Source organism: Rhopilema esculentum, chromosome 16 (assembly GCF_057945365.1).
Source record: "Rhopilema esculentum isolate cy_ngs chromosome 16, ASM5794536v1, whole genome shotgun sequence".
In the NCBI taxonomy this organism is placed as follows: Eukaryota; Metazoa; Cnidaria; class Scyphozoa; order Rhizostomeae; family Rhizostomatidae; genus Rhopilema; species Rhopilema esculentum.
In genome coordinates this window covers 11,143,040-11,256,597 of record NC_142830.1, presented here as the reverse complement: position 1 = coordinate 11,256,597, position 113,558 = coordinate 11,143,040, and the positions used below count along the sequence as shown (strand labels likewise).

At 36.3% G+C, this 113,558-nt stretch overlaps 6 protein-coding genes across 9 annotated transcripts; 3 read left to right on the top strand and 3 right to left on the bottom strand.

The window, feature by feature from the left end:
• The first annotated feature begins 978 nt into the window (after nucleotides 1–978).
• Nucleotides 979–3,467, top strand: LOC135682262 (uncharacterized). Its single transcript, XM_065197076.2, has one exon. The coding sequence runs from the start codon at nucleotides 1,279–1,281 to the stop codon at nucleotides 2,299–2,301; it is 1,023 nt and encodes a 340-aa protein (XP_065053148.2). The 5' UTR covers nucleotides 979–1,278; the 3' UTR covers nucleotides 2,302–3,467.
• Nucleotides 3,468–23,358: 19,891 nt separating this feature from the next.
• Nucleotides 23,359–33,544, bottom strand: LOC135682271 (5-hydroxytryptamine receptor 1F-like). The gene is made up of 2 exons (XM_065197085.2): nucleotides 33,022–33,544; nucleotides 23,359–25,204 (listed from the first exon to the last, which is right to left on the bottom strand). Exon 2 carries the CDS (start codon nucleotides 24,940–24,942, stop codon nucleotides 23,701–23,703), a length of 1,242 nt encoding a protein of 413 aa, XP_065053157.2. The 5' UTR covers nucleotides 24,943–25,204; nucleotides 33,022–33,544; the 3' UTR covers nucleotides 23,359–23,700.
• Nucleotides 33,545–38,409: 4,865 nt separating this feature from the next.
• Nucleotides 38,410–52,676, bottom strand: LOC135682269 (desert hedgehog protein-like). Its single transcript, XM_065197084.2, has 3 exons — nucleotides 51,787–52,676; nucleotides 43,625–43,889; nucleotides 38,410–39,322 (listed from the first exon to the last, which is right to left on the bottom strand). Exons 1-3 carry the CDS (start codon nucleotides 52,204–52,206, stop codon nucleotides 38,685–38,687), a joined length of 1,323 nt encoding a protein of 440 aa, XP_065053156.2. The 5' UTR covers nucleotides 52,207–52,676; the 3' UTR covers nucleotides 38,410–38,684.
• Nucleotides 52,677–52,819: 143 nt separating this feature from the next.
• LOC135682268 (ribosome biogenesis protein WDR12 homolog) lies at nucleotides 52,820–90,755 on the bottom strand. 3 transcript variants are annotated; one of them, XM_065197083.2, is made up of 16 exons: nucleotides 85,195–85,337; nucleotides 83,510–83,598; nucleotides 82,903–82,994; nucleotides 81,812–81,918; nucleotides 80,733–80,782; nucleotides 79,742–79,807; nucleotides 78,895–78,953; nucleotides 73,365–73,460; nucleotides 72,506–72,551; nucleotides 71,811–71,908; nucleotides 70,664–70,804; nucleotides 69,579–69,684; nucleotides 68,629–68,761; nucleotides 67,066–67,138; nucleotides 66,679–66,765; nucleotides 52,820–53,049 (listed from the first exon to the last, which is right to left on the bottom strand). In XM_065197083.2, the coding sequence occupies exons 1-15, from the start codon at nucleotides 85,320–85,322 to the stop codon at nucleotides 66,685–66,687; spliced, it is 1,365 nt and encodes a 454-aa protein (XP_065053155.2). In that variant the 5' UTR covers nucleotides 85,323–85,337; the 3' UTR covers nucleotides 52,820–53,049; nucleotides 66,679–66,684. The 3 variants fall into 3 exon arrangements, 2 of the variants coding, with proteins under 2 accessions (XP_065053155.2, XP_065053154.2); XM_065197082.2 differs by lacking the exon at nucleotides 52,820–53,049 and adding an exon at nucleotides 64,796–65,926; XR_016144685.1 differs by lacking the exons at nucleotides 52,820–53,049; nucleotides 66,679–66,765; nucleotides 67,066–67,138; ... (9 more) ...; nucleotides 81,812–81,918; nucleotides 82,903–82,994 and having other exon boundaries at nucleotides 85,195–90,755.
• LOC148958268 (uncharacterized) lies at nucleotides 75,419–77,004 on the top strand. Its single transcript, XM_089113138.1, has one exon. It carries the CDS (start codon nucleotides 75,808–75,810, stop codon nucleotides 76,618–76,620), a length of 813 nt encoding a protein of 270 aa, XP_088969264.1. The 5' UTR covers nucleotides 75,419–75,807; the 3' UTR covers nucleotides 76,621–77,004.
• Nucleotides 90,756–96,248: 5,493 nt separating the features above from the next.
• On the top strand, nucleotides 96,249–112,259 carry LOC135682274 (integrin beta-2). Of its 2 annotated transcripts, XM_089113136.1 has the most exons (27): nucleotides 96,249–96,387; nucleotides 97,063–97,143; nucleotides 97,966–98,048; nucleotides 98,955–99,053; nucleotides 99,195–99,267; nucleotides 99,610–99,741; nucleotides 100,185–100,275; nucleotides 100,642–100,723; nucleotides 101,355–101,444; nucleotides 101,807–101,893; nucleotides 102,336–102,413; nucleotides 103,049–103,144; nucleotides 104,362–104,457; nucleotides 104,778–104,854; nucleotides 105,195–105,305; nucleotides 105,421–105,508; nucleotides 106,108–106,178; nucleotides 106,700–106,762; nucleotides 107,477–107,552; nucleotides 107,775–107,856; nucleotides 108,235–108,350; nucleotides 108,612–108,698; nucleotides 108,949–109,066; nucleotides 109,637–109,744; nucleotides 109,956–110,077; nucleotides 110,488–110,544; nucleotides 110,935–112,259. In XM_089113136.1, exons 2-27 carry the CDS (start codon nucleotides 97,089–97,091, stop codon nucleotides 111,004–111,006), a joined length of 2,310 nt encoding a protein of 769 aa, XP_088969262.1. In that variant the 5' UTR covers nucleotides 96,249–96,387; nucleotides 97,063–97,088; the 3' UTR covers nucleotides 111,007–112,259. The 2 variants fall into 2 exon arrangements, 1 of the variants encoding a protein (XP_088969262.1); XR_016144684.1 differs by lacking the exon at nucleotides 110,935–112,259 and having other exon boundaries at nucleotides 109,637–109,743; nucleotides 109,954–110,077.
• Nucleotides 112,260–113,558: the final 1,299 nt, after the last annotated feature.

Sequence of the window (113,558 nt, the reverse complement as noted above, 5' to 3'; positions counted from 1 at the left end):
TTCGACAAAAACGTCAAATCTCTTTCACCATAAAAGTTGCTCTCGTAGCGGCTGGCCTCTCAAGACTGAATCCACTCTAAAGCTGGCACGCTAGATATGACTGTATAATCGGATTAAGCTAATGTCCAATTAGTGTCCTAAAATGACGATACACATGAACATGAAATTAACCAATGAACATTAAGACAAGGATCAAAGATCAACAGAACTGTTAAAAATTACCAAATAAGCAGCAAAGCAAGCATCAAGCGAACACATGAAAATGAAATGATTAAAACATGATCAATTCAAAGGTCACTTCCAACGTGACGGCGCCTCCATTGCGTAAAACGTGTGTAATACGACAAATTATATTTAGGTAACTTGGTTCTTTATTGAGTTTATAAACAATAAAAAAACTAGGGGTTCAGCCCTTGCACACCCCTAGCACTACACCCCTGATTACCGACAGTTAGCCATGGGCGTTCCCCATTGGGGAATTGGCGTCCCCTGTTGGTAAAAGGAGGTTTTCTGACAGTAAAAGGGCTAGTTGCTGGCGCCGTTCCTTTTGCCTGGATAGCTTCTTTCTAGTTTTCTATGTAATTACGGAAGAGCAGTTGCAAATGTCTATTAAATTTATCTTCTGACACATATTTTTAGCTCCATACCCTTTAAATACTCAAAGATGGTTTGTGCCTTTTTGAACCACATAGCCCCAGCACGGCGGCATGTGTCTGTCGGGGAAATTTAAAAAAAATGAAAGTAGACAACTTTATTTGAGACGAAATGCCCCATGATAGTGAACAAATCCAATTATGTATCATAATTCGTTTATATCTGATTCATGAATGATAATTTGTCATGGCTAAGTTCGTCTAATGAAATCGAGGTTAAAGGGGAATTAAAGAATTCTATTGTTGACTCGGGCTTCAAAAACAACAAAGGAACCGACGAGAGTTACCCTCATTTCTATGGTTACACTTCGATGTGTGACGGCGGCCTCTTGTTGCAACGGAGGCTGCAGGTGATGTGCTGGTAACAGGCAATGATGGACAGCATGCAGAAGAAAATTCTAGCAACGTCACAACAAATGTTTTCAGAAAAACATTACAAGTGACGCAGGCAAGTGGTCACTGCGCTAGAAATCTGGAATCGCACATACCAGGAATATTTTGTGGGCGAAATGTGCGGTTAACCGGTGGTCCTCAACATTTTGTTCGTTTGACGGTTGAGAGCAGCTGCTTAGTCTGTAATTCTGGCCGTCTACCTTCATTCCAGCTGATCTCTAATCTTCATTCAATGATGGAGGAAGAAACTATACCAGTCGTGGACATAAGTGCTTTCACTGAGTATGAAAAAACCCACGACGCAACTCTTATAGAAGATCTCATAAATCAATGGAAAAAAGCCTTTCAATCGATTGGCTTCGTTATAGTTACAGGACATGGAGTTCCAGAAACAGTCTGTGAAAATTTCCATGGTGACTCTATGACGTTCTTTTCAGCACCATTGGCAGAGAAATCATGTCTCGATTTGAAAACTGGTTACGGAAAAGGCGGTTACGTCGGCCTGGGAGAAGAAGTCGTAGGCAAAACCAATATTTATAACAAGAATGATAATTTGCTGCAAAAGACCACGGAGCAGAATGGAAAGCAAAATGTTGTTCCTGATTATGTGGAAACTCTGGAATTCCTGCGAGGATATGACGATGAAGATATCCCTGATACTCTGCCTGAAAGTCCAAACACTTTCGGTAGCAGCCTTTATGCGTATTGGGATTGCCTGAAGACGTTTTACCACAGACTTTTTCGCATCTCTGCTTTAGCTCTTGGTCTAGATGAAGATCACTTTGAGCAGTTTTTCACTGAGCCATATGAAAGATTGAGACTTGCATTTTACCCTGCTCAAGATACACAACAGGCAGCCCCGGGACAATTAAGGTATGGACCCCATACAGATTATGCCTGTTTTGCCATTGTAAAGTCAGATGATGCTCCAGGAGGCTTAGAGGTGTTAGGCAAGCAAGGTAACTGGATCCCAGTGCAATGGATAGCAGGCTCATTTATAGTTAATGCTGGAGATTTGCTGCAAAGATGGACCAATGATTGCTGGCGTTCAGTTGTACACAGAGTAGCCAATCCTCCTGCTACAGATTGCAGCCGCCCTCGACTCTCAATTGTCTTATTTGTTGGCCCAAACAGAAATACAACAATCAAGGCACTTGAGACTTGTTGTTCAGAAGAAAATCCGGCAAAGTACAAACCAATTCTTTGCAAGGAACATTTGAGTAGAAAGATTAAAATCAGTAGTGTGAGCACATAATGAGTTTTTAACTTCACTAAGTTAATAGGTGGTAATATATTTTGGGTGTTAAATAGAAACCTGTGGTTAAATCAAAAGTTTCAATTTCCATTTCCGCAGGGGTCTAAATTTTCATTTCTTTCATTTTCTTGTTTAGTCTCTATAGCAATATTGGTTTTAAACAGCTATATTCTTAGTCAATCTTAGTGTTCTATGATATCTAACTTCCCTTAAAAGCTATGTTTGTTTCTTCGGATGTTTTTTAGTTCATTTAATGTTATGAAAAAACTAGTTGACTAGGCAAAACAGTTTACAATGGCAAACCTAGCCTTTGTAGTTCTAGAAATAGAGAATATTTATCAAATATTTGTTTGCCCAAATCATGACAAATCTTTGTTCATATATTGTATTATGTTTCTTATTGCTCATTTTGCAATTTATTTATAGTTGTTAGAAGCACTTTTATTTATATGTTAAGGAATTCTGATTGTAAGAGAGCCTGCAGTTCCCCTAAGATTTGAAGGCTCACTGTTGCATTGCTTATTGGCTTTTCATGTACAGCAAGCGTGACACATTGCTTTCTGTTGAATAACCAATACCATTGTTTTGCTATACTTGTAAACAAGGCCTTCTGATACAATTCTTTTTTGTCTTTGTGAAGTGGGTTTTCGTGTACAGAAAAATTGTCGAAGTGTGACACATTGTTTTGTTTTGTTAGACCAATCATACGATTAAACAGAGCAATAGTGTGCCTTTTAGGTTCTATACAAGAATTTTCCTCCCAAACGCACAAGACCTAGCAAGATACACAAGACTTCTGTATAAACAGCAGCAAGACAATGTTTATTGTTTTTGCCCTATTCTTTATTCACACAAGATGTTTGAAACTCTATAAATACCTTCTTTGTGACCCATGTAATGCAATGGTCTTCCCAAATTTCTTTTCTATGCAATTGTTGAGTATTATATTATTTATCATATTTAATTTTTCAACATTTCTGCAATGCCTCAGTATACTTTATTTACCATCTTTATTCTTATTTTTCTATCTGTTTAGTCAAAGATACAGTATATACAGTAATAAAATTAAAGTATATCTTTGCAGTATGTATATGTATAATCTTTTGTTTAATTGAATGTATAGTATATTTTGAGGTATATTTTTAGGATGGTGGTTTGAATGGAAAGTGAGTTTCTCTGTCACCTTTATTTTTCTTTGGGCAAAAAATCAGAATTTAAAACCAATTTTGGCATTTGAATTTTGTCATCATAACGGCATAACAATTGACAGCAAATGCATAAAGTTTTGCTTCTAAAGCTAGCAACATGTAGCTGTACAAAAATTTGAAAATGTTGAGTGCTTACTTTAAAAATCATATTTTTAGATTAGGAAAAGTCAACAATCTATCTAAGGTTCTTTAACTGGCCCTAGAAGATGATATGAGCAAGTTGACTGTGATATGTATTTCTATGGAAAGTGGATTCAAATCTTTAGGTGTTAATCATGTTTCACTCAATTTCTCATCAAATCATGTTATTATATATATATATAGCAACTTGAAATGGCGAAAAACTACAATGCTAATGTTGTGTTGCATTTGCACAGCAAATTTGATGCATTTGAACCTTGTTGAACAGTGGATGAATGAATGTTCTAAATTGTGGAAGAAAAATGGTCTAGTAGTTTAATTAAGGGATTGAAGAGCCAACAAAGGATCTTTATGCATAAATTAATGGAAGAAATGTAATGAATAAAGAACCAAATTTTTGCTGACCAAAATCTGGAATTTCTGAAAAATGTCGTTTTCACAAACTCAGCTCGACCACAAGATGCAGCTCTAGCATTATTTAAACTTAGGGATACAAAAGGAGACTCGAAACTGCGGTATTTGACCATCTTTTCCTCATGTAAAGTCCTAATCCAATATTACAAGAAGAACAGCAGCTAAAGTGGAGACAAATCTTGCATATTCAATTGTTCTTTCAAATTCATTAGTAAATAGAAATTCAAGTTTTGCAATCTTTCATTGAAACTGAAAAGTCAATACCGCTAATCATGTTTCATTGAATCTAAACAAAATCGAAGCTCTTTTTCTTCTTTAATTCATTCTACTCGTTAGAATTCAAACGTAGATTTAGCAACCGCTGAACTTTACTAACATCCTGTTATCATTCAACATATTTTTTCTTTCCAGCGACGTGTTCATTCCAATCATATCCTGTCTTTGTACTTTGTTTTTCTTTGTGACGCATACAATGTGATCAATAGAGTTTAACTTTGTGCTTAATTGTACATCGATGATTAAATAGCAGGTGCATTTGAATATTTCGCAAGTTTAAATGGCTTGAGTGAAGCAAGCAAATAATGGGATGAAAGAAGCCATTAGCCCCATTAGGTAAAAGCAGGGATACCTTGGCTATTCTGACACTCTTTTTATAAGATTTCTACGTTTTCAATGAAATGCTACCCTTTTGTACTAGATTGTAGCAGATGCATGGTTTCTAGTTTTCTTTCCGATTGCCATTCTGTTGCAGTAAGTTTTAATTCATTAATAAATGGCGATTATCTTGAATGAAGATTCAGATAAACCCATTGCGGAGATGGGTTCATCTCGTGATTATTGCTGTGCTGCGTCGTTGCATAGTCTCAGCATTTTAAGATAAAGGAGTAGGAGATGACCGGAAAAGCTTTGATTTAATGTCTATCATCTCAAATCTTAAACAACTGTTTGCTTTGATCTATCTTTATGATGTTATGAAAACCTTCGGGAGAACTGAAACCTGGCTACGTAATTGAAACCTGAATAGCTCTTATATTGTATCAGGCAACTTCAAATTTCTTTTGAGAATTCATTTGGTGGCAAGAAAAAGGAAGAAAACACTCTTTCACAGTTATCGCAATTAGATCTACTGGTGTCGACAAGAATTTTTCCAACTTTTCTCTCAGGGTGTGTAGAAAAAGATCAACCTTGCAACGAGGTGTGACATAATTGGGCGTGGCTTTGTAGTGGTTCAGAAAAGTTACGTTTATCGTATAGTGTTTGCTCAAGTAATTGCACGTTAGGCCTAACAATTTTTGTTAATCCAGCCTAAAACACATGAAGTCCCAGCCGATTTCACTTCACGTCGGTTTTTGGCTTCTGACGCAGGCTACTGAAATCTGTGGGTTAACAGAATTAAAACCCGCTCTACGGTTTAAAATTTAAATGAAATTAGGAACAAAAAAGTCTGTAATTCATTCAAAAAGATCAAAGGTCTGACAAGATGTTGTCTTCCTCCACGATACTTCCTACTGTCGATAGAATCGATGAATTCTATTTGAACACTGAAACGCAGGTATCAAATGACAGGTTTTCTTGCGTTACATTTCCAACTTCTAATGTCATGTGTTGTTAAGTCAAAATCTTTTTTTGCTCAGTTCTGAAGAATATTTCACTGCAGCTTTTTAGATTAGCCTTATTCAGTAAGCAGTACTGAACTGGTCAACCGCTTCACCTTCCAGCTTATGCTCGAAATCTGAGAAAGCCATTCTTCACGTTCAAAAAATTTGCAAAGCAGATAGGACAGTTCCATTGGAAGTGAACAGCTTGGTTTTTCAGGCAAAGACTTGGAAACTACTAAAATGTATATTGACTGCAAAGGCAGTATAAAAGCATTTATCTATGGCAGCTTTTTAAAATAGCAGTTAAGTTTTGCATAACAACAATAACAAATTGACGAAGGCTTAATGCGTTTATAAAACATATGGTTGCAATTGAAATGTGTGAAAGAATTCTGTTCCCGAATTATATATGGGTGAAGTTTTCTTTTCAAAATATTTTCACAATGCATTAGTTGGATTATTTTTCGCTTGGAAAAATTCTTTCATCGGTTATAAGCAGCTGCATTTTTGGCTTTGAAAAAGAGGTTCATCACAGCTGCTTTTAAGTTTTTAAAAGAGATCTCTATGAGCTACAGAGTTCGGGAGCGATGACGTCACGTAAATCTTTTCATAGAATTTTTCAATATTTGATCATATTGCCCAAAGAGTATTCTTTTCATTGAAATTTTCAATATTTGATCATATTGCACCGTAAATCCTCGTATAAGCCCCCACGCTCGAATAAGCCCCCCCCCCCCCTCGAATACCCACCTAAAAAATCATTTTTGCAAATAAGCCCCCCCCCTCGAATAAGCCCCCATGGGCGCTTATTTGAGGTTAGCATAATTGCAGAATAGTATCTTATTTCAAGAAAGCTCCCACAGGAAAATAGCCAAACAGTATAACTTCCTTTAACTAGAGACCAAAAAGCAAAAAAGAGACTTTTGTGATGATAAAAAAATATAATATTTGTTAGTTCTTTGTTAGATTTGTTAGAAAAATAATGTCGTTTTTTTGTTGACCTTTGGGGAAAACACTAAACTTTGAAGTAAGCCCCCCCCTCGAATAAGCCCCCGCCTCTTCGAATAGGCCCCCACCCAAAATATCATTTTTGCAAATAAGCCCCCGGGGGCTTATTCGAGGATATACGGTACCTCTAAATGTGCAAAATCAGTCGAATATGTTGCAAACTGGCTGAGATGCTAATATCACATGAGCACAGGTTCTTTTCCCATCAAACCTCTGTAATTTGGTCTTGGTTCATAACTTTATCAACCAAGCCAGAATAACAGTAACCCGTTAATGAAATGTTTTATTGGCAAAATCTCAACCAATTTCGAACACATTTAACTTGTTTTGCACATTGAGAGGTATTTTATGCTGTTATTTCAGACTTTGTGGTCAAAATTAAGATATTCAAAAAGTAGATTTTTGTTATCAGCACAGTCCGGCTCTTTGTTGAACCATTCTTTAACTGAGTTTCACGCCCTTGAAAAGATCAGAAATTCTCGAAAGGTATTTTACCTTCATTTTTCATGTCAACAGAAAGTCGTCTGTTTACATGCAAAGATTGTCGTGTAGTCATCATAATCATGTTTAAACTCTCAAGTATTTAAAAGCAGAGATCGCGAAAATGGGCCTGTTGGATTTTGTTATCTTTTTGTTATAACTTCGGACTCCTGTGGTCAGTGGAGGAGAAGGAGTCAAGAGTCGAAGATACACGGAGCGGTCACGCAGGGAGTTGTGGCTGCATTTGAACTCAAACGAACGGTTTTTTGATAGCGATTACGAATTATACATTATACTATCGACTTGTGTAAGTCACTCAATTAGTTTATTTTACGATATATATAATCACACTAACTATAACCTCGTTTTTAATGTTGGACGTCTTTGGTCGTATTACGCCGAACCCCGTATACTACTTATACTTCTACAGTTCGTGCGTTGTAGTGGTGTCTGCAAGATAGTCAAATATTCAACAAGGCCTAATGGAACTCCTAACCAATGTACTGTCCAGGTGCTGAATGAAACATTAAGCGCAATTTGTGGCAAATGATTTGAATTTTGTATCAGTTGTTAGTGTAATTAGAAAACTTGGGCCTTCAAGAAAAGGGGGGGGGGGAGGTTGGCAAAATGGTGTCCGACAGCAGAAAAATTTTGCTGACGGCACCCTTAAGAATTTGGGAAAATGTCTGATCTTGTTAATGCGATTGAGAAAGCTATGGCTTTTTTACGTGGCAATGTTTTGCTAATCGAACACAACTGTAACTGTCATATCTAGCTTTTTCTGGCTGACCTTATTCCCCAACTGTCTATTTCCTTCACAGTTCCTTTAATGTTAATATTCTGAATTGTGTGAGGCGAGGAAGCTTTACGTGTAAGAACTGATTTTTCCAAAATTGTGAGCAAATATTTAAAAGTGATGAACAGTATTCAAAATTTTCAAACTTTTATTGCAGATTTGCCCTTTTTTCAGATACCAACTTTCTGAGCATTGGTAAAATAGGTCTAGCTGTACCTATTACATTCGAGCAACTCTAATAGTCCTCAGAGCGAAGAGAAAAACAGAAACATCGTGCAACTCATAACGAGACTATAAACTGACTAATGATTTTAATTAACTAAAGGTTATATAAAAGTGAAAGCGAGGTAAGCATAATGCTAGGTGATATACAGTCCTACTACATTGGGGGGGGGGGGGGGGGGGGGTGGCTGCCGCCCCTTTGCCTCATTCCTTAGGCCACTGTGTATTACATTTCGCCCCCCCCCCCCCAATCTATTACAAACATCTAATTATGGCATGGGTCCAGCATTGCGGGGAATTTCAATACAAATCAGTTCGTCTTGCAACCATATGTTAGGTTGTCTTGCAGTGTATGAATAACGAGTCACTAGATATGATTTTTTTGCAAAGGCTAATTTGGACATGCATTCAAAATTACATTAACCAAGCAAAACTGCTAATTATACTTGAGCTTGTTAAGGAACCCGTACTTAAAGAAAGAAATTTTTTGGTGTTGGGTAAATCCAAAAAGCTAGCATATGGCATGTAATTTGATTAACTGTGATACTACGAGTGGCACAAGGAAGAAAAACTTAGCATGATGCTCAAGGCAACTGCGGGGAACGTATTTTCTCCGTAAAGAATCTTTGCAGCTATGCACTCAAATCCTGGGGGATGTGGAGGGTCATTGGTTGCCGTTACCGCCAAAATTGTGCAAACGCTTTTTTGTAAAATTTACCTTGCATTTGTAAAATGGTACCATCTGTTTTCTGAAATTGTACCTTCTGTTTCACCATATGGTACCTGGTTTCGAATAATAGAACCCTCTGTTTTATAAAATGGTTCCTTTTGCTTCATTAAATTGTACCTCGTTTGAAAAAATGGTACCCGCTGTTTTATAAAATGGTACCCTTTCTTTTGTAAAATGGTACCCTCTGTTTTTTTAAAATTGTACTAGTTGTTTTATGAAATGGTACTACTTTGCTATAAAACGACACTTTCTTCTTTGTAAAATGGTACTCTCTGATTTATAAAATTGTATTTCCTGTTTCACAACATGGTAGATTTTGTCTTAACCTGATATCCTTTTTTACTACTTTGAGCCTGGAACTACCAAACATACACTATCAAGAAAGAGTGCTACAGACCCAATAGGCCCGAGGACCATAAATGACTTCTTTTGAAAGCACAATGGAAGCGCTCATAGAAATTGTACGCCAAAGTATTGAAAAAGTGTGTTTTAGTTTAAATGCTAAGAATTATATTGATTTTAGTGGTGTTTTAATAACTGTTGATTTTGTTGAGGATGCCAGTCCCAGGAAAATTTTGTACCGTTACGGTTCGCAAGTGTTTACACTGTCGCGGTTCCAAATTGTTCCGTTTAGCCGTTCCGTTTACACTGTACCGGTACGACCTTAATTGAATGGTAGAACAATGTTTAGAAGAAGCTGTATTTAGTCAACCGAGGCTTTTATTTTGCCACCGAAGTCAACAATCTAAATTTTATTAAAGCTAAAATGGAGCGGAAGGCCGATAAAAACTTTACTTGGACGGACGACAAGGTGGCTTCAATTTCCAGTGCTATTTTAGACTACAAAACTGCAAAGTCCAATGAAGGCTTGGACTGGGAAACAATAAAAGCTTTTTCTGTCGTCGTCTTGTCTTCAGAATGTCCTTTTCTTCAGAATTTGACAACGTAGTTACGCCACAATCAAAGCCTCGATAACCTGAAACAGCTATACAAAAGACCTCTTTGTGAATCCGTGACAATATCGCCTCGGATAGGTGTTTACACTGTCCCGTTCAAAAACGGAACCGTGACGGTACGAAATTCATTCGCTTTCAAAGCAGGGTCAAAAACTGTTCCGGATAGCAGAGGAAAATCGTCTCGGTTCTACAGTGCTAGTTTAAACGGAAGGGTGAACCGTGACAGTTTTGTCACGGTTCCAAACTTGCACGGGACAGTGTAAACGGGGTCTCAGTAACACGCTTGCCTGAAGCTATTCAGACGCTCTAGCTAGGGTGCCATTAACCTACAATGGACACTAGGGTAGACCATTTTGTGACATTTTGGAGCTGCAGATTTTTGTCTCTACTGGATTTGGGGCTCTCTGTCCCGCAAATCAGCAGCCTGTTGCATGTTTCCACGAGGACAGTTGAAAGACGAATTTCATTTTACGGCCTGACGGCAAGGGGCACAGCCAAATTCCAGATGAGGAATTGGATGTTAGAATTGCAGGAATTAGACAGTTCAATCCAAACTGTGGTTCAAAGGTCCTTGCCGGTTATCTTGCAGCGCAAGGTATAAAGATTTCGAGGGAATGGATTGACAGTCTTTACGAAGAGTCGATCCTATTGGTGTAAGTGCTCCGATTGAAAAGAAGCAGTGGCATTACTTGCAGGGGTATTTGAAACCGTTGTCGTTGGAGTTGATGCAACCCTTGACAAAAGACGAGCAGCATCTGCAAGTTCTTTCTGGGTCATTCCTGTGGCCAGGCACACACCGAGACACCACGCTACTGCTCTGTACTGCTCTGCTGTTTCCAAGACTCCAAAAAAATTACCCTGGGTACCAGACTCACTATATAAAATAATAGAGAGTCTGGTCTAGTGCGCCCCATTCTCGTTCTGATGAACTTACTTGAAAGAACTGAAGTCTATTTAACAGACTAGGCCTGTGAAACAAGACTGTCAGAAAAATAATAAAGAAACTCAGTAGTCAGAGGAGTTTTGGGAAATCTTAAAGCAAATGTGTTTTATTTAGTTCTTTAAAGTCTACATTTTTAATACAGTGGTAATAGACTTTTCTGCCTCAAAATAACAATCAGGTTTAAAACGCCATTTGGCAGCAAAAAACATGTGCGAAGCATGAAATTAAAGTTAGCACAATGCAGTTATTAAATGTTAATCATTATCAAATTGTTAATCATAGTCTTTTGTAATTTTCCTCATAAATTGTGTGTACTTTCAACGTCTACTTCCTAACTGTGAAGGCAGCGCGCTTGGACACCGCGGCGGTTAGAATCATCACGTTGGAAGGTCACCACAGCAAATATGGGCAATATGACAAGCGAAGCCCCGTATGCCAGGCGAAATATTAGCTATAACTGATTTACTGTGTTTGTTGTTGTTTGTTCTCGGCGCCTTGCGGTGTTTCTTATCTACTGCATTTCACTACAAGGCCTAATTTCTTTGCAACGAGAGGCACAGCCTGGAATATCAGAGACTTTTCAAAGCCAGTTGGCAATATGGCGAAGGTGTCTCTTCTCTCTACAAACAAGGCTTTCAATGCTGTTCTGTGTTCAGTTCCACAACATACGGAAAATATTATTTGAGTACAGTTTTAACAGCATCTTCAAACTCAATCGTTACGGTCGCTAGCATTTATTTATGTTCTGTTCTGTTCAATGTTTTATACCAGAGCTAGGTTTATTGTTTCGCTGTGACCTTTGAACGTACAGAAATCTGTACACTCGCTCCTGATTGGTTAATATCAGCACACCAGAACGAGAATGGGGCGCACTAGACCAGACTCTCTATTTTATTTCATATATAGTGAGTCTGGTACCCAGGGTACAAAAAAATATGACTTTACAAAACAGAGGGGTACCATTCAACGCAGCAGAAGGTACCATTGTGCAAAACTAATGGTAACGTTTTATAAAAGAGAGGGTACCCTTAATGAAACAGACGGTACAATTTTAGAAAACAAATAGTACAATTTTATAAATGCAAGGTACAATTTTACAAAAAAGAATTTGCACAATTTTGGCGGTAACGGCACCCCATAGAGGGTGTCACATCCCAGAATCTTTGAAGTTCTTTGAATAAGTCTAAAAATTTGGGATTATTCACATGGGAAAATAATGTTACTTAGCACAAAAAATTCTCCCAATTCAAAAAGGAAATGACAGAACCGTTAAATTTTAAGTTTCTGCTAGTAACGGCCTAGTACAATTTTTGTACAAAACTACAATTAGCTAATTGCCAGTAGAAAACTTTTTATCTCTAAAAGATTTTTCTCAGCTAACATCCCTGTTTGGAGATATGAATAGCTCATGAAATTGTATATCTAGAAAGAGTATTTAGCTGGGATAGAAAGAGATGGTGGGTAGGGGCGGACTGGCTCCAAATTTAGGGCCCGGGCAAATTTGTCGAAAAATGGCCCCAAGAAATAAATTTTTCATTTCATTTCATTTTATAATATTTATACAGGTTAAAGGTTCATACATATGTTTTTCAACCTGACCTGTTTAAAAGAATAAAATAAAAGCTAATAACTATGTTAAAATACTAGTAACAAAAGAAATTTACCAATCAAACCTAATTACAATATTTAATAATACAAAGCTATAAAAAGTGAACGTAAAGATGAAATAAAAGTTGTCCCGACTATGGTTGTTCTTTGAAGGTTTTCAGGGAGGGGGCCAATTTGGTAACCCTTTCTAGATTATTCCACAGTTTTGGACCGCGATAGGAAAAAGCCTTTTGGCCATTTATTGTTTTTAGCAGCGGTATCTTAAGATCAGTTTCTGATGAACGCAGAAACCGTTCTCTATCATCCGAACATTTTTCGAATAATTTTCTCAAATAGTCTGGTGCAAGCATATTTAGAGATTTGTAAGTTAGCGTGGCTGTCTCCTTTCTTACAAGATTTCTGATGGTTAACCAGCCAAGATTCTGAATTATCGGAGCAGCAGACGCATCGTATGGGCTGCTAGTTACAATTCTGGCAGCTCTATTTTGGATTTTTTGCAACACGTCAAGCTTTGATTCATTACAGCAGCCCCAAACGGAACAACAGTAGCTCAAATGGGGCTCAACAATTCCTCTATACATTTTGTTGAGGATGTCAGATGGAAGATATTTCTTAGAATACTTAATAAGTCCAAGGGCTCGATTAGCCTTGGTCTTGATAGTATCGATATGCTTGTCCCAGTTGAGCTTACTGTCTATCTGAACACCTAAGTATCTTGTGTTGGTGATCATTTCAATGTTCTGATCACCTATTGAAAAAGAAAAAGATGGTGGAGCATCAGGCTGGCTTTCGATCTTACGGATGTTTGGACCAGAGCCTATAACAAATGACTGCGTTTTCACTACGATCAAGGAAAGTTTATTTGCATGCAGCCAATCCTGTAGTTTCAAAAGATCTAAGTTTAGGTCATTTTGAAGGTCACCAATACTTTTTGAAGAGAGGGAAATGGCCGTGTCATCAGCATACATGCTGACATGAGATTTTTGCAAGGAAAAAGGCAAATCATTGATGTAAATCAGGAACAAGAGTGGACCAAGACAAGAGCCTTGGGGAACTCCACAATTTATTCCCCTCACATCAGAGGAGGTGCCATCCACCCTGCAGAATTGTTTACGATTTTCCAAATATGATGTGAACCAGTCATGTTCCAGGCCGGTCACTCCGTACATATTCATTTTTTCCAGTAGGATTTTATGATCGACCGTGTCGAAAGCCTTCTTCAAGTCAATAAAGACTAGACCAGTGTATTTTCCTTTATCTATATTCAGGTACCAATCATTGGTGCTAGCCAGAAGGGCTGTGGCTACCGAGTGTAAGAGTCGAAAACCCGACTGATGCTCATATAGTGATTTATTCGCATCCAGGTATCCATAAAACTGATTGAAAATTAATTTCTCAAATAGCCTAGATATGAAAGGAAGAACTGATATTGGTCTATAGTTCGATCTGTCATCCTTTGCGCCACTCTTGAAGATGGGTGCAATACGCGCTATTTTCCAGTCCTCCGGAAATTTTCCTGCAAACAATGATTTATTGAAGAGATCACACAAGGACCCACCAACAACTGGCAAAGCAATCTTCAAATAAAAGCTCGCAATGCCATCGTGACCGGAACCATGCGATGTCTTCATCTTATTCAAGGTTGATGATAATTTATCTGCCATGATGGCCGAAAAAGAAAAACTTAATGGAGGAGTTTCAAACGGGTATTCACCAGACAAGAGTGGATTGGCTTTCTTTGGAATTTTCTCACTAAGTTTATTCCCAATGCTGCAGAAGTACTCATTCATTGAAGATGCAATTGCGTTGTTACCCCTAATTGTTTGCCCGTCTACAGTAAGGTTAGGCACAACTGTAGTGTTCGACTTTTTGTTAATGACTTGGTTGATGGTTTTCCAAGTTTTCTTTGGGTCACCTTGAAACTGCGTGATTTTTTCAGAGAAATACTCGCGTTTGAGTTGTGTATTCATGTTATTTAACCTGTTACGAATTTGCCTGTAGGATTCCATCAACAATTTTGAGTTGGTTTTTACAGCTCGAGTTTTTAACTTATCTCTGGTTTTAGCCAATTTGAAATAATCAGCATTCAGCCAAGGCGTATATCTATCAGACACGCGTCTTCTTAATGTAGGCGCATGCTTTTCTAGAATAAGCGAAAATATTTGGGTCCACTTGCGTACTGCATCATCAATGTCTTGAGCATCAGCTACGAGTGCCTCCCAATTAACCTCAGAGAGATCTGAGAGGAAAGCCTCTTGATTAAAATTCTTCAACTGACGAGATGTTATATATTTGTGCTGGTGTTTGACACCGCCACGCAGCTTTCTAACACAATATACAAGATAATGGTCACTAAGACTAATCTTAAGCACTCCACTCTCTGCAATATTGTTACAGTTTGTGGTAGTTATATGATCAATCAAAGTTGAACTATCTAGCGTGACCCTAGTGGGCTCTTTAATAATCTGCTTCATATCAAAAAGGTCGTACAGCTCACGTAACTGCATAATATGGCTCGGAGTATTGTCTCTATAACAGAAATCACAGTTAGTATCTCCTAGAATAATAATTTCTTTCCCCTCTCCATCAAGAAAGCTCAGGTTTTCATGAAGGCTGTCAAAGCAAGAATTAGGCTCACTGGGTGGTCTATACCAAGCTATGACAATGAACGGATTTGAATTCGGGGGCTCTACCTCTATGCAAATCAACTCAAGCGATTTATTAGGAAGATCTACCCGGGGTTTAAACCTGACTGTATTTCTGATATAGAGAGCAACACCACCACCTCGCCTACTCCTATAATATCTACAAAGAGAAAAATCATCTAATTTATCTATATTATTTATCTATTAGTTCTCATAAGTTACCACCAGGGATGTAGACGTAGGCCTAAAAGATTAACAAAGATCATCATTTTCCCTGAAAATTCAATTTTGACGTAGGATTAGAGTAAGAGAGAATCATGCCATTATATTTTGGGAAAACAAATTTATTGTTTTCTAGCTAAAGGACTTTTAAGTTGGGGGAGAATGTAGCAGAGTAGGTTTAACGGCAGGTTGTGATCGAGAATTTATCATTGTAGTGTATGAATTTCTACGGCTAAATCTGGCTACGTTAAGTGTCCCTGTCTAGCAACGACAATCAGAGACCTCACTATTGATTGGTGAAAGGCTTAACTCCCCAATTATAAAAATCTGTCATAAAATAGTATTATCCCACAGAGCAAATCATGGGCTTAAAGAATTGTCTAAGTTGTTCAAGAATCATCTTGAAATGTAATTTTTAAGTCAAAGCATAATGGGTTGATATTTTTCCTATCATTGTTTGAGCACAGTGGCGGAAATTGCAGGGGTATGGGGGGGCAACCGCCCCCAGGTTTTGCCAAATTGTCGGTTTTGTCGGCAAATTATGTCATTTGACGGCAAATTTGCTTGCTTTTATGGGCATTGCCCCCCCCCCCCCTCCACTAGAAAAATTAATTTCCGCCATTGGTTGAGCAACCAGGTAAATTGATTGGTTGAGCAGCGGCCAAGACGAGAACATCAGTAGCATGGCCAGGGCTGGTAAAACGTTGGGATGTTTAGATTGCTCAAGGGTTTAGTAAAGACCACCACGAAGGTTAGGAATTTTGACCGAATCCAAAACAAAATTTGAAAATATCACGTTATAGAAATGGCCAGATAATACATTTAATATATTTAGAAGCTTGATCAAAGGATGATCCTAAGCAATACCAGTTAACTTTCTTTTACAATGGTTCAAATTGACTTCATTTTGAAGTGTCTAACAATGAGGAAGGAGATTAAAAAAGTGGAAAGGCAATACAAAGGTGGAGAGTCAGAATCACAGCAGCTGACTCTAGGATAATCTGGATTGGAATAAAACTGGGTAAAAATTGTAGAAGAAGGAAATACAACAACAAAAGGCGTGAAGGACAACAAAACAACCAACGTCTTAAAAAATTCTGCGAATATTTCCTTCTCAAACGAGCATCTAGAAAAGGCTACATGACGATAGGAAAGAAGTTGGATTTGGTTTTATAATAAACTTTCTCCAGAATAGGAATTGAGTCTAACAATGAGGAAAGAGATTGAAAAGGTGAAGAAAAGCAATACGAAAGTGGAGAGTTAGAATCAGCGTGCCTACACGAGGCCCCAAATTTTAGAAAATGTTTCAGTACTTAAATACCTCAAAGTGATATTTCTATTCATTCTGTATCCTCTAATCTCGAAAGAGACTCATTGAAATGGCAAGATGGTGTTAATTAGCTGTTTATTAGCTATTGTTGTGTAAACCAACATTAAATGAAGAGAATAAAAAATAAAAAAAGGGAAGAGGGCCTTACCAAACAATACGAGTTGCCATTCAATAGAAAAGTTAAGAAACATTTTAATAATTTTTGGAGGGCCTGCCGGGCGATCACCTGACAGACCAGTCCGCCTCTGATTAGTGGGCAACTGAAGCAAATTGCTTATAATGACACTGTGGTCTGTTTTTATATAGAATGTTGATCGATGTTTCGATTCTTGGGTGGTATATTCCTTTACCAAGCATTCTTCCTACTTGATCTAATGAGTTTGATGCATGCATGGAGGTTGCTTTCTGGAGGTTCCTACTTGGGTGCTGCACGGAGGTTGCTTTCTGGCGTGAGATTTTCTCCTACAGGATGACTTTGATAGATAAGATAAATTTCTTTGTATACGTCAAAGCACTGGTTACCCAAATAAAGCTTGGAATAAAGCGTTTGATGGCACTGAAGCTTACATGTGTCAGTACACAGTCAGCTGACTAAGGTTAAAAGCTTGAGATTTCCTCATACAGGAATAAAATTGAATTTGGTGTTAAATACCCTCATCAAGGGTTACGAGAAGTTCAATCACGGGAATTGATTCTCTCAACAAGAAATACGCAGGACAATAAAATGCCACGCCCGTAAGCCACGCCCTCCCGTAGGCAAATTGAGAGCCTGCACCCACTTAGCTTGAGATCTCTAGTGACGGCCCTGGAGTGAAGCATATTTTGGTACACTTTAAACATATATAAAATTGTTCAAATCGATGTTGCTTGGTTCAAAAGCTCGTCCCAACTGGTTCGAATGGGTTTGGCTTGGTTCAAACCGCTTCGTAGGGGTGTAGCTTGGTCCAAACCAACGAAAGTAAGGGTAGCTTGATTTAAACATTTTTAAATAAATAAAGGAACAACTGAAGTCAGCATAGCATGTTATAGGCAACATGTATAAAATTTGCTATCGAACGACAAGTCGACTTATCTTTCTAGACTTTTTGTGACTAAATACAAAATAATGTGGGAATGAATTTTACAGCGTTGAAATATGCACATATTTTCAATCACTTGGGTATAGTAGAAAAGTACGAAAAGCAATCAAATGCTATTATTTTTAAATCTTGTGGTCTTTCAATCTACACAACATATGTATTTCGTGTCAATTCTATATGCAGAATCCTTGTTGACACGGAAATACAACGTGGTTGCAAGCTAGCCTAAGTGCCTCTAGGTGGAATTTAATTTAGCGAAACTGCAGTTTTGGGACTTAATCTATTGAAAGTCGTTTGTGTGGGCCTTGCACTTATTAAAAGGGACGAAGCTAGTAAAAATTTGGGGAGTGGATGAAAAATTTTTGATGCAAATCGAGTACTGTATTTTGCTTTGAGATTCTATTTCACCTGTGTTTCAGAGACAAAGTGTAATTAGGCCTAAGGAAGCTCGTAAAAATGACAAGATGTTAGTGATTGCGCAAAACGATAGCGTGGAAAGCAGCAAAGCTGTTTTCTGACGTGACACAACAGATGTCACTTATAAGGGCACATAGATTTTAGGGTAGCTGTATTGGTGAATATTATTTGAGATACAATAAGACTTTCTCCGCAATTTTGTGTAAGTAAATAAACTAAACTCAAACCATTAAGCGTGGCTGAGCAGCAATAATATTTAAACAAGATGATCTCAATTCAATATCTTATAACACCGTTTGTTCCTTTCAAGATTTTCGTGTCACCGCATCATTAAAGTTTTGAGCATTATATCATGGAAGATTCTCTTCAACCCTAAAGAGATCTTCAACCTCTTGTATTTATGCTTCTTTTATTGTAACATTATATTTAAAGCAAAGCAAAGCAAAGCAAAGCAAAGCAAAGCAAAGCAAAGCAAAGCAAAGCAAAGCAAAGCAAAGCAAAGCAAAGCAAAGCAAAGCAAAGCAAAGCAAAGCAAAGCAAAGCAAAGCAAAGCAAAGCAAAGCAAAGCAAAGCAAAGCAAAGCAAAGCAAAGCAAAGCAAAGCAAAGCAAAGCAAAGCAAAGCAAAGCAAAGCAAAGCAAAGCAAAGCAAAGCAAAGCAAAGCAAAGCAAAGCAAAGCAAAGCAAAGCAAAGCAAAGCAAAGCAAAGCAAAGCAAAGCAAAGCAAAGCAAAGCAAAGCAAAGCAAAGCAAAGCAAAGCAAAGCAAAGCAAAGCAAAGCAAAGCAAAGCAAAGCAAAGCAAAGCAAAGCAAAGCAAAGCAAAGCAAAGCAAAGCAAAGCAAAGCAAAGCAAAGCAAAGCAAAGCAAAGCAAAGCAAAGCAAAGCAAAGCAAAGCAAAGCAAAGCAAAGCAAAGCAAAGCAAAGCAAAGCAAAGCAAAGCAAAGCAAAGCAAAGCAAAGCAAAGCAAAGCAAAGCAAAGCAAAGCAAAGCAAAGCAAAGCAAAGCAAAGCAAAGCAACGTTTCATTCTCATTTTTAAAATTCTACTGTATTCAAATTTATGAAAAAAGCTATACATATGGAAGTACAATGCATTTTACAAACATAGAATATGAATCAAAATAAATGGCATGAACATTTATTTTGTATTCTATCACCAAAATCAAGTAACTAATTGATAAAGGCCCCGTTTACACGATACCGTTTTCATTTGATATCGGATTCGGTTTCACAATCCGATATGCAATTTCTCCCTGTTTAAAGGTATCAAGTCAATTATCAAGCCACAGGAAACGACTGTGCTGAACAACAAAGATGCTACAGAAATCATCAAATCTAAGAAAAGGCGATAGATGTAGAGAAAGGTGAAAAAGAGTTATCAACGCTACTTGATTACAACAAAAAACAAAGGCAGGAATTTTTTCTGGAGGCTCTTCGATGTTTGCTTGAAATTTTATCTGAACGTGTTAAAATTACGCATAACATATGATCGCCCGGTACTTCACTTTGAGTCTCTGTTTCACTACAATTTGAATATTGCAATTTACAAATAAGAAAATTCTTACCAGTGTCACGTTTTCCTTTCCACGAAGCATTGTTGTGACATTCTGTTATCTACGACTTCTTTGTCTCTTACAATCGTAAATTATTGCCTGGTATTCATCTAGCGAATCTCAACTCTCATCATAGTAAAATCAATGACAGCAAAATAATCACGTTTTTGATGTGCAGCTAACAAAACTATACAAGGTAACCACACCATAGTAGCTAATTTATCATTTCACTTGCCCATGGCATTGTTTACTGGCAATCCGGTGAAGTTTAAATAGAGAAATTGCGGCAACTACAAAATACTTGCTGTCAAGTCACACATGAATAGCGTTGATCTGTTACATGTGACACACTGCATTCACATAAGGGTAAACCAAGAGAATGATTTTAATCTCCTTTGGGGGAAAATAACTGATATGAGGCATGCGGAAACTTCTCGATTCCCAGAAGATTCTTTTATCGTATCGTAAATACCATAAACCAAACGTCGACATTATTATTTTGCGTTGCTTCAAACATGACTATGTGGCCCTACCAGTGGTGTAGTGATTTCAAAATAACAAGGGGGCTCTTGCACATAATGTGTTTTGAACCTATACCGCCATTTTTAAGACAACAGACTCCATTTTTTCTTGCTTTAAAATGTGTCTCCTATTAAGAAAATTTAAGCAATGCAAGAAAAACTTTTTTATTCCAATCGATAATCATAGAATATTTGCGCTTTGTTAATGATTAGGCAGCATTTATCATTAAAATGATTTTCCGAGGATGTTTATTAAAATTTAAAAGATCAAGTTTAGAGCTAGAGTAAAAATCTTTGTCGACACTGTTTACTCCCATCTGTGATGCATTTTAGCTCAGCTGTCACTGATCGGCCTCTGTTATGTCTAAAGTATAAAAACATTGTGATTTATCCTTTATCAGCATTAAAATTTATAAACTTTGATGAAAACTATCTGGCTGCATCAGGAAAATCATTTCTGAGTATGAAAATAATTTTATAAACACCAGTACTATTAAGGTTCTTCAAAATCTCCAGCTAATTAAAATGCTCCACGACGGTATTGCAAATGCATCTTTGCCTGCATTATTTTAATGCTCAAAAACAGTATCTCATCAGTTTTTCAGATTAAATATGATCTATGGATTTTTTTCTTAGCTAGGTTCCTAGTTTTTTAGATAAATAATTTTTGCAACAAAAGGTATTCAGATAAAATCTCAACCATGGAAATTTCTTTAACGTAGCGATCTTCGATTCTAAGCAGGCAGTGTTCAAACTTTATAACCCCTTGCTTAAATGCTGTTATCTCTCCAAAAAAACTACAACTTTCCTACTTGGGAGTTTTTAGTTAATTTCGAATAGTTGATTCCACCCACCAGCTGTAGCAATTCAGTTATATTATTGATAGAGTCAGGAAAACATCACGGCCCCACGGCCAATGGCGGGAGAAAGGTTGCAGAAACAAAAGGAAGTTGAGGATAATGACCGAAAATTTGGAGACTTTAGAAAAATTAAAAATCCTATTGCCTTTGGGCTTTCAAAATGTAGTCAGGCAAAAATGAAAAAAATAATTAACATTTATAAACTTCGTGTTTGTTGATATTAAATTAGTTACAGAACTGCTTTACGCTGTAAAGTTTAGGCGCAAACTTTTTATAATTTTATATTCAAATTATGACATACATTTGTTATCAACTGGCATAGGGATGTTACTTTTATCTGTTCCAAAAGTATCTATAATTGAAAACGAAATACAATTTTTAAAAATGTTGTGGATAAACAGAGCTGCAAGAAAAGTGGCTAAAACTAGTTGAGTACCCCGTAATTCCATACTGTGCCCATTTAATCCATATTCAAAATAAGGAAGGTTTTATAGTAAGATACGCCTGGCCGGAGGAAGATTGAGAACTCTCATTATTGAAACATCAAAGTCAACTGAAGTGTCACCTTTCTAATTGCTTTATGATTGCATCATCTATAAACACAAAGTTGGTAATTAATACATTCATTATCAAGGATAAACAACAGCTCTTTTCTGATCTTTCAATAAATTAATTTCTACATATGTTTCTTTACTATCCTGTACAAAGTAGCTCTTGCGCAACCGGATGCTTTGCTTTAGGAGTTTTTTAATGTGAGAAGAAATAGACAGAAATATTTGGTATATTGGTAAACAGAAATCCTTGGTATTTTCATACACTACAATTTTAGGCCCGTTTTGGATATAAAGTCGCAAAGCATTAGGTTGCACAAGAGGCTTCAATGACTTAATTCTATTCCTCCCTTTGAAATTCATAAAATATCAACTTGTTTTGAAAACATTTATTTTTGTATACCTCGAATTTTTTAAAGAAATAAGTAACAATGCCTACTGGAATTAAATGGCAAGTTGCTCATATGCAGTATTTATTCGATTATAAAGCCATCAATGTTTTGAAGCCTCCCTCGTTTATAAGCCGCAGTAAATCAGGCTCTTAAAAAACGGGGTCCTTGTACCGCCCTTGATTTTAAGCTGCACCAACTAAACCATGCAGAGATACTTGACTTAAGATCACAGATCAAAAATTGATAAAAATCTGATTTTGCACATAAACAAAATAAATTGTTCAAATCGTCAAGATGACAGATCACAAATATCGCCCAGGAGTATTTCTTCCTCGTGTTCTACAGTATCCCCTTCATTTCCTAGGTAGCAGGAAAGCTTGGCAAGACTTGGGTAAAACAATGTAAGGCGCCCTCGTTTATAAGCCGCCCTCGTTTATAAGCTGCCCTCGTTTATAAGCTGCCCTCGTTTATAAGCCGCCCTCGTTTATAAGCCGCCCTTGATTATAAACAGCAGCAAATCGTACAGGATAATAATCATAAGCCGTGGCTTAATATTCGAATAAATGCGGCAAATGAAGGTGGGAATAAAACTAACGATAGTGGCTTGAGCTTGAGAAAATGGCTAAGAAAAGAAAGTAGGCATTACTTATATGTACAAAACGAGCGTTGTTCTGTTAAAGTAAGAAATAGGGGAGTAACGGTTAATCCCTTTTAAACAAAATGTAACAAATTTAGTAGAAAATCAATCGAGGAAAACTTGAGTAGCTAAGTTACAAAAAAGTACAGCTAGACTATCATAAAAAGGTACTAGATTGATACAAAAATGCACAAAACAAAAGAAGAATGTAAAAGGAGAATTAAGATACATTTATTAACTTTACAGAATTAAAGTAAAAAAATTTATCAAGTTAGGACGAAAATCCATCACCAGTAAATAGTTCAAATTGGCGATAATACAAAAGACTAGAGGTAAAATCTTCGTTAGGAAATGTTACCCACAGCAACTTCAAAATCCGTTATTATAAATGTGAGAAAAAGTGGTACAAGGAATCCTGGTTTATGAAAATCTATTTTATTTATTCATTATCTGCACTTAAACTAATTCTTCTTGGTTGCAGCCGACATTGATACGTAGCAAGGCCCACGCCACCGATTCTAAAGTAGGGGGGGGGGCAAAATGGGGGCTACCTATTTAATACTTAAAAAAGGGATTTAATACTTATAGTTAGCAAGAAAAATGGGGGGCCATGGCCTCCCCTGGCACCCTGAAGCGCTGGCCCTGCGTAGACAATACTAATCAGATGGTGGCCTTTGGAGCAGGGGGTGAAAATACGGACATAGTATGAATCATTTGGTATGCGTAGTTTTTTCGTATGAAAACAAAGGTGTTATTTGCATAATTTTATGCCTAACGGTTTAATAGCGAAATAAGGCTGGATCGAATTTTAACGTCTTAATTGAATGTTTTATACGTTCTTTGGTTCTTGAAAATTATGGACTGGCCTCATCAATAGTCGTCGAGACAGTCACCCAGCGATGAACTTTCAACATTTCCACGCATCAAATTAAAAACTAATGACCAGAGTAAAAAAGAAAGAAGGTAGACCAGTCAAAACAAATGAAATATAACTGCTGCAATCAAACTCTGCCTTTTTAGAATCAAATTCTGCCTTTCTAACACCTTTCTGTAACGTCACGATCTGGCTGGATTAATCATGGAATGCAACTGCTAGACAGAAGAATCTTCTAAACACCCAAATAAGCCAGTCAACTGCTCCTTGAATCTTCTAGCGTGCTTAATAACAACTCTTTGAAACTTCTTGTATCTTAGAAAGTAGAGTAACGGGTTTAGCAAACTGCTGGAGTATCCTATCCACAGAAAAACCAGGCTAAATAATGGATAAAGCTTTTTCTTGCAGGCAATCTCGATTAAAAGAAGCAAGCAGAAGGGAGACCATGTAAGGAAGTAAATGCAAATAATCAATAGCAATGTTTTGGCTGGTCGCCAGTATTTTTGCCTTCTTGAAATCTTTTGTTTTTTCTTGGTTCTTCTTACATCTAAAGATGGCGTGTCATTTGAGGTAGGACTAACTTCTGATGTAGGCATAGCAACCTGTCCTTCAACGTTAAAAAGAGGCTTCCTGCGATCCTCGGTTTGATCAAATAACACCTTTGAATGAATAGGTTCTGAATTTGAAGTCGAGGCTCGTGAATGAAGCAGAACATTACTCTTGGTATCCAGTTGATGCCCTTTTTCATTTTCATTGTCGGGACCGTCCCTCGTAGGCGTTATATTACGTATTGCTGGGACCGTCTTTTTATTTTGAAAAAGGACAATGGTAACTATCTGATGGTAACACAGTACGGTAACAACAAGGGCAAAGCCCCAACTTGCCGTGATCACTATGACAGCAAACGTAAGAGAATCATTAGTGCCAGCCCAATTTTGTTGGTAACAGGGCCCAATATTCGGTATAAAGCAATTGTACGAGCTAAGACCGAACATCGGTGGCAAAGCAGAAGCTATGCTGTGTATCCAAACGAGCAGGTTTGCAAAAATTGCAGCTTTGGGAGTGCGGAATTGCTGATAACGTAATGGCCACTTGATGAGACACATCTGGTCCACCACTAAGAGCATCAACGTCATAATAGATGCAATGCAGAAAGTAAAATTCGCAAACCCCACAAAGGTAGAATAAGATTCTGTTAGAGGATGCTCCTTGTGAAGCAATACATGGATGGTAAATGGAACGGTTGTTATGGCTACCAGTTGGTCGGACAAGGCGAGGTTGCAGATCAGCATGCAGTCGACTTCCTCCCTCAGCGATGGCTCAATTAGAACGATCAACGTGACAAGAAGGTTCAGCAAAATTGCACCGCCATCAATCGATAGTAACACGAACACTGAAATACCCGTCTGGAAATCAGTCCAGTGCTTGTTGATTGGTTCATAAACTGTTGATCCGTTCATGTTTGTGAGAGAAATCTTGCTTTCTCACATTGCAGTTTATCAGTATTGAATGGCTTTTAGGCAATCGGCAAGTCTTTAATTGCAAGTAACACTGATTTCGTTATCACCAGATGGAACTTCCCCACGATTATGCCGTTTTCCCAAATAACTCGATTTGGTCATATCAAATAAGCAAAATTCAAATTGATAACAGCGAAATCGTGACACAACAACGGGAAAGAAGCTCTCCAAGTACACTTTACTTCACTTGCTACCCTCAGTTCTAAAATAAGACAACAATGATTTAAAAAAATGGTCACGAATGTACACTTCGGTAGACAAACAATCCTTTTGTGTACGGATAGAAATTTCATGCATGTAAATAATCCAAGCACAGGTTATGTTTTTGATTAATAATAGCTTTAGGGCGGACTATTCATCTAAAAATTTTGGGTAAAATCAAAGCAAAAACGATGTGAATGAGATCACTTCTGAACAGCTTTTTCGAATGATTAATTAATAGCTTATTCTGTATGCTTTGAAAAAGCAAAAGTTTATTTGAATGAACGTATTTTTTATTAAAGAGAAAATTTCACATGCTTGAGGGTAATTCACGAGATTTTCACAATCTTAGAGTTCTTTGTTGACTTTTCGTTATCGCAGAAAAACGGTGAGAAAGTTTGCATTTTAGCTTTAAAATATTGGAGGTATTTTAACAACAATTTATTGACATTAGCTTGGTTGCCCTTCATATTTCAAATACTTTTCGCGATTTTGCATGGATCATGATTGAAAAGTTTAAAGAGCTTCTTTATCCTACAATCATGTAAACTTTCTCTTTCTCGAACTTGCAAGGGATCGGTAAATTTTTTCAATTGAAGTTGAAGAAACAAGGAAAACAGGACAACAGATTGAAGAGTACGTTTTAGATCGAAAGGAGACATCTTATTCTAGTCATTGTTATGGGTATTAAGACAGTTTACAAAAGATTAAGGCCACTACTTGCTTGGAGAACGACATTGTGCATAACTTCTCCTCTATTGCTGTAGAGTGCAGCGTTTTTCACCGTCGATCTCGATGGCCACTCAGGCGCCACGTTATAGATTTCATCAATTCTCCTTCTACCTCCATGCTTTGAATACATGAAACTGGGTTTCTCTGGCTTAATAAATGCTATCCCTTAAGGAAGCATCGATCCATCGAGCGGGTACATTTTGTCTTTTTGATAAGAAAAACCATTGATAAACAGCCTTTTCTACCCCACCCAAATCATGGCCACGATGTTCCATTGTTTTAGATGTTGTTTCTTTTAATACAGTAAGTAGTTTTTCATTGTTTTTAACACTGTCGAAAGCGCGTTCTAGGTATCCCACCAAGAAGTCTATTTACTGGACTATGGGGATGTTATATACCATATCCCGGCTAAAATGTGCCAACTCAGTCAAAATACTTTTTTACCAAGTCTTATGGATATCTAGCTATAACTGGGAAACTTCGCGACAAAAATTGTATGCAGAGCTCGGCTGGGAATAATTAAGTTCCCGTAGGTGGAGCAGAAGTCTTACTTTGTTTCGCGAGATTGTAAATATTCCCCCCCCCCCCAGTTATATGATGGATCCAATCCCCCAGCTTCATCAGTCACATTACTTTCTTCGCTGTCACGACGTCGTAAGGCAAATAATGGCGAGAACAGAAAAATTAAAATCTAGGTAGTTTTTATCCTCAATGTTTATCCGAACAATATCGAATCAGAGCTTAGACTTGTACCATCTGTCGCTATTTTCAAGGAACAAATTTTGTCAATTATCCGCCCCCCTCCAAAGTCTGTCTTCGGAATTCATGACCCAATAGGTTTATCCCCTCTTACTCAACTTAGAATTGATCTAAGCAAATTAAACTGTCACAAATGCAAATACAATTTTAGGGATTCTTTAAACTCTTCGAATGTGCCCTTCGGATGATGGCATCGAGGATGCGAAGCATTTCATGTTGCTTTGCCCTTCTTTCGCTGCTCAACGACAAAATCTTCTTGCGGGAGTCTTTGACATATTACGACCTCTTGGACCTATACTACAAACCTGTCAAATAAGGCTCTAACTCAGCTTTTACCATATGACAATGCAACTTTCCCTTATGGCGTCAATAGAAACATTCTAAACTTGACTATACAATTCATCTGCAATACTAGTCGGTTTGAATAAGGTCCTTTCAATCTAAAATGCACACCACGTAACCATTTGTTTTATCTGTTACATATTTTTATTTCCTATTCTTATATTTATGTGTATATATATATATGTTAAGGCCCTTGGAGTAGACACAGCCTTTTGCTCTCCCAGGGTTTTCGTCCCAGTAGTATTTTAAAGTAGTTCTTGTTAGTAGTGTAGACAGTAATATGTATTGTAAATTTTTATTGGATAATATTTAAAAAAAATCTCTTTGTTAGTCATGCATTTGTCTTGTTTTCAAATGATTTAGCATTTTTCCAGGAAGATTTATTTCACATAACTTATTTTTATCGGCATTTTTTGCTACTGGCTTTGTGAGAACGTTCCCTACCAACTATCTTTATTACTCTGTTTTACAACCTAAATGCAGGGAAGTTCAACATAAGGAGATAAGCTCCCACGGAGGACCGAGAATCTTGTTCAAAATAAAGAGAAGCTCGCGGTACAGAGATAAAGTTAGGTGACTTTGATCTATACAGAGACTCATGCATTATTTCTGAATGTTTGGACGCAAATGTGTCGGGATGTTTCCAGTGTTTATATCAATGAAATTGAAAATTGAAAGTAGTTGTAACTTCAAGCTGATACCAATTTTAGAAAAATTTGAATTATTTTATTTTCAGCTGCTTCTACATCACGTGAAAATGGAACATACAAATTATGTGCTCCTTTTTCAAGTGTGGTGTCCAGTTTTGTGCCCATTAGAGATGTCGTTTGGTCTTCGTCCTCTTTTGCTGCTGAGGAAACTGCTGACGTCCATCCAACAAGAAATTCAATTATTTCTAGATGTTCTTTATCGGTTATCCACTTTGAAAATACCACGCACTTGTAGCATTAACTTCAAGTAAAGAATGGCTGTATTCCATGTGTAAAAATGGGCATCAATCAGAGTAAAGATAAATTCACAAAATCTGATGTCGCTATTCTTGGAATAACTTGGCATGGAGGCCCCCTCTCCACTTCTAGGTCTCTCAAAAAACTTCGTCGTCATTCATTGTCAATGTCTCATATGTATATGAAGGTATTCGTTAGTGTCAATGTTCTCATTTGCAGATATTTCTGACGCAATCAAATTTTCAATTCGTGCCCTGAGTCTACCAGCATGCTTTGCCCGATTACAAAATGATTTCCCACAGATTAAGTGATAAATGAACACCGGAAAAATCAAATAAAGATAAAAGATGGAAAATTTATGAAAAGTTCGTTATATCGAGGGTGGTTATGATGAAGGGACCTACAATTTTGTTCGCATTAACGAGAGTTCGTTTTATCCAGGGGTTCGTTATACCGGGAAGTTCGTTATATCCGGGGTTTGTTATATCGGGATTCCGCTGTATTTTAATGACACGCCGAGAAAACAGGCAGCTCAACATTTTCCTTGGGTTGACCTCCTTTTCGATTAAGCGACTTACCTCCGCCTCTGTCTAGTACAGGTGGCTCTTTTTCATAAAAAAATACGCGCACTCTTTCATAGGTAAAAAACCAAAGCGATCATTCACTGACACCTGGTTATCTGATTTTTTTGATAGCACTGGCTTTTTATGATCTTATTTTGGTTAGAAAGTAAACATGTCTGTAGTTCGGTGATGGTTATTTGCATATGATAAGTTACATAATACATAACTGTAAAAACGGGCAACCCCATTTGCTCTCCTGTCCAAATTGAGTATGCAAATAAGATTAACAGGTATTTTATAGATAGGATTCGTCTTCAGTTGATTTTGTTTTTTCAGCTTTCATAAACAACACTGATTACACCATTCTTCAACAAATTGTAAATATTGTTGTCATTTTGCAAAACTATGAAAATTATACATCAATATAGCAGGTAAGAGTGTCAGTTGTTTTCGTTAGCAGCACATGTGGCTAGAAGCAGATGTAGTGCTGCTTCTGCTTCGAGAAAAAGCCATGTATCTAAAAACACTAATTTTCTATGAGAAAAAGTTCATATAAGCAAGAGCCTTTAAATTATCAAAATATAAGATCAAATGAAGAACAAAACAAAAAAAAAGCTGAATCTTAGCGTGGGGTACTGAAAAAAATAATTATGAACAGATTGAAGAACAACAGGACGGTGAGAACGGAAGAAGCTGCACTGCCTGCCGAAAGTATTTGGAACACCCAGCAATTTGCGTTGCTCTTTATATCATTCATTCCTTTCCCGAAAAAAAATTATTACTTCAGCCCCCTCCCCCTAGAACAATGTATATAATTTGAACAAATATCGTACAAATCGCACAAAGGTTCCTCCTGATCGTCTAAACCACCTTATATCAAAATTTAGATGAGCTCAATGCAGCCTTTTCAGATGACATAGAGGACTACATTTCTATTAAACATATCGAAAAAATGTTGAAAAATAACTGTTATTGTTTTAGATTTTCACTTTTTAGAGCGTTGTTATTGAGGTTTCAACTTTAATTGCAAGGTATATGTTTTGGTAATGTCATCAAAAAAACTGCATTATACAAATCCACTCCTGTTTGCAGCAGAATTTTTTCTCCTGTATGATCTTGATTAGCTTGCAAAACAATTCAGTTTCACCGTTTTGGAAAAATCAAGAAAAGCCAGCCTGAGCCCCAATCTATTAGCTCTTATGATTAAATCCAGTTAACAGTGAAACATAGTAAGACGAAATGCACAATTTGCGATTCAACATGGGTAGCATTTTCGGTAATACTTGGCTGCATTTAAATGAGCCAGACCCAAAAGAGTTAGTTTGGATTGGTTGTGAAATAGTCTTTCACTTCAAAGTGCACATAACCAAGGTCAAATCTGCGGGGTTTCTTCTTGAAATAAACTTCTCTGATATGTTATTATGCAGTTTCTTTGCGACTGATGGCAGTTACTATTAAAATAAGATATGGTTACCAAAGAAACATCTTCGGCTTGCCTTTTGGTCTCGATCAAAACTTTCTTACTTACTCAAGGCAGTGTTTCAGCAAACGTATTTTGCCTCATGTTTAAGAAGGTTTTGTGCTGTTTGCTCCCTTTTTTTTCACGGTATTTTGAATCGTGTTGTTTTGCATTTAGCATATTGCTTTGCACTTTACAATAATCATCTGGCAGAAGTTTTCTTGAGAACTAAAATCTTTGATATGCACGCCGAAACAGATTAAAAGAATGCTTCTCCGTATGGTTTTGAAAACTTTAAAAACTTAAGGGCTTCCAGAGACACTTCAATTGTGTAACAGATTGTTTAACAGCTATTTTCGCAAGACCAGAAAAAAAGGAAAGATAAAGTTTGCTGAAAGTGGACGCTAAGTGTCATAACCTATTTGGTGCTCATCAATTATTCGTGAGTTTCAGTGTTCACTGGATTTTGATTGCTTATTATTTATTGCCCTAATCCAGGGGTGTCCAACATACGGAATGTCCAACAGGGGTGTCTACTAACATAATCTGTGGTACGTGCGAAGTCAATAATTTTTTTCCTTGAATTTATTGAGTATATATGTCTATGGTGCTTGAGTATATTTTTATGATTCATTATTAGGTGTACTTTCTAATTCTTGGGTATACTTTTTCATCTTTAGGCATACCTTCTCATTATTGTAAGCAAGCGTTTCTATAATGAAGCTGAACAGAAGAAGCAAAGGTACAATCTAGGCATACAAAGAAACGTTTAAAATCTATCTTTGCACGTCCACCACCAGTTTAATGTGTGTTGTGATAAAATTTTTGCAAACAAGAAAATTTTAGCATTTCACATTGATAGCTTTTTGTGTAACTGTTTATGTAACTTTTTTATGTTATTTTCATGTAACTGTAATTATTAATCCATTTACTGTTCAATGTATAATTTGCCAATGATAAACATGATTATTCATCTGGTCCGCCTGTGCAGTAAGTTTTTGTCTATGACCCACCAATGGAAGAAGTTGGGCAGCCCTGCTCTAATCGCTTTTGTGCCAAAGAACCTTTTTATTAATTCTTTGTCAACCACACAACGGAAAATCCTAACCAGCGTTTCTGCGAAGGCACTGAAGAGCATAAGGGATATTTGACTTTTATCAATTTCGATTTGATCCTCTTCGCTCCTCGGCACGTTTATGTTTCAAATGTTAGTTGGCAAACTGAAACCAGTAAAAATAAACTCCACATTAGAATGCTTCAGGGTTGCCTGGAGTTATTAACGATTGTTGGTAAACGTACATGTTGTCAGATATCAGAACCACATTTTTAGAAACAATATGATTGCCCAAGAGGTGGACCAAGAGGTGGACCAGGAGGTGGGCCAAAAGGTGGACCAAGAGATGAAGCAAGAGGTGATGCAAATTCCTTTTTTCGACTACTTTATTCGACTTTTTATTCGTCTCTTTTATTCATAATTCCTGACTGTCCCGACCACTCCTTTTGAGCGATTTTGTCCCGATCCCAAGCGTGTCCATCGCGTCACGTTACTTTTTATGTCGGCTGATGAATGCAGTGAACAATCGGAACATAGCCTTTCCTAAGGGAAATAAGCTGGGGGCAAGCCTTTCTTTATATAAAGAGGAGGACAATAGCCTGTTGTTTAAAACAATAAAAGCAAAAGTTAAAACAATAAAAGCCCTTTTTAATTTCAACACCATTTATTACGTCAGAAGTAACAACTGAAGATGATTCCTTCAGATAAGATGGAACAGGTTGACATTTACTGCTGAAGATAACACATTTAGTAGATGTCTCCTCTTTTCATTATTTGCAAGGAAAAATGCCCATTTACTACTTACAATTTATAACCTCTTCTGTTTTCTTCACAATACCCTGTCAAGGTCTTGTAAACAATCCACTACATTTTTCAAATCTTTTGTACGAAATCTACATTTCACTTTCAAAGAAGATATATGAAAAAAAATCGATTGAAGGTATTTGCCAGCCCATCAATCTCAAATTGCTTTTCACCGTAACAGTTTCTCCCGCCTAGAATCTACAGGGTCTGTCATTTTTGGTCACTGAAAACTAGCTTTTCCTAAAGGCACTTTTTGCTAACCGATACACATTCTAAGTCAACGGTTTATCAAGACACAACCAAAACATGTCTTTAGTTTCAAAGTGAAGTGTAAAATAGAGCTAGGAACCTTGTTCTTGATTTTACCTTTCTGCGATGTCGGCGCTTTCACTTCAGTTGAAAGCAAGCTACACGGACATCCGCGAATTGGTCGACAAAGCTCTTTTTCCTAAGTGTACGAGCAATTAGCAAAAATGAAAGGCTTTCCGTGCTGACAAAAATGATTTCTGCGTCGCAAACAGTAGAGAATCTGGCACATGGCAGACAACATTTGCAAGCAGGAGGGAAACAAATGGCAATTTTTCAAAAAAACTAGCACAATCCTCAAGGACAGGTGATCGAAAAATAACAAAATCTTTTGAGACCTTTATTGAAACTGGCTGATAGCTGATAGGGCACTCGCAGAATGTTTCATGATCTGATATTTGTCCGAAATGTTCTCATAATACGAAAACAAGACAGGAATATTGCCAAAAAATATTTGAGCAAGTGTCTAGATTTGGTCACATAAGAAACAAATTTGTAAACAATCTTTTGATTGTACAAAACTTGTAAATGGCTTTGAAAAAAGGAAACATTTAGTAAACTAAAGCTTTTCGTCTGACACTCTTCAGAGTTTAAAACGTCAGAACATAGATACATAGATATGTTCTGACGTTTTAAACTCTGAAAAGTGTCAGAAGAAAAGCTTTAGTTTACTAAATGTTTCCTTTTTTCAAAGCCACAAACAAATTCGTATTAGAATCGCATGAACAAAACAGATAAGAAGCAAGAAATAGGCAAGACATGCTCAAGACATCGATCTTTTATGTAGAAATTAATGGTGATGACAATAAAAGTGTAAGAATCAAAATTTATGGAACAAGAAACGGCACTTACTTATCCCTGTGCTGTGACTGCTTTCCTGTAGACGAATAACTTTCTGCTACCAAAATCGAATGGTAACTCTGAAATTTCTGTGTAGCCGGATTCTTAACTGATCTACATCTGCACGTGCATTAGACACAGCATATAGTGTGAAGTATCTGTTGTTTCGCTGGATTTTTTAATCGCAGGATCGAGAACAGGTGGCTCATTCCCAACGTCACTTCACAAACACGTACAGGGGCGCCGTGGAAGTTGAATAATTTTTGGGGAAGGGGAAGTGGGTGTTGGTTAAACAAATATATCCTAAAATTCCGAATTCCTATTAATTTAGGAAATGGCAATGTTTCCTAAATTTTCCGGTTTTCTACGGTGCTGTGGCACCCCATACCCCCCAAAAGCAGCGCATGTTTACTTAACGACAAATGTGATTGACGCTAGAAAAGCTTGCTTATCGACCCACAAAAATAGATAACATTTCCTTAGATTAAATAAATAACGAGTCGCTAGATACAAAGTAAATTATTTTTTGACAGATATTACCATTAACCGGAATCAATTTAAAAACTAGACACAATGCGATGCGACAAAAAACCTGTCGCAAAGAGAGAAGGCAGGCAGAAGGAAATTAGCTATAAGGCTATTTGACTGCAACCATTCTTTGGAAGGGTACTGAAAAAGTATGAAGAAGTGTGAAGAAGTGTGAAGAAGTCTGAAGAAGTTTGAAGAAGTTTGAAGAAGTTTGAAGAAGTTTGAAGAAGTTTGAAGAAGTTTGAAGAAGTTTGAAGAAGTCTGAAGAAGTCTGAAGAAGTCTGAAGAAGTCTGAAGAAGTCTGAAGAAGTCTGAAGAAGTCTGAAGAAGTCTGAAGAAGTCTGAAGAAGTTTGAAGAAGTTTTAAGAAGTCTGAAGAAGTTTTAAGAAGTCTGAAGAAGTCTGAAGAAGTCTGAAGAAGTCTGAAGAAGTCTGAAGAAGTTTGAAGAAGTTTTAAGAAGTCTGAAGAAGTTTTCAGAAGTTTGAAGAAGTCCCTGTTTGTGTGGATAGATTCCAAAACTGCTAGGTGGAATGACTTAACTAGTTTTTTGCACAATCTGGGTTTTCCACATTCTGGGTTATTGGAAAACCCAGATTGTGCGAAAAACTATAATGGCGACATGTTTCGGATTATTGGTAAAGCCCGATCGTCGTTCCACCTAGCAGTTTCGGAATCTATCTACATAAGCACAAAAAACCGCTACTGTGTAGACAAAAGGAGTTCGTTTTCACCTTCGGACTCCATTGGTAACATTCTCAATAGGCAAGCGGCACTGATTGGTCAACCTCAACAGTCATGTGCTCGTGTTTCTGATTAGCCTATTTCGATCCACAACTGGGTATATATATTTCCTAGCGTAGAGTTTTCGGTCTATGTTCTGACGTTTTAAACTCTGAAAAGTGTCAGACGAAAAGCTTTAGTTTACTAAATGTTTGCTTTTTTCAAAGCCATAAATATTTTTTTGGAAAAATCTCTGTCCGAAGTTTTATCACGTGGAATGATTTTCCACTTGATGAATTAAAATCAATGCACAAGTGCGATTCCAAAACGAACTTGTTCGCTGTTATTTCTACACCAATTTTAACGAAACACAAGCGCAACTCGACCTTAAGAAATCCAAATTTATGGCAACATATTTGGTGCTCTACATGGTTCCGTTATTGGCCTACTTTTTTAAACCTTCATGCAAATGGCATAAAATAATGTCTTCTTCCTGTCAGTCAATACAATATGCCAATGACACTGTAATCTATGAATTATGAGGACTTTCCAAGTTACCGTACGAGACACTTTTGATGAACTGAATGATATTCTGATAGATTTGATATCTGATCGAGCAATAATTATCTGGAATCAACAGTATCCAAGTCAAGCTTCATCAGAACAACAACCATTTACTCAAAGAAATTGTATCAAACCGCTTTGGGAAACGTTCAATCTTACGAAAAGTTGAAAATTTTAAAAGGTAAAAACAACTTGAGAAGTAGTTAATACTATCAAAGATCGTTTCTACAATCGTGTCCATCGGTTCTCACAAAGTTAAATGCTAACAAACTGGAAGATATAAAACGACAGGTGCAAGTGGAAACTAATATTTAAAGCTATAGACCATGAAAAACTGCCCAACTATCAAACAGATAGAAATTAAAACTACGGGAGGCATGCTTAACAATAGGGGGCCAGTAGCAGAATGCTCCAAAAAGGATTTCACAATTCAACATAAATCCATCGAATGGTCGACACAAAGCACTCTTTTTTGCAAAAAATCATTAGTCGATTTTGGTACGAAATATTAAATCATAGTTTTTGAACCGTTTGCCATTCTTTCATACTGTGGCAGTGTCAGTTCCTGCAGAGCATGATACGCTGAGATTTAGGTCTTAGATTTATGTATTTTAAAATATGTGAATAAGCCCTACGCTCGAATAAGCTCCAAACAAAAAATGCCAACTTTTGCGTTTTAATAAGCTCCCATATTAATATCTTGGACTAAAATATCGTTTTGCATTTGATTTATACTTTGGTTCCATATTTGAGAATGACTATTTCAAGTATAATTTCAACAAATGACGTGAACTTGAAAATTGAAAAAAGCAAACGTACTATTTGAATGAGACAACGAATTTTTCTTTTTATAAGCCCCAATCCCGCATAAGCCCCTTCGAATAAGCCCCCGTTGGGGATAATTCGAGAATTTACGGCAAGTAACAATCAGTGGATATTTCATACTGCTCATCTAGTGTGTAAAAAGCGTACAATGAAGTCAAGAAAAGGAACAGTGACTGTTGCCGCAAAGAATGGAACCTTCATGCTAGAAACTACTCGGCCTAACCCCTGACTTAGCCCTGAATTAAAGACACCGGATTGGCTTTCACTCCAATTGGCTTTCATTTCGGATAGGTTTTTCGAACAGGAATTTCAGTCACACGAATTCAGATAACCCTTGAACGGTGAACCCAATCCGGCGTCGTATAACTCTGGCCTAAATTTCCATAAACACATCATCAATTACGATTTCAATTACACATCTTCTAAACATTATATTAAGGTAAGCGAGCATGTATTGATGCTCCCCGAAGTGAGCGAGCATATATTGAAATCTCCCTAGGTAGGAGACTTAAAGAGTAAGTATGAGGTGGGCTTACATTCAGGCATCATTTACCCAAAGTCGGGGATTCTGCTTGGCCTGCTACTTTGGCAAACATCCCAACAAAATGCTGGTCTGCAAATATACATGATTGAAAATTTTCAACGGTATTGTCCCGCTACTTAGGTATTACTTGATTTCGAATTTAAATGTAGTTTCTGTAATTTCACGCTGTTTCTTTGTCTTTACCAAATTTTGCCTTTTTTTAAGACCGCCATATGAAAATTAAAAATTATTCTTTCTGGCATAGAGTTCCCTGTCACTTTTAAAAGATGAGAAAATATCCACATTTGGTATTTACGATTTCATTTTAAATACACATACATGAGAACAGATAGAAATAAAACATATTACAATCAAACTAATATTTTAGGACAGTAAACTTTACAATCAGTTATATTTGGTATTTAATCATACGAATGTTACTATTTTGTGATTTGTTCTTTTAACTTAATGATAAGGTCCTTAAAAGAAAAGTTATCTTGAGCTGAATAAAGCAGTGGGATCTGAAAACAATGCTTATATCGAGTGTAAAGGAATCCTGGGTCGATTGATCTTTCGAGTATCTTTCGTGCGGAGCATGTAGACTTTATAAGATAGCTCACTCCATCCAGTTAAAGCTTGGCAACAATTAAGATGAAATTTTGTGCAAGTTTAATACAAACAAAAGCATTACTATCTTGTTGTGTTTGTCTTGTGGATAATTTCACTTGCTGTAGATGCATCGGCTTTAGTTGTTTATTTTAGTAGAAAAATCTTCAGGTCATAAAAACTGACAGTCAGTTTTGAATTCTGATGAGGGAATAGGTAAGAAAGCTCATTCTTCTCACCATTCAGGTCAATGTACTTTTCATATCTACAGTCATACCTATTGTCGCATCTACATATCTCTTGTCAAAGCATTTCACCTGCGGTATGATATGAGACACAAAAAAGGCAAAAAGATAAGCAGGTGGTTTCTAAGACTCTTAATGCAAATATTTCGCTTGATGTCATATAGTCTCTTTCAAAGGAGTTCGGTTTGAAGAATTTACCTTATGATTTAATGAGAATTCCTCCATGTTTTGGATAACAATTCCCCAATGGAAATTCTCCAATTGCTTTTTCTATTCGGAAACATTCGGATTAATCGGAATTATTCAGATTTATTTGGAATTATTTGAGTCACCTTCTCGTAATGAAAAGGCATTCATGATGCTATTTGTCTGCAATTTTCAAACCCCACTGCTTTTAGGCTGATTTTGAAGGATTCCGTCAGCAAGTTTTTCTATTCTTAGTATAATTCAAACAAACAAGTGCTCACTAAAGGGAACCTTCTAGTGGCAGTCCCCTGATTTTTTTCTTGAAAGAGTCAAAGTACAATTTCATGAAAAATACCTTGGTTGTGTTTATCAATTATGCTTGACTAGCCCGGAAAATTAAAAACGTATGCATCAGCGCTAAAGAAATAAGATCGAAAACTGAACTTTTAAAAAATTAAAATGGTATTACTGAAATGGAAAAAGGAATCAAAGGAAATCAATTTCTTTTTCTAGATAATTTTTTTAAAATGGCCTTAAAAAGCAAAAATTTGAAAACATATTTCAGACTTTTGTCTGACACTTTTTGGCAGTTCCAGAAATCATCAAAATCATAATGAAAAAACCGCTATTTTATTGACTGGAGGAATTCATTTTCACCCTTGGACTCCGTTGGTAATGTCTCCAATAGGCATCCGTTGCAATCACGTGCCCGCGTTTCTGATTGGCCTACTTAAATCCACAACTAGTTAAATATTTCTTTGCTTTGAGTTTTCGATCAATACTCGTTTTATATACTGAAGTATGGCTTAAAATGCTTGCTTTTTTCAAAGGCAAATTTAAATTTTTTACCGCTAAAAAATTGTTTGTAACATAATTTTTTATGTTCCTTATTGGAAATATATTTAATTAAAAAGGGAAAAAATAACAGTGTCGGCACAGGATAAAAAGAAATTGTTGTAAAAACATTTTTCTTCAGTAGTGCATACAATCAATGGTAGAACACTTTTGTCGTTTCTACCCTTCAAGGCTCCGTCTTATATTGCTTGGTGAAAGAAAAGAAAAATATATCTATCGATCACAACCAGGCAACAAACTCCAAAGAGAAAAGGTTACTAACAAGAAAGATTCAACGTTCAACAAAGAAAAACCTATGTTCTGAAGATTGTCCCCTCACAACTGAATTCATACAGCGACAGTCCAATGTGAAGGAGGAAATAAATTATCATGGATTATCGGTTACTGAAAATAGTACAACTATTTACAACTGCTTTACAACAGTGCTATTCATCATTGGGATTTGTAGCAACAACCTATATCTTGCAAGATCCATTATCGACGTTACATACTGACAGAGACCACGGAACAATGCTGAAGTTGTGACGATGTTTCCCTGGATCTGTAATTTTTCTTTATATTATTACTTCAATTCCAATATATTAATTTACTGTAAACTTCCCGAGCTCTACTCTACGAAGTAACTATTGGGCATAAACTTCTGGAAGAACTCCAAAAGCACGGTTTATAGCTACCAGCAGTCTTGTGTACCAGTGTTCACCTTGCTGAATCTGGTATTTATACGGGAAGTCAGTTAATTCAAACAGATATCGCCATGGTGCAAAACTCAAATGTGCTGTCCTAAAATCTTCCGTCATTGCGTAACAGGAGGCTAGCATGCTATTGACTAAAATTGTCCCTTCTTCTGTCAAAGGGGCGAATGCTCCTCTAAGTTTTTGTAATTTCACACCAGAAACTCGGGAATTTATTAATGTTGTTCCGTTCTCTGCTAATACTTTCACGATGTTGCCAACTACAACCTTTTCAGCAAATATTGTCTCAAAGTTTACACCATCTTTTGATGCAATCAGAAGATGCCTCCTTGTTAACTGAAGTTTCCTGCGTGGGTTATCTGTCTGGATTTCTATGTAATTTTTGATGACAACATTCGGTTTTGCATCCATAAACATAACAACTCTACTGTAAACTAGGTCTCCAGAAGATGATCGAGTCAGCACCTTCTCGCCAATTTCCAATTCATCGATTCGCTTTGCTTTTCCGTTAGACGCTATAACGGTCGCACGGCCAGGGAAACAGCTGCTGGTTTCCTCTACCGCATCATCTACGTAAAACCAATATAGGATTGTTAGTCGATAAGTAATAATTGAATTCGCAGTTCTAGAGGATATCTAAAGATTTCGCTATCTTTTTACTAATCAGCAACGAAATAAAATGAAATGATTGAATAAAGTGTGGTGATGTAGTTCTTAACAGTCTGCACACATTAACATGTCGATAATTAGGACATGTGTGTTAATGGGAGTTAAGTGTGAAAAGAAATTCAAGAAGAAGTAGTGTGAAATTGTAAAAACAATGGCAGTCATAGATTGCTCACAGGTCACCTTTACTTCGAAAAATTGACTTTCTATTATCTTTTGCAAGAGTTTTGTTTATCATAGAGAAAACGGACTTTTCCATGCAGTATGCGCCTTTTAAATTATCTGTTTCCACGTGGCCCTCAGAAAGGACTTTCAAAGAGCAATCATTTTGATTAACATTTGTTTTATAAATGTGTTATTACGCTAAAAATGTAAAGAGAAGTAAATGTGAAGTTTCAAATTCTCAGTTAAGACTTTGGCTAAATTAACATGCTGTTAGCCAAAGTAAAAGTGTTAAAGATAGGTTAAAGGTACATTATGAGCGCAATAATAGTCTTATGATGGCTACATCTTGTGTAATACTAACAAGTTTATCCTTTGGCAAAGTAGTCACTAGTCTTTAAATCGCTTCTCCGTGAAACATATACCGAAAATGTCTCCAACGCAACACCTATTGCTGTAGTTAACGACATTTGCAGTCAAATTGCGAATGGCAATTGAATTAGATCACAGATATAGCGTAATTAATCTTATTCGACATGTCATGATCAAGACTGAAGCTCATTGGATCAAGCTTGTCGGCCGCCATTTTGGCATTTTGGTCGAATTGGCAACAATACAGGAAGAGATTTCGAGTCACATGCACCAATCTCATAATCGTTTAGTTGTATCTGCGATTGATCCCTTTACATCAATGAGGCTGGTTTTATTAGAAACAAAGACATGATGATCCTCCTTTTTGTTCGAAGTTAGTAAATAAGAAGAAGTGACAGTTATGTCTGGCAGATTCATGCGGCAAATGACACTGAAACAACGATACTATTCATATTAAGTTTGCAACAGTCATCCTTTGATCTGTCGCGCGTTGTGACAAAATACACTTTTATAAAGCTAATTTGAAATTCTTTCAATTATATACATACTTGGCTACATAAATTTTAATCCACATTTATTCACATCAAATTCTCTTTTCGTGAACCGAACGTCTTGTTCAACTTACACTAAGACTGTCCGGACAACAAAATTGAGAAAGTGATGATGATTACTCTTGGCCCTCAGTTGAAGTTGATTGATTAAAAAAGTGATTATATTTTATGATCATGGTCACAATCATGGATATTTGCGTCTTTAATTCGATATCTTTATTGGCAATTATTGCTTACAAATCGCTGCTTCTCCTCAAGTTTCGACCCGGATCAACAGGGGGTTTCCTCATGGGATTCATTTAGGTACAAATGGTATTCATAAGATAAGCCTTGTGTACAAAGGTACGTACAAAGCTTCATGATGGGACGAAAACGTGGAAACATAAAACATCAAACTAAACATGCGATCGTGTGATCATCATCAAAGTGTGCAACAAGGAATTTACAGTGTACTATCAACCAGAATCGAACATTGAATTCTAAGTTTAAAAATTACAAAAAAATGCATGTTTTTTATTGTCTAATTAAGAAAGACATGTTAATACAAGGCATCTCTTCATGATAGAACTTCTGTAAAGCGGTTCTTTGATTATGGTGCTCTGTCACTTATTGGGGAACTTAAACAGTCATGTACTTGCGTTTCTGATTGGCCTATATCGATCCATAACTGGGTAAAAATACTTCCTAGCGTAGTGTTTTGATCTATGTTCTGAAGTTTTATACTCCGAAGAGTGTCAGATGAAAAGCTTTAGTATGTCTCAAAATACTTGCTTTTTTCAAAACCATTTTTAAATTTTGTGCCAAAAGGAGATTGTTGAATATGGTTGTATAGTTCTTTCAATTCAATTTAGAATCGTTGTCACGATAATTTTTAGTCTACTTTGCCCAATTTTGGCCCTATGACCCCGAAACCACTGACAATCATGCAGACATTCATTGCGATAATTCAAGTTCTGATTGAAACGATTATAATTTGCAATAGGTAATTGTCTATTGAAAATCAGGAAGTTTTATATATTTTAATGGCTAGCATTTGCAAACATGGTGAATTGTGAGCCCTTATACCGGAACGCAGTTTGCAGATAAGAGCAAAATTCTATTAGTTCAATGCACCAATGAGGCAGTGCAAATTGTGCCTGCTCAATGTAGATATTAGCTTCAATTCAAATAAAATTGCCTTAAAATCTAAGCTGCTTGGCGTGCCTTACGATTATCGCTTGCTAAAATTATCAATAGACAAATCTTCTTGTTACGTTTTAGAGACAAAAAATCAAAAGGAAGTTCTTTCAATGCTATATATTATCATTTTGTCGTTTCGATAAGTTGTTTTAACTTTATATTGTAAAAGATGCTAAGTGCTTAATTACACAAGACTAAGTATCTGCATACTACTAAGTGCTTAATTGCACCATAAAACGCTATAACACTCAAACTAACAACCTAATAAATGAATGAGAATAATTTAAAAACGCATTTAAAAACGGCATTTAATGGATAGAAAGTAGAAGGATGTATGCTTTTTAAGCATGGAAGAAGACTAGATCCATTCCTTCTTCTCGTTTTAAATATGTATGGAAAGAGCAATGCAAGATTAGCATAACCACAGTAGGCTTCCTTTGAAGAATTAAGGGTTTATAATTCATTTAAATGAAACCTTAAAAGAAGAAAGAAGACAAAGAAATGAAACTTTTGAAAAGTAGCAGAAGATATAGCTGTTGTTAAGATGCAAAGTTGGCAATGATGCAAAGATAAACAGTCCGGTTTTAATTTGCAGAAGGCATATTGGAAATAGAAAAATGGCGAAAATTGGTGATGCGATCATAGAAGGTCGATACAAACTGTAATAGTGGATGCCATGTGTATGAATAAAGAAGATCTGTTGGCTTAGCAATATGGCGATAGCGCACAGCACTTCTACTTGGTGCTGCCGTTTAAACGTACTATTGGAAAACAAGTCAACGAATGGGGTTTCAACCTTCGTTTGCCTTTCTTTTTCTTCGTCATTAAAAAAATTATTCTTTTCTGAACAGTGACTGAACATTTGAAAGACAAAGAACAGATATTTACATTCAAAGTATGGTGGAAATGGATTTCGTTCACTGATCTTAACAAATCATTATAAGGAATGTTGCTCACTACATTCATTGGGGTTGGGTGTCCCAAGTTTTTTGCACTTAAATGAAAATACACGCCCTAAGGCATTATTGACCAAAATGTACCTTTTCACATTCCCCAAATTTCCTTTTTCTTATCACTGTACGTCTTATTTGTTAACCTTAGATTCGAGAGTGGGCCTAATTCGTTGTTTGTTGTAATACCTACAAGTTTCGCAAACATCGATGACTGCCTGTTGCTGAGCTGCTGCAAAAAATTTCAAGCGACCTTTTATGTGGTCGAGTTGAAAAGGATAAAAATTAATTTTAACTTTGTTTGTTTTCTCAAAACGGCTTATGGCTTTGTCATGAGTTTTAGTGATTTGAAGAGTAAACTCTTAATTCATTTCACATCAAATAACAATCAAACTGGCCAGCTTTATCGATTAGCTTAAGAACGTAATAACGTCTAAGAGACAGATCAAACGACATGCTCTAAATGTTATTGTTGATTAAGACCACGTAAAATTGCCTTCATGGTGGCCCGTCAATTTTTGATATTTTACAGAATGATGAAAATGCACATAAAAGGAAACATAACTGGAAATTGAGATGATATCTCATTCGTATCCAGGTAAAGGAATTTTCTTTATTCTATATGGTGTTTTTACGATTCTGGGACGGCTTAGACGTAGGTGGGGGTCTGAATCGAACAGTGTTGTGGCCTTCCTCTTGATGTGACCAAAGCTCATGACTCCTGCATCTGGAATTGCAGAGAGCAGGCGACTTCCCTCACTCTTGGTGAAAGTTTGGTCATGTCAGGGAGACGAAAGTACGGTGCATGTCGGTTTTACCGCTGAGTCAACTCTAATTCTCTAAGACTGCAGAATATCTAATCAAAAGTACAGAACATGCCAATAATATGATATGCCTATATATGATAGCAAATGAAGTTTTACTTACCTTGCTAGAAGATTTGAAAACAGAAAAAACTTATGTTTACAGAAGCATATAAAATCAACCTCACCTCTTTTACACGAAACATGAACATGTCCATCCAGATATGCAACCCAGTCAAATTCTGCTTTGAAATAGGCCAAACTTGCTAGCGCACCGTATTTTTTTCTGTCTCTGTCTGAAGTTGTAATGTCAATAGCTCTGCCCTCGTAGTGTAGCGAGCGTGGTGGGTGTTCCCCATCTTCATCCCAAGCCTCAATTACTCTTACTTTTACTTTATTATGCCATTTAACACGAACGTATTTTGCCAACTTCTTGAGAGCTCTTTCGCACCGCTATGGAAGAAGAGTATATGTTTGTTACGACAATCGTAACTGTTGCAAGCATTTTAAGGAGTCTGTAACAATAAATAGTGGAACCTAAAAATCATACTGCATGCCTACAAACATTATCAGGGATGTTTTGGCTACGGAGGACAAACTGTAAAATCCCCAAAAAAGAAACAAGCGGATCCACAAATAGACTGAACTGAAAAAATTGACTGAAATGAAAATATAGAGCTTGTGACAAAAACGAACAGTTTTTCTTAATGTCCTTAGGGCATCTATTTTCAGGAGGAATATTTTCGACAATTGTCATAACACACAGCGGAACAAACGACCTGCGTTCAATAAGTGTATCAGAAACAAATAGACAATGGATAATTTGAAAAGGTGTTTTTGGAAGTTTACAATCTAAGGTAAAGCTAGCCCCTAAGCATAATGGGAATGGGGGAACAACTTTTAAAAACTCCTATCTCAAATTCCTTTTAAGAAATTTATATCGATGTAACCAAGGATAAAAGGATACGTTTAACAGGGCGTGTCGAAGGGGATCGAAAATATGATAAATTGACTTTACTATCAGTTGTGTGGTTGACCAGTCTGTGAGGAATCCTAAGCAGTAATTGTCCGTAAAAACGACTATGTCCAATTCAACAAGGATCTTTCACATTTTCACGATAATTAAGTTGAAAGTAAATGGGTGGAGTTTTGAATGTTTTCTTTCAGAAATACACAAGTTCATTTGGTGTGCATCATTATACCTTGGTGCATTAAAGGGACTGAAACGCTGCCTAATTTGGTGGGAGAGCATCGATGCACCTGTGTGTTGAAGTCTTTATATATAATGACTATGAAGAGAAGGTGTTGATGCTGTATAAGGTAGATTTAGCAGCTACAAATGAAAGTTATTATTGTTTCCAAATTCAGCATCTGTAAATCCAGTCAATCGTTAAACCAGAATTAATGTTCTTGTTGCTGTGTATCTGTGCACACAAGGTAATTGTACAGGGTATTTTCTATTGCTGCATAATTCTTGCAAGATACATCAAGCAAAGAACAGTTCCATTATGAGTTCAAAGATACTTACTTCCTTATAAAGCAACGATGTTTAGCGCTAGAGTTCAAAGTTCTCGGGGAGGCCAGAGGCACTTTTAGTAAGATTAGAGGGAAAATATACAAGAGCTGGTTTACAATGTGGCATGATTTTTTTAAAGGATCAAAAGTGAGGTTTTGGATGAAAAGTGTATCACGTTGACTTCTAGAAAGCTGGGAAGTTTTAACGTTTGGGAGTCAAAAACGGGTGGCTGTCCCAATGCAGTCACTAAATTGTGATAAACAGAAAAGAGGTTACGCATATCACGTGTCGTCTCTTCTTCAACAGTTTCTGTTGTTTTTTCTCTGACGACAGTAGTATGACAAGGATGCTGGGAATGCAATATGCCGTACTTTACTAAGAACGTGATCGTTTAAAGGACCAATTTTGATATCTATTCATTAATTGCTGAAGATGCTATAGATAACAAAAACACAGGCGTGTTTGAAATAAATCGGTTTTGTATCCAGCTTAGATTGAATAAGCAGTAATGTTTGGTAAATTTTCATGAAAACCGCACAAATATCTTAATTATATGAACCCAAGACAACTGCAAGAACGCATGACTGCAAGCTGAGTTTACGTTCCATAAAATGTGTGGAGTTTACAAAACCTCTTTGAATGCTGAATAATGGGACTAGAATTACTGCTTGATCGCAGAAGACAGAAAGTGTGATGAAGTTTACTTTCCAACATATAATTGTAATAGGTCTAATTAACAAACTGTTAAACCGAATGAAATAATAAGGCAAATTTATTTTTGTTGATCAAAATTGACAGAAAAAAAAAGAAGCATAGTCATTTTTCTATTAACTATCATTACAATGATCTGTCAGTTGTCAAATAAAGAAAAGACAAGATTAATCCATTCTAACGTCTTCACTGTTTAAAGACTGTTTGGAATCGATCTACACACAAACAAAAAAGCCGCCATTGTGTAGACAGAAGGAGTTCATTCTCTCTCTTGGACTCCAGTGGTAATTTTTTTTCAGGCACGTTTTTTCAGTGATTGGTCAAATATACCGGTTTTGTCTTTGCATTTTTTTCTGATTGGCCTATTTCGATCCACAATTGGGTATATATTTGTCATCATGTTCTTTCGGACCTTTATTCTGACGTTTTATGCTCTGAGGAGTGTCAGACGAAAAAGCTTTTAGCCATTATGATGTAAAATGTTTGCTTTTTCAGAGCCATTAAAAAGACTTTATCAGTTGAACGAGAAACAAACGCTTGGGAGCTTTGTGCCTCCATATATTGAACTTTATATTCAAGTCTTATGTAATATTAAATCTAATATTAAAGTTTTCCTTTTAACTTAACTTTATTTATTTTGCTTCATGATGTTAAAATATATATTTGAAAATGATAAAATTGGAAAATATTGTATCTCTGTGATTGGCTTAGTCTTTTTGGGGATAAGGTTCTAGATTATAGAGAAGCATTGTATTCTAAACTTATGCAGTGTCAAGTCTCTCTTAAAGTAGGAACATGCATTGTCCCATTTGGCAGATAAACATTCAATTTAACAATATTTTCGTACGCAAAGAAGTAGCAGATTTCATAACTAATAGAGAAGCTCTCCTTCTTACGGTATGGGTAAAACTATTCAGGTGAAATGTTTCAAACACATTTCAGACGCAAATTTCAACTTGTCATACACAGAATTGTTTACTAGCGCTGAACTATTGCCCTCGATTTTCAAAAGGCCAAACTAAGGGTCACATGTTTCAGGGACTGAGCAGGTTTGGTCTGACTAAATGCTATGATAGTGTTGTGTTTGTTTCTACGTGGCATCCGGAGGTAGTTTTTAGGACACTGAGAAGTATATGCTTATCGAGCAGTGTCCTGGTCCTTCCTCTCAATGCGATTCCTACGCCTGCAATTACAGAGACCGGCGACTCTCCTCACATGGGTGAAAGTTTGGTCAAGCCAGGAACTCGAACCGCGGATCCTTGTGTCTGTAGTCAGCGCCTCTAACAACTGAGCCATCCTTGCACCTAACAGCTATGATAGTTCCAATAGGATTCATCAAAAGCATGCAGAAAACTTTGTTCTAAAGTTCAAAGCCTTGTAGAAGCTGCCTCCAGAAGACGAACACTTCATTATCTATCTGTTTATATCGCATATAAATGAAATTACTGTTTTACTGGTTCGTCTTTAAGTGCTAAATGCCATTTTTGCAGGAATTTACAAACTTTAGTATTTAGAACAGGACGAATCTATGCTGCTGAGGTTTAAAGCAACTTACATTCATCCTATTCTGTACACCAATGCGTATGTTACCCATTACTTATATAACTATCCAAAGAAACAGCTGCACGTTTCGGAAAAGATATGCTAAATCCACAATCAGATGATATTTCTAGATATCGTCTTCAAGTTTCGTTTTTCATTGCTAGCTGTTTGGGATACAGATATCTATAGACATAAGGCTTCTCATTTCGTGTGTAATTATTTTCCTAAGAAATCAAATTCCAAGTCGTGCAGCTCTGCTGGTCCACGTTGACTAGTTACAACCTTTACACAACTCTGGATAATTGACCCCTACCAGACACAGGATCAATCAAAAACGGTCTTGGGCAGGATTTTCGCCTTAGAAGACGAAACAGCCTTCAAAGTAATGCAAGAACCAGTTCTGCTCTTGGAAATGATATAAAAAAGAGGTTTTTTTGGAATTAAGGTATATAAAGAAGATAAGAGTTTGAGATCAAAAATTAACGTCAGTAAAGGTGACCTAAACCAATGATTAAAATTCTTTGACATTAAAAGTTAAATTTGCAAAGAAATAGGTCAGATTTAAGATCATTGCTCTTTTAGACATCCTTACAAACCAACTACTTGCAAAAACCTTTACGAAATCAGCTCCATTTCGTTTGAGATAATTGGAACATTCGTAGCATACACAATGCAATTCCTATTTTTTCATTCCACTTCGTCGCGCCACTTCGTTTTTCTGAGATGCGACCATCTTTATGGATCGATGCTTTCGTAGCCGCTGATTGTCTATAAATTCTATTAAGGCAATCTACGCTAGAAGAAAGGATTTCTGATTTTATAATGAATTGGGGGAACAAGGCCGTTTTATGCGAAAAACTGTTTATGATTTTGTAGGTGACATTAGGAAAAATCCCCTTAAATGATTTGCTTTTAATGGATAGGAAATTATACACCTACACTTTTTACTGTTATTATCAAAAGAACAATTTACGGTCTTTATCATGAAAGCAAGAGCAACATAATCCTTCTTTTTGACGGATTTTGAGACTTACGGAAATTGATATTTGTTGATCAAATGTTGAGCAATCGGGAAGGTCTACAATCCTACGTAAGTCTCAGATCCATTGTGTTGAGAATGATGATACATATCCCATTCGAATCATTCGTTATTATTTTATAAGGGCGATCAGGAGAAATGTTGTTCAAAAGAAGGAAATTCATTGTCGAAATCTACTGCCTGTGATCTAAATACCAGAAATCATGACAATAGATGTGTACTTTTAATGAGACGCTTTCCAAGCTAAGAACAGCAGTTTATGTACTTACAGTTGTAATCTTTCGGACATTTTTCAAATATTTATGTTAAGAGCTGACGTTGATTGGATGGGAAATTAGGGGCATGTCCTGTCATATTGTTTGAAATAGAGTTCACTTCTGCTGGTTGTTCACGTGTCTTTCCGTATAGTAAACAAAGACAACCTGGGTTTTCGTGTTTGAGGAAAAGGTACTCTGTTTGCCCGCGACATTGTGGCAATGTGCAAGGACATAACAGTGAGGAAACAACACCCAACCCACTCACTCCCTTAAACGAAACATCTTGGCTAAAACTGTCACTAGCATTCTAAAATTAGCAATTTAAGAAAACTCGCGCCCGGTAGGGGTGGTGTTTTACAAAGTGAGATCGTGCCTGGTACCCTAACATAGCATCTGGTTGATACTACAATGCATTATACCTACAGTGGCTGGCAGAGGACAATTTGACACGTGAATTGTAAGACCCCATACCCACGTATATTGAATGAATCCAAATCACACAAACCGTGATATCAATCTGATTTCTCCTGTGATTTATCTCCCTGGCAGCTGCAACAATTGTGTATTTTACGTGATTTGATTTCTCCGGAGTTTACCGACCCGTTTTTGAACTCTCATAACAAAATTTTACATGAAGTACATATTTGGTCTTATAATACTCAGAATCTTACAAGGTAATAAAAAGAGAACATTCCTTTTTGGCATTCCAATCTCTATGATACGCTCAAGAATATTTTAGCAAATAAATGGTGTGAATGATCAAGGAACTCTAAGCACTGCGTGTTTTTTCAGTTTCTCGAAATAAACAATGATTATGCATCGTTAAACGGGAAGGATAAATGGGCTTTGTTAAAACGTTTTTGCATTTTAAACGGCAAACGCCTAAGGGGGTGTTTCAAGGACCATGCAAAAACCACCTCTGCATTGGTAAGGCCACAGCTTGAGAACGCTTATGAAGAAATAGCATCAACGAATCGATTCCATGTTTTTTCAAGCTTCTGGGTTGACAATAATAAATTTAAACGCCCATGTCGTACTAGGGCAGGACCCCTGCACGAAAATCAGTCTGGCAAAAATTGACAGGCGACCCAACATTCAATAGAGATAGCAGTTGTCAAGAAGGCACAATACCATATGGTCACACCTTCCTATCTTTCTTACTCATTTCATTCAATGTTTCCTAATAAGTTTTCTATAGCTCGAAGAATTCTATCGTTTTAGACCAGTCATTCAAAATAGAAATATCTTCATTCTTACAAAAAATGATAGTCTTTCCTGAGGTTGTCCAAGGATTCGCTTTATCTTGAGTGTGTGATAGACAAAATTGCAGAGTGTTATTATATTCCTTAATTTAGGGTTATTAGAATAAATGGCCATTTATCACCTATTTCATCTTTAATGTCTAAGTTATGACAACATTATCGTGCATTCTACAGCCAGACGAGATACGAACGAACGATCCAGCCGGGGTCTGCATTGAGCCAAATCATGTCCCTTATTATATCGCACCAATTACCCTAGGTAGAATTATTCTCTTATCGAAAAGAAGGCAGATAACAATTCCTGCAACAGTCTGGCGGCTGTTTGCTATGTAACGCCGACGCCAAGAAAATATTTTTCTTGTTATCATGGAAATGGTCTCTTTCTTTCATACAACGAAGCGAGGAAAGTTGTTATTCAGTTTATTTGCCTGAGAATGTTAGCACAGTGTTAGGAAGATTTATTTGCCTAAAAATCTTAGGAAGAAGTTGATTTGCTAGCAGCAGAAGCGGGGAGGGCAACTGCTGATATTGATGAAAAAACCCCATTCTGGGTATACTTTAGAATGAATTGTGCCCACATTTGCGAAGAAAATAATGAATAGAGTATTACTAAGACTTATGTATCAAGCAATCCTCGTCTCGATACCCCTAAACATCCTATTAATCACTGTCTACGGCTGCAAACAGAAACAAATACCTTTCAAGTAACTACAAGGTCACCCTTTGAAAAAATGTACTAAATTGCACTCACTTTGTGCCATTAAACAGATTGGAAGATAGAAGGAGGTACTGCCGAAGCAATCAATTAAGTTAACGATCCAGTTATATGTATATATCGACCATTAATTGTATCCGTGGGAGTGAATTTAGTTTTGGTAGGTTTGGAGGTGCTCCTATGATTTTTCTTTCCCACAGGACGGGATAACAATAAATATATAAACAGGCGACATTTTAAAGATAATAGACGACAGGGGCGTGTTTACAACACACAGGAAATTTACTGATGGAATCGATTTTGTAAAATCATCGAAATGACTTTTCAGCGTTCTAAAACAGCAAAAAATATTCCGTAACTTATAAACCAAGTCTTCGTTGTGACGAAACTGGAAAGTTTACTTAAAAACTTGAAAACGAAAGCTATGCAATCTACGTTTTGTGAATATTTCTCTTTATCTGTTACTGCAATACCCCTTATTCCAAGGCACTCCGTAAAACTAGCATTTAAACGAGGTTCATCAAAAGGCTGGATTAGAAACAGGCATTTTTGCTACTGCGATTTGAAAGCGATACAAAGCTTACAAATCTGAAACCAGGCAGTTTATTAAAGACGTAACAATATTGACTGCGAATGGCTGTGCGACCTCTAATTCAAGAATAAAGTTTAATCGCATTACAGGGCTAGAAATTTAGCTCAAACCAGATACTCTTAGAAAAAGAAAAATTCATCTTCTAGTTTTTATGAAGATAATCCCAAATATCCTTTTTCTTCCTTAATCTTAAGATGATTAATGATACCGAAAATGTTTTGGCCAGAAGAATTTTCGCTAATTAAGTCAAACCAGACATTTTCGCAGGCAGTTTGCTGTCGAAGATAAGGACACAAGGAAAATAAAAAATTGACTACAGCCGTAGGGTCATTTGCTACAGCAGAAAATCAAGACCCTCTAGAGGAACTTTAGACCCAAGGAGAGTTGCAAAGCAAATTAAGATTTTCACATCAGTGTTAGCAAACTCTGGCAAAATGCTTGTGCAAAAGTTTTCCTGAATTTTGCAAAGAAATCACGTCGCGGAAAAGGAACTTCTGGTCACGCATAAACAAGATTTTTGAAAAGTTAGCGGCAATGTTTTTTGGAAGATGGTGCTGTTAGACGAAGGTTAGAAATAAATTTTCCATAGCGCGATACGGTCTTAGGGAATTTAATATAATTTTGAGTCTAAGAAACTAACACGCTAAATATAGATAAGAGCACAAGAAATTACATTAAGCGTTAACATTGTTATTCATATGAAAAGCGTTTCTTACCTTGGTCATATAGCGGTCAGCTCCATTTCCCTCATCATCTCTAAACACAATATTCGTACCAAAGTACCTTACTATCTTTGCTTTGAACTCTTTAGAACCAAACCTTACTTTGTGATTGAATGGCCCACTTGCAACACTGCTTTCTTCATCTTCTTGTGGCTTTCTCTGGTTTTCTCTTAACGGTGGAAACTCCTTATTTGTATAAGATCCTTTTCCAACGCCACACGCGAAAGTCACAAGTATATATTCAGCAAAAACGAGGAAAATTACAAATCTTGTCAAAACGGCGACACCTTTCCCATTACCCATTTCTGTATCACAGAAATAGCGCTCCAAATGCTGTTTACTTTTGCTGCCACTCAAGCGTTCAGATAACGAGCCCTGTTTAAATCTTTGTATCCCGTCACTCTTTTTGCTCATCTATATATCCTGGAGTACACTTTTCATGACAACTAGTCGCCTACTGTTTAAACAGTGTGCCTGCATTAGCAATTAAACCGCATACGAACCATTGGACCTATCATTATAAGCCTGCGCAAAACAGCCTGAGATAGATTGATTCTATTGGTCGAGACAAAACTGCGCATTGTTTGACATCCTTATATAAAAACAGCCTCGTTGTGTTCAAAAGTATCAATCTCCGGGGTTTCAAGACTTTGTTTGTTATCTTATGAATGATCAGCCCAAAATCATCAAGTCAATCTCGAGCTAACATCTACCGCAGTTTGAATTGTGAGCATAGTCAGATTTGAAGATTATAAATGGCAAAAACCAACTTCTTTCACAGGCAATTAAAAACGCCCCTTATAACAAAATGTCTCGAAACAGTAGAGGCTAGATAAGGGTGGAAAAATCCACCAAGATCACTCCTTTCCTTAAGAAGCTTTTATAAAAATGTTTCCACTTTGTAAGTGGGTTGAATCAACGTTAACGTCAAAATCAAAGATAGAAAAACTCAGCTGTACTAGGGGTAAGGAAAACGCAACAGCTTTCTATAGCGGCCATATCCAGAATTCTATTTCAGATAACTTCGTTTTCTTATTCAACTACAAGTTTCATTTATCCAAGCGTTTTTACATAAATTACCGTAGAAAAGAACAACAAAGCAAACACACGAGAGTAAATAAAAACTCTTTAAAACATCCCTGTTCCCTTGTACAACTAAGAAACAGAAAATTGTTTTTCAGAAACAAACCTTGAAGCATTTACGTCAATTCAGCGTGTTCTTGCATCTCTTTTGAATCGCCTCTTTTCCTTCGCATGCTAAAAGCGGACAGATAAATTGCTTTAAGACCAATCTCTTTACTATATTTCCAGCCGTCAATAAAATTTTAAGATAAATCTGGATTATAGTTATGTAAAGCCGAGAAGATCCTAAATATGAAAAAATTTTTAGCACAAATTCGCAGGACTTTTGCGCACAATTTTTCTTGAAACAGCCCCAGGCTTCAAGTGAAACAGAGGAATTTTCACAACACTTTTGGTATCAAAATTAATACTAGATAGTTATAAGTAATGAAAATCACATCACAACATATCATAGCAATCGGATCGTATTATTTTGCTTCAAATAAAAAGCATTTGAAGTAGCTTAGCGTTGTTTGTTACTAAACCAAGAATACTAATCTGATTTTCTGTCAAGTTGCTTTTTCGTTTATAACCATGCTCCTGTCACTTTGTTTGCGTTCTTAATATAATATTGGTACTTCTTTTACTTTTATTCGTTCAGTTTCGATCTCCTCCTATGAAGCTATATGCTCAGAGTTGTGGCAGGCTCACTAGTCTTGGCGAGAGAGCGCTGTTTTACGAGCCATCCCCTCACTAGATTAGATCTTTTCGGGGGCGTTTAGCAAGAGCTGATGCGCTGACAGCCCAGCCTACTCCCAGTGTTGGGAGGGGGGAATCCTTTCGATCTGAATATATGATATCAAACCATGATATCAGGCTTTCTGGGATCGATGGAATTTGATTCATTTCTCTTTTTGCGTTGCCGGTTATTTTTTGAAGTAAAGAATTAATGAAGGGTTTTCTAGAACAAATGCTAGTATGTTTAGAGCCCAAAACTGCAGAGGGCTTAGGAACTTGATTTGGAACCAACAAGCTTAACAAGAAAGAATAAGAGCTGAATGATTCTTAGCCAATATCAAACATTCTGCACGAACGTACTAAACCCCGAGATTGCATCTTGGAATGATTCAGCAAAGATAACTGCTGCCTTTCCATTCAAGATAGAACGAAAACAGAGTGACCCTTTGAGGATAGCGGAGCAAGTTTTCATTCAATCATAAGTGTAACATCTGCGTAGTGAACTAATTAACTGAACAGTCATTTTGTCCCAGTTTTTCCTTTGGATGAGACATATCAGTGTCGTGACAAATAAAGGCTCTTTGTAAGCTGACTAACGAATCTGGCAAAGGAAGAGGGATCTGACATGCATCTATTACCTGATATTATTCGATTAATCATGTCACTAGTGTCTAAAAGATATAGGAAAATCCGTGTAGTAAGGAAACATTTCGAATTTAAGATGACGTTGGATTTACTAAATCATAATTAACTTTCTTATCGAATTTCTTTCACAGGCCAACTCAGCTAGAACAATCCTTGCAAATCATAGAATATCTATTATTCTAACTTCCTGACTCCCGTTAGGGTTAATTTTGACTCCTTCTTGCGCAGCTTGTACAAGAACAAATGTGCATGCGTTATGAACGATCCACGATTTTTTGACAAGCCTGCTACTAAAGATAACTCCGTCAGAAATGATCAAAGGTCAAATCAACTTAATACGGATCTTCAAGGGATTAATTGGAAGAGCGTAAGATTTACCTTCACCGAAAGAAAATTTTTAAATATACTCGACTGCATAAAATTATCGCTTTACCATAATTCAAGATATGGAGCTTAATTTCGGTTTTTGAAAAACAGCAATAACAGGCTTTTACCTTTTGCACACTGGCAAACACTAGCAAACACTTCAATTACGTAGCCTCGTTGACGATTTTCATATCATTTTGGTGCAGCGACGTAATACAATTCCATAAACGAAACGCAGTTAGGGAACCGACGTGAAAACAGTTAAAAGAGGCAGAATATTTTTCTTAATAAACTCTATACAGATAGCATTATTTTGCGATTGCAGCTGCTTGTTATCGTAGGATAATCACTTTGTCTGTGCTTCATTTTTTGCGTTATCGGGAGCTGTCCTTCAATGGAGACCGGACCGGAGTTCAATGGAGACCGGACCGGAGTTCAATGGAGACCGGACCGGAGTTCAATGGAGACCGGACCGGATTGCAAAGGGGACCGGAGTTCGCACCAAGATAGATGACATAATAAACACGTAAAGATTGAGTAGTGAACCAAAACAGAAAAGGTGCATGTGAAAACATTGCACTGCCATCATATCAGACAAGTTTATGAATTATGCAAACATAATGTCTGGAATGACAAGAAAATAGCTTGAAAAGCTCGGGAGATACTGCAATTACCAAACGATACAAATTTAGACAGACGAAAATGCTTTCATTAGCCTATAAGTTATTTCTAGAGCAAAAGAAATTCCAAGCAAAAAACTAGATTCGGTATGGAAGAGAGAACAAACAGTAATCAATGTGTACGGAATGACTGAATGAGTATAACTGTTGTCTAGAATCACCAAGGCTAAATAAATTTGGGTAAATTAATCTAGTTAGCATATTACAAAAAAGTAATTACAAAGGGAAAGAAAGATATAAGTTACGAGAAAACCTCACTGAGATGAGCTTTGTTTCTTCGAATCAATACAAAATTGGTACAGTTACAAACTTAGATACATACGTTGAAGATGTTTCCCTGTTCCCTAGGCCGATTAGATAGCTATGCAAAAATATAACAGATAATAGAAAGGTATTTATGGTAAAGCAAGAAAATTAATTCATAGACGTTTGGTTATACATCCAAAGTCTGATAGAATTGATCTACAAATGATTTTGCTGCTCGGTTATCGATAGTTTGGTAACTACAGTTGTTTTTTTTGCGCCTGGGTCTAAATGGCCTAACAAGTAGCGTAACGGAGCTAAATGGCCTAACAAGTAGCGAAATGGAGCTGTGTAGGATCTTTAATGAATCACGTAACTCTTTGCATATCTAAGTATGACTAAAAACAAACGTAACGACAAAACCGGTAAAAAACTTTATATATTCTGTATCCGATGTATTTTATTACCAGAAACCAACACAACAATCAAATCGCTATTCAAAGTCTTTTCAATATTCACATCAGAAATCCCCGAGTTCTATTTTCATACCAAAAATGTCCGGAATCCTGTTCTTTTCTATTGAGATCCTGTAGTAATTTTTGGTTTGTGAACTGTTTTTAGAGGGTACTCAATAGACCCCCTTGATTCCCGAATTCCCGCTACGTTCTTGGCTCGAATCCCGATTCTTGAACTTCAATTCCCGAATCCTGGTGATTCCCTCTTCCCGAAAAACATATTGGGTATCCTCGCTTTGCTCCATGGAGAAAAACAAATTAGCAGGTGATATACCTTTCTCCTTGCTTCACTTCATTTTTCTGTCTAGCAAATAATTTACAAAAATTATATAAAAAATTTGCTAATCCTAATTTGAAAGCCTCGCCTTAAAAGAGGGTCGTACTCTGCTTTTTTAGTATCCGATATTAGTTATTTGTGGGTGAACACGACAAGACAAAGAAATGCATAATCTTTGTATCGTCGAAACTGACGAAGTTTGACACCAAAACAAAATTCACAGCAACTCGCTCAGGGAAATAACGCTACTGTGGTTCTTCATTCTGATTGGTTATATATGCATCTGTGCAAAGAGATTTTTAAAGAATGGGGGACATACTGCCTTAAAGAAATTTTTGTTTATAGCCTGGGCATATTTTTTAAGTATTTTTCAAATCTGATATGTTTTCAGAGTAACATCGCCCTCGAATAAAAATCACGTTTTTTTTAAAAACGAGATATTTCTGGCATGCGATTATCTGTTATAAACATAGCAAAACAGCAACTTCTGAAAAGTGAGACACAAACATGCAAGCTGAGTCTGTGCCATACAGATAAGAATTCCTGTCACTATGGGCTGAGCATTTCTTCAAATATTCTTAAAAATTGGATGATTCAAAGCCTGAATATTCTTATGAATAAATTTTCTTAGGAAAAAGAGTGTAATATTCACTAGGTCTAGATAACGCTTTTTTAAATGTAATTGCATAAGGTATCGACTTAACAAGACAAATATAACGAGACAATTTCCCCAAAATTCAATCGCAGAAGCTAGAGGCATGGTTCTCAATATTCCAAAAATCATATGCCTGCCTCTTTTAAAAAGAATGTGTCCCCACTGTTTCAAATGTTGAATTGGACAAAATTTTCTCGTTATTCTCAAGCGCTTCAACATAGTGAGTACTTTTTGACACGGCATATACAATCTTATGTCGTCTATGTTTCCCTTTAAAACGGTTATGCAGGGCCCGCACCTCTGGGGGGCCGGGGTGGCCATGGCCCCCCTTTTTTGCGAAGCACGTAGTTTCAAAGCTACAGTGAAAGGGGTAAGAAGCCTTGGCCCCTTACTTTTTTAGCCTTGGCCCCCCACTTTCAAATTCGTGGCGCAGGCCTTGTGATGAATATTTTATTGTGTACATTTGAAAAATGTTTCTTTTTGTGGAAAGAAGTGCGCAAATTTTGAAAAGAAGTATGCGAATAATATCATGAAGTATTTTGTCGACCCGCTTCACTCGAACATTGTGATTGCGAACATTGGAATGGTGCAGGAATGCCCATTCTTTGTTATAACATGATATAAAGAAGGATCATCTGCAGAGCAGAAACAAACTTTATGCGTACAGCTCCACCTATACGGAATCGAGCACTATATAACAGACCGGAGTTATTTTCATTCCAAAAAAGAAACGTTTAACTATGAAAAGAGAAGTCTTAAAATCAGATGATGATATTAAATAAAAGGAAGGGTGCTTAAAATTCACTGAAAATGAGAAAGTAGAAACCAACTGACTTTAGGAAAAGAAGAATCGATTGGCTATGAGACGTATTGTTATAAGCATTATGTTCAGATATAATTTTGGTAACCGTACTGGTGGGAGCAGGAAAGAGAATCATGATCAATATTTTGAAAGAAGATTTCGTTCCTACTCAAGTAAAGGGGCTTTAATAAGAACCCTTGATTTCATGGAAAAGCCTAATGACCTATTTGTACTTAGGATAAATTTGCCTGACAAATTTTATGTAAATAGCTGACTTGAGCCTATAATGGTGACTTGTTTAAGGATAAAAATGTCTCGACTTTAGTAAACCTTGTCTGTCAGAAGAGCTTGGATTAGTTGACGTTGCAAATAGGTTTTTTGTTGAAAGATACACAGAGAGTTTCACTACTCCGGAAATGATTGACACTTGGTTTACTCTGATAACTTCCAAGACAAAATCAATTCCCTGGACTTTACATAATACTCCAGCGATCTTTACTTGATAGGAAGATTCTACGGAACATACAGACGAATAAGGATACACTCCCCTTTTGCAATGTCTAAGTGGAACGACTCTGATTACTCGAGTCATTTACAGCATGGAAATTGGAACACGACTAGAAAGAGGTTTCACCTGCAAATACTTTACCATACATTAACTGACCATCCTAATTCACAAAGCAGCTGTACTTGATAAAAAAATGTAGCAAACCAAGTGACTGCAATAATGAATAACAAGACAAAAGATTGAAATTATTACTACTTTTCAGGTGGAGCAGTTAAATTATGTATTTCAATAATTTTAATGCGACAGTATCCTTCAATGAAACAATATCGGACGTTATCTTCAGACTGGCCTTCTATAGGGGTGGTTGCTAGAGCCTTTAAGCTGAGAGGCTCGGGTCTAGGGCACAGGATTTGACACTGAAGTACACATGAATGTTAAAAGTTGCGGGAAAATCTCTTGAAACTAACAAGCAACGCATGACAATCCACTTCACCTTTGAAAGAGTAAATCAATAGGCATTATCATTATTTTAGCTATTGCTTCAAAACTTCTTTATTTTATTTGCACAAAACGGCTTGGGTTGAAAAAAGGATAGGTTTTTGAGTATATAACTACATAGTTAGAGTGATATATATATATAGATGGACCTTTCTTCCGAAACAATGCTATTTAGAATATTTGTGTAGTTTAGAATGCCGTTGGCATCTCCTTGCCGAAAATAGACTTGACTATGCACCTAACCAAATAACATACTTTAAGATCATCAATGGCTTTTCTATTTCCAAAATAGGGCATCGAAGAACCGTGTATCGACAATATAAACAAACAAACAGAATAGCGATCAGGCCATCACTGGCACGTTTCCTGAAGAATCTCGAAATTACGAATGAATTTATGACCTAAACAGTGCTGTAAACTGAGGTTAAATTCCGATGGAAAATTTAACAAAAGATAAAAAGCAGATTAGCATCTCCCGCTGAAAAGAAGTCGAGCAAAGAATGTCTTCAAAGTCTTATCTTTTTCTTTTTCTCTACATAAATATCCTTTCTAAACAAAATCCTTTAACAGTAGAAAACCCTCACTCATTCTGAGTTGTTATCACACCAAATAATCAACGTTTCATTAGGAAGCTCTGTCTTTGGCACTCGTGCATATTTCTGTAATAAATGCTTCACCTTTCTGTCTGTAACGATGATATGAAGAAAGTTGCCTCAAAATATTATCTCAAAAAGTGAAGCAATGACAAAAGATGTGAAGTTGAAAACTAGGCTGGAGATTTAGTTATCGATCACAACCTGAATATTTTCCCAACATTTGAGGCTAAAAAAGATTTCACGAAAAATATGTAAACAAGTAAGTTTAATATCCCACCGCCAAGTTAACAAAGAATCTCATGGAATTTCCCCTGTCTAAAGAAGAAAAGCAACTGAACTAACATATATATTTCGTAGAATGAATTGTTTTCTTGCCTTATAATTTTTTCTGAAAGTCTACCAAATACAGTTGTATATAACATCATGAGAAATTTTTAACTGACAGAAATAGAACCACAGACCATTAATTTTTGTCTCCAAGAGACACATACTCGAATCCACACGAAGGGACTCTACCTTGTTACTGCGATCATTAGAAAGTTTACAACCTTCTTAGAGGAAACTTGCTAAAATAAGACTTGATTTCGTTTCTTTTAAAGACGATACTGTAAAAACCATGAAGCAGTAAGTAGGATGGAATCCCCCCATATGGACAAGCCCTTGAAAAAGAGCAGTCTGATTTTCATTCTTAGGCAATGAGGGAAAACTGAAGAAAATACTTTACATACTTGACTCAGTCTGACTAGTGACAAAAACATCTTTTTATTTCCTCTTTAATAGCGAGGAGAGGCGAGGAGAGAGAGTGTCCTTGAAAAGTTTATTGAAATATCTACCTTAATGAAATGGGGAATGGCTACTCTTTCTTTTTTCTTCATAACTGGCAATGCACTGAAGTTCTTTAATTAAAAACTTATTTTTGAACCAAAAGGGCTCCTGAAAATTATTTCAGGAAAACCATGTCAATATTAGAGCCTGACATTCAATTATCAGCTTGAATAAGATTTCAAAGAAGAAGCATAGACGTAATAGATTCGTGATTCCTACACCAGGTATTAAAAAAGAGATGATGACAAAAAAGTACTAGCAATTATTCATGGTCAACACCTCAAACGTTCTGGTTAGAATCGTGGCGTGAGCCGCCAGCATTGAAGAGAAGCAGGCACCCGGTTGGGTTTTAGATACCCTCTATGCTGTCAAAAAATTTCAAACCCGTCAAATTCTGAATAAAAAGATATGATATATAAAGATATGCTGAGGTGGAAAGAAGACAGGAAATATTCACTAAGCTATTTCAAAGACAAAGAAATTTGACTCAACTAAAATCTATTTAAAGCTTGCAGGTTACAAATCTCAGAAACATTCAAACCAGAAAATACGATAAGGAATTCTTAAATACGTATGAATTATCATTTGCACCACCCAGGAATTCAGAGATAATGACAACACTTTTGTACCGTTGTCGAGAAGCGCCAAGCTTAAATTTAGCTTTAGAAAATCTAAAGTCAGTTTTGAAATCCTCATCTCAATTCCTAAACCCAGAGTGAGCTATTGAAATCGTTGTTCAGTTTTGAGCTCTACAATTAAAGTCTGTAATCCTCGTTTCAGTTTTTTTACATCCTTGCTTTAATTTCTAAATCCCGAAACCTCAATATAATTTTCGAAGTGTAGAAAATAAAGTAACTGGATGTCCATTCCTCGGTCCTTACCGTAAATTCTTTACTAAGCCACAGGGGGGGGGGGCTATTTTCCTGGCAGCATCGAAGGGAGGCTTAATAGAGTGTGGGCAGTGGGCCTAACAGAAAGGGGTTGGGTCTAATGGTTGCTTCTTATAATAAGAATCACGACTTTCATTTGGGAGCAACGAAATTTTGTGTTGACATGTCGGTGATCACCCCCATTCAATTGGTTGGTGGTGCTACTCCTAAACAACAACTAATCTTTCTGTTAAACCATATATGCAAAGAGTCTTCAGTAACGATATCCTCTTGTCTCTTCAAAAATTGCATCGCAGCGAAGGGTATTTCGGAAGGTTCTTAGCAGTTTACAGCTATAACAAATTTGACTGTTTATAAGCCACCAAAAAAAACAAACGTGGTTGCTTAACCTTTACATCTTAAGTGACATAATGAAGATATGGGTTTTGATCAGAATCAATTATCATGAATTTGTTTGATAGTCTGTTTAACATAAACTAGCAACCTTTAATCATCAGCATTCTTTACAAAATAAGATTTGTGACTGACAGTCTTTCGGCAAAATAAATAGCAGATTTACAACATACATTTTATCTTATTTGATACTTTCTTGATAAACTATTAGAAAGGAAGACCCTTTTCGCGATCAACAATGGCTACCGTATCTAACTGCTTCCACGGAAAACAGGTAGTGCTTTCCTACGCTCCACAAAGTATATCTTGCGAATTTTTTAAAAATCCATGGGAAAATAAAGAGCGATTCAAAGAAATTAAAGAAGATTACATTATCTTGAATCTTCAAAAGACTCTGAAAATTGGCTGGAAGGATTCGGTCTTGAAAGACTTTGACCGGATCAACAACATGTATTGTCAATGCAAAGACAATCTTGTTAAAAGTCGTTTCCTTGCGTTGCAAACCAACATTCGTTGATCTTACGCAGCTTTACACAACATCTTTACTTACAAACGACAGAGAAGATTGGAATTGTATGCCCGTATCCTTGTGCAAATATTTCTAATCCTTAAAAAAAACATATTATGAGATGAATGTATTTCACTTCGTAGCCGCAGATTTCCATATAATTGTAATTCTAGCGGCAATGTTTGTTGAAGCGAGGGCGCTGTTATGCGAAGCACGCACCGAGGCGTCCGTCCGTATCCACTCTCGCGCGGGCGGCTACATAAGACTGCGACGGAGGAACCAACAAAGAACTATACCTATATTTCCGTGGCCTGCAACGCTCGTCTGCGAATTTAAAGAATTCCCTGCTGAAAGAAAGGCGAGCGTCTGTTCTCTTGTTTGTTTGATTAAAGTTTGTTTGGTAAACTTGCCAGAGTTTCCTCAAATAAGAGTTTTCGCAACGGTCTAGTACAGGAGAGGCGAGGAAATACAAAAGAAGCCAAGAGGTGAACTTCTTAAAACAGTACCATCACAGGCTAATGCTTTTCGTGATTCTTCCGTTTTCTTACTCCAAACCATCAACGTTGAAAAAGTATCAGCCTACCTCTTTTCTATAGGGTTATGTAATCATAAAAATAGTTATTCAAAATGTAAAAAAAATCTAACGACGAAGAGGTTCAATATGCCTGAAAACGGTAGGCAAGATTATCAAAGAAGTATGGAAAGTCTTCAGACAATTGAACAACTGTGTAAATTGTCTGAAAATGTATATAGAAAGTGCTGTTACTATTTTCCTCTGTGATGTTCCCCTGTGTTTGATGTATATCAATGAGTGCGCAGGATGTGCGTTCCAGAAAAAGAGTAGCATTAGTTTGCAAGAACTGATGAGTCTACCCGGATCTGGTAGATGATAAAGGATAGGCCAAAAAGTGGGAAATCAGACATGGCCAGAAAACAACATTAGGGAAATTTCCGGGGAAGTTATCTGAAAAAACAGAAAATTTCATGGACTCCCGCAAGGCTGTTCTCTCGCCCCTTGATTTTCTACTTCCTACTAACAGTGAAATTTTCGATGCACACTCATTAAACTACATCAAACACAAGGAAACATCATCGATGAAAACATAATCAGCTCTTTCTACATTCTCTTACCTCTGACCTACTTGCTGATAAACGCGGATCTTGTCTTGAAAAGCAGTCTTACTAAAAAGCAAAATACCTCTATTTGCTTGAGCAGGATTCTAGTAAACTTGGTAAAATTTACACAGTCGTTCAATTTTCGGAAGACTTACCATACTCAAAGGACACGATAAACATTTATAATCATATTCCTATCAATCACTGTTAAATGCTTAGCAATGAAATCAAAGATACCCGTGTTTTCTTTTATTATCAAATTTTACGAGTGATAACATTTAGTGTGGCTAGTAATGCACTTGTGGGATTATAGTGACTGATTCTTTCTTAGCTTCAAAGCAACGTGTGTGTGCGTTACGAACAAGTTCACTCTACTAGAAAATTCAAATAATGAAAATGATACGACATTGATACAAGCCGACGTTTCTCATAATTGCTTGTTGGAAGAAATAAATTGCAATTAAGGGTAAGTCTCCCATTGAAATACGCTCCCCTCCACTCCCATAAAAGACTAGCACATCATTTTGCTGGACGTTGGCACTAGCATAGAAAATTCAGCACTAACATCAATTTTTTTATGTATAGTCCCTCCGCAACCTCCGCATGCATTCAACGTCATCATTCCAGATTTTCAGTCAACGGGTCAACTTTTTCAGGTTCAAGTTTTGACTGAGCCTTGAGCCATAAAAATTGCCGACTAACATTTCTGTTAGATAAAATCGATTTTCACCGATATTGCGTACAAGATACACTGTTTGTTTTGTGTACTTGACAAGCTTGGGTTTTGATGTTATATGCAAGACTGTTGCAGATAGTCTATGTAAAAACCAGGCTTATGATCACGGTTGTCCGGTCGTTATGACCATTTCATTGATTGCATTCAACTAAGAAAAAAGTTATCTATATTTCAAAAGATCCCGCTTACGAATACCTTGAGCCACTGGCCACTAACGACATGAAATAAAGCATTTGAGTATTGAGAAGGACAGTTGTGTTATCTCTGGTACTTTAAAGCGGATCCAATTTTCCGGACAGTACTTTTGGAATGTTAACTACAAATGAGCTATGTTTCAGAAAAAATGAAAGGATAGCTTTTTTACAGTGTGAAAGCAAATTATAAAAGAATCAGTAATTACGATGACTACCAAGCTTGAGTAAAGCAGTCAGATTCAACTTCTTTTAAAAACTTTGCTTTTTAAAAAAAGGTTCTTCAGTGGGGTTTTTCGAACTAGTATTTTTGAACAATTGTCTTTTCTTCTAAAAATGATTATCCCTCTAAATCGCCTCTTCATTAAATCATAAAAATTGATGAAGATATCAAACCTGATTGAAGCCTTAGCCTTTTTCTAATGTCAGCAGGAGACACCCCAAGAAAAAGGTTTCATTACATGGCTGAGTTATGGAGAAAGCTCTTAAAGATAGAGCCAAAGAGCAATACTTGCTGGCATCATGACAAAGGTAATGGCTTTCTCAGACTCATATAATCCAAAGCCTATTTTACACAATGAAAGCAACGCACATGATACACTAGACACCTTTGATGATCTGTACATATCCGACAGGACATTGGAAGGGGAATCAAACATTGATATTGTGGCATTTTAATACGATATTGTGGCATTTCAGTATAAACAATTACCCTTAGCTTGCTTACTCAAGTAATTTTCTGAACTAAACACAAACTGATAATAGTAAGAAAGAAGATTATCACAATCACAGAAGAAATCTAAAGCTGGGTAAGATAGCTTAAACCAAAAATTAAACAAAAAAACTTTCCAGATAGCAAGCGTTATTTAAATAGATACTTTTTCAGGAAAAAATGACGATACTGAACACAAGAAAATTCATTTAAGGGGCCCGAACTCAATGATGCGATTTTGAGCTAAGCAAATTTTTTTAAAAAAAAGCGTAACATTGATAGCATGCAACAGCCATTTCTATCAGCTAGATAAAACTATCTATCGTATTAGGACCTGAGTTACCTGCATTTTGTAAACTAAACTTCGAATTGATCTATAAGAACGTGTATATTCTGTAGGAAAGTAAGGCGGTTGCCCTGGGCCTAAATATGCTTATAGAGGATATGTGACCCAGATATATCTTTATAGATGCCGAAAAAGATACAGTTTTAAGTGAATTAGGGTCTTCCGCATTTCCTCCACACACTTTAGACATTTGAATAACTATCCATCACTGGACAGTAATACTAATGTCTGACATGACTCTACATTACTTGACATGTAATTAAGACTTATTAAGATTGCTTATCATTCGCCTATTGTTCTTTGCGTGCAGATGTTTATCAACAGCTCTGCCCAAATAGGCTCAGATAATATCCAAGGAGGACACTGCTCATTCAGTTTAATCATCTTGCTACATAGAACATCATTCAGGCTCTCCCACAAGACATAGAACATTAATACAGGACGCGATATCAGCCCGTTGCATATTCAGTACAGTTGCAAGTGGCTGCAGAACATGCGATACTCAATTGTACACGGCTAAAAAACTTTGGGAAGATTAGATTCAATTATTTGCATCCAGTTACGAGGAACAAATTTCAATAATAAAACCTAACTAAGCATCTGTGAGCATCAATTTTCAAAATATATGTAACATTGTGACATATGATTCTATAAATCTTTCATTGATCGCCAACAACAAGTGCGTGTCCATCAGAGATTTTTCCTATTGTTTGTTGATCAACCGTCAACCGCTATGTTCAAACAAATGGCGACCACATCCTCACCGAGCAAAACAAACAAGGTAGATATCTTCTCCGATGCATCTTTCTCAAATGCAAAATAACATCTGAAGCTAAAACCAAAAGGCAATGGCATCTAAGATTGGCAGTTAATGTCATTTCTAAGAAGAGGTGGAGAAGAACCAGATGTTAAAAATGTCGAACGTTTACAACGATGAAACTTGGAAGGGCCAAGAAAACATCGTCAAACCGAATAGCGCGAACAAAGCCATGTTCCTTTGTTGATCTTACTTCAACTACAGCACATTTATGACTCTCCACACAATGCAATACATCAACTGAAACTGTGGAGTCGCGAAAATTTAAATTCGCCCTATACATAGCATTAACTGTTCACATTGTAACAATAACCTCAGAAAAATCCCTTAATCAAATGCTATGACGTAATGTTGCTGCGCAAGGACTCGGTAACCACTCGAAGCCTCCAGAGGCCTTTATTTGCAGCCACCTAGGGGTCTGGTAATTACAGAACTATGGGCAGCCAAAATTAGACCAAATACACAGTATGGATAGTACACAGTTTCACTTCATACAATATCCAAATGGTGTATGAAGCATGGCTTTTTCGCAGTATGGTTAGGCAAGTATCGAAGTAGAGCTCAGTTAAAATGCTTTTCTGAAACCTGGTAGTTTTGCTTTTCGTAATTTTCTCGCGAATACTATGAAAAGCTTGTCCTCAACACGCATTGAATTCACGAAAAGCTAAGAATATCTTGCTGCCAAAAGGCAGTGATTGCAAGGCTATACTGGCCTAACGCTCACTGCTTACAGAATCACAAATGAGGGATTTTAAAACATCACATACGCAGAACTATTCTTCTTTGGACGTAGTGCCTCCTTTGTTGTACATATGAACAGCTAATTGGTTATCTGCTCCACCACTGAGAAGTACCTGAAGAAAAAATTTATAGCGTGTCGTTTCTTTTGAATAGCAAAGAAAATGCAATGAGATTTTCTCAGCAGTAAGATCTAAGAACGTCGTGAGCTGGTCTCGAAGTTGTGGCTATCAAAGGAAAGAGAGAATCAAACATATAAAAATATAGAGCAATGTGTGTAACTTCAGGAGAAAAGCACCTCTGATAATTATTGAATGGGAAAGCAAGTTTCATACGAACGACAGTAGGCAAATCTGTCAGTTAGTGTACACCTAAATTTTACTTCAATGCTAATAACGGATGTAGAATCCGCTCACCTCAGGCTCTTTCCAAGCAACGCACATAACTTTATCTTGGTGACATTCCAGCGTGTGCAAGCAAGACTGGGTGCTTAAAGGTAACAACTTTCAGCATAATAATGGATACAGCATCAAAATTATCAGGTTCATGGACACACCAAAATAAGGGTTTAAGGGTCATTTAAGAAAACTCTCATTGCAAAATTTGCAGTACATAGCTGATACTGTCGGTAGTAAAATCAGAAAACAATGTCCCATATTCAATTAGATTATCTTGCATTGAACTGAAATATTACAAAGCGGCCCTAGTAAAGATTGGTTTTGCAGTGATATCATAAAATCCATTTTTAGATCATTTGAACTTAGACTACATAGTCTAAAAGTAAAACACAAAATATCTCAAAATGTGCAAAATCAGTTATATTTGTTGCAAATTGGGTGCAACATGAACAGCAAAAGAGCTGCATTTTATTAAAATGTTACTGTTTCTAGGCTTGTTTCATAAATCTTTAAAAAAACGACTAAATCATAGTGACCAGGAAGAAGAGCGGGCTCATAAAACAATTGGTGATTTTTACATATGTGACTATGTGTTGTGTACTCAAATTTGTATGGCTTCGACACAAAATATTTATCAAATGGATTCTTCTTGGCGACATTACTTTTTCACCCTATTCCTAATACATTCATTATTAAAATATAGTTTTTCAATGTATTAAAAGGCTGGGAACATATGTCGCAATATATTTATAAAAAAATATCTGTCTGAAAACCATCAAGAGAACAAATATTATACGGGTCACTTCGCCATGTGAAAAGAACAATTTTGTGATATAGAAATAGGACTAACAAAAACAAGGTTAATGAATTACTTGGGTTTTAATGGCTATTGGATTCCAACCTCAAAGTTTGTCAAAGAAATAGAAAAACTTAAGCTTTTAAGAGAAGGAATTTGTAATGATAATGAGAAAAAGTTAAAATAGATGTACTTGAGGATGAAATCTCTTTTGGAACACAAATTAATGTTATAGTTTGAGAGCACATTGGTTAAGCTTCTAATTAAAAATCGTGCACTAACTAGTGCTGTTCTCCGAGGGGAAGATTAGGGTTTATATCATCTCCTAAATCTCCTTGCTGACGACATGGGCAAACAGCACCCCAAACGTTTATGGTCTCAGCCTTTATCGACCTAAAAATATTTCAGGATAACCTCTGTTAAAGTGCCAAACACCATTTAGATTGAGGTAGTACAATTAATAAATCAAACTTCACAGGTGCTTGATACAGCTATAAGAGTTATATCCATATCTATTTAAATTGGCTTTTCATGAATAGTTTCCACGAAGACGTTTTGTGCTGTAGATAATCTATTAGGATTGGCTACCAACTTTCTCCCTTTTTTACCACAGTAGACAGAGCAGAATTCTAAGCGTTTTAGGTTGTGAAAGTTCAGTTTCAGGTCCATCAACTCTAAAGTTATCAGCAACGAACTGGCTCGTGTTTAATTTTTTCTTGTAAATAATTTACCCCAACCTTCGAGCTTTGTCTTCTATTGTACAAAGTAGGCAAAAAGAAAGTTACCTTCGTATGTCCCAGACCTTCACCTTAGAATCGTATGCGCCAGATAACAACTCATATTGGCTTGTTGGTGACCAACAGACAGAGGAGACCCAGCCTTGGTGGGACGAAAGTGTAGATTTCACTATCATTCCATCTACAAAAAAACAAAGAAACCAAACTGTGTTATTGACACAGACATATTACGGGCATCTTAGTAGATAAAGCAATGCATAAACCCACTTTTTATTTAAACAAAATTTATTTTTTCAGATTTAGAAGCACAAAAATTAGTCTGCGCGTAACGATAATAGCAATATGAAAATTTACAATAGGAAAATCCATGCAATAACCTCCATACATAGTTTCAGAAGAATCAGGGGCAAAATCATCTGAATTGTATTGTGGATTTTATGGAGAAGGCCTAACATAGTCTGATCTTTAACAAGTGAGGAGCAAGATATGGTTGAAATGAAGCCCTAACATGCACCAAATTGATTTACCCAAGCATATCAACTTATGATCAATGCTGCTTACACCATAGTGTAAGAAATATCTTCTGTGAATTAGATTCCAGTACCTATATTAATCTCAGTCTGAATCATGGTTTGTCTCAAAAGCTTAGCTGCCAAAAATATTTTGATGGTGAGTGGTTAAGATTTCTGTGAGATGGTGAGCGTAAGTAATGTGCACAAAGAATTTCTTTCCAATGGGAAGAGACTATGCTAAGATTTAGATGCTCGCAGGCAAGTTGAAATAATGTTTTCTGCTAATTTGACTTAACTTATGTCACCAGATTTTTAAATTTACTTTAACACTTCAAACATTTTCTGTGTGCAAACATTTTCAGCCAGAAAAATTTCTGGGAACAACGTTTCCGAGTTCCAATTTTCTTTTCACTTCTGGTTCAACAAAAACAAGAAATGCTTATCAAAAAAGGTTCAGAACACCAACAAACATTATTACATAAATACCTTCGGATTTCGGATCCCATAATCGAACGTAATTATCTGTACTTCCAGAAGCAATAAGTCCAGACAAATTGGAATGTGATATGCTAGTAATTACTTTTTTCCCAGGCTAGAGGCAAAAACAAAGATATTAGAGCAAATTTCTGAGTAATCTCAAAACAAAAGTCAGCTCTCTCTCCGATGGATGCCGAGCCTTCGCTATAGATGCATAAGAGCGATGGAGCAGTATACAGCAAAATGACCATAGCAAGGAGGTGATAAAGACCGATGATCTATCGCTTCTGACTTTCTTTGAGCAATTAAGCTATTTCTTTGATAAATAGTGTTTGATGTAGGAAAATCAACTAAGTATTGACGTCTCATAAAGAAAGTCTGTACTTGTGACCGTCTGGCTCTCATGGGAAAAGAGTGCGGGAACACATGCATGCCTTGCAGCACTTCTCAAACAAAAGTATTTTAGAAAATAACTTTTTGAACAATCATGGATTGATACTCAAGGTTGGAGAATTATTTTCAATAACACATGGATCAAATTCATTAAGATAACAAGCTTTTACCAACAATTTGTCTCTCTTGAAATAATCACAAACATATATGTGCCATTCACAATTTCACCGATTCTACTTCCATCCCTGCATAGTAAGTTCTCAAACTATTCTATTCATATAAAAGTAACTCGAAAGACTCTGAGGACAAAGCTTTAAACTCGTATGAGAGTTTAGTCATAGAGGGGGAGTAAAGTTATCAGTTTTCCTCTCGCCTGTCACAAAGATTGTCAACGTCACAGACTTCTTGTTAAGAACTACAATACCTGGCAAACTTTGAACACCGGGCAATTACTGTTGTATAATATCATATTATTCATTTTTCCCCATATATTAATATTTCCGCCCCCTATTTTCCCAAAATAAAGTTGATAGTCACATGCAAAACACACTTCCTGATCTTCTTTGTCAATTTATAGAAACAAAAATTGTTCATAGAAGGAGAGGGATGTCAGAATTCGCTCTTGAAACAGACGTTAGAGTTGCAAGACTTTAGGCAGGGATTGTATGTCTTTTAAAATATTGAGCTTTCAAGCAGCTTACCAAACTATTTTTATTGATACCAGTTTGGACATCCCAAACTCTAATGCAGTGGTCCCAGCCACTACTGATAATATCTGTAGCATCAACCCATTGTATTGAGGAGACTGCTTCAGTGTGACCAGACATGGTTTGAAGCGGGGTCTGCAAGGGTGAAAAATCTAAATGTTGTGATGGTCATATTGTACGCATCATAATTCAAAAACTGGCAAAAATAAAATCTGTAAGATAAGTTCCAGATTATGTCTGAAAACAGATTTATTGGGAATATTTAACCAATAAACAACTTTCTAACAAATAAAACTTTACTGTTGGTGGCCTCATATTAACGGCTCGATCTGGTCAAAAGCCTCCATTAAGTGGAAATATTGCCTTTGTTTCAGAATATTTACACAGCCAACATACTTGAATAAGTAAAATTAACGATATGTCTAGTGCTCTTGGGGCGTTGTTACATGCGATCTATACATTTCTAGCGAATTCCTTATAGATACTGGAAGTGTTAAGGGGGAAACATGGACATAAAAAGAAATTCATAGACGAAGGGCGTGTTAGAAACTGAAGGGTTTACATGCCTTGGAAAACATAATAACTCTAAGAAGCAACAAAGGTCTGTTTTTAAATTTATCAAAAACTAAATTCGAAGAATATGATTGTGAAATTTAAGAGAGAATAGAGCACGAAAGGTAAATCCTATCCTAACACTGCCTGCCGAATATTATCTTAGCAAATGCAAACTAGCTTTGCTGGAAAAATAAACCAAATTTAGATTTCCATTATGAAAAGAGACACCAGAACCTTTCGACCTTTCCTATTATCATGCTTTTCAATTTAACATTAAATAAAAAAAGGAGAAGAACTAGATGCTTGCGGTAAACACTTCATGACAACCACAACGGACTCTAATCAATACTGCTGATGCTGTCAATAAATGGGCCCTTGTACTAAACACATTTTTAACATACAAAGCAATCATCCATAAAATTTACTGCTTAAAACAATTATATCAAAGCACCTACTTCACTTTCAAAACTAAGTTTTAACAGAAAACATCTTAGTCTCGCCTAGCTGTTTCATTTTTTTTCCAACAAAAATTATCGTGTTTGGGCTATTTGACCTTACGAAACTGTTAATGCTTGCTGTAACATACCCTAGTTGTTGCTTTTCGCCTTGAAGGTTCAGCTTTGATCCTTTTCCGATCTTCATCCCTTTCTGGATCTATTTCATCTGAAGCCTCTTTGTCAAGCACTAGAATATCAAAAACTCACTGACTGATCTTTCCTTCACCATCGAGATAACAAAATATTTAAGAGCCTCCTTGAGAATGTAGAACAAATCAAAATGAAGTTGACAACGCGTGCTTCAAGATTTCTTCTTCATCAAGCTCATCGTGATACCGAAATGTGACCAAACTCCATTCGAATTATTATTGTAAGCCCTAAGGCCATCCAACTGCCAGTTAAATTTGTGAACATGATCTACTTTCGTCAATTTTGGCTTTATTCTATTTTTCCCCTTCATCTTGAAGCAAAATCTCTGCCAATGATAATTTGAAAATTAACCAGGTTTTAATCAAAGTCGTTGAATTATAAATTTCAAAGAAGAAATTCAGAATATTACCCACAGATTATCCACAGAGTTTTTTCTAAACTTCTGTAAATGCAAAGATTATGGCCACTTCACTCCCCATGCCATTAATACTGAAGGCAAGTGCTTCTTGCCGTTACTATTACTTGGACCTGATAAGCCTTTAATAAAGAATAGATTCAACTTTCATTTGCAAAAAACAATTAAAAAACAGTTTTTTGCGATTGAACACATTTTAATCATAAAAAAATCACAAACCTGCGGACCAGATTTTGATCATTTTGTCCCAAGATCCACTACAAAACTAACGAACAAAAAACATATGTTTATTTTGAAAAGATCTGAATATTTTCATGCACTCATTTTCATGCATCTAAAATTATGGTCTTGTTTTTGTATGCAACACAATTAAAACGACTAAAACATATTTCATGTAAACTAGTTTCTACTTTTGGTAACACATTCCTTTGCGAAAATTCATCATTTACAAATTCATCAATATTTACCAAAACACTTTCAAAATCCGACAAACAGAAAGGATTGACAATTGAATCAATTTCGCAAAAATTAACACTAACCTTTTAAATTTCTAAATGCTTACTACAACACAAACTTCTTATAGTTCATATTGCTTCTATTATCACGAAATTCTTATCAAACATTTCTACCAAACAACCCATCGAATATTTCTCCCCAAAAGGTACCATTTTTCCTCGATAAGCGCCTCCCTCGAATAGGCGCCCCCGAAGAAGATAAAGTTCCTAATAAGCGCCACTCCCAATTAAAAACACCCAAAACAATAGTTTTTTACTGATTTACCTTACCACCACAATGACTACACTTGCTCCCTTGAAAGTATGAAAGGCCATAACAATAGCCCAATTCCCCAGCAACATTCAACACAAAATTTTTAATATGTGTTGGCACACCTCTTTTTCGGCTATCAGTTCCTTGTGCAAAATTTATTGTTGATTTTTTCAGTTGATTTCTTGAAGTTTGCAAATAGCCCCTTGAATAGGCGCCCCGCTCTAAATAAGTGCCTCAGAAAAAGTGATGGAATTATTAAAAGGACTTGTGTCTAAATGGAGAAGGAAAAGGGCCTAAATGTCACAAATACCTTTTGCCTTTCCGGTGAAAATCCAATGCAGTCGACGCTTCCCGCATGTCCTTTGCACACGTGAATGCATTCGCAAGAGTCACCACCTTCCGACCACTGGGAAAGAGATTTGAGACTTTTAAAGAGCACATCAAAGAAAAGAGGCTGGATTGAGACTAATGATATCAATGTAAATCATAGAACTTTTAATGGGATTAGCTCAGTTTGATGTCGACATGGCATATGAAACAGAGCAGTAGTTTGTCACAAAAAAATCAACAATTTCGTAATACCAAGGTTTGGTGTTAATAAAGGAGACAAGTTTACAAACACGATAAAAAATAACACATGAAGATGAAAAAATATTCACTACATATTCAATAAAAATTATAATGGTAAAAGTGATCGCTCTTATCATGTTTAAATATAAAAAATATAGTCTGAAAGACTTGCAAAATACAAAACTTCCCTCACAGAATATATTAAGCCATATACTTCAAGGTCTTAAACAGACGATAAAAAAATTATCAATAAATTTCATAAATAAGGAACGGATGATGCTTTAAGAACAGTTCTGTAAAACCAAACAGAAATATCAAGCAAACAAGTTTGAAGAACAGAGGATCTAAAATAAAATATTTAAAGTTAGATTGTATTTTTAAAAATTTAACTTATGTTAATTCAAATTATTTTGATCAAAAACACAAGGCATGTGTTCTAAAAGAATAATATGAACAATTTTTGGGCAGCACAGAACTTGAAAATGGCTTTGAAAAAAGCGAACATCTCACAACATACTAAAAGATTTTTTGTCTGACGCTCCACATAGTTAAAAATGTCAGAATAAGGGTCTGAAAGAACACAATGGAAGATATATACCCAGTTGTGGATCGAAATAGGTTAATCAGAAAAATGCAAACACGTGAACGGCAAATTTGTTCAATCAGTGCGCGTGCCTATAAAAAGTTACCAGAGGAGTCCAATAGAGAAAACGAACTCCTTCTGTCTACACCATGGGGGCTTTTCGTTTGATTCTTGATCTACCCAGCGGAGTCTGTCAGGCACCGCGGAGCGTTGAGAAAAGTGCGGGGTCTAAAAAAGGGGGGGAATTAAAACCAAATAAAAAGTGGCTTGAATGGTTATTCATTGGCAAATCTTTTGCATTTTACGCCAGCATCCCTTCTCTGCAGTGCCTGTCTGTACATTCCCTTGCCGCGAAGATGAAGGGCAAACAATTATTTTAACGGACAAAAATTGACTTACTTTATTCAGAGCATCAACCCTGCTCGTGTATCACTACAAAAGGATGAGAATCCGAAATATGATGGGTTTAGCGATCTGTCATAGCACTTTGATTTCGAACTGAAAGACAAGTCCCAAGTATCGACGTGGATTCACTTTTTAAACTAGCCTGGCGAGAGCGATCGCACACGTGACCGAAAATTGCATGGATTGGTCATGGATTTACCTTGAAAAGATTGATGTTCAAAAACTTTACCGCTGACCCAATCTGCACGAGCAAATAACACTTTTCAAGGAAAGATGCTCGTGAAAGATGAGGCTTAATGACCTTGTAATTTGCACCTAATTTGTAATTCGATCCTAGGGCGATACTGTAAAGTTGTGCCGGTATACTTGGTACACAGGAGGTGCGACACTTACCTGGAGGTGTGACACCCCCATCCCCAATAAATTTTGCTTTGATTCGGTAAAAATATTGTTTGTATTGGCGTCAAGATTTTAATTTTATTCATCTTTTTACCTTATTCATCTTAAAGTTGAAATAGAATTGTAAAAATGGGCGTTCCTATAGTTTTCTAGGCACAGGAAGGATGTGGCACGGCACCGATCGTTATCTGCCCCCCCCCCCCCCCAATCCTTGCCTCAAAAATCCGTCTCTGCTGGTATATGAACCTCTGTCAATCAATTGTAGCTCAGCCAATCGGGGATAGCTGCGGATCATGATAAAGCGCAATCCATTGTAAGTTAACCAATCGGCGATCCCGATCAGATGATGGAATCTATCGAAAACAATGGACACAGCCAATCGCAAAGCTAATCTAAGAATGCATCAAATTCCACGTTCAGCAAACGTGGAAAGGATCGCATAAGCAGGCCTTTAGCTTGCAAGCCATAACTCAAAGTTAATGGAAGATTTTAGCTCGAGTTTACTCAACTGCAAATCGTTGTCGGATTGAAAAATAATGAAACCAGTTTGCAATATTTGCCAGCACTTACTAGCAGAATTTTCGGTGATAATTGTGACGAAGAAGTAAAATTAATGTGTCAAGAATTTTCAGAGTCAGCTACGGATTCCAGAAAAAATTCGTTGAGGATAAGATTTGAAACCAAGAAATTGTTTATAGCTTTACAGGGTCGTGCTACTAGTACAACAAACACATCTGGAAAAGTCCTTTACAATTATCCGTAATCTGGATCTAGGGATTCCACATAATTAATAAAAATGACCTCCAATTCTGCATCTCGTCAATCTCAGATTACGACTTTCGAAGAGAGGGATGGCAACTTAAAAACAGATGTGGTCAATCACTCGCATGTTTGGACTGTACCAGAAGTGGAAGAGTTGTTAAAACTATACAGGGAGAGGGAAGCAGAGTTTAAAGACCCAACAACAAAAAAGAAAGCAATATGGAACGAAATATGCATAGAAATGAACAATCTGGGTTTTGCTTTGAACCCAATGCAGTGCGAATGCAAACTGAAGAACATGAAAGCAACCTACCGCAAGATTTTGGATAAAGCCGAAAGGGGGATCAATGTGGCAGGACGATGCCCCTTTTACGACGAGCTGTACGAAATTTTTGGTCTAGCCCCTCCTCTTAGGACATATCCTGAAACAACTAATAAATCGAGAAAGTCGGCAGGTAGAAAAAGGAGTATTGGTGATTGTGATGAGGTTGCTGCGAGCCCGGCTGAACAAATTACTCATTTAGACCTAAATCAGGTGCAACAGCAACAAAGCGGCCTAAATGACAATAACCCAAACAAAACATTATTGCTCGAAGTTGTTGAAGATTCAGCCCATCTAGATGTCGAGAGGAGGACTTACCCAGAACTAGTGGAGGAGTTACTCACCCTGAGAAGAACTCTTGAACAAGAAAGACATTTGAGGGAAGATGAGAAAAAGAAAAGGGAAGAGGAAAGGAAAAAATACGAGGACGAACGAGACAGAAGGGCAAAAGAATTCCACGAGGAAAGAATGGCAATGTTAAATTCAATGAACAAGTTGATAGCCAACCTTGGCACAAAGAGCTAATTCTAAACAGACAGCAGCCTGTGCTTAGTTTATTAGAGTAAAATTCGTTGGGGAGTATATTTGTGTTATAAAATGCCAGGTCTAGTGATATACGTTTATATTGATAAGAATACATTTCATTAATTTTTTGCTCATATGTGACTCAATAATTAAGCCAGTGTAAAAAAAGAAAAGAAAACTCAAAACAGATCAGTACATTCTTCAAAAATATATAGCATGCAAATTGCATTCCAAAAATATGTTGTAAGCTAATCTAGCTGTTTCTTGTACTGTAACAAGAGTGCACTTTTCTAGAATAAATACTTCAGGAAATGAAGAAGCATTTTTTTATATATTGGTTATGGTCGCCTAAGCATTTTAAAAGGACCATACTTGGTAGTTGAAAACCTTTGTTGAAACATCTTCTTTTTAAGAGGCCATACTTAGTAGGTAAATTAAAAGAACAAAGCACAACCCCACAAAGCAGCCCCCCAACAAAGCCCCCCTGTCTCAATTGATTGAAACAGGCTAAAAGAAGAAACACTCTGTGTTTCTGTCAAAGATTCTCCCAAATGAAAGCATTCATGAAAGTGAAGTTTAGAGGGTAACAGAAACATTTTAGGGGGTAGTAGTGCAGTAAGGGTGCAAAATACACCAGGTGCAAAAAAACACATGATGACCTATCCTTTTGACAAAACTAATACACTAGTTAGGTCATAATTTAAAAAAAATCATTTTATCCAAAGGTCACTCTTGTTCTACCCTAACACAAATATTATATTCTATAAATATACATTTGTATCACAAAGATGCCATTTGTATCACAATATGTTGAATAGAATCCCAAAAGTTCTGTTTTTGCAACTAGCCAAAACATTGAGCCTGTCTAAAAGTGATTTCTAGGGTTTCTTTCTATAGCACCCTTCTGAGAAATATTAGCAATGTTGTGGGATTTAAATTTTATTGCTTCTTAAATATATGCTTCTAGTCCCTTTGTTGAAACATATAACATAGCCCTTAATGATTTCCCTAGCTACTGAATAGACTTCTTTATAGATCCTTAGAGACATCACAAGAGTGTTCTGTTTTCTACACAACATTTATAATTTGTTTTTACAATTTTAAGAGAAAGTTATGCATAAATCTTTTGTAAAAGATAGTGACAGAACTTAGGTTTTGGTAGAAACTCTAAAACTCTCATTAAAGTTTTCTTTCTCGGAGTAGCAACAAAATGTTTTAAAGATTGAAACACTGATAAATGAAACAATTTGCATTAAGAAAAGTTTTCGATCAAGATTAAAAACGCTAATGAAAAGTTGTCTTCATTTCCACTTAATACACTAATGGATATATTTATTAGCTACGGCTGTAAATATTATCTGCACAGAAAATTTCAGTGTCGGTGCAGGATGGTGAATTTATTATAGCATATTTCATATGAGCAAACTTATTATACCACTTTGAAATTTGCAAAAACTTGCTAATACAAGGATAGACAACATCTATTTTTACTCATGGGCATTAGAAACATGAGCAATATCCCTGCAGTGATGGGCAATCACTCTTTTAGAACTTAATAATGTTGGCAATATTTGCTGCCTTTGTGGAAATGCCTGTCAGTGGAAGACCAGAGAATGCATTTACATACTAGCTTAAGTACCCTAAGATCAGTTGATCAGCTATATAAAGACAGTCACTATTATCTAGAGGTTCTTAGAAGCGATGAATCGCCATGATTATTCTGTTGTCTAACTGACATCCAGACTAAGAATGCAATTCTCTTTCTCTATGTTCTCAATTAATTAATTTACAGTCATTTTTGTACTTTGTATTTGTTGTGATTTTAAGTTCACTTGAATACAAACCAATCCAAGCTATCTGACAGGATCCTGTTTATAAAAGTTGACAACTTATAACTTTTATGACTGATATATCTGTTCCCTTGCCATTATAATTAGGGAAGGTGATTGCAAGGGCAATTGCCTGCATGAAACAAAAAGGTCTGCTGTTCCCTCTCTTGAATCTTGATAGTTGAGTTCCCAACTTTTCTAAATAGTTGAGCTTACAGGTTAAAAAGTCATAAACCAAAAATTGTATTTTTCAATTTTTAAACAATAACTAATGACTCCTGCAGCTCCATCTTTGGGTCCATGAAGAGGCTCCAACAAAAGCTATTTGTTTTCATACAAAGAATGAAATAAAATTCTAAGAAAAGAAAAAAATAAGAAAAGGAATAAAATCTCTGAAACAACTTTGAACATTCCTATTCTTGTTTAAACAAAAACTCTTACTTACCTCCCAGATTCTAATTGTTTGATCTTGAGAAGATGTAAGTATTGTAGAATTCTCCCCATCTGAAAACGTTTTTGATACATGAAATTAGTTGTAATTGAATAAAGGTGAACCTTGAGAACCAAGAGGGACAAAACATCCTCCCACAATTCACCATGGACACTGAAATATATCCATCTTTAATTTGATCATCTAAACTAGTTAATAGAAATTAAAACAGGTTTTACAGTAGTTCCCAACCTTAAAGTCATAAAGTCAGTCTCTTCAGTACAAAAGAATGAAAAATTATCGCAAGTTCTTGAATAAGTCCCTGCCCCTTGAATAAGCCCCCACCCTAAGATAATTTTTGTAAAAATAGCCTCACCAATGAATACACCCCATGGGCTGAGGTACAGCAATTTTTAACATACTGATCAGCCTCAGATGGAGGAAGAAAATTAACACTATAAATATTTTTGGCTGCTTCTAAATTAGCACTGATCTTCAAATAAGCTTCAAGAAAATTTTTGTTGCAAAAGGAGCCCCTGGGGGCTTATTCAAGAATTTACAGTGCACCAGACATCATATTTCAACATTCCAAAACATAATTTTTTCATCCTTAAACTGCTGCTCAGCTGTAACAAATCATTTGTAATGCAAAAGCTTCTTTAAACCTCAATCAACATTACTTTCAGTTTGCATTCTGCATGGTTTGAGATATACCAGGTATCTATGGTTGGAAAAATGAAAAAGAGACTTATCTCTCATTTTCAATTCAGTCAATTTTTTTTCTGTCTTGAACTCAGTAATAGCTGCTATCAAAACCCAGAAATCTGCATTCATCACTATTTATCACTAAATCAAAGCTAACCTGTTCTTCCCCAGCAAACTCCTTTAACAGCTGCTGTGTGTCCTTTCAATTCTTTCTCCAGCTCACCTGTTGGATATCAAAAAGCAGCTATATTTTACTTGGCTATAGCTCAAGAAATAGAATTCAGCCTGCAAATCAGTTACAGAATAATCCGGTTATAACATACTTTAAGGGACCAGTGTATTAAGTATGTTATATCCGAAGTACATTGTAACGAGGGTAAGTAAAAATTGACTAAAACCAAGCACACCTTTTGCCGGGACCAAGCACACCAGTACGTTATAACCGAGTAATAAACGAGTACGTTATAACGGGATTCTACTGTATAAGACTGACTAATTCAAGTTAAAATTTTCTTCTCTGTATAGCATATGTTGTTTGCCAATAAAAATGCCAAAAACATTCTCTTTGCTATATGACAGTTTTAATTAAACTACTTTTCTCGAACAAATAGACTATGACGGCTTTATACAACCATCAATGCTGTATATAATAATACATTTTTATCACACATAACGGGTTTTGCTTTTAAATGAAGTCCATTTTATTGAAAATAAAGTTGAAAACTTAGCTCCCAGTTATCATCTTCATTATAAACTTTAAGAGGAGCATAGATTCTAAATCATGATGGAATATGCCATCAAATACTACAATCATTTTGATTTTTCAGAGCTTCAAACAAAACTTCAGTCCAAAAGAAATGTAAGGCTTAGTTGTGCAAGGATGGCTCAGTTGTTGGAGGTGCTGACTACAGACCCAAGGGATGTGGCTCAATCCCTGGCATGACCAAACTTTCACCCAGAGTGAGGAGAGTTGCCAGCTCTCAGTAATTCCAGGTGCAGGAATCGCAAGGTGTGGTCACATCCAGTGGAAGTACCAGGACACTGCTTATTAAGCACAGCTTCTCAGTGTCCTAAAAACTACCTCTGGATGCTACGTAAAAACAAATACCAATACAAATATAAATACATTATTACGAAGGCTCTCATACCTTTCATATTCCAGATCCTTGCTAAATAGTCATAGCTGCCACTTAATATTCTGAAATGAATAAATATAATACTTTGTTAAAACAGTACCTCAAGCCTTTGTTAAATGCTGCTATAATAATTTCATGGTGCAGATAATCTTCAAAGACCAGAATTTATTCTTATTTTTGGGAAAGTTGGAGCATAATGAATTGACTGTTTTATTGCGAATTTCATATAAATCAGTATGGCATTACCAGAGCATTGAACTGAATATAGAAACTTACCGGGTCTGAGCACTGACATGTTACACATAAGCAAAACAAAAACATTATATTTACTTTGTTACATCTGTATGTCTGTTTGTTTTGTAAACAACACCATAAAGCAAAGTCTATTTTTATATCAGCTACAGATATTCACAGCCTGGGGCGTACCTTTACAATTTGGAGTAAGGGGTTGTAAACGGGTGAATTTACCAACCAAATTCAACTATTGCTAGTCAATGTATACACAATGTATAAAGTCAAGATATGCATCTACCGACAATCCATAACATTCACCGACCATCCGTAAAATTTACTGACCAACTCTCCACCCCCCCCCCCCCCCCCCACATCCCCCGGTAAGTATGCCCCTGTTCATAGCAACACTCTCCTACCATTCATACAATATATTCATATCCTAATATTCATATTCAGGGTTGCCAGATGCTTTGAATGGTTGGCAGCAAAATACTTGACGTTTGACGGCCAAATTCGGCCAACCAAACAAAATATACAAAAAAAGCTACATTTTTGCTAATTTTCTGCTATCTTTTATTTTGTTTCTTGATTCGTTATTTGCAACTTTGAGATTATTTTAACAACATGTTGAATATTTTCTATGCTAAAGTGGTCGTTTACTTTGTATTTTTGTGGCTTTCAACATGCGGCCAAAATTCGGCCAACTTTCGCTTTTCGGCAAAATTATTTTTTAACGGCCAACAACATTGAAAAACGGCCAGAATAGAACAATTTGGTAGTCGAAACGGCCAAATGGCAACCCTGTTCATATTCAAATCATAATAATGGTTAGCAAGTTATAATACTGTGCATTATACCTTTTAAAAGTCATATCAATACAGCTCACCCAATCATCATGAAGAATAGAGCATTTAAGGTTTGGTGCTTCGCTCTTTAGCACATATTCAATCTCTATGACACTTTCCTAAAAAATGAGTTAGCATGGCAAAACAAATTAGCAACTAATATAGCTCTGTTAACGTTAAGTTTTAGAAATTTTACCAACCTGTCTTTCATCAATTGCTTTGTCTCCAAAATCATTGTAATAAAACAAAACAATAATATGTTGGGAGATGGGGCTCATAAAAAACAGAGGGTGTTGGGAAATATCCTCTAAAATTAATAAACAGGAGAGATAAAATAAAAATGGAGGAGGGCTGTTTGGAAAATATTTATATTTCATATATTTCTTACAAGATATAAGATAATTCTTTCATAACCATTAACAGATCAGCTTCTTTATTTCAATATTATATTTAAGATTGAAAACTATTTTAGATAGAGGGCATTTGCTATACACAAGGAAGAAAACTGATCTACAATAAATCCTTTTGTAGTGCAGCAGCTGTACTTTGCATTATTGTGAAAATCGACAGAAGTGGGGATTACAATAAGCTCTGGGTGGTTGGGAAAATTGAACAAAAAGCAGTTGGGTATACTTAAAGCAACAATACAATAAAGGCAACATTTGTCATTAAAAACTTAGCCTTTTGCTTTTTGAAGTTGCCCTAAAGTTTCTGTCCATAATAAAATCAAAATATTTTGAGTTATATGCAATTAAAGCTATTTCTACATTCATATACAAACAGATTGATGACAAACAAAAGCTGATAAGTTTGTACGCAACTTTAAATAAATAAAAATGTATTGGTTTTGTTGATCTTTGCTTCCTTACAAGTACTTTTGAGACAATGATTCCCAAATCTAACAGTTAACAAATTTTAATGGTGGAAAGCAATTCAAATTAATGCAAAGCTACAGAGGAGGTTGGTTATTCGGTTATTTTGACTACTTTCAAACAACAAAGGCAAACTGAGGCAAAGAAATATTTGGTCTTATGACAGATATTGAGTAACCTTTCTTCAAAAGAAAGAAAACTTCAAAAGAAGAAATTCAAAACTCAACTTACAGTGGACACTCCATGCTTTTCCACTAATTCTATCAAAGTTGATCTTAATAGTGTTCCATTGATAAGAAAATCAAAGTTAATACCATCTTCTCCTGCAATAGGTTTAAAAAAAAGTTTAAAATACAGTACATGCCAGAGGTGAGGTCAATCAAATGTATGAAACAGTTGAGTTGTAACTACTTTTCAAATTGAATGTAACTGTAGTTTATCAATTTCCTTTATACCCTAACATCTGACACAGGATACTGAATGCTTTTATCAAATTGAATCTAAAAGCTTATGAAAAAAGAAAATGCATATAACAAAAATCATGACCAGGACCTTCAGGAAATTTACATATTATCAACTTTGCTGTACAACAATGACAAAGACAAACACACACACTTCCTGGGATAAGTTATACTAATCAAATGAATGTCAAACAACATCTATAGGTATTGGTCATCAACTTATCAGCAGATATTCCCTTGGTGTACATATTCTCCCTTTCACTTATACCCATTGCCTTCAAGGTACACTTTGAACTGGAAGCACAATCATGCTACAACTGTGTGTTAGAAATCTGATATATAGAAATTAGCTTTCTTACCAGATATAATGAACATACCTTGCTTTAGCATTCCATTTATCAAAGAATTGAGTTCAGGACTTCCAACTGTACCAGGTAATGAAAATGGTGCTTTGGAGACAGCATATCTGATAAAAAAATACAAGTTCTCTCAAAGAAAGCATACGCACCTTCTAATGTTAATATAAAAAGTATCATTAAAAAAAATAGGCAATCTCCAAAACACTTACTCTACTACACTGAGCAATGTTGGTAACGTTTTCCCCAGTATAGGGCACCCCAGTATACGGTCAGGTCCAAGTATAGGGATTGTCAAGCAAGATTATGTTCTTAAGTGCCACCAAAGCCGTCCCGGTGCGTTATCGTTGCAATGATAGATAGAAGTTATTTCAAGAGAGGACAAATTAAAACGCAAGTGCACTGATTTCAAGTGGCCAGCAAAACAGTTTCAGTCAATATTTTTTCAAAATGCGGCCTTAGAATTTGACCCCCTTACTTGCCATCTGAACAAGCGAGCCCTATATTCTTGCTAAAGGCTCCCACATTACTCAGCGCGATAGCTGCATCAAATTAGGTATGAAGAAAATAAAACGTACTGTAAACAACTAAACTTATATTTTGTTCAACATTTAAAGGTAAAATTGATCATATAAAGGGCAAAATTTATACGAATATGTGCAGAGGTCTGCATTTTGTTTCAAAACATGTAGTAAATAAGTAACACTCAACGTGACAAGAATGAACAACAACAAACACACATAAAAATCAGTAATTGCTAACATTTTGCCCCGGTATACGGGGCTTTATTCGAGCAAAAACATGGCCGCTTGCTGAAAGTGTATGGCTGAATGTCTACTGGCCGAGAAGCCGCTGTGTCTTGAAATAACTTCTATCTATCACCGCGACAACAACGCAGGAACACGGCTTTGGCAGCACTTTAGAACATAATCTTGATTGACAATCCCTATACTGGGGCTTGACTGTATACTGGGGCGCCTTTTTTTGGGGGGAAACGTTACCGATATGGTTGCCTACACTTGTCTTCATACTTCATCAATTATTGTCATGCAAAACAAATACATTCTCAAGGGGGTTGTGCGTACACTGTAAAATGAGCACCTTCAACTTTCTAGTCACTTGATTGAGCATCATCAAATATCAATTAAAAAAATTGGTTTTCCACATTTAATTCTTAAAGATCATAAACACATTAGGTGCTCGAAGTTTGAATGCCTCTCCTTGCAAGGCCTGGCTTACATGTTTTATATCAATCCTACGAAGGATTATGTGGAATCATCATATTTTCAATCTCTTGCACAAATAAAGTCTTCATTTGCTGTAATAATAGGACGCACCCACGCCATGCCAAAATCCCAAACTGCCACACGAGCACGACCAAGTTTGCATGGACAATTCAGAAAGAAAATATCTAACGCTTGCACTTGCCATATCATCTTCTGCCTGGTATTTTGCCATACAATGAGACGGGTTTCCAGGGCTGCTATTGAAAATAAATAATACAGCAGAAAAATACTTTCTCGTTTTCAGGGAAGAAAGATTTCCGCAACAACCTTTTTGGTGTAGAAAATACCGGTTCGGTGTGGGACAAGACATTTCCAGTATATATGCCATGGATTTTGCTTGCAGACTTGGGTCTGTTATTAATATTATTTGAAAATGATAATATATGATGCAAGCATAACATGAAAAATGTCAACACTCACTTCTCGTCTGCACAGGAAAACCTTGCTTGAAAATATTTTATATCACCTCCAGTAGCCATTTTTGATAAATAGAACTGAGGCAGCGTGCATCCTATCAACCTCGCTTCCATGACGAGTTCCCGTGTCATGAATTCATGAATTATAATATTTTTGTATCTACAACAATTAGCCTCTAAAGTGGTCAAAAGTTAAAAAGAAACTAAGAACAAACTGAGGCCGTGCTTCTGTAAAGTAGGACTTTTAGCAATATTTCGAAATCCTCTCTTAAAAGATTTCAGCTAAAGAATGAGGAGTTTTTTACAATCTAGGGGGCCTTTTTGATGAATTCTCAAACTTCAGAGACGGCTCCACAAAACTGGGAAGGGGGGCTAAGAATCAAATTCAGTGACATAAGAGGACCCAACATGGCTGGGTCCGACGCGCAAGGAAATTTTAAATTATGCCTTCTAGATGGCTAAAAATGCATCTCCCAGTCTAAAATTTAAGAAATTACTATACCGCTCAGAAAGACATTTCGACGATTTTTTAGCAAATCATTGATTACTGACTTTTAGAAAAAAAAATTGTGGAGAGGAGTCATGCTAAAACTCTAGTGAAAGATGTTGGGGAAAGAAAGAAAGGGTGGCTTTTGGTTCAGAGTGCACATCGATGTGATTTACAAGGAGTTGTTGCATTGATTGAGATAATTTTACTTCCCGAACAGAAATGTGGATCTTCTTTGTCTCGAATATTTTCAGTAGGCCATGTTTACACATTCAAAATGCAGACAATACAATGATAGAAAAAGTTACCTACTGAATTGATGCAAATAATAGACAAATATTTTGAAATATGCCTACATAAATAGACCAAATAAAATCAAGCAGTATATAAGCAGTTTTTCTATTTTCAATTTATACTCTGCTTTAAAAAATAACAAAGAAGACGGTCAAAGAAATTGATTTTTGAAAAAGTGGGGTGCTTGAGCCCCCAGCCCCCTAGTGGTGCTGTGTCTGAGCTTGTCGGCAAATAAAGATGTCACGCTCACTTTGTTGTGAAAGGAGACCTAAGAACCCCCTAGAGCAAGTAAGGAAGCAATTGCACTGCTTATATCCTAATAATTTGAGAACAAATAAAGAACAATCTAGCCTAAATTTTCATAATGGGGAAGGGTTGAGCTTATCGTTACTTGTAAGTGCTTCTAATGGTGGATCTAGGGGGGGGGTGCAAAGGGTGCTTGATTTTGAAAGTACTGTTTCTTGCCCCTGTTTCTGAGCGTGTTTCGGAAAAGACAGCTAACAATTTCTGCTAATTCGATGTTTTTTTCTATTGTACATGAAAGATATCATTTTATCTATCTATCTATCTATAAAAATTTCTTCTTGTCGATCATCGTGGCATATTCACCGGAACGAGATTATGGTAGAATCCAAGTTGGCCAATAAAATGGCGAATGACGGAATCACCCTCCAATGAAATCCGATTATTCGACGATATTCCGAGCACCGGTGGGTGAGTGAAATAGAGTTCTCACGAACGGAGCTAGCCAATCAACTATTTCCTCGCTGGTGCTCAGATTCAGAATTAGCCAATCAGTTGTTTTTTCGCCGGTGTTCGGATCCGCTACTGGCGCTCCTTATAAAATCATATTTGTAACTTTTGTTTATTAAAAGTTTCCTTGAAATCGGTGACATCTCAAGGCCAGGTTGTCTAAAGTCAGAAAAATGCAATAACGTATTCTATTACAAAAACGTTTCCCTATGTTACAAATATTATTAACTGGCATTGCGGTTAAAAGTAACTTCTCACTTTACTCTAGCTTTGCTGTCACCCACTATACTGTTTCCTTTATAAACTGCCAATTGCGAAGAAAAAAGGAACAAGTCCTTATGCGGTGCTTCTTAGAGGGATTGAGTCATGATAAAATGGATTGGGTATACCCTAAGTGCCAAAATCCGCTGAGTCATGATTTTCATGACTGCAATGCTATTGGTTGAACTGGAACTGGTCACATGAACTCACCTCCTACTGATTGACAAAACAATTTTCATCAATAGCAAGTTGTCAGCAACGGATGCAAATATCACATGAAACAGCATCGATCTCGCCGAAACCAAATGACTCCCTATAAAGAAGTCCTATTTACCATGACTCAATGCCTTTAATTTGGTGCCAAAGCTTCAAAAACACTGGCCCTGGCTTGAAGAATGAATTTGGTATACTAAGAATTTTTTGAAGAAAGAATTATCATGTGAAGACTACGCTTTTTAGAATTTGAAAATTGCCCAACCGTTCCAATTTATTCTTGTAGTTGATACAAGAAACATGTAAACTTGTAACGATTCCTTCTTTGGTGATACCTATTACATATATTGAAACACAAACAAAGGAATTCTGTGAAACAACACATAACACGATGACAGTGATGCACATTTACCGGAAAGGGAGTTACTAACAGTGCGACAAACAAACATGTGACATAATCAAAGAATTTAGCTTAACAGAATAATAATAATTACTGAAGAATACAAATCCTAAAACATTACAAACTTAATTTTGAAGATAATTTTACCGCTGTCTAAATGATATTGCTTTTGAAATTCTTAGCGTAAAAGGACTTTCTAACAGCATAGAATGGTTTAGTAAACTTAACCAAAAAATAAGCCTCAAAGCAAACGTGTCTAGTTGCTTGAGAAAATACAATAACATTCCATAAATATTTTCTGGTTTCTGAATTTTTTCAATTTTATTGCAAACACAATTCTAGATGCATAAATCTTAATTTATAATTAGCTAATAATTTCGAAAAGCATTTAATGTTTTAACTCAAACCGAAGACGCTCAGTGACCCAAGTTTACACATTTGGTCTCCATCCATCTAAAACGTACTTTCTCAATTTGATTTTCTGAATTTTTGATATATCAAGATTGAAATCCTCAATAATACTTTCAAGAATGTCCTGTTGGAGAATTTTTAGGAGCAACTTTCCATTAACTTGATGTTTTGTGCAGAAGTTTGCAAATTTTGTCATTTTTATCTCTCTTCCTAGAAATAAACCCACCTCGTAACATGTCCAGCTTTCAACATCCTTGCTGCATGTTGTAGAATTTTTAGCAACCAGATCTTTGTTATCTGGGCGCCATCCTTCCTTAACGTACGCCAGTAGCTTATTTGCTTCAAATCTTAACATTCCAATATCTTGAATCAAATCATCTTCAAATAAGTCGTGGAGCAAAGTAACATCCACTTGCATCTGTGACATCTTTTCCTCGTATGCACTTAACTTAAGCATCTTCAACACTTGGCAAATATCCTCAATTGCATTAATTTCATTTTCCCGTCCCATCTGACTAGCGCTTTCAGCTTTAATCCCAATTTGGAATTCTGATTGTTCATTTTCATTTTTGAATCCTTGATCAGTTTCGAAAGATTTTCGTTCATATGAACCAGCACCATCCTGTAGAAATCCTTTCGACTCACTTGCATTTTCTTCTCGTGACTTTCCATTTGTAAGTACATTGTTTTGATTAAATGCTATATCTGGGTTTGTGTCCCTATCATTTGTACACAGCAGATTAGGTCCAATATCCGATTTTACTGTCTCCTTCCTTGGTTTTATCAAAGGAGGAGCAATATTGTCACGCTTTTTTATAACCTTTGCATAAAGATCTTTAATATTGTCTTTAGCATCCTCATTAACCTTCGTCTTTTTCATGCTCATCCCCTTTCGTTTTGCAGGGATTGGTGGGATCTTTCGAGTGCCCTGTTTTCCTTGAGGTGTTTCGTTTACTTGCCTTCCGGTGGTTGATAGAGAAGATTCAGGAGATTCAACATCTTTGGGTTTTCTTAAACTGATGCTTTTTGCTGGAATTGGTAATTCTCTTTCAAAGATTTCCTCTACTTTGAAAGGGTTCTTTTCTGCAGTCACATCATTTGCTGTTGGCAAAATGCTTTTTAAAGAGGACCTTTTTGGAGGGATCGGTGGTGCCCTGTCCTTATCTTCGTTGTCTTCAACATTTGAATTGGGAGAAGAAGCGTTTTCATCCCCATGCATTTGGACATAAACAATCTCGTCATTTCCTTCCATTTCATCTGGTTGTGATGTTTTCTTTGCATCTCTATCTTGCTTGCGACCTTCAGTGTCACAGAATGTCTCCTTAGCTGGGACATTGTCCCAAGGATAATCTAGTACCCTAAGCTTTGATTCTTTAAAATCACAAGCATGTATTTTTATTTCACCTATAGCGTACAGTGATTGGCTCCGGGCCTTTAAGGCCGTATTTTCGTGTTTATGTTTCCCAGGGACATTCTTCTTCAGGCTGCTCACCCTTCGCGGAGGTTGTGGGGCCATATTGCTAATCTTTTCTTCACTAATCGAAAATTGCTCGGCTGTTCCAGGCTTAGAAAACAGATCTTTTTGTGGTTTCTCCTTTTTCAACTGCAAAGGCTCTTCGTACAATTCCTTGCAAGTAGACAAATGGCTTACTTCATTGCCGTTAGATTTCACTAAATCGCACACCATAAACTGTATTCGGCCCTGGGTGCTCATATTATTGCACAACCACTCAGCCCGCGGCAAATCAATCGTTTCAAACTTTGGTTCAGCTATGGATAGATAAAGTTGATCATTTTCGACAACTTGCCCCATTTTCACAGTCATATTTGCGTTGTAAGGTATCGCTATCAAATACTTCAAATCTTTGATTTTTGCAGTTGCATACACAATGTCGTGTTTCTCTATTTTTTCTACACGAAATGAGCCATTTGGCAGCAAATGGGGGGGCAAATCTTGGTCCAGCTGCTCAAAAACAACTGAAAAAGGCGTGCTTCGATTTTTCAACTCTCCCAGCAGGTACAATTGGTTTTCGTCATATTCTCGTAATGCTTCTATAAAATCCCCTTTCACTGACCTTGGCAACATCACATTGACTGGGTGGGGCCCTCGAGACTCCACGGAAATCCCCATTGGAATATCACTGATTTCTTTTTCCTTGACATAAAACAATGTCTTCTTTGGAAATTCGATTCCATAAACAGTAAACTGAATTTGGTTCTGAATGCAGTTTGGCAGGAACTTGGCTTCACAAATGTCTCTGATACACGAAAATGTACGTCCTCCATTTATTGGTTTCAACATTACTTTGTGTTTACAGTTCGAAGGTATAATGAATGTTCTTCCGGCTTCGTCCTGTCCAAAGACAGTTTCCAACTCGCCTTTGCCATAAATTGTCAAGGCTGTTTCACTGCACAGCGAAAAACTGTCGTTTAATTTAATTTCCTCGTCTAACTTCGCTAGAATAGGCAATTTATGCTTGGAAAGAACCTCCGGCACAGGTAAGCTCTTTGCCAACCACACAACACATCCTTGCTCTGCCATTTTTAAAGCAAGGCTTTCCTGTCCAGAAAGTTTTAAAGGAAATCAAATATGATCCGCAAATAAAGCTGTAATTTGATTTGTCCTTGTAAGATAATCATGTCAAGGTGGTGGTGTCAGAAAATATGATAGCTATAAGCTTTATCATGTAAAAGTGCATGATAAATGTCAGATATGCATATGTATGCTATGTGAAATGTTGGTGTGCTCAACATAGAGCAAAAATGTTTGCAGCCGCTGTGCAAAGAGCTTTTGCGCCTGCAAGCTGCGGCCAAATGGCGACGCACAAAATTTTTCCCGCCAACCGACCATGTGACACTTTGATTCCGATCCAGGCCTCCTGGGAGGTGCAATGTTATAGGGTTTTGTGTCACCACAACCACAAAAGACCTGAGCATGGCGGAGTGAACTTAAAGCCTGATCGGCTCATTTTATATACAAAATTTTACCATGTGAGTATGCCTCAAATATTGTCAGTTCCACGGAGAAAAAATCCAAAATTCAAATTTATTTTATCTCAAAAACGGCACCATGCCGCACGCTGATTTTTTTATTGATTCATCTTCATGCCCCGAAAAATAAGATTATATTGGTTGGCATATTTGGAAAATTGGGTCACGTTCATAATTTCACCGCAAAGATACCTAACTTTAGGATTGTCAATTTATGGGTGCGATTGAATGATGATTTAAAACCGCCATACTTTTTGGGATATGCGGTATATTCATGGAAGTTTTTCATTAAAATAGATTGGTCACGAATGTAAGTAGCTGTTTTTAACGCGATTTTGAAATCGCTTCGGTATTTTTCTATAAGAGTAGGAAACCAAACAAAAGCGAAATTTTGAAAGGTCAACATGGGAAGTTTTGTTCGATATTTGAATTAACGATCGTGAAAAATTTCCACCATGCCGCATCCTGAATTTTTGTATACTTGTAGTCAAAAGTTCAATTTTTTTGTATATTGTCTCCTTCAGAGGCGGAAAATTGGGTAACGCTTGAAAATTTACTTTTTAAATTGTTCATATTTCCCTTCTTGCCTAATAGTAGGCCTAGGCATAGGATACTTTAGTTTGGCAGTAAAGCATAGGCCACGAAGAGATTAATAAGGTTTTAAAGCCATAATTTAATGATATAAATGTATCTTAAGTAGATAATTTATCTATTTGACTCCATAAAAATAAAGCAGAGGTAAGGTTAAAATTCAAAGTTTGTTTTCTCATATATTTTTATATCAATCGCATCCGGGACAGAACGACACAATTTTCGCGGGCAGGTAAATCACGTCAGCATGCGCGCGCATAAAAAACATTTTTGCACTATGTTGGTGTGCTCAACTTTATTTATTCAAGTCCGCTGGACCGTTTCTCTCTTCACAAAAAGGGGAGTTCGTGGGGGATGTCCATAAAACATAGACAACTTGAATATGGCCAACCCGTAGACGATATCCTTTGCATTGCATATCATGGCAATTAAAAAAATTTTAAAGAACAAAAAGTTCAAACTGTTAATTGATTAATTTTCATATGAAGTGAAGCTAAAATTGTTTCCAGTTGAAAGCCTGCATTGGAAATATGCTTTATGCCATTAGAAGGCCTACGGCCAAGCCTTCCCATTATGAGCTTATTTGAAGATCGGCAAAATTAATTTTGATAAAGATCTAACTTGTATGCTTTATTTCAAAGTTTCGAGGCTGATAATTCGAGTCATTGAATACACGCCACTCTGCTGCGTTCCACTTTAAGATCAACATTGCCTTTCACATCACAACAACAAAAATTCAGCTACCGTTGAATTGAATTATTTATAGCTAGTTTCAACTAGCCCCAAAGGAATGCAGATTCGAGCAGAATTGGCCAATCAGAAGGCAGTCATCAATTGAATAGTAGAGTCACGAGAGACACTTGATTGGTGCATTCTCTGCTTGTTTGGGGCTAGCCCCAAAAGCTCGGGAGATGGTTTCTGATACGCGTGTTTGTTCAGTTTACGAAAGAACCCCGGGCAGTGGGACATAAACAAACTAGAGAATGGACAAACAGTGAAACTCGAAGCAACGAAATTAGTGAACAGTGCCAAACTAAAAATGGACGTTGATTTTATTTACGTTTATAAATCTAAAACCTATTTTTGGAAATCTTTGGTGGGGCTGAGCCCCACTAGCCCCAATACACGAGCCGCCACTGGGATGAGGGAATGCAGGAATATCGCTGTTTTTAAACCTTGAAAAGTGTTTAATCCACAAAATTAATCTTTAAGGCTCGTGTGACTGACGGAATAAAACGCAAAATACCACTTGAAGACATTGCAGACCCCTTCTCATAGAATTACTACAATTGTAACATTTCTTTTGCACCAAAGTACTTTGTATATTCATCTTAAAGACTTGTAGATTGACGAGAAGCTCACATCCACCACTGATGTTCACTGCTACGGCCTTGTGAAAGCTGACGCAATTCGTCAATGATAAAAAGGGCGGGAGAATGACATACCCTTTAAAATATGTTACCGTAATGCCTCGAATAAGCGCCCGGGCACTTATTTAATATTTGCGGCTCCAGGATGGGCACTTATTTGAGGGAGGCGCTTAATCGAAGGGGGCGCTTTTTTAAAAATAAGATTTGGAAGTGACTAAAAAAATGAATGTGTTTTCAATTGAAGCATGCTATTATGATGGAAAGGCAAAAAATGAGAATGAAAACTAAAACAAACTGTGTTGGTCATTCAATCTTACTTGTTGTCGTCGAAAATTCGAATAAGCGCCCGTTTCTGAAGGTTGAAGGGTGGGCACTTATTCGAGGGGTGGGCACTTATTCGAGGGGTGGGCGCTTATTCGAGGGGTGGGCGCTTATTCGAGGGGGGCGCTTATTTGAGTGGGGCGCTTGTTCGAGGCATTACGGTATTTCTGCAGAGTAATTTGTGCATAAAAGCTATAGAGAAGGAAAATATGTGGAAGAAAGATAAAGCACTTTTTTATCGGATGGGGACGGATGCCAGCAAATTTTTTCTAAGATCGCCGCATGTCATACATTAAATACAAAAATTTTCAGCGGATAAAATTTCGGACAATAAACTTCGGCGAATAAATGACAAATTATTTCTGACACACAACATCAATTTATTTTATATGTTACTCTATTGCAGTATCATTGGCTGGACAAACGTCTACAAAAAAGGATAGCCTTGGCATATGAAAAACAATTTTCCTGGCTAGATTCATTTCCAAGCCATTCGAGTTAGCAGATATCGGAAATGTGAAAGGTTGATTTGTTTAATTTACTAGTTTAACATCAATAAGAATTGGTTGTTGGGAAGAAATTTCTTCTTTCAAAGGCCGTTCCCTAGACCAACGTTGTCAAATATGATACCTTTGGCTAGACCTTGGCATGACCAAAATTGAAAAAAGTATACTCTTGCTCGCGGTACATTTGCTATTGAAGAACTCTCCGTGGTTTGATCGAATTCCTCGAAATTAATACTGAACTGATCATCAGTCTACACGCCAAAAAGTGATGGAGCTCTTCTGAATGGGGCTTATTATAAAGCTTCCATCTTCGCGACCTTGACTTTATCTTCAACTGCGGATTAAAGGTTTCATGACTCTTTCAGCTATGATGACTATTCTTCGACTAAATCTCCTACTGCGGATTAAAGAATTTCTGACTGTTTCAGCGGATTCTGATCTCTAAAGTTTATGTTGGTCACGCCTTCAATAGAAATTTCAAGCGGTTTCGAGAGAGTAGATATGGCTTCGTAACATTGAAAGGAATTTCTTTGATTTGAAGTTATGTTAAAATCAGTCAACAGATTTCCCTTTCATCTTAAAAACCGCAGGTACAGAATTATGCTAGTGCAGCTCGGTGGTCTGCCTAATTTCGAGCAAATTTCTCCCCCTCCCCCCACCTCTCCTCCGCCAGTTGTAACGTGGATAATGCTTACTCAGCGAGCGACTTGAGTTGAGGTTAATCACTGACTGAATTACTAAACAAAAGACTAAATGTTATATACAAACGAAAACGAGGTTTGCACGATGATTACCTTTAGGTGCCTAATTGCCGGGGGGGGGGCGATCTTATGTTCAGAATAAATCGGCGCGGGGGGTTCCAATTACCGGGAGTCAAAATTATGAATTTACATATACTGAATACTCAAAATGGCTCAGCTGTATCATTCGTTTTATATTCCGGTATAAATTGCAAGTTTTAATTTTTTTCGCTATAGTAATTAACACAAAAGTGTCATAATCAATTGGTGGGGGATCTTAATAAGAGCGGCGTGGTTGGAAAAATTTTCCAAAATTAATTAGTGGGGGGGTGGCAATTAGGCACCGAAGCGTAATGACATATAGTCCTACTATGTAAGAACCCCTCTAAAAGGTATCAGCCACTCTACAACAGACAAGGTCAAGATTTCTTCTATATCATTGTACACTTAATGAGCAAAAGTATTGCACAGGTTTGACAATTCAGTAATGGCGACCGCGTTGTCAACAACAAAGCGATCGAAATTCAAACCACTTTTGTGAAGCCATTAGGCGCCTTTTTGGTTAAACTTCAAAACACTGACAACACTTCTAATTTAAAAATTCAAAAAATTACTTTCTAAAACATAAAAATTTTTAACTTTTTATTGGACAGTCTATCAGCTTTCAAACCGTTGTGAGACTTGCTAGAAGTTTGTCAGAAAGTTTTGTAATAGTTTCTGTTAATCGCGACATGATAAATTCAGAAAAAAATTTCCAAGATCACATTTAGGTGTTGAAGTACCAAGTTGCTTATAAATGGCCTTGTATTTGGTGGAAAGTGGCATATTCTAAGCCATTTTATTATGTCCACTCTTTTACCGATATTGAGGCATTCGAGTGAACCTGTTTATCGCGGGAATTTTGGTATTTTCATTTAATGAGAGGACGATATGTTGTTTTACGCAATTTTTTCAGCATTATTTGTTCCCATTTCAAAATCGAAATCGGTTGGAAATAATGGACTTAACGAGTTGTGACACATTTTATTGATTGAAATTTGCTGCAACATATCACTAAGAGACCGCTGAGATTAGGCCCATTGCGGCTCCAAAAATTTCCGACCAAAACATTTAGCAGATTCTCCAACAAAAGTGAGCATAATGAGCAGTTCTAGACACCCAAGCATAGAGTAGGTACCCCCAAGTTCATTGTAATAAAATATCACAAATTGGTGCAAAGATGAACTTTTTATTGCAAATGTTTCACAGGTACTTCAATCATCGTGGCTCATTTTTTGTGTTCTTGCGACATGTCGATATTGTTTGGAAATAGGCAAAAAACAAGAATATTCTTGCATTTACTATTTAGAGCATCAAACCTTGATGAATTTTCTAACATATTCCAGTTAAAAAGTCATCCTATAACTTTTATGAAACTTGCTATGACCACTTGAATTTTGGTTCGCTAAAATTTTTTGCTGCGGTGCGGCCATTTCTGTTTCAGCCTGTGCAATTTTTTTTTGCTCACTAAAACAAAACAGACTTACAAAACAAACAATATGCGTAACATTAAGGCTGCAAAGTCTCTGATAACAAGGGGCGGGGGGTTCAGAAGTCATAAACACGGAATTTCATTTCATAAACCCATAAACCACAGCTAAATTCCCCTCTTAGTCATTTCCAGAGTAGAAGCACATTACAAGAGATTGTCATATTGACGTCACAACAGGGCGTCGTCGAGCCTCTTTTTCATTTGATCATCATTTCCTGCTCATTTTGTACTCTGTCGGATTTGAGTAGGAGCCAGGTGATGAAAACAAGGAAATATTGGACCAAAAGCTCAAAAGGTTGCAGTTGGTATCTGTGAAAACAATTCTAAGGTAATTTTTCCAGTTTTGAATCGTCAAGATTTCAAAAAATTTTGAATCGAATAGAGATATATGTCGGATTGAGGACTTTATATCCTCAATGATTATTATCGTTAATAATTAATTTAACTAACACCTTATAATATATGTATTCATTGTTTATTATAGTAGAGGTTATGTTTACTGCATGTAATTTCAGGTTGCAAATTTTTTTCTTTGACGTGCTGTCAATAACCAAAATATTTTATGTTGACGTTTTATCATATAAAATTATCTAAATATAAATTTCAATTTGGTTTGTTCAAAACCGCCTAAAGTTAGGTTTAATTTTAATTCAACATTGCGTACCAGGACGTTGTGGTGGTATTTGGTTTCAAGCTTTCTCGTTTGAGAAACCAGGGTTGATTGTCAGGAAACGTTTACGATTTTAGGAATTCATTTATTGTTCCACTTTTTCCATGGAATAATTTGTTCGTAGATTTAATTTCGTTTCTTTTACTTTCTCTTAGATTCTTCATGTCTGCCGAGTTTTTTGTTAAATGATGTCCTCTAGACTGTTCTGTTTATCATTAACAACTTACGCTTGCCTGATCTTTCAGCTACCTTCAAGACATATAGGATCACCACATATTTTATCTTTCAGCTACCTTCAAGACATATAGGATCACCACATATTTTATCTTTCAGCTACCTTCAGGACATAGAGGATCACCATGTATTCAATAACCATCATTCTGACATGCCTAGCAACTTATACATATGCTCAAGGTATTAGTCCCTTAAATTTTTTCTTTAAGTTTCATGTTATTATTTGGATTTCTCAATACAATAACATTGTCAACATACTAACTTATACGAAGGGACACCCAGTTCTCTCAATATTTAACGTAATCAAAGGGGGCTCCCTTTGTTTACTAAACAACACATTTAGCATTTGAAATTCTCAAAACATGAATAGTGTATGTGAATATTTACTTTTTTTAAAATGGATTAATGAATTAGTTTACACCATGATAGGTAAGCAATGATTGATTTGAGAAAAATTTATGATGAAATATTGATTTACACTAATGATGAAATCACAGAATTTTTGTTAACATTTCAACATATTGGTTTGTTTTCACTTGTCATGCTAAAAACTTATCAACAATGTAGCTCAAAAGAGGTATACAATTTCAAACACAACCACAAGAGGTATTTGCCCAAAACAAACACGAGAGGTATTTGCCCAAAACAATTCAAGTGAAAAGGAAATAAGGATTTGAACGGACATGAAGAAAGAAAGAAGCTAGCCTCTCTACTAACTGCATCTATGAAAATCAATGCATGCATCAGATGTTTGCAAAAAAAAATAGACTTATAACAGATATGACTTGTAAATAGATATAAAAATATTTAGATTTTTAACCTTTAAATATCCAAGAATTGCGTTATAAAAGGGTTGAAAAAATATGATTTGCTGTCATTTTATGCTTTTATATTACTCAAAATTGTTCAAGATAATTTCCTTAAATTTTTTACTATACTGTTTCAGTTTGTTTGAATACCTCTGTACCTCTGTACATGATAGGAGATTTTTGTCATTTTTAGGAAATTCAAATCCATGTGCAGTGTTTGATTCTTGTGCAGCTTGCATCACTGGAGGGCCAGATTGTGTCTGGTGTGGAGATGAGGTAGAGCCAAGTATTTATTTTGATGTGATGAAATCAAGGCTTCAAGTCTGTTATCTAAAACATATTGATAGCCTTGTGGTGCTTCTTAAAGCAATCTTTTCCATATGGGCTAACCTGTAAATAGAATTTGAGTTTAAGGTTAAGCTGTTGTGAAGGTCTTCCTGAGAAAACATTTATAGTCTACAGCTCTAATGTAAATGTTTTGCTTTTACTTTATAGATGGTTTAAAAGAGTAACAGCTGTTATACTTTATATAAAAAATTACCGCAAAATACATATACCTGAAGTCTTATTGGCAATTTTTTAATTAAATCAGGCTAAGTTTTGATGCGGTGTCTTTACTTGCTAAAATAAATCTAAAGCTGTGTAATCTTTAGATGAAAAACAGGGCAGCCAAGAGGTTTTGGAAGTCCTGGGGCAAAATTGAAAGAAAATTCCTTGCAAGCAAAGCAAGCACATTTTTTTATGACCACAACCCTGAGATTAGCTTAAAGTTCATTTCAGAATATTTCTTGCCGTTTTTTTCTTGCAATTGTTTAAGTATCTGAAAATTCGTTTGGAATACTTTTGATACATTTGATTAATTCCATTTCATTTATTTATGAGGCCTTGCAGTGATTTACCCCATTCCCCTGCTCACCCTCTTTGCAGTCCTGCTAAAAATAATATCTTACCATTATTCATGTGTAGCCAAGCCCAACACAACTCTGCATAAATAGACCTTGCTTGGTTAGATCTTTGGTCTCACAAGGACTTTGTAAATCTTAATATTCTAAGCAAAAACACACAAAAATTAACAAAATCTCATTGTTTAAAAAAAATTTCAGCTTTTTCAGATCATATTTCTCTTTGACTCATACCACTCACTTTTTGCCTAATCAATGAACCTTTGTTGTGGATTTGCAGAATTATAACCTTATTATCAAAAGGCCAAGGTGTGACTTGAGGTCAAAGATGAACAGTACGTGTCACAATAAAACAGATCCAAGCAGCACGTTCAACAAAGTAAGTCTGCAGTTTTATAATCTGGCCAATTCAGTTGAATGTGAATTTTGTTAGAGTTACATATTATTAAATAATTTCATTGAACATCTTTTCTATTCACTTACTGTCAAATACTAAAATATTAATGTATTAATTTTTCAGCCTCTAAGCAACAAAGAACTTGACTCTAATACCCAATTCACACCACAGACCTTAAATCTAAACCTACGAGTTGGTATGAATTTTTTCATATTTATTCTTAGCTCATTCTTTCCTTTGCTATATGAAAATTTTAAAGGGAACATTATTATTGTCTAAAACTGTTTCTCAACCATTTTTTATCCATAGCACACTTTTTCAATGGAAAAATCACAAGGCACACCACCAACAGAAAATGTTGAAAGAGGGATCTCTGTGGCCCATATTCACAAATACCCACTGCCTAGGCCATTGGCAACACCTGTATTCAATTAAGACCCCTCAGATAAGAAAAGTTACTAATAATTTAGACACATTCTGTGATTTGCCTCAGTCATCTTTGAAGCATCATCAGATACATTTGTTTGTACATTAACAGACCAACCTGCAAAATTTCAAGTAAAGGTGAAGCCAGCAGAAAACTACCCAGTGGATCTATACTATCTTATGGATTTATCTTTTTCCATGAATGATGATCTTGAAAATTTAAAAAATCTTGGAGCTGGAATCTGTAAGTACTTTGTTTGATATACAAGAAGTAGCAAATTGCTATATTTCTGATCTTTCAGTTTTCAAATTCTGATTCTCCACTTCCTTAGCAATATGGTTTTAAGAAAACTTTTAACAAAGGTGTCAAGCTTCAACCCAAATTTCAATAAATCGTGGCAGTTATGTTTCTTTTTTGAGGCTGACTATCTCTTTTTTCACACTTTAGCTCTTAATTTCAGTGTTAGATAACTTAATATATGTGCTCTTAGCAGATCACGCGTCTCTATGAGTCTCCCCTTTGATTTTATAGATCTAGACCTTTTCCAGAAAAGCTACTGTTCTTGAATAGTTTATTTCTACAAATTGCTATCTTCTGTTAATCTTTTGGTGCCATCCAAACAAAGATATTTAATTTCTAAAAATAAGTCCCCATGCTGTGAATCATCTTTCCATTTTCATTAACAGCATCTGCTATTGGCTCTGTTACAACAAATTACAGACTTGCTTTTGGATCTTTTGTTGACAAAGCAGTTTCTCCATTTGTTCAAATTGAGAAGTAAGTAAACATGTAGGACCAAGACCTTTTACCCTTAAACATTACTGTGGCCCCTGTGTGTTAGTACTGTTTTGATTATTCAGTCATGTGGTGATCATTGTATTCAAAAGAAAGAAAGAAAGTAAAGTCAGAGTTATTTAATGCAGATTTTCAAATATGACACTATGTTTGGTAAAAGTTTTTACAGTGTAGGATAAAAGATTTAAAGAGAAAAGTAGATGCTTACCAATGCACCTATGTTTGATGACCCAAATATTCTTATTATCCCATACTTTTTAGCTTTTCAAACTGGTAGAATTAGGTAAACTTTCTTTTGTCATATTTGCTTTTAGCACAGCAATTTAATTTAATTAATTCTTTTTGTAGCGAAACACCATGCCCTCAATGCAGAAAAACATTTGGTTATATTCACAACATGAATTTCACAACAAATGCCAATGAATTTGCAGTAAGTGTCAATATGACACATTCCTTCTGTATAAATTTTAAAGAAGAAATCTAATTGTAAAGCAGGTCATTTAAGATTTTTTGATATCCTTGTAGATGGTAAAGGAATTTTCCCCACACCTCATTAACTACTAAAAGCATGTTGCTTTGCCCTGCCAGTCAAAGAATCATACCATTGGCATTTTTGAAACATTTTAAATCTGGTAACAAATATTGCTATGATCAGCGATCTATTGTTAAGCAGTCAGTGAGTAGACTTACTCCATGAGCTTCTGTTCTGCTAGGTACTAGTCTGAAAACATGTTTTTGGTAGATTTTCAAACTTGTAAGTGACACTCTGTTTCTCGCTTGTAAGGAATTTTTGGTACTTTTCAATTAACCAATTTTGTGTATATTTTTCTAAAGATATCAGTGGAGGAAAGTTTCTGCTGAGACTCTTCTTCTTTTATCATCCCATTTATTTTTGTTCCACAAACAACAAAGCATCCATATTCTTGATGTTTCTATGTCACAAAAATTATATTATTCACCAGAATTGTTATAAATCTGGGCATGGAAAGGGAATTTTTGATAATCAGAAACACACCGGGATCATTTAACATTCATTCATTAAAAGCCTCAATTCTTTTCAGAATGGTGTGCGTAAACAGACAATATCTGGAAATCTTGACAAACCAGAGGGAGGTTTTGATGCTCTGATGCAGTTGGCTGTTTGTGAAAAGGTATTTTTGATGATGTGACTTCATGAATGAAGCAATAGTAAAACATCGAAAAAAATATTTATTTTCATTTATTGTTAATCTTCCAGCTACAGTTTTCTCATTAAATAACTGCAAGAATTTAGATGATTTAAAACAAGAAATGGAATAGTCACAATCAAGCAACACGATTCATGTTATAGTGGTCTTGTTCTGAATCCAGTGTAAATTCAGATTGCTTCTTGTAAGATTTTTAGTTTCTTATTTTTTTCCTATTTCCTCATTTTGCTTTCCATTTTTTATCCATCAGATGAATTTGTTTATAAACAGCTCTTATATTAAATAGCATGCATTTAAGGACATTGAGTTAATATGATTCTCTGCAGAAAATTGGCTGGAGGTCAAAGAGTTCTTCGAGAAGAATTGTTATTTACGTTACTGATGATTCATTCCATAGTGCAGGTGATGGGAAGGTAAGCTACAGTATGCTTTCATTTGCATGGCTCTTCATTTCTGCAGTCCCCAACAGATGGTTATGCGAATTTGTACCCAGTTTGCACTTCAGATTCAATAAATGGTAGAAGCTGGACTATACAAATACATAGTGTTTAGGTGTTTGTCTCAACTTTTTTTACAAATATTGTAAATTGAACTCTTTTCATGGAGACTGATTAATCTCAAAACAAGCAAATTATGTGACTTCACATACTTGTCACATAACTGTGCACTTACAAATGATGCCTGCAAAAGTTGGATTCTCTAAAACCTATTTAGGTCTCAGTGTAAGTTCCAAACAGTTTGCAAATGAGCCTATTCACCATAAGAAAATATTCTCTTCTTTGTCAGTGATGCAGGCATGGATATCCTTCACTTTGATGGTTTTGACTAATTTTGGCTAATATTTTACCTTGGCAGATTGGAGGTATTGTCACCCAAAATGATGGAGAATGCCACATGAATGATGCTAACACATATTCAAAGAGCACTGTCATGGTATGTACATTCAAGTTAAACTTACTAATTTAGTTGTTCATGTGAATAATCTACCATTTAATTATTTCATTTTTAGTTCCCTTTTTCCCTAGAGGGACTCCCATACTTGACGTGACATTACAGGCTGTGGAAAAGGGTTACACAATTTTTCAATTAAAATTTTAGGACAGTGTTTTATGACTTGCATCATTGTATGAGACAAGGTATCAAAATTATGGAAATTTATAGGGGCAGGGTATTAAGAAGCAGAAGATAGAAATTATCTCAATTGTCTGCCCCCTAAAATGCGCATTAGTCAGAGCTCAAGTATATTTTGGCATTATTGTGCCAAATTTTTGCTTTCCTATGGGACAAGGTATGCTTTTGGCATATTTTTTTTAAATTGTACACAAGGCCATGCTGCAAGAAAGTTTTCCCCACATCCCTGTCCTTTTCCTGGTCAAGTGCCCTCCCAGTCATTTTTTGTAGTGTCAGATGTCAAGGTGAGAAAGGGGTACTTTTATCCCCGGACCACCCTTCCTCTGTTTTTCACAACCCTTTCAATCTTTCCTAAAATTCCTTAGTCATTCGAAATGTATTTTTGCCCTGCCTTATTCCATTTTTCATTAATAATGAAGTTTTCTTCTCAAACCAAGGATTATCCATCAGTTGGATTTCTAAGAGCGAAATTAAGAGAAAGCAAGATTGTTCCAATTCTTGCAGTAACAAGCCGAGTAAAATCACTGTATGATGTAAGTTTGTTTTGACCCTGAGTTTATATTGAATGTTGAGTGATGATATTCAATTTCATTTGTTTGATGTTTTATATTTGGGTGGTTCTACATGCTTTTGAAAAGGGAAGCATTTGAAAAGTATACTTGTAAAATATTCACGAAAAGTTGTAAACAATCTATGTGGTGCAAAATTTAGAAATAGCTTTGAAAAAAGAAAAAATTTTGGAACATGCTAAAGCTTTTCGTCTGACATTCTTCAAAGTATAAAACGTCAGAACATAGATCGAAAACTATAAGCTAAGAAGTACTATATATACCCAATTGTGGATCAAAATAGGCCAATTAATGCCGCTTACCTGTTGAAGATATTGATTACCAATGGAACTCCTTCTGTCTGTCTAAGGTGAAAACGGAACCCTTCTGTCTACACAATAGCAGTTTATCGTTTTTTATGTAGATATTTTCCAAAACTGCTAGATGGAACGACGATCGGACACTACCAATAATCCGAAGCATGTTGCTGTTATAGTTTTTTGCACAATCTGGGTTTTCCCGTAAATGCAACCCCGATAGCAGAATCGCATGTTTTAGTTGTTGTTTTTGATCTACACGACCGAGGAGGCTGTTCTATTTTAGGTAGATGGATCTGTTTTGAAATAGGCCCTTCGATTCATTCTAAAGGATTGCGTTCCTACTACCCCCAAAGAGTTCCGTTATCTATGAGTTTACGTGCCAGTGTGATCCTGGCTAAGTAGGACATACAACCCAAAGATTAGGGGATAGAATAACCAGTTTGTCCTTCAACCCCTCCCCCCCTTAAACTGTCTTTTAGAGTTCTTAATTGGTGGCGTCACAAAAATATGTTTTTAGAATTTTGAAATTTAGCTCCCATAACTCGAAAGAGCTTGATAAAATACCTGTAACCCAGCAACAAATGGAGCCATTTGACAACATTTGGTAGGTGTGATGCTTGGTCCAAATAGAACCGGTTCTTTGGCTAGGCGGCCCTTCCCCCAGGCACAAATCGCATGTGGGACTAATCTTGACCCTGAAAAACAGCTAAATCTTGTATGTTTGCTACAGAAAGGACACGGCGGTTTTGAGTTCCTTTTAAGATGCTTGATTAGGTATGTGTCTCACCAGTCGAAACAAAATCTTAAAAGACCAGATACTGTTTGATACATTTAGACATGAACGCCACAGCAATTAAAGATTTTAATATTTACGTTTTGCAGAGTCTTGCTGGGGAGTGGAAAGACCTGGGTACAACTGTTGGTACTCTGTCTAGTGATTCGAGCAATATTGTCAGCTTGATAAAAAAGAATTATGAGGTCAGTGATTGCTTTATTGGTCAATTTTAACGATTTGCTTGATAAAAGCCGTCCGTCTGATTATCGAGGGCCTTTCTTCTAGCAGTTGCATTTCATTTTTTGGAAGCCAAACGTGTTTCAGGGAAATCGATTCATTATAGGAAAGGGATTTAATGATCACGGAGCTCAGTAAAAGCGTAAGTTAAAGCTAATGATAACATTTTGCCGAACACAGGTGAAGTGTTGTGAAGGCTTTTGTTTTTAAAAGGAATTGCTTGAAAACATGATCATGGTCAATTTCTGTCATGATTTCATTTCGATTATATTCAAATCTTTTGCAGAAAATATCTTCTACGGTGCGGCTTGTAGACAGTCAACCTAGCGATTTCAAAATAGAATATAAACCAATAAAATGCAGGTTAGTATTTTTGTTTCATCACGTGGTCCATGATCACGTGCTCGACTTCATTTCAGCACTACTTTTCCTGAATGTCTTTAATTAGGCCTCCTTATATATACTTCTGATTAGAATCTTAACATTCTTTTGACAAAGTAACTTGTGTTTCATTTTCTTTGCTCCTTTTTGCGTCATTTGGTTCTTGTTGTAAATGAATGAAATTTTGTGCCAGCGTTTCACCTGCAATCAGATATTTTGCTTAATTATACATGATTTTGAGGTCATCTAATGTTTTTTTTTAGAATTTCTTTTCCCGTATTTTTTTGCACAGAAAATTCGATTAATGCAATTTGTCTTATAGCCAAGTTGCAGGGGACAACGAGTGCAAGAACGTCAAAATTAACGAAGAAGTGGTTTTTGAGGTCTCAGTCACCCCACAACGATGCTCAGAAGCTGTCAAGAAGCTCAAAAGGTGAGTGGTATCCCTGTGGTAAATAATTGTTTTGCAGTTTGTTATATGCAATTCGTGTTTTAAAAGGTGCCAAGATTTTGGCAGTTTAAAGAGCGGAATTATTTTCGTCCAACAGTTTTGATATCAGCATTATTGGTTTTGGTGACGTAAAAGTAAATGTGGATGTCAAATGCGACTGCGATTGTGAAAAGCAACCCCAAGCTGTAAGTAAACATTTGCTAATGTAAAGGAAGTAAATGTTTCTGTGATTCCTTGTTATTCTGCTGCCTTCAGTTGGTGGGATTCTCATCATTTTAGGCCTTATCTCTCCATTTTTTTCACTCCAGAACCTTTAGCAACGACCGCTAACAAAAGAAGATTTACACCTTTAAAGCTATTAGAGCAATTTTTAATTCAATACAGTTGAATGCCGTTAAGTCGTACCTGGACTTTCACCAGGTCGGACTCATTTTCGATTCCCATTGGATTTTTCTATATCATTCAAGTCGTAAGCCGTACACTGGATTTTCCTACATTCGATAACCGTACATTTGCTAAGTCAAACCATTACCTTAAACCCCTTCAGGGTCCGACTTAACGGGATTAAACAGCAATGGATCACTCAATTTTATGCCTTTTCTTTATCTCATTTTAGAGTTTAGCCATTTTAAGATTGATACTTATATATTTTGATTTTCTTGAAGTTTTCTGTCTTGAAAATACAACTATTTTAATTCTTTAGTATAGGTTTTTTACAATACTTGTTGTTTTATAAGCTTGCAGAATCACACCAAGTACTGATTGACTTTTTGTAATTGTTTAGATGAAGAACAGCACAAGATGCAATTCCGCTGGAACATTTGCATGTGGTAAATGCTATTGCGACGCTGGAAAGTTAGTAAAATTTGCGTCTGTGGTCGGAAGCGCTTCTCTTTTCTTGTTTTCCAATGTTTTAAAAATACTCAGCGTTTAAACTACGTAGTATCTGTTTTTTTGGCTGCAATTTGAAGGTTTCAATTAGAATTGCTATTTTGTATTGCATTGTATGATAGAAGAAGGACAAAAATCGTGTTATTTGTACACCGTAGGTCATGCTACTTGTAAGCTTTAAGGAATTAGCATTAGTACTTGATGCATCTTCTTTGTTCTTATATGTTTAGATACTTCTCTGCAGATTCTCTTTTTACTCTTGGCGCTACATTTCCATTTTACTTTGAGTACACTCTTAAATATACTATAACTTGATTTCAAACAGCTTTAATTCCACAACTACAACAGCTCTACAACCATCCCAGTAAACCCTGTACACTCTCTCGCTTCGTTGATGACTGCAACAAAGTCAAGTCAACAATATTTGACTCAATCTTAGTCCTTCTTACGTAAAGTTATGTGTAACGAGGTTCTTTTTTAACAAGGTATGGTTCAGATTGCAAATGCACAGATGCGTCAGCTGTCGATGATTCTCAATGCAGAGCCAAGTATGTGTTTTTGGATTTGTTTTTATTTGCCTTGTTTTTCAAGCTCTTATAGCCAGTCTCGAAAGTCTGCGGGCTGGAGCAATGTGGTCGTGAAAAGGATGCTAAGAATACCGTGGAGAAAACACGTCAACAACAAGGAAGTCTCAAAGAGCTTGAAGGAAAAGAAGTTCGCTTAGAACAATAAAAAAGAGGCAGTTAGAGTTTTTCGGACTCGTAATGAGGAAAGGAGGGTTGGAGTGTTTAGTGGTCACCGGCAAAATCAAAGGAATAAGAACGGCCTTTGTTAAGTGTTTAAGTTCATGGAAGGTTGTGTCCAGTGAAACAGTCCTGAGATCATGTGGAGAATGATGTTGTTGAGGTCCATGATAGTCAACGTCCTCCAAGATGAGAGAGACAGCCAATCCCATAAAGACAATCCCATTAACCCGTTCCCGTGTAGCCAATCCCATTGAGTCAATCCCGTATAGCCAATCTCTTATAGAGAATCCCGTATATAAATCTCCCGTGAATCTAGATGGATAATTGCGGATATCAAGTTTGCCTGTAAAAAGCTTGAATCTGACCAGCCCTAAACAGAACTAAAAGTGTTCTTGATAGCGATGCTACAAAGTTAAAGCCTCACACGAATATATTTATTTCCGTTAATAATGTCATATCTGTATGAAATCTCACAGCTGCATCTGAAATTTCATGTCTTATGCCTAATTTTTCCAGTAATGCAACAACAGGACATGTTTGCAGTAAATCTGGTACGTGCATTTGTGGATCCTGTCAGTGCACACCACGCAAGGTATTTCCTTTTCCACCAGACAGGGTGTCTTTTGAAATTATCTTTATCAAAAATGCTTGAATAATCCTCTTTAGAGCAGAAGTTCAGATTAGAACGAAAATAGAAATGTTTTTGTGTGACTATTTGGCGCCTTACGTAATACATAGATGTGAACGATTTTTTTAACTCTAATTATTCGTTAATAATTTTTTTTTATTTTTTGTTTTATTCCATCTTTTCCAGCATCCGGCTGAGAAAATCTCAGGGACGTTTTGTGAATGCAGAAATTTTGGCTGCGATTTACACAACGGCAAAGAGTGCGGAGGTATGTCCTTATGCTTGGTTGCATTTTTGTCTAAGTGGGGGGGGGGCGGGGGAGACTCTTGTTATACAGAAATGGGTATAAGCCATTGGTGGATAGTCTAAAAATACAGTTACATTTGTTTATCAAATTAGATGTTGAAAAATAGGTCGAACCATATGTGGGTACAGGTGATCGAACCTTACTTGCTGAAATGAAATGACATGTAAATGGTGAAAAATGTTGTGATTATTTTATCAATTAATGTTTGATGTAATCAAGTATTTTTATTACCCAAGGTTTGGATATATCTTTTTATCGTATCGGATTCAACTTCGTTTCAAATATTTCTGCAAACAGCAAGGAAGGGCTTTAATGTTCTCATAATTTTTATCGCCACAGGGCCTGACCAAGGAGTTTGTGAATGCAACAAATGCACATGTAAGGGGGTCTGGATCGGAAGTAACTGCGGACAGAAAAACTGCACTTTAGTCGAAAAGGACTGCGTCAAAAATGGGGTAAGCATTTTACTTTTCAGGTCGAATCTAAAGCGTTTGTACTTTTTTCCTAAATGGAACAGTACTTTATCATCCGGCAAATATACGTTATTATCGCTTAGGACAATTTTCAGTGCGCAGGAGACAAGTGATTATCAGCCTACCACCCTTAGCAACTCACAATGATTATAATTGAGCAATAACTGAAATTTTTTCGCCAGTAATCATGCTGAGCTGATTACTGACATTTTGCTATATCTTTCTCGCTTATTCGACACGCAGGTTGTCTGCGGTGGACGCGGGAAATGTGATTGCGGAGTGTGCAACTGTGATGTTGGATACAGGGGAACACATTGCGAAGCCTGTCCGGTATGTCCGTTAATATGTAGTATTATAGATTAAACTAGTTGAAGCACATGACAAATATAGATCCTCTGGAAAAATATGTTTTATGAAGATTTACGTATATAACCTGAAGAAGATAATTCACTTCAGCCTGGCCTGTTCTTTTTTGTCCATTTTAAATGACGTTTCTTTATTCTGAGTTTTGATTTTTTAACATCCTTCGCTTTATATTCTACTATTCATGGTACAAACCGAAACTTCCTTTCTATTGCAGTCTTGTCCTGGCCAATGCTCTCGTAAACGGGATTGTGTTTTCTGCCAAGCATTCAATCGTGGAAGTCCTGAAACTTGCAAGAACTGTTCACTGCATATCATCAAGACAAATGTTACAAGTATGATTTCGAGTTACTCGGCTCCATCAATTTTAGCCAACATTTGAGATGATCATTTTCAAGGGTTCTAAGAATTTGAATTTTGAAAATTATTCCCAGGAGCAGAATTCATGCACAGGTTTCTTTCTAGCACGCTTCCTCGTTTTGAATGAAATAAATCAGGTTTTTACTAATTATCTCTGGTCTCTAATCATCGCTGGTTTTTGTGCTCATGTGCATTCCAGTATAACAGTACCCCTTAGCAAGCTTTAAATCTTTCGATAGCCATATCTCGGTAAATTTTGTACATATGTAACTGTTTTTGCATACTGAGAAGTATCTTATGCCGTTCACACAGATTATGTGGTCAAAAATCAAGAAAGTCTAAAAATAAATTGTTGATGACGTCACACTCCGGTACTCTGTTTAATACACCGAGCTGTAATTTTTTTGCAAGACATGATATATTCGTTAGATATGTTGTCAACCAGATGAGAAATCGGTGTAACATATATTCAATCTCAATTTCTGATCAATCTTTCAATCGAAAATACTGGCTTGACTTTTAAAAATGCTTCCCTTTTCAAACAGCTTACGGTCAGAAATGTGAAGTCCCCGATAACGATGGCTGCTTTGTTGTTTTCTCCTATTCTGTTGCTGATGATGGAAATACAACTGTGTGGGTTAACCCCAAAAAAGGTAGGTAAATTTTAAAATCTTTTGCAAAGATAGGTAATGAAGACACGATGATTCCAATTTGACGGGTGACCTCAGACTTTATAGGGGTCCCTTTAAATGAATCATATGCATATATAGATCTTAAGATATTCCGAATTATAGATTCATTATCTTTATTTTCATAATCGACACATAAACAAACGAGTCAGTGATTTCCTATTTTGAATCCCAGCTTGCCCTCAGACTATCTCAAGTGAAGCCAACGTATTGGCTATTGTCCTCGGAATCATTGGTGGCCTCTTGTTGGCGGCTATAGTTGCGCTCCTCATTTGGAAGCTATTGGTGTCTACTTACGTAAGTAGTAATTCGTTTAATTTTAAGCATTGTTTGTTTCCACTAACATTTTATAGATAAAACCTTAGGTTTTTGACATCTTAACGTGCACTAGTGATGGTGAGGAATTAACTTATCGAATGTAAGACCCACTTGACATTATTCGCAGTTTTAAAAGGATATACTTTGTTACAAGTTTCTACCACGCCTTAGTGTTAGGTAAACTTTAATCGTAAAAGATATAGCAAAAGTAACAGTAGCAGTTTAGCAACTAAGCAATATTAAACCAGTTTTATTTTTTTCTAATTCTTGAATTGAACCTGCCAATATTATCCTCTCTACTTTTCTCGTAACATCAACTTTCCTCGATATGTTTAGACTATGACTTTGGGCTTTTGACTGGTCTGAATTCAATTTGATTTAATTTTAAGGATAACTACGAATATTCAAAGTTTGAAAAGGAAAGAACAAGCTCAAGGTGGAATAAGGTTTGTGCCATTCCTTTTTTCCATGCATTCACATCTTACATTACTTACATTACCCTTTTCTCTGATTTTCAATACATTTGAAACCATTAAAGATATAATAACAGCTTCTACTTTTTCTGTTGCTCTTTGCGAAATTTTTCCTTTAGTAAATGCAAGCACCACCATAAGTTTTGAAACACTAACATCAATTTCAATCTTCCTCGGTAAAATTTGATGAATCCTAGTCACCACCGAGCAGGTTCAAACAACCTCAATATTTTAAATGTCCTTGTGTTCCAAGCTAAGAAAAATGGCGTCCTTTCCTTGCTCTGCATTTCAAGTGCCCAAGCTACGGAGTAATATTGCTTGGATCTTTATCCTGCAGTCTAATTGTCTCGTATTTTTTTACAGGCCGAGAACCCCATTTACAAAGGGGCCAAGCAGAAGTACGACAACCCAGTTTATGCTGGACAACGCCAGTGATTCGGCTGAAGTCTTGTGGAGCAAAATTTACACTTTTGCATATTTATAATGAGCCTGAGTCGCAGAAAATGATATCGAGGTCAACAAAAAATGAGGCTATCGATTGGAACATCTGATTATTACGTTTGATAACTCTCATTATTATGGACAGACCTATGTTCCAGAAATTACCTTAGAAGTATCATCTTTTTATATCTAACATCATAAAACTATATAAATAATACTTATCTTTTCGTAAAGATTTTACAGTGTAATCGTAAAGCTCATCTAATTGAAGGCAACTACCCGGCCTTCCAGCCCCCCACCCCAACCTCCCCAACCTCCCCCGCCATGTTTAGCTATGTAGAACATGTGTGCAAAATATTGCAATTTATCCTGGAACTTGTCACCATACTACACTGGGATGTCAGTAGATAAACATTATTTTTACACATATCTGTTGTAGGCCTATTATTGCAGCTCATTTTTAATGTGCTCGAATTTTTTAATAATTTGCTACGCGTTTTATAACAGTTTTCATGAAATTAGTTGTTTAGGCTACTTAAACTTAAACAACCATTTTTTTATCAATATTTTTAGGCTTCGTTTACACGAGAAATTTTCGAACGGTTCCAAATGGATCGGATCTTTTTTCTAAGCGACCCCGTTTTGATACGGTTAGCAGTTCCGTTTGGACCGGTTCCGACCGGTCCCCTGTAAACGGGAGGCCTAACCGTGCTTATTTTAGTACTATTTAAAATGAAAGTGGTCCCGTGTAAACGGAAGGCTTAATAGAGCTTGTTTTGGTACAGTTCAAAATGGAAGTCGTCTCGTGTAAACGGAAGGCCTAACCGTGCTCATTTAGCACCGTTCGAAATGGAACCGGTTTCGTGTAAACGCTGCCTTGGATACTTTAATTCCAGGTTTTCCAGTTTGTTCTTCTTATGTTTCGAAATTTTTATAATATTGCTGATCACACTTTAAGATCTACTTATACAAATTTAACAAATTTATATCACTTTTTGAATAAATGTTTGCTCATTTGATGGCTTATTTCTAACCATTTTGATCTTGTTACATCACATTTTGATAAAAAAGGAGTTTGTACATCGCAAATATTAAATATTTACAAGTACCTTGTTTGATAATGTTTTTAATTGTGTAGTTTTTCGTCTTATGTGCTTCATCTGAAGTTAGATAATTTCTCTAGTTCGTTTTTTGATTATTTAATATTTGTATTTAGATTTTTTTTATTAAAGCGATAAAGGTATAATGGTTGTTGCTTCGTTAACTGGCTCTCTAGTATTTCATCACTCACGCCACATATCATATTTCGTCACCTTGATAAACAGGTGAAGCTTAAGCTTATAGGCTTCGAATATTAAGAAAATTTTGTCAGTACATTCGTTCTTTTAAGAATCTTTTCTTTAAGTTACTCAAATTTCATCAAACCGTCTTTTTGCGTTGGCAATTCAAAAACACAAATCTGGATATTTGAAATCAAATTTAAAATCAAATTGATGACGTTGCAGGCAGTCGTTGCTCTGACGTAAGCTACTACACCCCAGGCTCTTTTTCAAGTCTTTGTCCGCACTCTGTTTACTTTGAATTACTTGCTTGCATTAATTGAAGAAATCAGTTATTAGAAATGAAAAAATTTCCTGATTAAATTGTCTTAATGATTTTCATGTCCAGGGTATCAGTTTTGGAACAGTCTTATTAAAATGGGGCGTGGCCGTGTCATGCCACATCCCCACAGGTCTGCATTCGTCAAGTTCCAGCTCACTGGCCATACCTTATCATTGTGATTAGGCTGTAGCCTAATAATAAATTTACAAACGCATTACTAATAATAAAAGTATTATCTTATACTACTTCCGAAGGGCAAATGCATCCATGGAAATCTCGTACACTCTTGGTAGAAATCCTTTTTTTAACGGTTTTACCTAGGTGATATCGGTAGCATGGTACACAGGGCACAAGAGCCATATAAATTCAAGTGCGAAATTGGAAGAGTGGATAAGAAAATAACTGCTTCTCCACGCCTCTCTTCCACCCTTGAATTTATGTAGCTCTGGTAGTGGTACCCAGAACCTGGTAGAAAGTTACGTAAAAATACGTTTTCAAAGCAATGTATATTGGAAGTCTCTTTTGAGTACGATTTAAGTAAAAAGCAACTATTTCTCCCGGAAGCTCTAGGTCTCCAAAAAGCCTCTGTTACCCACTACTGTTTATGGAAAACTATTAAAAATTTTGATCTTTTTAAAGATGAACTCTCCAACACCGTCGCCTATAATTGTTACAATTTCCATTGATGTATTCGATTTTAACAGATCCCCGCTCAATCTCATCTTAGAATTAAAATGTTATTACTCACCAGTTGTTTGCTTCTTTGCTCCCAGGATGGTTTCCTCTACTTATTTGGCTCGGAGCTGTTCTTTCATTGTTTCTTCTCCCCCATTAGCAACTTTCGTCTTCTCCACTCCGACCCTCTTTGCTCGTCAATTGTGTCATATTTTTCTAACAATCTGGGAAATCTCACAAGACCTTGACAAGATCCATGTCATGTGTGG

What these genes read in the sequence shown, in the direction of transcription:
- LOC135682269 (XM_065197084.2), bottom strand. Translation starts at nt 52,206, where the DNA reads ATGAGCAAAAAGAGTGACGGGATACAAAGATTTAAACAGGGCTCGTTA. An exon ending in CTGACCGCTATATGACCAAG is followed by an intron (nt 43,890 to 51,786) that starts GTAAGAAACGCT and finishes CTTCTTCCATAG; the next exon opens with CGGTGCGAAAGAGCTCTCAA. An exon ending in TCATGTTTCGTGTAAAAGAG is followed by an intron (nt 39,323 to 43,624) that starts GTGAGGTTGATT and finishes GGTTTTACGTAG; the next exon opens with ATGATGCGGTAGAGGAAACC.
- LOC135682262 (XM_065197076.2), top strand. Translation starts at nt 1,279, where the DNA reads ATGATGGAGGAAGAAACTATACCAGTCGTGGACATAAGTGCTTTCACT.
- LOC135682271 (XM_065197085.2), bottom strand. Translation starts at nt 24,942, where the DNA reads ATGAACGGATCAACAGTTTATGAACCAATCAACAAGCACTGGACTGAT.
- LOC135682268 (XM_065197083.2), bottom strand. Translation starts at nt 85,322, where the DNA reads ATGACACGGGAACTCGTCATGGAAGCGAGGTTGATAGGATGCACGCTG. An exon ending in AAACAATTAGAATCTGGGAG is followed by an intron (nt 73,461 to 78,894) that starts GTAAGTAAGAGT and finishes TCTCTTTCCCAG; the next exon opens with TGGTCGGAAGGTGGTGACTC. An exon ending in GTATCAATAAAAATAGTTTG is followed by an intron (nt 69,685 to 70,663) that starts GTAAGCTGCTTG and finishes TTTTGCCTCTAG; the next exon opens with CCTGGGAAAAAAGTAATTAC.
- LOC135682274 (XM_089113136.1), top strand. Translation starts at nt 97,089, where the DNA reads ATGTATTCAATAACCATCATTCTGACATGCCTAGCAACTTATACATAT. An exon ending in ATAGTGCAGGTGATGGGAAG is followed by an intron (nt 101,894 to 102,335) that starts GTAAGCTACAGT and finishes TTACCTTGGCAG; the next exon opens with ATTGGAGGTATTGTCACCCA. An exon ending in AGGACTGCGTCAAAAATGGG is followed by an intron (nt 108,351 to 108,611) that starts GTAAGCATTTTA and finishes TTCGACACGCAG; the next exon opens with GTTGTCTGCGGTGGACGCGG.
- LOC148958268 (XM_089113138.1), top strand. Translation starts at nt 75,808, where the DNA reads ATGACCTCCAATTCTGCATCTCGTCAATCTCAGATTACGACTTTCGAA.